We start from the raw sequence: 103,048 nt of genomic DNA, 5'->3' as shown, positions 1-103,048 counted from the left end.
TGACTCTCCTGCTGTCTGTCAGAGCCTCTTCAAGCTGGTTATGATGCAGTGGGAGGGAATGCCCCTGAACGGAAGGCCGCTGTGTTTCATGGTTTCTACACACCCGATCAATCTATGTTCCCCAGCTTACATTTACAGTAAATGAGGAGAAATCCAGATGCAATTCACAAGACATTTATAGCAGGTCCTTATAGCTGCATGTTTATGAGGGAATATTTAACATGTCACTGTGTTCAGTGTGACTGTAAGAGAGCAGGAGATCCCTCAGAGCATTTATCCTGGAATTTGATGTCACTGTGAACCCCCAAGTGGACCAAGAAGATCCTCGCTTTGTAAATGAGGTTGTCAGAGACTAAGATGAGGGCAGAGGCGTTGCACCAACATGCAACTCCAACAAACCCCCACAGACTGCGAGATAAAGACAATAAAGGAGTCCAAAGGCAACAAGGCTGAATGTATAATCAGAGTATTAATGCAGATTTTGTTGAACGCACCTACTAATGAGGCCACATTTGTGATGTTGTTGTGAAAGCCAAGCAAATTTTAGCCAAAATGTGAGAACTGTTCATCCAAACAAATTAAATTTGACAGAGCCTTTCCTCAGGTTTCTAGTGATACACCTGATAAATGAAAAATGGAGTGGATGAATAGTTTTCAGAAAGAAAAGCAAAGAACATGCATCCATTTCCTCTTCTTCATCTGAAGCTGACTCATGGTGGCAGCAGGTTCTGAATCTTTGGGCTGATACCCAGTCAAACATGCTGGATAAGAGACTTAAAAGGTAAAAACTGTGACTCTTTGTCCGCCAGTACGATGCTCAGTGTGTGTTCTGACCTCTTAATAGAGGAACTAGAGTTCGTCTTCAGGGCTCAATAAAGCTTTATTTGAATATGACACACATACACACATGTATGCTGAGGCCAGTGGAGAAAACAAAGAGTTCAGAGGGCTGTGAACTGATGAGCGACCCTGATGTGTCTGCAGTTGCTGATTATCACTTCATATGGATAAATGTGTTTGTGTGTGTGCATATGTGTGTGTGTTCTCCTGTGGGACCAAAACTGGAGCAAACAGAGCGGCGTCTTCCTGCTCGCGGCTTCTTTCTTAGGTGAGGAAGGCGGTGGTCCGGACACTTTGCAGATAATTGGATTAACAGCGAGGAGCAGAAAAGGTGACGGAGTTTATTCCGCTCAGTGAGCCCACCTGGAAAAAGAGGCAACAAATCTTATTCTGACAAATCAGTGTCGTGGAGAACAAGGAACCAAATGCAAAAACCTGCACTGCACTTCATTTCCCCATGTGGCTTTTTTAAAGCTTAAGTGTCAAAAGCCAAATGTTTGGAGCTTCAGTGGAGTTTCACTGTGATCATTTTAAGACATGATAAAGACCTCAGTTGGAGTTAGGAAACAGCAGCGCTTCTTTTTATTGTTATTATAATATTATAATGCATATTCAATGAATTTCATGAATTTTTCATGTAATGAATTTGTTGTAGTTGAAGTGTTTTACATATGTGAATAAATATGCTGACATTATCTTTCTGTTGTTGTTTTAAAAAAATGTAAATCAGTCCTGAGGTTTGCCTTTGAGATGAGCCTCGTTTTTAAACTTTGGTGATTTAAGGTTCTGCTGTGGTATTTTGGCTTTAGCTTTAAATCTTATAAACTATATGTATTAAAGTATGGCTTCACTTGAAATTAGACTTTGTGAAGTGCATTTAAACTGTGGTTAGTTCACTTACAGTTGGTTATGTTGGTGCCTTTGGGTGCTGATTGGTTTGCATGCCTCACAGGCATTTACTTTTTGCTGTAGTGTACTGCATGCAGTATACAGATACTACTATGTCCATCTTGCTCTACTGGTGCAGACACTCTTATTTTGAAAGTTTAAGTGCTCCTAACTGATACTTACCCATTTCCCCCCCCCATTTAAGGTCCCAGGTAAGGTCCTGGCTCCTTCAAAGTAAAAATTTAGTCATGATAATCCTGAAAACAGAAATGAGCGTTCTTCTCAGACAGGGAGATGACAGTAAAGCCTCGTCTCCTGACCAAGATGCCTCCGAGGTGAGGTATTTTCGGCATTTCCAACTGAGAGGAGGCTGCAGGATGGAACCAGGACAAGATGGAGAGATTATTCCTCTCAGCTGGTTTGGGAATGCCTCGTTGTTAGAGAGAGGTGTGGGTCTCTCTGCTGAGACTGCTCCTCCCATGACCCAGACATGGACAAGCAGCAGATAATGGATGGATGGATGGATGGAGTGAACTTTAATCATGCAAATATAGCTCTTAATCTTGACTAAAGGAACTGTTCATATATAAACGTATGTTTTTCATGCAATCACAGAGGATTTTATCACAGCAGCGTAATGTGAGTGTTTAACAGTCTAACTTTCAAAACAAATCAGTGGGTTTTGCAATGAAATGGAAAATGCACTAATAGTTCACATTTACATGGTCTACATCACAAGGAAATGAAAAGGACAGTGTCACTGTGAATTATGGGATGGAATTATGTCCTTTCTTTTCAGAGAAGCTCCAGTGTTTTCTCTGCTAAGGGAGATAATAAAGGAAACATTGAAGCCACCTCAGTCAGCTTCCTAAGCAAAACTAGTCCTTCAACCCTATGATTCAAGATGAGGCTGAGAGATGTGATCATGTGACCTGATGGACATGCCCACTACTTTGTGGTTTTGTGTGTGTATGTGTGTGCGCATGTGTGTTAGTCCTTTGGGACCTCCTTTTGGGAAGTGGGTCAACCGCTTGGCAAGGCATGCCGGCTCGTTAGCATTGAATGTAAACACACACACACACACACACACACACACGCGCACGCACGCACGCACGCACGCACGCACGCGCACGCACGCACGCACACACACACACACACACACACGCACAGAGCCCCTCTGGCTGTAATTGGCAACAATGAAAATTACACACAGGCTAATTAGCAGCTCCTTGACACAGGCAGGAAGCTCGGTGTGTATGGATGAACGCACACTCATCACTAACTGCAGCATAGTTTAGAGACAACAAGGATTTACAGACACTCAGCAACACCTGCTGACAGCGAGGAGGTCCAAACACCTAAAATCAAATTCATCCTGAGCCAGAAAACGAGCTGATTTTATTTAACTTTGATTAAATGTGTCACCAAGTCACATCACTCATAGATTCATTCATTTTAATACATCTCTGTGTGGTTTACTTAAAATGTACACTAGGATGTGCACATGTTTGAGTGTCCCCCGTGTGCCCTCTGAAATCTACACATATGCATATCGGTGTGTTCGTGTTTCAGGAGGAGTTTAAGGAAGTCTGAAAAACAGCTTCATGTCATCAGACGTGTGAAGTGTACTTTCAGCATCTTTATGAAACACAACTGTTATATCTGTTCTAGTTATAACCAAATGAGCTAACGAGGTCTTCCTCCAGTTTATCTGCAGTGTTAGAGCACCCTCCAGTGGCTACTGACAGCTCAAAAGGTTTTGAATGAATTCTGATAAAACTTTGGAGATTGGGGTGGTGTTAACAATCCATTAAAATTTGGTTTACATCCACTGAGGTCTTCAAGGTCAGCTTAGTGAGTTATTGTTTGAGAATTGACAAAAAAGCCTCATAACTCAGAACCTGTGATTCTTACAAGTGTGGTGTGAAATGTCACCATATAGAAAGTCCCATAGAAAGATTTACAATATCATGCAACATTTGACCTCTGACCTCTTTTTCAAGGTCAATGATTGAGCTGAAGGTCAAAGTAATAATCATCCTAATAATAATAATAATAATCCTATATACAACTATTTAAAACAGTTTTTGCAGTTCTTACTGCAGGCTTGTAACAACATTAAAGTATATAGGGAATCATATATGCAGATTCTAAATATCATGTCATTTTTTACCTCTGCCCTCACTTTTGTTCTTTTGACATTTGTTCTGATCTTATTCAGCTTTACAGATGAAAACCACACAGCGATATTAAAAGTAATGTATTTATTAGAAATTATAACCACCTTGATAGTCCTTTTCATAATCAAAGTCTTCCTCTTCATGGAAACATATAATCCAACCTTGTCATTTATGTTTCCACATCCATTATTCATAATATCCAGTCATCACATTTCCAGTAAAGAGCAGACTCCTGATCGTTTGTATTGTTCTAAGTCGCTGAGTTCTCTTATTATCAGAACTTTCACTTCTTTAGGAGTCTTATCATTACTTTGCAGTTCCTCGGTCATGGTGCTTATATCTTGTTTTGTTTTTCAGGCTACGTGCCTGTTTTGCAATTTCAGCAGTTTTTTTCATTAAATGTTCATTGGAAATACACACCAGTCCTCTTTAGCTTCTTCAAAATGGGCTTTGTTTTACTATCTATACAGAGCATGTGACATGTTGTGATATGATGTCTCTGAATACTCACATTCTTCATTTGGAGAAATTTATCACTTGCTGTTCAAGTGTTTGCAGCTCCTCTGCTGGGGCATCTTCACCGTCTCTACCTCTGCCAGCTGTTGATCTGGTGTAGGTTCAGTGTTACATCTCTAGTCCACTTATGATTAAATACTCATTCTTGTGTATTGTTCAAGGCCCTCGATCCGCTGTTCCAAGCAGTCTATTTTCTTGTCCTTCTCCTTTATCAGGTTTTTTTAGTTGTTTAATCTCATTTATTAGGACATGTAGCATACCTTGCTGTTTAGCCACTTTGCTCAGTTCGTCCAAAATGAAATTTGGCGATTTCATGATCTCCTCCGACTCCTCTTCAACTCATGAGTTTGCGTTTTTGGTGGCATTTTCAGATCAGTGAGATTGCTATTACCTTCATTAGCGCTGCAATAAAATATCAGTGCATGGGCTCAGGAACACTTCCAGAAACAGCGTCTGTGAGTTGTTTTAAGAAACAACTAAAAACTCATCATCTTAGACTTGCTTTTGTTAAGTCTTTTTTTTAGTGCTCCGTTTTTTAAATTTTATTGTGAAGCACTTCGTTATCCTTGTCTTGAAAGGTGCCATATAAATAAAATGTTGCTTACTCCTGAGCTACGACCGCCATCCATGTGGAAGTAAGCTGGAGGCTACGCACCCAATCAGACATCAGGCTGAAGCCTGGCTGCTCACTAAACTTGTGAATGTCTGAGTATTTTCTAAATTCTTCTTCTGTGCATCTCAAACAGGTGAAGATTCTTATCAAATGCCACACAGACTCACAGAGGCCCCAAACAAGACTCTGAATCCAGGATAAAGCAGTTCAGTGAATGTTGTGCTGAAAGTGTGGAGGTGGATCAGAGTTTCAGAGGAGACTCTGTAGAAGGACAGAGTGCCAGAAGGACAGTCCACATACACTGCTACTCTGTTAGAGACAGAGGAGGAGGAGGAGGAGGAGGAGATGGATGTTTGTCTGTTGTTGTGCCTGACAGAATGAGGACCATCATCTGTACAATACAAACTCCAGGACTGATCATTCCATCCAAACAAACAATGTTTAGCATTTTCTTTCCTTCTGATTCTTCTGTAACTCACTGATATATAAACGTTTCCTCTCCACTCGACCTCCCAGTAACAGCGACCAGTCAGACCATCTCTACACAATAGTTGAGGATGGAAGTCAAATCTGTCTGGATGATCAGGATATGACTGATCCTCCTCCACACGTGCCACCTTCCTGTTGTTGTCAGACAGTTTCAGTTTTGTGTTCACTGTGTTTGTGTCGAATGTGAGTTGACAGGAATCTGATGGAGAGAACAAACACAGTCCAGCTGCAGTTATTGATCCATCATCCGTTCATTGATTGACACTTTGATAATGACTCTTGACATCAGAGATGTGAATGAGTGATGTGACAGTTTGAAGATGGTTGAATGTTTTCATGAATCACATTAAAAACACACTTACACTTCCTCAGACCTGGTCTCAACCATCGGCCTCCAGCAGGCTCCACCCTGAAAGGAGGAGGGGGGTCAGACCAGCACTGTCTCTTTCAATATGCACACATGGACATTACATCGCTCTCATACACATACTGTTAGACACTGATAAAGTCTGTATGACAGAAAGTGAAAGCTTACATTGAAAGCTCAGGACACTGGATGAGAGACCCTGAGTTAGATCAGTCTCTGGAAAGATAATTAAAGCCTCATTATACTGACTAATACCAAATTTAAAAAGTTCCTGATCAAAACCTCCAAAAGTTTATTTTGCTCATCTGGATGTAGCGTTTTCAGTGGGAGAAACGTTTCAACATTTTCAAACCCCAAAACACGCTGCACCAAAAATATGCAAATTATATGTTGCATGGTTGGATGTTAAGAAGAAAAAATTTTTTGATCATGCAATTTATTGAAAACAACACTTCCTGCATATTTCAGAGTGGCCTTTTATTGTGGGCAGTCTAAGGCACACCTGTGCAATATTCATGCTTTCTAATCAGCACCTTGACATGCCACACCTGTGAGGTGTGATGGATTATCTCGGCAAATGAGAAGTTCTCACTAACACAGATTTAGACAGATTTGTGAACAATATTTGATAATAATGGGTCCTTTGTGTATGTAGAAAATGTTTCAGATCTTTAAGTTCAGCTCATGAAAAATGGGAGCAAAAATAAAAGTGTTGCGTTTATATTTTTGTTTAGTGTATGTTGTGTAATAAGATTATCATTTGGTTGCCTTAAGTTTAGTTATGTTTCACGTATGTCTTCCTTATTAGTCTGTCATGTTTCTTGTCTTCTTGTCCATGTTGTCATGTCTGCGTTCCATGCCGTTTCCTGTTTTATTGTGTTTTGCTTCCCCTTGTCTTGTTAGGTCTGATTTGTTCCAGCTGTGTTCCCACCTATTCCCCATCCCCCCATTATCTGATTGCGTACTAGCCTTCTGTCTTCCTTTGTTCAGTGTCAGGCCATCTTTTGTCTTTTGCGCCATATTTCTATGTTCCAGGTATCTTTGTATCCATGCCAAGTTTCATGTTTTTTTTCATGTTTTTGTTTTTTATGTTTATCTTTAGTTTCCTCGGTTTAGGTTATTGTTTATTCTTGTCTTTGTTTGCCTTATATATTACTTTCTTCATTTCTTCATCAGCCACATTAAACGGCTCGCTTTTTGTTAATACTCAAATTTTGGTTCCACGTTCCTCTGTGTCTGCATTTTGGGTCCACTCTTCATAAATTCAAACAGTCTGCTTCGGCTCACTGTGACAAATGAATTATAAATATTATATCGATATTGGTCTACTTAATCATAAAGTAATAGAAAAAAAAAAATTGCCATTATAAAAAAAGCTACACAGAGAACTTTCAATCCTTGTTTGTGCAAAACAATCAAATAAAAATCCTGATGTGATATTAAATAAACCACTCTAGCCTCAAGCACAGCAGTGTGTGGTACTAAAAGTAAAAAAACAAAACAAACAAACAAACAAACCAGTGTTCATTTATTTAACATTCACACAAATGTAAGACTTGTTTTTCTTTTATATGGCTTGGAGCAAAAATTTATATATATAAAAAAAAAAGCTCCTTGATGAGTGAAGAAATTTCTCCTATTTCCTCGAGTGTCTCTTTCTCCATTGCCAGGCACTTTGGCTGCCAAAGGCCACTTCATACCTGAGTATGTCCAGTTGGAGCTGCTTCAGCAGCTTCACCCCTGCCTCTCCTGGATCATTGTAGCTCAGGTCGAGCTCTCTCAGGGTGGAATGGTTGGAGTTCAGCACTGAGATAAGAACAGTACAACCTTCTTCTGTGATCAAGCAGCCTGACAATCTGCAGACAGCACATGTGACAGATACTATAAGAGAACAGTGACGCAGTCAAATAGCGAGAAACAATACCTCCATTTAACAAATATGTGATCGATTGAAGCGCAGAGTTAGCTTTAACAGAGATATTTTGAGCTAAAAGTTTATTTGTTCAATTAATGAAACTATTAAAGTAAGAATTAGGACAAGCCCTACACAAAGTAGAACTGATGCTCATATGAGTGTCATTAGTTTTGTAGGGATTTAAGCACTACTTAAAAAGTTGACCAGATAATTACTCTCAATGAAAAAGCCTGGTGTGAATTACTAGTTGATTCTGAGGAAAATGTGAACATCTGTAATAAATTACATCAAATTAAAAACAACAAATCGACGCTACACAGTCTGTGTGAAAAGAAATCCTGTTATTAGATAAAGTTTTAATAATATAGCAGAATATAGCAGAATAAATCAACAATAGTCCTGGTTAGCCATGGTTAGCCACATAGGTTAGCATTGAATATGATTTAAATGGACTTTATATGAAAAGTTTGAAGAATCCTGACCTGAATATTTCCAGTTTACAGTATGGACTCTCTAGTCCACCACACAGTGTTTTCACTCCCGAGTCCTTCAGGTCATTATTATTCAGGTCCAGCTCTCTCAGACTAGAGGAGTGGGAGCTGAGAACTGAGGATAGAGTGTCACAGATTCTGTCCGAGAGGTTACAACCACTTAGTCTGTTGAGACAACAAGAGGTAAAAAAACCCAAACAAACACACAAACCAAAACAAACAAACAAACAAACAAACAAACAAACAAACAAACAAACAAACAAACAAACAAACAAAAAAACGTTAAAATGTGCAGTCTATACTGATTATTAACTGTGCACATGCTAAATCCTTGCTGGTCTATTCCAAATATCCTTAAGACATTTTATTATTTATACACTTTGTGCATTATTTGTACAAAATAAAATTTATATTTTTTAACATCCGACTAAATCGCAGTGACGTATTTATGGTCATTTTATACTTTATACTTCATTTTTATTACAATAATATTAGCCCTCTGGGGTCCAGGGTATAACTGGCTGTTTTTGACTACTTTTGATTTTACCTCTATATTTCACCTTTAAAAACTGTTTATCTTGCCTTATTTTGTATCATTATTTTCAGCACAACCTCAAATATTTGAAATTTGAGTTATTTTTTCATTTTGGCATACTATATTAGCACAATTGATCTAACTTCAGACAAAAAAATTTATCTGAGTAGAAAAAAGTTATATTTTTTACTGTAAAACCCACAAACATGTTTAACGAATCATTTTCATAACTTGAAATGCAAATAGAAATTGTACATTTCTAAAAATTATGCACAAGTTTTGCAAACAACAAAGTTATAAGGTACTTTTTACCTAAAAATGCAGCCAAGGCCTCAGGCGTTTTTTATATAACCATTTAAATCTATTTACAGAACAATCATGTGTGCTGCATCAGATGAGAAGGCACACAAATTATTTGTGCGAGTCCAAAAAACTAGTTTGTGTTCAGTATAAAACAGAGGAGAACACCACAGGCCTAAACCCTGCAGGTCTGACAGCAGGAGGTGTATCAGTCCTGTTTTCCATGTGGGAACAGCGTTTACACTGGAATCTGCATTTGATGGCTTTTTTGGAGCAAATGTGACATTCAGCAGTATAACTGACACACAATACAAAACAATAACTACACAACACACTAACTCTAGCCTCCAAACACGCTAAACGTCACTAATGTCTCACATATGAAAACTTGCTCTCTCTCTTTCTTTTGCTCGCCCGCTTTCCGTTGCGGGTGTCACTCCTAAAACTTCCCCTTCTCCCTAAACAACCAAGTGCCGCATGGTAAACTCTAACACCAATAGGGAAGGGGTGTTTTTTCCTTTTTTTCACTCACAAGTGGCGAGTGTTTGCTAGCGCTGTCTGTAGAAAACACAGTTTTTACCGTTCTTCCCGCTGTAAACACCACTGTTTTGTTCAGAAAAAACATTGCGTGTATTTTTTATCATAACCCTGGCTTTACGTGGCCCATTGACACAATTCAAAAACTGGTATATCGTTTGAAGTCCGTACTCTCGACCCAAATTGAAATGGAGACTGAGTCGCAGCATCTTGTAGCTGTGTCGTCTTAAATTGGTCATGTGATTTTGATGCGCCGGTGCGTCCGTCGACTCCAGAGGGTGAATACAATAATAATCAATTGATTGTAATTTAATTGCAATAAATTGTTTTACCTGTATAACAAAGTTAAAGTCTAAAGTTGAGAACTGAAATACAAATTATTTGCATGCACTAAGGCTGGGCGATTGGAGGAATATATCGACTATTGACAATAGGCTCAATCGTTTTTACAAGGGTGATTTATTTATTTATTTGCTAATAATGTTGGCTGAAGCTAACAGAAGCAGTCAACAGAAACAAATAATAGCGCTGTTTTAACGTCACCCTCCTTCAGCTGTGAGCAAATGCACCCTCCTTAGAGTGCTGGAGCGATTTACTCAAATAAGAGAAAGAAAGAACAGCAGTAGCCTATGTTAAAAAAAAAAACAAAAGCATTTTATCAAATAAAAAAACCCACTATGGTGGGGAAGGAAACAAAGAGAAACTGGCTTATTTTTTCCACTATAACCGTGTTTACAGGCATTTCCAGTGTTTATCTGTTTTACACACTCGACCAAACAACTCTTCACTGAGGTAACAGTCTATTTCTATCTGTGCCTTTTCCTCCAGTGTGCAATTTGGCAATTACTTTGTCCATGTTTGGACTTCATCTGTGTTCTAAACGCGCAAATCAATATGTGCATCATTACATTGCTCCGCCCATCAAAAAGTCTGTGCATACGTGAATATATCACCTGCATCGGTTGGAAGTTTTTTTACATATCGCCCAACCTAAGCATGTTCTTTGGAAATAGTGGTTCAAAGTAATGCAGTCCACTTTCAATCCTCCTTGTCCATATCATTAAAAGCAGCCAAATATAGTAATAAAACATTAGCAGCTTAGTCATTTGTAAAGTAGTAAACCAGTACAAAAAACAACAAAAAACAACAACAAAACAAACCCCTCCCAAAACACTTGGCATGGCTTGTTATCCAGAGGTGGTGGGGAACATATGAATCCTCAAAACATACCCTCTGCTTATTCGGTTCGCATTTATATTCATAAGCATATGGACAAATAGGCTGCGTGAGACTACGAAGCTACAGATTCACAAACCCTTCACTTATTTCTTGTTCACGTTCAAGTAGAATTCCTATAATGAGCTAAATGAAAAAGGCTACTTTATGTGTGACTGTAAGAAAAACTTTCAAAATCATCTTCCTCTATCAGACACTGTGGCTACAAACAGCCTCTGCACACCTGAGTGTGTCCAGTCGGAGCTGCTTCAGCATCTTCACCCCTGCCTCTCCTGGATTATTGTAGCTCAGGTCGAGCTCTCTCAGGTGGTAATGGTTGGAGTTCAGTGCTGATGTCAGAGCACTACAACCTTCTTCTGTGACTGAGCAACTTGACAATCTGCAGACAGCATACATGACAGAAACTATTAAACAATTAGAAAAAATTGAACTGGTGCTCACGTGGTAAATGGTAAATGTACTGGTTCTTAGATAGCGCTTGTCTACTCTACCTGAACTCTCAAAGTGCTTCATGAGTGTCATTTCTTTAATTAAAGAGAAAAAAAAGATCCTAAACAGACCACATGAAAAGAAAGTAGTGAGAAAGTCCTGATAATTTAATATGTAATATCTAGGATCTCAACTAGAACAATTTTACACATATCATGAAAGATTTGAAGAATCGTAACCTAAGTTTTTCCAGTTTAGAGTGTGGACCCTCAAGTCCCCCAGACAGTACTTTCACTCCGGAGTCTTTCAGGTTGTTGTTACTCAGGTCCAGCTCTCTCAGACAAGAGGAACGGGAGCTGAGTAGTGAGGATAGAGTTTCACAGATTCTGTCTGAGAGGTTACATCCACCAAGTCTGAGGAGACAACAATGGACAAGAAAATAATATGTGACTGCACAGCATGAACTTTTGATTATACATGGACTATATAAATCATCAACTTAGCACATGCTAAATCGTTACCAGTTTACCCTAAGAAACCCGATGACATAATGAGCTTATACATTAAGTGCAGCTTCTAATTGGCACATAAATCTTACATCAAACTAGACAGCACACAACTGTGCTAAACAGAATAACAAAAACAGTGTGTTTAAATCATGAAAACTTTATGACTTACAGCGCTATGCTGGAGCATTTAATCACTGGCAGGAGCCTTAGGAAAGCCTTCTCTGAAGCAGAGTATTTCTTCAGGTCAAACACAAACAGATCTTTTTCTGATGATAATAAGATAAAGACCAGAGCTGACCACTGAGCAGGAGACAGTTTATCAGCAGCGAGACTTCCTGATCTCAGGGACTGTTGGATCTCCTCCAATATAGAATGTTCATTTAGTTCATTAAGACAGTGAAACAGGTTAATGCTTTTCTCTGCAGATAGATTTCCACTGAGCCTCTCCTTTATGTGTTGAACTGTTTCCAGATTGGTCTGTGAGCTACATCCTGTCTGTTCTAGCAGCCCATGTAAAAGACTTTGATTGGTCTGAAGTGAAAGACCCAGGAGGAAGCGGAGGAACAAGTCCAGTTTTCCGTTTGAACTCTGTAAAGCCTTATTCACAGCACCCTTGTACAAGCAAGTGTCTGCAGATTCTTCTTCTTGCAAATTCTGGGTGGTTTCCTGTTGCTTTTCCAGTAAATTCACTCCAGAGTTGATGAAAGTCAGATGGACATGAAGAGCAGCCAGAAACTCCTGAACACTCAGATGGATGAAGCAGAACACCTTGTCCTTGTACAGCCCTCTCTCCTCTTTAAAGATCTGTGTAAACACTCCTGAGTACACTGAGGCGGCGCTGATATCGATGCCACACTCTGTCAGGTCTGATTCATAGAAGATCAGGTTGTCTCCTTGCAGCTGCTCAAAAGCCAGTTTTCCCAGAGACTCAACCATCTGTTTGCTCTCTGGACTCCAGGGTGGATCTGTCTCCATTCCTCCATCATACTTGACCTTCTTCACTTTTGCCTGAACCACCAAGAAGTGGATGTACATCTCAGTCAGGGTTGTAGGTAGTGCTGTCCTTGTTTCCTCTTTTCTCTTCTTCCCCACATCCTCCAGAACTGTAGCAGCGATCCAGCAGAAGACTGGGATGTGACACATGATGTGAAGGCTTTGTGATGTCTTGATGTGGGAGATGATCCTGCTGGCTTGCTCCTCATCTCTGAATCTCTTCCTGAAGTACTCCTCCTTCTGTGGGTCAGTGAACCCCCTCACCTCTGTTACCATGTCAATATACCCAGGTGGGATTTGATTGGCTGCTGCAGGTCGTGTGGTTATCCAGAGGTGAGCAGAGGGAAGCAGGTTCCCTCTGATGAGGTTAGTTAGCAGCACATCTACTGAGGTGGACTTAGTGGGGTCTGTCAGGATTTTAGTTTTGTGGAAGTCCAGAGGAAGTCGACACTCATCCAGGCCATCAAAAATTAAGACAACCTGGAAGTCTTCAAAGCTGCAGATTCCTACTTCTTTAGTTTTGGTAAAGAAGTGATGAACAAGTTCCAGCAGGCTAAAGTTTTTCTCTTTCAGCACATTCAGCTCTCTGAAAGTGAATGGAAATATGAACTTGATGTCCTGGTTAGTTTTGCTTTCAGCCCAATCTAGAGTGAACTTCTGTGTTAGGACTGTTTTCCCAATGCCAGCCACTCCCTTTGTCAACACTGTTCTGATTGGTTCATCTCTTCCAGGTGAGGCTTTAAAGATGTCTTCTTGTCTGATTGTTGTTTCTGGTCCATCTGGTTTTCGTCTCCTGGATGTTGTTTCAATCTGTCTGACCTCATGCTCATCATTGACTTCTGCAGTCCCTTCTGTGATGTACAGCTCTGTGTAGATCTGATTCAGAATGGTTGGATTTCCTGCTTTAGCGATCCCCTCAAACAGACACTGGAACTTCTTCTTCAGTTGAGATTTAAGATTATGTTGACAAACTGGAGCAAATCTGCCTGAAAACAGACAATATGTTACCTGATTAAGTTATATATTAAATATCCCACCATTTAATTCTTCTAAAGAATGAGTGTTTACATATGTGCTGGTGTAATCCTTCAGACATTAGTAAATGTCTTAGTATAACCAGCAGCTTCTATGTTTAGAAAAATCCTCTTACTGCTCAGCAGACGGTCAGCCAGCTCATACTGCTTCATTCCTCTCAGAAACTGCAGTGTGATCTTTATAAATGCCTCTCTGTTGGTACGCCTTTGCTCTTCATCCTCACACTCCAAAATCTCCTTATCCTCCGTCTGGCAGTTTAAGCATTCTGAATAATCTGGATACAGAACTGTCTGGATCTTCTTTAACTCATTCTTCACAAAAGTGATGATTTTCTCCTCCAGGAGCTGGAACAGAAATTTATATGAATGACTCAATAAATCTGAAATCATAGATACAAACATCAGAACCATGTTGAAAACAATTACAATCCAGCTGGAATTAAAATCTGTTTTATTTATACATCATTCCAGGGCTTCGTGTGGTGTCAGTTTGCTGTTTTTAGATCCCCCTTAAAAGCTGAATAAATTAACTTTAGACCTTGGTGATGGAGGAAAATGTCTCAGGGAATGTTAAGATTCCTGCTGAGCACTGCAGGTCTGCATACACCATTTCTTTTGTTTTGCACTCAATGCTGCATTTATGTGGGCATTCACACCCATCAATCTGGGAAGAGTTTTAAAGCAAGTTGAAAACAATTTGAAGGCCATCATCCTAAAGATTATTCACAAGTGGAAAATAATAAGTCAGTTGCTAGTCTTCCAAGGTGTGGATGTCGCGGCAAACCTGGTTAGACTGTACAATTCTCAAAGAAACAGCAAAAAAAACACAAGAGCTAAAGAGTTGAAGTTTATGACAGTACATTTAGAAAAAGGAGAAACAAATATTGCAAGTTTAGAAGGGTTGTCAGGAGAAAGCTCTCCTTTCTGAGAAGAAAACAGCACAGCTTAGGTTTGTAAAGCTGCATCCAAACAAACCACAAGACTCTGAATGGATGACACCAAAGTGGAGACCTTTGGTCATACCACACAATTTTGTGAAAAAACACAGGATCAGCACTAAGGAGCCGAACCCCAACCCTGAAAAACAAACAAATCCCATAATCAAACCTCCACTAAACTTTACATTTGGCACAGTGCAGTCAGACTTTCATTTCCAGTTGCTTCCACTTTATTATAATACAACTTTCTGTAACGATTTAAAAGTATTTTTTAAATAAAACTAACAAGTGGTTTAGAAATATTAGAGCTTGAAATACAATGTAAATACCATACAGTTATATTTTTGCTGCTGCACCATCTGAATTTTGAAGCTATTTTCAAAAATAGTCACGCTTTTTGCTTCTGTGTTTGGTTGTAAGAACATGCATAAAATTTTTAAGAAATGACTGTGAACAGATGTAAAGTACTGTTTGTATATTTACAGACCATAAATATGGAGTCCAGGTGTGCTTGATGCTCCTGGGGAGGCTGATCACTGGGAACCTCTGAGGTATTCTTGTTCTCTCTGTAGAGATGAATAAATAAGAGAGAAAAAAAGACTTCTCAGAAAAACTATTTTACAATCCCACCTTCCTAATTAAGAGGAAAGGAAAACCATGTAATCATGTTTTACCAGTGTTAGAATTTTTTACAGTGATGATTTGAATTGTTGAATGATTTGTTTTAGCTTGATTACCAGCAGCTAAGACAGATGTTCATATAAGATAGAATCACGGCACTGATGGACTTCTTTGAGACATTAATAATTGATTTGTGGCTACTAGGTGCAAAATAGTCTCTTGGACTTTACCTAAGCCATCAAGAAAGAAACCTATAAGTGATTTGTGGCTTAGATTTTAACTTCAAAGGCTTCTAAAACAAAGGCTGCCAGTAAAATGGCAAAAGCCCCATAGCCCTTTGTTCGGTGGCTAAATGGTGGGGCAATTAGGAGCAGCTGGTTAAAAAAAAAAAGAGTCTCTATTGACATCCAATTCTTAATAGCAGTAAGGGCTGCCTCCACTTAGCAAGACCTGATGCCACTCGACTGGTTGTTACCAACATTGTTTTCTGAGCCAAAGTACAAAGTTTACACCTGCTGGACCAGCTTTCTGACAGAAAAGCCTCTTACATCAGTGGTTAGGTTTTTGAAAGTTTACTGAAAAAATAAAAATATATACAGATATAGATTACCTTTCCACAGCAGAGTTTTGTCCTTTAAAATTAGCACCAATACTCTTTGACCAGTCACTCTTTAAGGACACACAGCTGGGTTCAGGTCCAGGTTGGTTCCTGTGAATAATGATGGAGCAGTGATGTGAGTGCTGAGCTGTGTGAGAATAGATTATCGTATTATCGCAGTAGTTGGGATTTAGTTGTTGAACCATGGTAAAGCATTATATTCATTATTCATTTAAGTAGGTCATAGGTCAAGTTACTAAACATTCACACATCGAGCACACACATAGAATTGGAAGAATAGGTCAGAGATGTATGTGAGAAGCAGGAGCGACAGAAAGCTGCCGTTAGTGGGATAAGGAGTTGGTAAGCCAAACTCAGGAGAATATAGTGTGCGAAGAAGTGGGCAGCAAGGACACAAGATAGGGAGGCAGGAGACAGAGAGGGATCACAAGGTTGTTGATGTCTGTGTATAAATGTGTGCTGCTGGGACGGCCCCAGCGGATTTTGATATTGGATGCTGAGCTGTGAAAATCCCCATGTACATATAATAAAATTAATGGATTGTTTATGTTGAGAAAAGACAGGAATGGAATATTACACTGTTTCATGATACCTTATATTGCTGATTTATAAAGAAATACTGTTTGCATAGAATCACGGCCCGCTTTGTCTGATTAGGGAGAACAAAACATGCTGAAAGCCAAGGTCATAACTGAAGCTCACTAAGGCTACGTCCACACTAGCACGGAGATATTCGAAAACGGCGTTTTCATACGAAAATGCTCCGTGTCCACACTAGCGTTTTCAGTCATTTTGACAGAGTTGCCCAAAATGCAGGCGCTCAGACTCAAGGTGTCAACTCAAAGTCACAGCTTTATTGGCTGGCAGGGAAAAAAAAAATACAAACTAAACTAGGAAACACCAACCTAAAACTCACAGTGAGACACAGGGAGATCCACACAGCATGAGGGACAACACGACACTGACTCAGAGAAACACAGGGCTTAAATACACTGGGAAGTAACGAGGGGAATGAGACACAGAAGGAGAGCACAGCTGGGGGAAATAAGAACTGACGAGACAAGGAAGCGTAAACTGAACACATTCACATAAGACACGGACCTTCAACGTAAAACAGGAAGTATGACACAGAGACGCGAACTAGACTAGGGGAGACAGAGCAACTAAGAAACACAGACAACACCAACAACAAAGAGACACAGAGGGCAGCTACTAAATACTCAGAGAACTAAACAGAATACAAGAAAACGAAACTAAGACACTACATTAAAGAATAAGCTGGGACAACAAAGAGAACTAAGAACATAATACAAAAAACTCAGAGGCGCAAGAAACTCAAAACACTGGGTCACTGACCCAGGACCGTGACAAAAATGCCGTCTCAATGTGGACAGGAGGCCAAAACGGAGAGAAAATGATGGACATAGCCTGAGAGGGAGAGAAAGAATGTGAATGTTTAGGTTTTATGACTCGGGTGGGGGTCGAGGCTATAAGAGTGTGTGTAACTGTCAGACACTTCAAGATCTGCAGGACCTCCTCCTCTGCACATCTCCCGTCCAGATGATTGTATTGCTCAAAGAGTTTGTATGGAATAAAGAGAATTGTATTGATTAAAGAGATTGTTGAGTGGGCATTAAAACACCGAGTGTTGTTCTTCCTTCAGCCCGAAGATCAAAGAATTGTTTTTTTTAACAGTGTTTGAAAGTTTACTGAAAAAATAAAAATATATACAGATATAGATTACCTTTCCACAGCAGAGTTTTGTCCTTTAAAATTAGCACCAATACTCTTTGACCAGTCACTCTTTAAGGAAACACAGCTGGGTTCAGGTCCAGGTTGGTTCCTGTGAATAATGATGGAGCAGTGATGTGAGTGCTGAGCTGTGACATGGAGAAGAGTCATGGACAGTTAGAGATGGTCATCTCACCTCTGAGCTTTGGTCTGGCTCTGTTCTCATAGCAAAGTGTAAAATGGACACAGTGCACACACAGCGTATCTATTACACACTTTGTCGTGATATTGGGTTGTATCATAAGTGAAGAAAAGTAATGCGAGGCCTCACTTATAAAGTGCTTTACAAACCAAACAACAAAGAACCACTTACTGCCAAAGAGACAGATATGAAAGTGGACAGTATATCCTTGATTTCTAAACATAAAACTGTTGTTGCAGCCAGGTCCAACTGATAATTTCTGATAGGTTTCTATTTGGCAGTATAAAAGGGATTTGTTTTAAAGCACTCATTAGATTCACTAATACTTTGCACAATAGGAAAGTTCAAAGAACTCAGTGAAGATCTAAGGAGAACTACAGATTTACACAAATAAATCCCAACAGTCATATGACCCCGTATAGGGAGGCCGTATATGGGGTGGCTGTAGCTCAGGTGGCAGAGCAGGTCGGCCACTAATCAGAAGGTCGGTGGTTCAATCCCAGGCTGCATCCTGGCTGCATGCCAAATATCCTTGGGCAAGATACTAACCCCTACTGGTGGTGGTCAGAGGGCCCGGTGGCGCCAGTGTCCGGCAGCCTCGCCTCTGTCAGTGCGCCCCAGGGCAGCTGTGGCTACAATGTAGCTTGCCATCGTGTGTGTGAATGACTGAATGTAGTGTAAAGCTATACAAATGCAGGCCATGTACCATTACTTTGGCGACAATGAAACATCATCAAGTAGTTCATTTAAATCAGACACCAAATTGTTTGCTATCAGAGTTCACGTTACTATCAGCTTACCTCTCTGCAGGGTTGTTCTTTAAAATTGCCACCAATACTCTTTGACCAGTCACTCTTTAAGGACACACAGCTGGGTTCAGCTCCAGATTGGTTCCTGTGAATAATGATGGAGCAGTGATGTGAGTGCTGAGCTTTGACATGGATTAGAGTCCTGGACAGTTAGAGATGGTCATCTCACCTCTGAGCTTTGGTCTGGCTCTCATGTTCCCCACACAGAGTGGTTTTAGAGGGAGGGACTCCCTCCTCTCTGTCCTCACACTGATCCATGCTGCTGAATTCACATCCACAACAGCTCACACACACTTTCTACCTTCACCTGCAGAGGAAACACAAATCATTCGTGTGCACATCAACTGAAATCCTCCTGTCATGAAGCACAGCACACATGATACATTCAGCTTAACTGGAACCTCCAGTCCATTTTCAAACATTTCAGTTGATAACTGAAAGTATGTATCACTCTTTTTTTTTCTTTTGAAGGACATGCTGCAAACCATGCTGAGTGAAAACCTTATATTATGTCATTTTATTTAATAGACTAAATTACAGAAATGAGAACAAATTGTCTCTTTATCTTAACAAAATACCCAAAAATACAATTTAAATTTAATTTAATTTAAACTGGTTCTTTGCCAAGTTGATCTAACCCAAGGGTTAGATGCCTTTTTATGCTTGAATGATTCATACGTCAGTCTACAGTGGCTTAGCAAAAAAACGATAAAAAGAAATTCTTCTGAAGGCTCAGGTATAAGAACTGGACTGAAAATGAGTAAAAAGTAGCTAACGTGTAAAGAAGAGCTTTCAAAAGACCTTTGGAAAGCCTGGAGAGCTATTTCTCAAGAACACTTTAAAAAAGTTGATTCTGTTCATCTGGACGCAGCATTTTCAGTGGGAGAAACATTTAGTCACTCATCCAGGTGACTTCTTCAGACTCAGCTGACTGCAGGTTTCCCCAATCTCATAAACAATACATTTGCATAAGGACTGAAACCAGCCCACTGAATGAACAATCGGCTGTGAGGTCAAACCAACAAACACGAAAACACCAGACATTATAATACAGGCTTATAATTCGATGTTTTTTCGAAATTCTGTACATGAAAAGTGAGCGCGAGAGCCCTCGGTGCACCTGCTCGCTGCTGAAGTCAAAGTAAAACTTTATTGTCATCTCCGCTATATAAGTACAGTATATAGAGAGACGAGAGGACGAGGCTCCAGTTACAGCAGTGGAAGTAAACAAACAATATATCCTCCTGAGACCCAGGAAAAAAAAGTATTTTGATTTTGATTTTTTTAATATAAATCAAGTATTGGCTTGGTAAAAAACACATTGCAAAAACAATTTTGTTTTTAACAGATTTTATTTAAATTTTACTCGCTGCCTTGTCGATATTGAAGCCATGAGTTGGTGATGGCCAGATCAATGAAATGAAGTATGGTGCGAACAGTCCACTTCTTGGTCCGGCTAGATATTCTGTAGAAGCTGAGCATGCGATCACATAGGTCAACCCCTCCCATGTTGATATTATATTCTGCAACCACTGCAGGTCTTGGGACTTGGATTTGTCTCTGTTCTTTCTTTGACCATCTGGAACAGGTATCCTGGGGCTCAATTCCATGAGCAGTTGATGCCATGACAACAGGCTTGTTGTCCATCCACTTGGTGACTGCTATTTCATGAGGTCTCCGTACAATCATTTCTGACGAACCTCTTGGTTTTGAGCTCAGGATGTTGTCAGCAGTGAAGTGGCACTCTTTTGGGATTCGATTCTTTTGAATTGTTCCTGTACCTAGAAGGCCCCTTTCTTTAAGAGCATCCAGAAGACTGATGGTGGTAAAATACCGGTCAAAGTAGACTAGTGATCCTCTAGGAAGTGTCTCTGTTAAACGCAAGACTGCATTTCCACTTATTCCCATCTGTTGGACTTGAGTGAAGGTGTTCTTTCCCATGTAGGTTTCAAAATCAAGCACTAAACCACCTGGACTTGCAAGAACAAACACTTTTAATCCTGTTGGATTTGGCTTTCCAGGTACAAACTGACGAACTGGACATTGGCCAGTGAATGGAACGATCTGTTCATCAATACAGACCTTTGTTGGCCTGGGCAGATTGAGGCAACCTTGGAGGACCCTCTTTAGAACTGGTCTGACTTTCCACAGGGGATCCTTTTTCTTTTCGCTTTCTGGCACACTGAGATCGTCAACCATTTTCAGCGAGGACCTGATCTTGTAGAAACGATCACGTGTCATGGAATCAGCTATAATTGCGACTCTTGTTTTGGCAGCCCAGTACATTCTAATTCTCGGATATCCAAGGCATGCCATGTACACAGAGATTCCTAAAAAGGTATTGATCTCCTCTGGTGTTGTGTTTAAACTACACCCTGAATCCCGTACCATACGCTGGTTGGTGAAGAAGGACAAGTCCTGAATTTGTTTTTTATCAATGTACTGCTGGAAATACTGCTGTGGGCTCCAATCATTACGTGTCATTAGTGTGCCATCATCTCGAATTCTGCATTCTTCCAACACAGGCATGAACCTAAGATAAAGAAAAATTACTTAGCAAAACAAAAGTCAGAAAAATTATTTATACTCAAATATCCGATATAGTTCACTTAAAACACTTTTACACTATCTTTACAAGTTAAATTAATTTACTGTAAAACATTTCTGTATGTTACTGGTACTTTTGTACTCAAAATCAAAAATTCCAGATTCTCCTACATGTTGGTTTTGGACCAGATAGGACGACGGCAGATTTCAGCTGGCCCTGTGTCTTTCTCCATTACATCTGGCCCTGCATCTTGGTCATCTTCGTCTGGTCCCTCATCTGGGTTCTCACCCTCTCCTGTCTGGCTCACATGACTCTCATCTTCTGAAAGATCTATGTCTGAATCTCCCTCAATGATTCTGTTAAGAATTCTCTCTGCCTCTGTCAAAGAGCTGTCTACTAGAAAAATGTGAAATAAAAATAAGTACAAAGTCCTGACGTGCACTGGAGTACACATTAATAAATTAGTCATTTGCTCTGTGAAATTAAATAAGCTTAGTTCTGAAAACTTCCTCAAATTACTTACTAGATGTTTATTTTTGAAAATTTATCAAAATATGAGTTGCAAAAACACTTTAAATGTAAATATCATGCTTACCTTTCCTTCTTCCATAAAATGTGCTTGTAGGGATGCCAGCCATTTTGAAAAGGAGGGAAAAGGATAGTTGGCAAGGCCACACCCCACACATGTGACATCATTTTAAAGGTACACTTGTCCTCTCTAAGAAACAACAGGACTTAGCAGAGTGGCATGTAGAGTATGAGAGATACAAGCAAAAACTAAATGTGTACTACAGTGCGCAAAAATGAACTGCTGGGTCTCAGGAGGATATATAAGAAGAGTAAGAAAATAAATATACACTTTAGGACTAGGGGTAAAGGGATCAATCACAATGTAAAATTTACAGTTGGATGATTTAAAGTCTCACACACAAGCCGTCGAAAGGACTGGAGGGGGCCCTGCTGCTTCCAAATAGAGTCCATTTCATTTATAATGTTGTAAATCCAAGTCCATTATGTATTCATGATTTGAATGAGGGATGGGTGTTCATACTGGAGTGCAAAATTAAAACCAATGGAAGATGGACAAGAAAAGTTCAAAGCCACCAGGTCCTCAGTTTAGAAAAAAAGAGAAAAGAAAAGGAGGAGAAACGAGCAAAAGATTACCCATATGGAAAAGATATATATAAATCTTATAAAGTTTGTATCTGTCTTGTGTGAAACTTGTATGAAAAGCATATAAGTGTGAAAACAGATATAAGATCCCTTGAAAAATTATATAATGAAACTTGTATGTTTTGGATACTTACTAAAACAATGTATGAAAGTAATGCGAAAGTGGCCACTTTCATGAGTAAATCATGTAAGCCTTATATGATTTACTCATGAAAGTGGCCACTTTCATGAGTAAATCACATATAAGTTTTTACTATTTCTTTTCTGTATGGGTAGGGCTGCTTGATTATGGCAAAAATGATAATCACGATTATTTTCACTGAAATTGAGATCTCGATTATTTGACGATATTTATTTAACTCTTTAAGACCTACCATAGAACCAAGTCCGCCAGAGCTTATATTATTTTTTTACATGTTGTAGTGCCATTTGTGGGAGCATTTCAAGTTGCTATACATCAATACAACTGTTATAGCCCATATTTTAATAATATGTATGCATTAAGTCCATAGTAACTACATTAATGTTATGTTTTTATGTTAATGTACAATCCTTAATATGTTTTGTGTGTGTGTGTGTGTGTGTGTGTGTGTGGGGGGGGGGGGGGGGGGGCAGAGGGAGTGTTCGCCCAGGGCGCCAAACAGGCTAGGACCGCCACCACCTACTACATTTGTCAGTGACTGCAGGGAGGAGGGACTTGCCACTCTTCAGTTTCTACAGGACTTGAACGCATGATAAGGCAGGCTGGGACTTGCTGGGAGTCCCCTCCCTCCTTTTCAAATAAACTTTACTGAGACCCACAAAATGCGAAACATGCCCCATACAGATAAAAAACTACAGACACAGCACAGACATTTCTCCTGTTTGCTCACAGACAGATGCGGATACGTCGTTATGTTAAGGAGCGGCTGCAGGGATTTATTAATCAAATCTGTCTGCGTCAGCCTTGGCTTGTCCTTGTACTTCCTGTTCAGATCATAAGGATAAAATAAATAAAGAGACGTTAAGTCTTGTAAATCGTTATCATAACTACCGCGAGTTACAAACGCAGAAAAGGTTTTAAGCTTCCAAAGTTTTAATAAAAGCAGTCCGAGGTTCTCCAGCGGCCAGCCAGCTTCTTCCCGTCTTCCCAGTTGCAGCTTTCAGTCCGTTAACGCCAACTGCGCAAACTGACGTGAGCTATCGAGGAAATCACGAAAGACTGATCCCTTACCTCCTACAGGAGACACAGGAGACACTGTTCAATGAGCTCCATCGAAATGAAAAGAACCAATCAAAGAGGCGTTTGGGGGCAAACCCCGAACCATTCACTCGATCAAAGCCGCGCGCCCTGTCCAGTACGGTAGCGCGCGCGTTGTCCGATGCAACCAACCGAGTGGGTGTGCTACGACGTCTCCCTTTAGATTTCACAATTAATTTTACAGACTGTAGCCTTTAAACTTTCACCTGTAGCATTCATATTTTTTTAAATCATCCAAACGTTTAAAGAAATACAGAGAAGATTGATATGTGTGCAATAGCTAGATAAAAATATATATTAACAAGATAATATGCAATGCAGAATTTGTTTTCTTCCAATCGGTACCAAAAAAAAAAAAAAAAAAAAAAAACCAGTACAGAATATGTTTATTTTTATATTTAACAGCATTCTCAATACCATTAATCATAAACAGAGTTCTTATCACATTTCATAAAATTTACAATGAGCTGCCATGGTATAATGAATTAATAATGTTAATAACCAACCATAAACAGCTGGTATAACAGAGCTCACGTCCACAGTTTAGCTAACAGGTTTTGTAGAATTCTTATTGTATTAGCTTGTTATTTACTTTTGAACTTAGAATATCACCTGCTTTCATTTAAAGTAACCCAGCATTACAGATATATTAGGGCATTTTTTAACCACTAGATGAAAGCAGAGACAGGGAGCAGGTCGTTTAATCCTAAAACAACTACAACACTACACCTGTTTTAACATAACAGTCGAGTCAGTCATTGCTTCTCAAGCTATGTGAGGTGCACACATCATGCACACATTCATATCAGGTGGATCTGACTCACTTTGACAACAGAAGCTTCACATTAGATTAAACCTATATAGATTTCTTCTTACAGAGGTGGATGGTGGCTATTGACAGACAATAGTGACATACTTAAGTGCAATCTGATTTCTTTTGCTTGTAAACAATTTTAAATGGTAAATGGCCTGTATTTATATAGCGCTTTACTAGTTCCTAAGGACCCCAAAACGCTTTACACATCCAGTCATTCACACACACGTGATGGCAAGCTACATTGTAGCCACAGCCACCCTGGGGCGCACTGACAGAGGCGAGGCTGCCGGACACTGGCCCCACCGGGCCCTCTGACCACCACCAGCAGGCAACGGGTGAAGTGTCTTGCCCAAGGACACGACCGAGACTGCCCGAGCTGGGGCTCGAACCGGCAACCTTCCGGTTCACAAGGCGAACTCCCAACTCTTGAGCCACGATCGCCCCTTTTTATACTATTTTTACAGTGTTAGTAAAATAGCAGACAACTTTTTACACAAGTGACCAATGTTCCCTCTAATTTTTCATGTGTCTGAGCGAACACACAAACTCCCTGAGCGATCCCTTGGACCACTGTGAGCGACATCAGACGTGTGCACTGTGGTCACACCAGCATCAAATCCATCCAAGTTACATGGTTTATTAAAATAATCAAATTACATTAATTTTATATACTGTTTTGTTTGTTTGTTAATTAGTCTGTTTGTTTGCTTGTTTTAATCAATTTTAAATCATGCTTTTTTATTTGTTTTTGTTTCTAATGTCTCTGTAAAGCACTTTGAATCACCTTGTTGTTGAATTGTGCTATACAAATAAACTTGCCTTGCCTTGCCTTGCCTACAGCATTTACATTTATGTTAGACTATTTTTAATTAACTGTTTTAGCCCACTTACAATGAAAATTTAAAAAATCTTGTTCATGACCTGTGTAGTATGTTAACACTATTGGAAGTAAGAATAACTTGAACTCCAATTTTGAAAACACAACTTTTTTATTTATTTATTTTTATAAAGCTCTGACTTGTATTATGAGTATGAGTCTGTGGTCTGGGAGAGAGTCCTGTAACTCTGTCTGCAAAATACAGTATATAATGACCAATGTTGGGCAATTAATTATATAGTTACTTCTTCAAAAAAGTTTTGCAAACAAAGTTTTTGCAGCTGTTTACCTAAAAATGCAGCCAAGGCGTTTTTTTAAAATAAACATTTCAAACTATTTACAGAACAATCAGCTGTTCTGCATCACATTTGATGCCACACAAATTATTTGTGCCACTCCAAAAATAATTTCTGTCCACTATGAGATAAAGGAGAAAAACAGCCTGATACCTGCAGGCCTATGTTCTGTCTGATATTAGGCTGCTGTTGTGTTGCTTTGAACGTGTATTTTTTGGGGTTAAAAAATGTGGTTTATTTGTTTAATAAATAATTTTGACCAGTAAACTTTCCCTGTTTAAACATGCACCATGGTTTGGTCTTTCTTTGCTTGTGACTTCTTGATGTTGGTAAATACAATAATTGAAAAATACCACGTCACATATAACAAACATATAATAATGCACATTATAGAGTATGCTTCTGCTGTGAGGTCCTGCCTCCATGTACTTGTGCAATTAATCGCTAGACGGGTATATTTATAAATAATATTATATATGGGAAATTTTCCTATACATATTTTTGACCTGGGGGCAGAATTGATTGTGAAATGGAAAGGGAAAATGCTTATGAACTTGCAGATGCATTTAAGGTAACCCTTTTTCATTTTTATTTAAGAAGAGAATTTGTTCCACTGTACGAAGAGGATTGAGTGCAGAAAAAGTGGTAGAGATGTAGTTATACAGTCTACCTGGGCCCCACGAACTATCAGCTAAAGAGAATAAATAAATTAAATTGCTGCACATTTTGTAGACTAAAATTTTAAGATTATTTTAAAAATAAAATATATCTTTTTATAACATTAAATGTTACGAGTCAAATGGAAGTCTTTCTAAAGTTATTTAATGATATTTATATTATGAAAAGCAGATTTTTTGACATTTTAAGTTTTTCCCGTTTCCAGATAAAATGAACACGCACAAAACACAAGCAAACAGCCAGAACACAAAGCTGGAAAACCCACCCCATCGACCAAAATCAACTCAAAATACTCCCACACAACAGAACCTCCTATCCCTCGCTGGCTCCAAATCTCTCAGTGGAATGATCAGTGGTTCGCTATCTGTCACCATCAAAACACTCCACAAATCCCGCGAATGATTCACCTGCTTATAAACCGTTGAATCAGATACCGAAGCAGTTAGGTTCTAAATGAAGCTTCGGACGTCACTGATCACGTGACTCTGGCCAAACGAATCAAGCTTCGACACAGTGCTTCTGGAGCAGTGTGTTGATTTTTTTGACACACGCACCGGAGCTTCAGCTTCAAGCGGGCCATCACTATTCAGGAGGAAAACAAAACATTGCATATATTTTTTATCATAACTCTGGTTTTACTGAATCTGTGCTAGTATAGTCTATGTCACGAGTTAGGGAGGACTCAGGCGCAGATGGGATTACATCCAATAAAGCGGTTTATTTACAGGTCACCAAAGTGCAAGCTATATACAAGTGAAGAGGGAAACCTCAGGGTCCAAAAAGCCAATTGGGGAAGGGGAAATCCTCTCACACTCTCCCACACGCTGTCACACTTGTACTCCACACAGGAAAGGCAGTTGGTCCGGGGAAACTGTTCACAAAAAGGATTAATCACTAACGCGAAACTCTCAAATTGGAAATTAGCTCGTAAGATGAGAAGTAATACTGACTTGTCTCACTTAATGATCCAGTGAAGACCCGTTCTGCTTCCCAGCCTTAAATATCAGAGACTCCTCAGCTGAGTAATTGAGAACAGACAGACAAGGCTGGGACTTGCTGAAGGCTCTTCCCAGGCAGAGTGTCGAGAGAGGGAGAGAGAGACAGGCACAAAACAAAAACAACAACCAATGAAGCCCTGTGGGGCCAGCGAGGCAGACACAGGGACCATGACATACTAAAAGTTCTCTTTAAAAACTAAACTAATATTTTCCACAAACTCCAACAAAGGTCCATCATTATCCAGGGTACCTCTCTTTCCACCCTATTCACTTATCCTTCAACGTGTCATCAGGTCCCTCTATGACCATTTCCATGAATAACAAGTAAAAGTCATTGTTTTCCTGCAGTTAATCATTTTAAGCTAAATGCAGAAAATCTTTCTCTCTCATGAAATTGATTGTTTTGGATTTCCATCTGCTTGTTGCCCTTTTGTTTCTGCCTGTTTGAGTTTCATAATTTCATCAAATACACCAGCCATTCCTGTTTCTGTGTCTGGTTATCGAAGGGTATCTTCACCTCTCATTATCAGTTCATCTTCAACATCAGGCTCACCTTCAACTACTTTTGGGCCATTCTACAATAACAAGATTTTGTCTCATCCATAATTTTTTTTAAAAATACAATTCAGCTCTCAGGAAGCACTCAAAGCTGAATTTTCACATGTCCGTACTTATTGAAAAAATAAGCTATCAATCCAATTTTTTGTTTTGATTTCATTAATATGAACTTCTAGTAATTGTGAAATAGCTCAACTGAATGGAAAAATGAATTGGATGTAGCTTTGTGAAATAGCTCAACATATTTTAGAGAACAGTAACCATGCACTGCAAGTTGTTCCCTACAAGATATGTACATCCCTGTTATTGAAACCTAATTAGCCTGGAAAATTAAAACAAAAGTGAGTGAAAAACAGAAAGGAGTGAGCGAGTCACATACTAACATGATGGGTTAACCATCATGTTAACCATAGCAGAGTGTCGAGAGAGGGAGAGAGAGACAGGCACAAAACAAAAACAAACCAATGAAGCCCTGTGGGGCCAGCGAGGCAGACACAGGGACCATGACTTACGTGCTAACACTGAGATATTTTTCAGACTAGACTGAGTGTGTCATTCTAATAATGCAACCCTGTTATCCATATTTCCAAAATAAAATAAAAAATAACGGCAAAGTACTTTTCCTTTCTCAATAGGAGTACATTTATTTTTTATTTTCACAGAAAATTATTTAACACATCTAGCATCTGTTTCTGAATAAACACTAATACTGATGTGCTACTATGTTACTTTTACTTACAGTCCTGTTGTCATACATATAAAACATTACAGACATATGAAATATTATTTAAATCACATTTCTTGTGTAAATCCCCTCTTGCTAGGAGCTAACTTCCTGTCTTGCTTCCATTAGAGCTGCCAAAAATGACTGAAACATCATATGGAGGGGAAAAGTACATTAAACACTTGAGAATTTAAAAAAACAACAACATTTCTTTGACCAAAAATAAAAAAAAAACCCCAAACAAACCAACAAAAACAAACCAATGAAATAAACAGAAATAAAACATTTGGATTAATTTAATGAGCTCAGACTTGTTTGAGATGCAGATGAACTGGTTCAAAACTGAGCTCTGGTGAAACACAACATATTGATATCCACTGTGAAGCTTTAACAAGAAATATGCACAAAAATCTGGAATAATTGTTATAATGAACTTCAACTGATTGACCTGATGAATCTGAATACGTTTCTGAGTGATAGAGACAGAAATATACAGTGTTAATCTAACAGGAGGACACTCCTTAGGCTGAAGTACACAGACTTATTGAGGAACCAGAAAATAAAAGTCTAAATCCAGGATAAAGAGGTTCAGTGAATGTGGTGTTGAAGGTGTGGAGGTGGATCAGAGTGTCATCAGAGGAGACTCTGTAGAAGGACAGAGTGCCAGCAGGACAGTCCACATACACTGCTGCTCTGTTAGACACAGAGGAGGAGGAGATTGATGACAAGAGAGTGAGTTTTCTGTTATTGTGCCAGACATAACGAGGACCATCATCAAAGCAGCTCAGACTCCAGGATTGTTCATTCCTCCCAAACAAACAGTCGTTAATGTTTCCTCTTCTTGTGATTCCTCTGTAACTCACTGATATATGAGCTTCTCCACTCCACTCAACCTCCCAGTAACAGTGACCAGTCAGACCATCTCTACACAGCAGCTGAGGCCAGCGATCAAATCTGTCAGGATGATCAGGATATGGCTGATCCTCTTCCACATGTGTCACCTTCTTATTGTTATCTGATAGTTTAAGTTCTCTGTGTACTGTGTTTGCGTCGATTGTGAGTTGACAAGAATCTGATGGAGAGAACAAACACAATCCAGCTGCAGTTATTGATCCGTCATCTGTTCATTGATTGACACTTTGATGACGACTCCTGACATCAGAGATGTGAATAAGTGATGTGACAGTTTGAAGATGGTTGAATGTGTGCTGCTTTGTTTTCATGAATCACATTAAAAACACACTTACACTTCCTCAGACCTGGTCTCAACCATCGGACTCCAGCAGGCTCCACCCTGAAAGGAGGAGGGGGGTCAGACCAGCACAGTCTCTTTCAGCATGCACACATGGACATTACATTACTCTCATACACATACTGTTAGACACTGATAAAGGAACAGTCAAACATTTTGACTCATTCAAAATGGGACAATATGCTTCAGTTTTAATGTTCCTGTATAAGACACTTATATATATATATATATATATCGGTTTCAAGCATCCTGACCAGCTTCCTCAGGTAACCCCCTATGTTCATCCCTGGTGATATGCCCTATACTATACTATGTGGTGTTAGACTTGTTGTCATGATCCTGGAGCTTTGATCAAGAGTTTTTAGAGGTTTTCGTTTTAAGAAAATTATTATTTTTTATTTAATGTTTTTTTGGCTTAATTATTGTTTTAGTTAATTCATGTATTTTGATTCGATTTATATTGTGGTTAGAGCTTATTTAGTATAAGTGCTTATGTTATTTTATGTTATTTTTTATTATATGCAAGCTTTTCCTAGTATTTGACTTCCTGTTTTATTTTGAAAGTTGTCTTCTTTGACTAGCACTCCCCTCCTTGCAAAGAGGAAACTTAGGTCTGGAAATTCATCACTGTGGTAGACCTTAGCTGGCAATTCTCTCGACCTCTCTGCTTTTTTTTCTTCTGCTACTCTTTGGACGACCTCTGAAGAGGTCCTTCTTCTCTACTTTGACTACAGCAGGGTTTCTCCTCCAGTACTGGTTCCACATTCTGTCTCTGGAAAAGTCCCCCAGCACTGATCCACCTTATGGACTGTCATTGTCTTCTCTCTAGCCTCAGGCTACCTAGGCTATTTTCTTCTAAAATGTCACCTACAATCCTTCACTATTTGTGGTTTTCTTTTGGTAATTTTCAGTGTAAGTTTTTTTTTTTTTTTTTTTTTATTATAACTTCTCTTTATTAGCTACAATTGTTACTGGTTATTTAAAAAAATTACTTAACAACACTTTTTCTGACCTGACAATTGTACAATTTGGATTCTTAAGCATCTTCACTCCAGAGTCCTCCAGGTTGTTGTTACTCAGATCCAGCTCTTTCAGAGTACAGGATTGGGAGCTGAGAACTGAGGACAGAGTTTCACAGCTTCTCTTTGAGAGGTTACAGCTACTCAGTCTGCGAAGACAATAATGGACAGAAAAATAAAATGTTAAAATATCTGGTCTGAACTCTTGAGGTCCAATATTTTCTATATAAAATATCTATACATAGTGAATTATTGTTGTTCTTTTCTAAATAAAAACACAAAAAAAAACTTATTTATTTTCACTGCAAAAAGGCACTATGTGAATCTAAACTGTGAAAAAACAATTCTATATGGAATAGCTTTAATTCATAAGTTCACAAATTCAGGCAAACAGATCATACATCAAACTACAAAGAACATAATCCAACCTGAGTGTTTCCATTTTACAGTCTGGACTTTCCAGTCCAGTCAATAGTAGCTTCACTCCAGAGTCTTTCAGGTCATTGTCACTTAGGTCTAGCTCTCTCAGACTAGAAGACTGCGAAGTCAGGACTGATGAGAGAACTTCACAGCTTTTCTCTGAGAGGTTACAGACATTTAGTCTGAAAAAAAAAGAACAAGTACACAAGTAATACTGGTATTAAAACAAACAATTTGGGGTCACGACTAGATTTAGCAATATTTAATCTCATTTCAGGACTTGCTGGAATTTTAATGTAAATATTTTAAACAGATTCAGAGAAATATTTAATATAAATTAATGCATGTGGAAGATTTTTTATTTATTATTTATTTAACTTTATCTGACCTGAGAGTTTCCAGTGTACCGAGTGAACTCTCCAGTGCAGCAGATAGAAGCTTTATTCCAACATCAGTCAGGTTATTGTTACTCAGGTCCAATACTCTCAGACTAGAGGGCTGGGAACTGAGCATGGAGGACAGAGTTTCACAACTTCTTTCTGACAGACTACAGTCACTTAGTCTAGAATGACAAATAACCAAGTGGAAAGAGATTGTTTTTCTTGAAAGATATCAGTGTATGATAAATGATATATACAACTTTCAGTATACTTACAGAACTTTGTTGGAAGCCTTGACCACAGGCAGCAGCCTCAGAAGAGCTTCCTCTGAAGCAGAGTATTTCTTCAGGTCAAACACATCCAGATCTTTTTCTGATGACAGTAAGATAAAGACCAGAGCTGACCATTGAGCAGGAGACAGTTTATCTGTAGAGAGACTTCCTGAACTCAGAGACTGTTGAATCTCCTCCACTAGAGAATGGTCATTCAGTTCATTCAGACAGTGGAACAGGCTAATGCTTTTCTCTGCAGACAGATTCTCACTGAGCTTCGTCTTGATGTACTGAACTGTTTCCTGATTTGTCTGTGAGCAGCTTCCTGTCTGTGTCAGCAGACCACGTAGGAGACTCTGATTTGTCTGTAGAGAAAAACCCAGCAGGAAACGAAGAAATAAGTCCAGGTGTCCGTTTGAACTCTGCAATGCCTTATCCACAGCACTCTGGTGGAGAAACTGTAGTTTAGGTTTATTAAATAATTTAGACCACTTGGAGATTGTATTTCGATCATCCAGCAGATTAACTCCAGAGTTAATAAATGTCAGGTGGACATGAAGAGCAGCCAGAAACTCCTGAACACTTAAATGGACAAAGCAGAACACATTGTCCTGGTACAGTCCTCTCTCCTCTTTAAAGATCTGTGTAAACACTCCTGAGTACACTGAGGCGGCTCTGATATCAATACCACATTCTGTCAGGTCTGATTCATAGAAGATCAGGTTTCCTTTCTGCAGCTGCTCAAAAGAAAGTCTTCCCAGAGACTCAACCATCTTCCTACTCTTTTTATTCCAGTGTGGATCTGTTTCAGTTCCTCCATCATACTTGACCTTCTTCACTTTGGCCTGAACCACCAAGAAGTGGATGTACATCTCAGTCAGGGTCTTGGGCAGCTCTCCTCCCTCTATGGTTTTCAGGACATCCTCCAGAACTGTAGCAGTGATCCAGCAGAAGACTGGGATGTGACACATGATGTGGAGGCTTCTTGATGTCTTTATGTGAGAGATGATCCTGCTGGCCTGCTCCTCATCTCTGAATCTCTTCCTAAAGTATTCCTCCTTCTGTGGGTCAGTGAACCCCCTCACCTCTGTCACCATGTCAACATACCTAGGAAGAATCTGATTGGCTGCTGCAGGTCGCGTGGTTATCCAGAGACGAGAGGAGGGAAGCAGGTTCCCTCTCATTAGATTCGTCAGTAACACATCCACAGAGGTGGACTCTGTAGGGTCAGTTAGGTTTTTAGTTTTGTGGAAGTCCAGAGAAGGTCGACACTCATCCAGACCATCAAAGATGAACATAACCTGGAAGTCTTCAAAGTTGCAGATTCCTGCTTCTTTAGTTTCAGTAAAGAAGTGATGAACGAGTTCCACCAAGCTCATCTTTTCATCTTTCAACACGTTCAGCTCCCTGAAACTGAATGGAAAAATGAACTGGATGTCCTGGTTGGTTTTGTCTTCAGCCCAGTCCAGAATAAACTTCTGTGTTAAGATTGTTTTCCCAATGCCAGCCACTCCCTTTGTCAACACTGTTCTGATTGGTTCATCTCTTCCAGGTGAGGCATTAAAGATGTCTTCTTGTCTGATTGTTGTTTCTGGTCTGTCTGATTTCCTGGATGCTGTTTCAATCTGCCTGACTTCATGTTCATCATTGAGCTCTGCAGTCCCTCCCTCTGTCATGTGGAGCTCTGTGTAGATCTGATTTAGAAGGGTTGGGTTTCCTGCTTTAGCGATCCCCTCAAATACACACTGGAACTTCTTCTTCAGTTGAGATTTAAGATTATGTTGACAAACTGGAGCAAACATGTCTGAAAAGACACAGTAAATAAGTTACATAAATCAGTATTAATTTATTTGAAATGTTAGATAAAACGTCTTATAACTTTTTATCTTTTAGGAGGCAGAGCCTTGGGCTTTCAGACCCCTCTTCTGTGGAACAAACTCCCAGTTTGGATTTGGGAGACAGACACTATTGAATTCTCTACTTTTAAGATTAGGTTTATAAAGCATATAGTTAGGGCTGGATCAGGTGACCCTGAATCCTCTCTTAGTTATGCTGCGATAAACCCACTGGCGTTTTTTCTTCACTCACCTTTCACTATGTTGTCATACCTCCCTTTGCATTTAATCATTAGTTTTTATTAATGCCCGGCCCCGTTGCACAGCTTGTCTTTTGTGCCGTCTTTTTCCCCTCACCCCTAAGCAGTCGTGGAAAATGGCTTTCTGTCTCTGAGCCTAGTTCTACCAAAGGTTTCTTCCTGTTAGAACTGATCTTTTTCCTTCCCTTGTTACCAAGTGCTCGCTCATTGGGGGGGGGGGGGGGGGGGGGGGGGGGGGGGGGGTCTGACTGTTGGTGGTTTATCTGTATTATTGTAGGGTTTTTACCTTACTATATAAAGTGCCTTCAGGTGACTTTAGTTGTGATTTGACACTGTGTAAATAAAACTGCACTGAATTTAATTCAATCAAAATCACATTTCATCACTCAAAATGGTGAAATTGTGGATATTTGTTGGTCAGTTTCATTCATTTCATTCCCCTTGAAGAATACATGTTTGAATACATACTGTCTCATACACTGAGATAATAAATAATATAATTATCCTGCAGTTTAGAGATATCGCCTTACTGCTTTGAAGATGCTCAGCCAGCTCATCCTGCTTCATTCTCTTCAAGAAGTGAAGCGTGATCTTTACAAATGCCTCTGTGATGCTCCTCCTCTGCTCTTCATCATCACCCTCCAACATGTCCACAATGTCCCTCTGACCCTCTAAACATTCAAGGTCATGTGCACCAAGAACCCATAGGATCTTATTCAGCTCATTCTTCACAAATGTCAAAATGCTGTCTTCTAGCAACTGTAACAAAAGCAGAGGTGGGAAGTATGTGTTTTGTTATATATATTATATATATTATAATATATATATTATATATTTCTTCTCAGATTTGAAGACAAATATCTGAACTTTCAACTCCTTACAGGCTCTTTGCTTTAGATTTAAGACATTTGAGGGAAGTTATGTTATATCCTATGGTATTCGCTTGTATTGTTTCATTATGACATCAGTATGACATGAAGTCCAGTTTTGTTGGTTAAAAAAAATCCCTTGAGACCTACTTTACTTTTATATTTAAGTACATTTCACATGGTGTTGATTTCACTCCTAAGAAACTTAATCAGTACTTCAATTGTTGGAGTCAAATTGTTAAATGTTGTCATTGTGTTACTTAAATTTGTAAGTCTTAGTTCAAGCAGCATGATCAAGGATATTCCTTTGTCTCTGACCACCTCTCCAGCCAGTTTCAATAAAAGGCGGCAAGCGGAGGCCTAAGGTGGGGTCAGTCTGCGGTTGGATTCAGAGCGCTTTTCTGAGACACCGACCGGGGCCTCCCTTGCTAGCAAGTAAAATCGATCGATCGCTGATTGTCCAGTTTCTTTCGTTAATGAGAATAAGTTTCTAAACCAGCGGGGCCTGTGGAAGCAAAGACCCAACATCAACTTTCACCAAACACTATTTTAGTACCTGTCCTTCTACCTAAGTGATTGTGATTGAACAGAATACTATATGAATGACTCAGTTGGACTGAATTCATGGAGCCAAACATCATATCCATGTTGGACACTAAAACAATTCACTGGTCTACAATGTGTAACATGCAGATGGTTTTGAATAGAACAAATGTAAAAGGAGTTGTTGTACATGTACAGACCACAAATATGGATTTCAACTGTATTTTATGCTGCTGGGCAGACTGACCACGGGGAACCTCCAGGAACTCCTGGCCCACACTGTGGAGGAATCATGAAAAATCTGTTTACATAATCTCTCCATATTTATTAGCTTTTTCAAAAATATTTTTAGCACAGTTTTTTGTGAAGTCAGAAGTTAATCAAACGCAACATGGAATAAAAATAAAACATTTTTTTCTGACCGGGAATGCAAGTCAATAACTAATAAAATAATTTGTACATATTTTTTTTTACTATCTTTTTGTTTTTAAGTTTTTTTTCTGCTTTTTTGCTAAACAGTAAATTTCAAAATTCATGGTTGACAAGAACAACTATATTTTAGCATGAAAAATATTTTGATAAAAGAACTTTATAGAACCATAAAACCATCATCAATTTAGGGCAGCTGTGGCAAAAACACTTACATTGGGTGGTGGTCCACTAAATTTGTTAGTCACTGTGCATCATTTGGTTCTGTTTCTCCAGGAAACTTATTTTAGGCAATAGAGAGATTGTTTTTTCTACAAATGGTACATGGTTTTTGTTTTCGCTACTATAAGATCAATGTTGGGGAGGAACGGAATACATGTACTGGTGTTCTGGGAATCTATCCTACCTCACAAACCATCCTACCTGTTGTTTCTGTGCAAACGCTGTGTATGGGCATAACACAAACCCCTAATTTACATAATTTTTTTTAACCCATTGTGAATATTTCTTATGGTTATGGTTAGGTTTATGGTTAGGATTAGAGGTTGGATTAGTCAGAAGTCGCCGGCAAATTATAATACGGGTAGGACAATTTGCCAAAGTAGGACTGTTTCTCAGAACACCGGTGTTACATATTTAAAATGCAAAATATGAGTAACTGTATTCCATTACATTTACCGGTTAAAAAAGGTGATATTCAGAATACAGTTACTTTGTTGAAATAAATAGATTACACGTCTTTTCCTGTTTCATATCTTATGCTATGCCCTCTCTAAGTTTTCGGTAATTCCACGCCAGTGGAAACCCAAACAAAACACACATTAACAGTCTCTAATGCCTGTGTCTCAATCTTGCGGTCCATAATGAGGTGAAGAAATATTTTTAAAAATTATTATTCAAAAATTATTTAATATGAAGGCAATAGGCAGAGTGTTACAGGCATAGCCCTAAAGAATGTGGCCTCATGGGCAGTGTAGTCTGTGCTGCAGCGAGAATGGACTGCCATACCCGTTATGTGTCTGTGAGCGTGAGGGAGGGAGAAAAAGGAGCATCGAAAAGTATGTGCTGTCACAGGCCAGAAATGGGAGATGGAGGCATGTACAATAATAATACACACTGCAGCCAAAAATAGTGCCTGCCTGTAATCTGTTGTGGAATACATTTTAAAAGTAACCTTCCCAACACTGAATAAGATATAACAACCACCGCTATCAGTCCTGGCGATGGGTTTTGCCAGGGCCTCTGCCCTTGACTGCTGCCCGCTATACATTGCACCAGACCTCTATGACACCTCCTGTGGGTGGTGGGCCTACTAGAGGTGTTGTAGGGATCCAGCCAAGTCCTACAGGGAGGAGGTCCTGAGGTAGACCCAGGACATGCTACAGAGATTATCTCTCTTAGCTGGCTGAGAGATATAATTCCTGATAAACTGGAGGAGGTGGCTGGGCAGTGTGATGTCTAGGTTTCTCAACTTAGGCTATTACCTTCATGACCTACCCCCAGGTAACTGAAGAAAATGGATGGATGGATATAACAATAATCCTCCCTAAAGACAAACTTCCCAAAAAGACATCAAAAAGTGCTCAGGAAATCATCATGGATGCACAGTGTTTGAACCAAAAGACAAAGGTGACATCCACTGGTCAAACCGGAGTCCCACTCCTACTCTTTCACTGCTGCATCTCTCCTCCAGGTGTCTAATTTCCTTGATTAAGGATTAACTAAATGCTGAGATATGCTGAGTTTTCAGCTCAAAGTTTTCTTGGGAATCACCTTGATTTGATTTGATTGAATCTTTATTTTGAACATGTTGAAAAAGTACAACATAATAGAATTAAAAGAGACAAATGAACACCTTGTTGGTGCAAAAGTAATATTTATGTCTGTCAAACTGTGTTATCAGTTGGTGCATTTACTACAGATTTGACAAAAGAAATGGAAATAAATGACATGTTTTTGCCACAGACTTTTTTTTTCTACTAAACTGTCTGCTATTTGTAGACAAAACACGGGTTCACTCTTAGATGCCTTTTTTATGCTTAAGTCATTTATAGGTCAGTTTTTAACTAAATTAACAAACTAAAAGGAAAAAGATCAGGTGAAAATTAACCCTGTACAAAGAGTCTGTAGAAATAACATATATTAAGAAATGAGGAGTGGCGTTCAAACTTTTGCACAGTGTTGTAGACGGGAAAAATAGTGTGCTGGATGCATCAGTTACATTTAGACAGACAGATTACCTCACTGCAGGAGAACGTTGTCCGTTAAAATGAACCTCAAAATCCTTTGAGCTGTTGCTCATTAAAGATGAACAGGTTGGTTCAGGTCCACATTTGATTTTCTGATGGATTCTGAAAAAATATTAAAACTTCTTCATTAAAAATGTCACTGCACATGAATGGATGATAAAACAATTTTGATAGTTATATTAATTACATTTTATCATTTGACTGTCTTTGTTTAAATTTTGTAATGAGACCCTTGGACCGGTCGCTCTTTAAGGATGGACAGCTGGGTTCAGGTCCAGGTTGGTTCCTGTGAATAATGATGGAGCAGTGATGTGAGTGCTGAGCTGTGACATGGAGAAGAGTCATGGACAGTTAGAGATGGTCATCTCACCTCTGAGCTGTGGTCTGGCTCTCATGTTCCCCACACAGAGTGGTTTTAGAGGGGGGGACTCCCTCCTCTCTGTCCTCACACTGATCCATGCTGCTGAATTCACATCCACATCAGCTCACACACACTTTCTACCTTCACCTGCAGAGGAAACACAAATCATTCATGTGCACATCAACTGAAATCCTTTCCATCATGTGTGCTGTCCATTTATCAGCTGCTTCTTTTCTGCTTCATCTCAGTCTCAGCTGAATGCAGTCAGACAGCAGTGTGAGGCAGATTAAGCTGCCATCAGCGGCTCTACTTCTACTATCAGTCCGCTAGATGGAGGCATGAAACACACACAATGCATTCACTAACACATTCGCAGATGTGATTTGTTTTCAGTCCATTAATATTCAATTAAAGTTGTTCAAACACGGCTCGAATCACAGAAACAGATGGAGACACGGGGGAACATCATGTGACAGAGTTTAGTTTTCTTCTTCAAACAGGTTTAACAGGAGTTTTGAATGATTTGGGATGTTAAGTACTGCATAGTCATCAGCTATTGCAGACCTTCCCAAAGTGTGGGGCCCGCCCCTAGAGGGGGCGCAGAGCCATTGGGGGGGGGGGGGGGGGGGGGGGGGGGGCTTATGAAAAGGGGAAAAAAAACAAACAAGCAAACAACGCTTGGACACTGCTAGCACGGGGCTCCCACACAAACTCAAAGCAGGAGATGAAGCATAGCTGAATATATTTCCAAACCAACTTCATTCTAAGCCAAAGACTAGAAAACATTGTGAAGCATCTCTTCCCTTTGGTTTCACCTGCACAAGTACCAAGGTAGGTCTCCCCTGCAGAATTGGTCTTTCCTTTGTTGGGAGCAGCACTGGGCTGTTGAAATCACGGACAAACAGTATCCCACATTCTTGATTTTTAGTTCACAAACACTTCTTGTAATGACTAACTACTCCTGACATTTTGGAGATGTTAGCTCTTTATACAGTAAAGTTACAGCGGGATACAAATAATATCAGACTGATCCGGCCATGATTTGTTCCCCCGGTTCAAATCCTGGACAAACAGTATCCCACAGTTGTTTATGTTTTTAAACCCATTTTGCACAGAGAGGCATTTCTGAAAAATGTATTGATAGCAATGTTGACTATTATTACACAGGAAAAAAACAACTACACATAAAATAATCACACCGTGACGCCTCTGCCTTTGTAAATAGAGGGACAGTAACTGCATGCGTATATGTAAGCATGTAAAACCTGCAGATAGTCAGATTAACAGTATTTTGTCTCTATCTGCCATTCTGCAATTCATCCATTCATTCATTGGTGTTGCGTGACGAGCTCTGTATTCCTCGTCCACACGTAAACGCAAAAAAGGAGTTTTAAAAAATCTCCGTTTTCGGTGATTCGAAACGCCGTTTATGTGTGGATGAAACAGCTGCGTTTTCAAAAATACCCGTGTAGGTGCGGACCTAGCGTAAAAGAGTTAGTAGTTTATTTTCTTACTACCTGTAATTTATTGTAATTTATTGCAGATTACTTGTATTTGCTTAATTGTTTACTAAATGTTTGTGGTGTGAAATAAACCCCAAACGAGCAAAACATGGGTGTGTGTGGTTGGAGGATGTGTTTGTGCGTGCGTGTGCGCATGCTGTGGGGGGGGGGGGTGCGAACATTTTTCTTGAAAAACAAAGGGGAGCCTAGCAAAAAAAGTTTGGGAACCACTGAGTAATTGCATTTTTTGGGTTGGATTACTATTATTTGCGTCATACTTTTTGAATTAAACATATATTTTGGAATAATTAATAATTTTTTCTGCATTGTTAGTTTGTTGTATAAGGTAGTTTTTTCATTTATGTTTTATTGGTTTTTTTTTTTATACAGGGAATATAACACTACAATTTAATAACAGAACAACATTGGGAAAAACAAAAACAAACAACAAGATTATACAAAATCAGGCCTTCCATTTTGTATGTAGTTCAACCATTTCGACCAATGTTCTTTAAATAAGAGCACCTGTGACTTCAGTCTAAAAGTTATTCTTTCCATAACAAATATAATGTATATCAAATCAGTCCACTCATTTGTAGTAGTATCTTCACTAAAACAACGATTGGCTTTTAGAAGCCACCAACAGCACTCTGAGCAGATTTTTATCCGATTTACACAATTTAACCTCCTAGGACCTGGCGTCCACATATGTGGACATCACATTTTGGGTTGTCTAGACCAAAATACTCAATTTAGCTCCACAAGGGCCTGATATCCACTTATGAGGACATTATACTGCCTCGGTTTTATCAAAATTTAAAATGACTGTCTTCATATGTGGCTCTCATTTTTCTTAGAAACAAAAATCAGGTAAAAAAAAATAATCTGGTGATTCTTTGTTTTTACATTCATGAGGTCCCAATCAGCCCAAATATCAAAGAGAAATTAAAAAATGCATGCCATGGAAGAGTTCGGGTCTTAGGAGGTTAAGACTCTCTAAGTTTCCTAAGTACAGTACAGTGAAATGAAATTTAAAAAAAAAAAAAAAGACTGTGTCCAGGACCTTATTTATTTCCTTCCAAAATGGTGCCACATGAGGACAATCCCAAAAAATATGGAAGTGATTTGCTACTGCGTGCCCACACAGCCACCAGAAAGTTGTCTGTTGAGAATCTTTGGATTTCTGCGCTGGGGTACAAAAGTAACAAGTTACATTCTTCCAGCAGAATTCCCTCTATGAGGGGGAGCTTGTTACTGACAACTGCTGCATACAGATTTGATCCCATTCCTCTTTTGATAAGGTTAGATTGCTCTCTGTTTCCCATCTTGTTTTTACATTTTCTCTATCATGACCCTTTAGATTGGTCAGTGATGAATATAATTTTGAGAGAAGTTTTTGATAGGGTGCATCCTTATATGCATTCTCGAATATATGAATAATTTCTTCATTCCCCATCAGTAACTGGAAGATTTCATTTTTTATTCAGAAAATCCCTCAGTTGCAAATATAAAAAAAAAATCTTGATTTTTGCAACCCAAAATTATTCCTAAGGTCCTGGAAATTCATCACTTTTCCCTCTTTTAAGAAGGTACTGTATGTGGTGAGACCTTTATTACACAGGAGATGTCTGCTGACATCTCCTGGACAGACAACATCTCAGCAGTCGTCAAGAAGGCCCAACAGCGGCTGCACTTCCTGAGAGTCCTCAGGAAGTACAAGCTGAACTCCAACCTGCTGCTGACCTTCTACCGCTCGTCCATTGAGACCCTGCTAACCTACTGCATCATGGTACGACAGCTGCACCATGGCGGATAGAGTGAGGCTTCAGAGTGTAGTCAAGACAGCACAGAAGATCATCGGCTGCCCTCTCCCTTCCCTGATGGACATGTATTCCTCCCGCTGCCTCAGCAGAGCAGCAAACATTATCAAGGACAGCTCCCACCCTGGTTTCAACATGTTCAGCCTGCTTCCCTCAGGGAAGCGCTAAAGGTGCATCAGCACAAAAACCCACAGACTCAAAAACAGTTTCTTCCCCAAAGCCATAACCACCCTGAACTCACACATGCACCGATAACACAGCCCCCCCCCAATTTTTTTTCTTCCCACTTCCTCTATGGACCACCACTGTGCAATACCAATTCTATGTGCAATAACTCAACTGTATATATACAACACTATTTATTACTAGGGATGGGTACCGGTGTCCGGTGCCATGATGGCACCGGTTCTGACATAAACGGTAGTAACCAGACCGAAAAGCAGCGCACATTTCGGTGCTTTATTTCGGTGCTTTTTTTTTCCTGAGCTGTGATACACTTCTAGCCAATCATTTTACGTTTCCGAGGATAGTAGGCGGGGCCAGGTACGTACGTTCTTTTAGAGCAGAGCTACAGATTAAAAATGCCCAAGGCGAAGCGGTCAAAAGTCTGGCTGTACTTCACAGCAAAATATGCAAACTCAGCAGCCTGCAACAAGTGCTTTAAGGTGATATTGTGATACTGTCAAAGGAGGTAACACCAAGAATCCGATTAAACAGCTGGCGACGCATAGCGTTTTTTTTTAAAAGCCGAGAAATGCGCCGTATTTGATAGCTTGCTGCGAGACCTCACACTGTGCACGTTGGGTGGGTTGCCAGTTATCGGACCCGGAGCAACATCCCCCAAAAACCCGAAGAATAGAGTCCTGGCCCCTAGCCCTGCCAGTGTAGCAGAAATGATGAGGATGATGATGCAGCAGCAGCCGTTCTTCTCTGCGTGAGTAGCTTAATGTTGTTCATGTGTAATTTACGTTGAGTAGGCTAAACACGTTATTACATTAATGCAGGTAATGTGAACTAGCAAACATCATCATAGCTACATGCGGCTGTCTTCTTGTTTGATGGCAGATACTCCCTTCACCCTGGCCAAAAAGGCTAAAATGACCAAAGAAAAAGTGGGAAACAGTTAAACATGAGAGGTTTTTGGACAAAGTTTGTGTTTTTTCCATTGTTTAAGCACTGCTTCCAGCCAAGAGTGATACCATATATGCCACATAGCTGCAGAAAAGGCTAACATTGTTATATTTTTACAAAAAACAGCTGAACATGAGAGGTTTTTGGACAAAGTTTGTGTTCTCCATTCTTTAAGCACCGGTTCGAGCACCGTTTAAGCACCGGCACCGTTTCAAAAGTACCGATTTGGCACCAGTATCGGATAAAACCTAAACGATACCCATCCCTATTTATTACATATTACTTAAAAAAAAAACAAAAAACGGCTTGTATATTTGTACATTATATATATATATATATATATATATATATATATATATATATATATATATATATATATATATGTATATATATATACACGTCTTTTTCCCTATGTTAATACTGTCCATATGTATATAGCGCTGCAGAACTGTACCCCCCAAGATGTTTACACTGAGTAGGAGATGCTCTGTATCTCACTGTACAACTGTATAGTGACAATAAAGGCATTCTATTCTATTCTATTCTATTCTATTATTAGCCCATGTTTTAAATGTCGAGTCAGTCTTACTAAGCAAAAACTTGTATGTGACCCACCTAGGGGGTCCAGCCCCCTGTTTTAATTGATACTTTTTAAGTAATCCATTCCATGTCTTCATCAAGCTTATTATCCAAGGGTTACCTGGGTCTCTCAAACAACTTGACATTGAGGGGTCTCCTATCAGTGCCCTAACAGGAAGGTTACCGCCCATATAAATCTGGAGAAGATTTGATTCCTTCCTGCAAAGTATTGATCCGGGTTTTCTATAGGAACACACTGGAACAAGTGTAACATCTTTGGGAGTGTATTCATTTTTATGCTATCCACTCTAGAAGAGATGTTTAGATAAGAAATTAATGTCCATCTACTAATATCTACAATAATATCTTTTTAAAGTGGAGAGTAGTTAATTTCTTCCAAACTAATTAGATCCATTGATAAATTAATGCCCAAATATTTAATAGTTTTTTTGTCCAAACCTATTTTGTATTTGCTACGCACATTTTGGGGGGGACTGTAATGACTATTGAGAACTTTGGAAATTTGGTCTATATCCCAAGCAGGACCCGTAATTCCTTGGAACTGACATAAGCTCCGTAAATGATTTGGTAGAGTTTGATAAGTAAACCAAAACATCATCTGCAAACAACGGCAATTTCTGCTCACTTCCAGCTATATTAATCCCTTTTATTGTGTCAATCTGCCTAATCCATTGAGCCAACGGCTCTATAAAAATAGCGAATAAAAGTGGATTCAATGGGCATCCCTATTTTGTTGACCTTTCAAGCTTGAAAACATCTGAAAGTTCACAACTGATCTTCAATTTTGCGGTTGATCTGGTGTATAAAGCCCACAATATTGTAATAATCGACCCACTAAACCCAAATTTAAGCATTACTCTGAATAGAAATTCCCATCTCACGGAGTAAAAAGCTTTTCCAGCATCTAGACTCAGTAATATTGCCGGTATTTTATTTAAATTAATGTGTCAAGTAATTTGCAAAGTTCTCCTAATAATATCGTGGGTTTGGTGCAACCTAACAAAACCAGTTTGATTTAAATGTATTATTTTTGGCATGATTTCTTTAAGTCTTTGTGCTATGTTTGATGTAAATAACTGATGTAAATAATCTACATTTAATACACTTACTGGTCTATATTGGGGCTCTCTAATTTGTCTTTACCATCTTTAGGTATACTAGAAATTATAACTTGTTTCCATGAGAGGAAAGCTTCTCCCTTGTAAGGACCCAATTAAATGTTTTAAGTAACATCAGTGTCAGAGCGTCTCTCACTTTCTTATATCACTCTGCAGTAAAGCCATCTGTACCTGGAGCCTTATTTGCCTTGAGTTTACCAATCACCAAGTGAAGTTCTTCCCTTGTAATTTGCTTCACTAAAGATTTATTTTTTTCTTCTGTAGGTTTTGGGATGTCTAACATGTCAAACAAACTCTTCATTTTTCCATTATTATTCATGAGTGGTTTGAATATAGTTTTTCGTAATATTTCTTAAAGTAGTGCTTAATTTCCTCTATATACTGCATTTCCATTTTGGTTTCCGGGTCTCTTATCCTGTACACTGTTCTATCTGCTTGTTGCTTCCTTATATGCCAATTGTTTCATATATTTAGTTTCCCGCTCATAATATCTTTGTTTGGTCAACATTAGTTTCGTTTGGACGTCTTGAGCGTATATCTCATCAATTTGATTTCAATTTTTTGCAATTTTTAATTTTGTCTTAGTATCCATAGTATTTTTGTATGTAGCCTCTAAGTGTAATAGTTCCGACTGCAGCATCGGAAGTTTTGCAACTTTGGATTTTTTGCTAGAAGGTGTGGGGGGGCCACAGCCCCGTCCTCCAGGGCATGAAGCAGGTATGGAGGAGATCAAAACTCCAGACATCCAGAGGCCCCCAGAACACAAGAGACCAAGGAAGACCAACAGAGGGGCAGCCGCGCCACTGTCCCAGAAAGAGCTGAGGAGAGTCCCAGATGAGGGCTCACTCAGCAGCCGCGGAGCAGAAGCCAGGGGGAGTTGCAGTGACGCGCCCGTGAGCTCCGCCGGCAGCCAGCTGTGCCTGAGTGACCGAGCCCCAGGCCGAGAGGCCGGGGGCACCCCACCTCCGAAGTGGCCGGAGCGAGCCCCAGGCTCCAGGCCCCGATAAGCGGCCGCCAAGGAGTGAGATGGTGTGTACCTGGACGCCCATCCCCAGACACAAAGAACCACCAACGCACCGATGTCTGAGGGAGTCTGCCACCGGCAGGGGAAGTGGTGGTAGGGGGAGATAGGCCTCCAAACCTTGGAGGGCCTGAGATGTCCCCAGAGAGGTGGCGTCTGATACCCAACCTGACATATAGACACAGACATACAGGCACACACAGATACAAACATCCATTCCCACCCTCATGCTCTCATATGCACTCACTCCACACTCAACCAACGTGGAGACAGACATAAAGAGACGCTGTACACACGATCACACTCCCCAAGCGTACTCTACGAACCGGGTCTAGGTACCCTTGCCCCTGGAGGGGGGAACTGCACCCAGACCCAGGTGGTGTTACCCTTTTCCCTGCGGTGGGGGGAGGCAGACCGCCCCGACTCCGCAGCAGCAGGGAGGCCCCACACCCCAGACCGCAGTCGGACGGCCAACTCCTCTTCCTAGCCCCCCCGCTCCAGCAGGCCGCAGAGAATGGGGGTGAGAGAAGACTCCAAACCTCCCTCCACCCGCTCATTGTAGTGTTGATGCATGTGTTCTAAGGTGCATGTAAAACCCAGGAGGGCATGGAGCTACCTGCCAGAGAGCAGCAGGTAAGCGCATAGTCCCTCCTGCTAGCCCTCAATGTCTACGTGTATTTAAAATTGAGAGGTGGGCAACGACGCCAGGGGTGAGGTGTACACCCTGATGGTAATTTGGATTCCATGTATCGTGCCCAGATCATTACATGAAGGAACCTTTTAAAAAAACAAGCGCGTCCATGCTCAGAGATGTACACACGGGTGCTCACACACACAAACTACACCCTTTTTGGCTCCTACCTCAAAGCACACTGTGTTCTGTTGATCTTATGTGCTGCACAATAATGTTTAATATTTAGTATTTACTGTCATATTCCCATATATCATTGTGATGTTGTTTATTCTATTACTCTTGTTCTCTTCTGCTTGTTTTCTTTTTTCTTTCTCAACAGGTGATCCAGGTGATCGATATATGCATTTTCTTTTTCTTTTTTTCTTTTTCTGCCCATTCTGTTGGTTTTTGTCTTTTGCCCTTCTCCCCCGTCCCTCTTCTCAGCTGTTTCTCTTTCCCTCTTTCTTTCTCCCCTTCTTTCCCCCAGTCAAGTCTGTCCCGTATTCAGCAAGTGAAAATAAAATAAACAATAAAAGGTGAATCAAATGGACTATTATGGCAAGGCTGGGATGGTCAATTTGGTAAAGTAAATCCGTTGGGCATCTTTCTTTGCCTTTAGACAATAATTCTGATGGCAAAAGAGCCAAACGGGACAGGCAAAAAAACAAAAAAACAAAACAAAACAAAAAAAAAAACTTTGGATTTTTTAATACTAGAGCGGTGATGAGAGGAAGATATCCCCACAATATCAGTGGGGATATCTTATCTCTATCACTGAATTCCAGGTACTCGGTAATGTCTTTTGTTAACTGTTCACATGTCTGTTTATTCAATATACTAGAATTTAATTTCCTGTTAGTAATTCTTCTCCTTTGAGAAAGTTTTAAAGCTAAATACAGAAAGTACTTAAAAAAAAATCTAAACATGTACAGGACGTCAGGACCTTTAGACTAAGCAGGTCCAAACTTGTAAACCCACATAGTAGAAAGGTTATTCTCTTCTTTCTTCTCAGCTCAATGGTCATTTTTACCTGTACATTTGACACTTGATAAATTTTTTATTTTCATTTCTAAACTTTCAAGTGTAAGACAATTGGTAGTTGGTTGGTGTTGAAAACATCCCCTTTCCTTGTGTTTTTGTTAGAATGTTTTTCTGCAGTTCCAACAGGGACAGTATTTTCTTATCTGTTAGGAGAAGCTGATGAGCGTTGTATTTATTTTCATGGGTTTGACTGCTTTGTGTCGGTGGCTTAAATTGCTAATTATTCTACTGAAGTTGCATATAGAAGAGCACAGATTCAGTTGTAGACAGATACAGGTCATTACTTTGGAGTATGTTTGAAATAAAGTCAAGTGTGCACAGACATGCACTGTATTCGAAGTTCAGTCAGTTTTTACTCATGTGATCTGGATCCTCAGTACAGCTGTAAGATGTCTATACGACTTGTGAGACCAACTTAACACTTAATACTTCTCATATTTAATGTCATCAGTGGCTTCTGCCAAGAATTTCCTTGTAATAAGTGCCCACAACAATTTTGAAGTACAGATCTATTTAGGATGTATAATTAGCCTATCTGGGATTAATCAGTTGATGAGTTATTCTTAAGTAACATTTCAGAGAGCAGAGAAGACATTTTCTTAGCATTTACACAACACCCACAGTAATTTAATTATACTGTCCTTCCTTCTCTATCACAAGAAATCCTCATATTTAACATCCATTAGTGTCAATATTAATTCAACATTAACATAATTTAGAACACAAAACTTGCTTATTGCAAACTCAATAAAACTGCAGCATAAGTTTGCTTTCTTGCATTATTTGTGCTTGGAGGAGCAAAGCAAAAGAACCAACAGACAGGCATGTAATGCACCTACAGCACTTTTCTAGTCTTAATGAACACTCAAAGCACTACTAGGTACAAGTCCCACTTTATCCAGACATTCTTGCAACACTTTATCTCCGTCACTTCAAGGAAAATTTTTTAGAATAGCCAGTTAACCTGACATGTATGCTGGAGAGATTCAAACATGCAACCTAAACCCAGAAAGGTCCCAGACAGAATTTAAACCACAGACCTCGTTGCTGTGAGGCAGCTTTTCTAATCAGTCCACAAACACTGAGTGCTTTACCACAGAGCACCACCATGTCATCCTGTTTCAGATCTCGTGTCTGTGTCAAGACACTCTCAAGGCACCATGTGACTTTTGCATGAACTCTGCTCCTCATGTGCGCTGCATGTGATCACTCCTACTCTGTTTTACTATTCCACTGTTTGGAGATTTCCCCATGATCTTTCAAAGATCAGCAGTGGTGCAAACACCAACAATATGAGTGAAAGTGTTAAGGGACCTCTGGAGGTCTGTTAACATTGTTTCATAAAAGAATAAAATGCACACAGACATGGCATGTAGAGTTTAAAGACCCCCTAAACACACCATTGTGGTGACAGCATAAAATTTTAGAATATTTTCATTTTGTTTGTTTTTGAATCAGGTTTGGACAAAGACATTTTTCTGCAGCCAAAACAGGTCGAATTATCACGAGCAGTATGGAAGGGTTAAAGTGTCTTCCACTTTTGTTTTCCCCCTGTAAAAGCGTCATTGTTCTGACATGTTTTTATTGTGCAACAGCTTTAACTTTTAGTTTTTTTGGCTTCGTTTTGGACCAAAAACTATGAACTTCTAATGTCATCATAACAGCAAGATTTCAGAATATTGGAGCACATAAATAAGTAAGTCGTACTTTTGTAACTGGTTGAAGTAAAAATTGTCAAAGCACAAAAAGAGAAATATTCAAAAAAAAGGCATAAATACTTTAAGAGAACAGTGAAGAACAGGAATTGAGTAGATGTTAAGTCATAGAAGCAGACCAGACATTTCTAAATAGAGCAAAAACTGCCTCGAACATTTTGATGGAAATGTGAATCATTCTCTTTAAACTCACACAAGATGTCAGACGAGCTGCTTAAAGGTTGCCTCCTTCTCGGGTCCAGCTGTGAGTCAGTCAGCGTGATGTATGGAGTGGCAGATTTCTTTTGTTTCTGCTGGAATTAATCTGAACAAAGCTGGTGTTAACAAGAAGAACAACTATTACCATCACATGGAGCTTCACATGGAGAGGATCATCTGACAGCAAGTCCAGGAAAGTGAAGTGAAACTTTACAAAGAAAGAAAACACAGTGAAGAGCTTAGGGAGAAATTGTGAAAGAGGAAAATCAGGAACTGATCAGTTTGAAATGTTTGAGGTTTTACAGAAATCTGCATTTCTGTACTGTTATTGTTTGTACTGAACACATCCTCCAGAAATGTTCTATTTAAATTGTGGTGTGACAGGATACATGATGTTTGCCATTTGACAAAAAAATTTGCCATGTTTTTTTTATTCTTTATGTTTTGGTGTCTGACTGTGATATTTTTACCTGCAGTTCGTCTCTGTGACCACACAAAGAAAATAAACACAGTTTTTCCCTGCTGACGTCAGTATTTCTATCAGTTTAATATCTGCGTTTACGTACTGCAACATTACCCCACTGAAGAACACTAGTGTTGAAACACTGCAGTAAATGTGTCATAAAGACAGTATATTGTATTTGAGTTGTAGTTACTGACAATGACCAGTGGAGGGCAGTGAATGGTCCATTTCAACCTCATAAATATGAGGCTGTTGGTATCAGTGTTGTTGATGAGCCATCAGTACAATTATAACACAATATTAATATAAAATAATTTGATAATTTAAACACCCATGAAAGAATGAGTAAAGCAACATCATGTAGTTTGTTCATTTATTCATTTGTTTAGTTTTAATAACACAAAGAAAGCTCCCTGACAAAATGGGAACATGTAAACAAAGTTCCTTCAGAGATGGTGGAAATGATCATGTAATGTTGTCTTCACAAGTAAGCGAACAAGAAGAGATTAAAAACATCTAATCAGTGAAAGAAAATCCATAAATCAGTAAATAAAAAAACGAAAACATGTAAAACATGAACAGCTCGAAGTGTTATGCAAACACAGACCGAAAGAGTTCGACTTACAGGTTTGTATGTGATATTTACTCAAAATAAGTCTAAGGTTAACGGTGCATGAATATATTTAGCATTAGGGTTCTCCTTCAAAATTAAATGAGATATTAGTTTTGTTGGAGCTTCATAAAACAAAAAAGTTTCACTGTAATGAAACATTTAAGACTTGGTTTTTTATTTGGACACTGAACAGGCTCATGATAACACAAAACTAAAGTCCAGAGAAACAAAATAATGTGAAAATGTTTTTTAACAGTTTGTTAATTCATCATTTAAGGCACTGCAGCTCAGTGATTCCTCCTTGATATCACAGTTGGTCACCTCTGTTTCAGAGAAATACAACATACTGATATTTACTGTGAAGCTTTGAGTGGAAAAAGACAGAACAACAACATGTAGGTCCTGGAATAATCGTAGCTTCCATCTTTAAAGGACTGAAGGGGAAGATGTTTACAAGGAAAGGAAAGAGCAGTTTATTAATCTTTTATCGGTGGAGTACCCTCCAGGTCATTGTGAAAATTAAATCCTGTTGAATTGTACTGTATTTCTTTTACTTGACAGCCAGTTATTAACTATACACAGACTTTGATCTAACTGTTGTGCTACATTAAAATATATTGCACTAAATTATAATGAATGTGGAATTTTATGATATTCTGGACTTTTCTTGCTGTATTTTCTCTTGCTGGATGTTTAATTTGAATTGAATACCCCTACCTCATCCTAAACTGTACACAAATTCACTGAGGAAGTAGGAAACAAGACTGTAAATCCAGGATAAAGAGGTTCAGTGAATGTGGTGTTGAAGGTGTGGAGGTGGATCAGAGTGTCAGAGGAGACTCTGTAGAAGGACAGAGTGCCAGCAGGACAGTCCACATACACTGCTACTCTGTTAGAGACAGAGGAGGACGAGGAGGAGGAGATGGATGTTTTTTTATTATTGTGCCAGACAAAATAACAACCATCATCTGAACAGCTCAGACTCCAGGACTGATCATTCTCTCCAAACACACAGTGTTCTCTGTCTCCTCTCCTGTTGATTGCTCTGTAACTTACTGATATGTTAACTCCTCCTCTACACTCAACCTCCCAGTAACAACGACCAGTCAGACCATCTCTGCACAGTAGCTGAGGCCAATAATCAAATCTGTCAGGATGATCAGGATATGGCTGACCTTCCACCACACGTGTCACCTTCCTGTTGTCTTCAGACAGTTTGAGGTTTGTGTGCACTGTGTTTGTGTCGATTTCGAGTTGACAGGAATCTGACGGCGAGAACAAACACATCCAGCTGCAGTTATTGATCTGTCATGTGTTCATTGACACTTTGATGATGACTCCTGACATTAGAGATGTCATGTGAGAGTTTGAACATGGTTGAATGTGTGCCGCTTTGTTTTCATGAATCACATTAAAAAAACACTTACACTTCCTCAGACCCGGTCTCAACCATCGGACTCCAGCAGGCTCCACCCTGAAAGGAGGAGGGGGTTCAGACCAGCACAGTCTCTTTCAGCATGCACACATGGACATTACATTGCTCTCATACACATATTGTTAAGTTTTTATTTTAAATTTTTAAAGTGCATTATTTAGTTCATTTAAATCAAACTGAGGTTCATTTTCTCCTTTGGAACAGTCAAACATTTTGACACATTTAAAGAAAATGTGTCTAAAGTCCCTTCCTGTGGTTGTCATGTAAGTATCTTCAATCAGACCGTTATGTTTTTTTTTTTTTGCTTTTATTACTTTTAAAAAATATATATAACCTAGTCAAATAAGTTTAGATATTGCATAAGTAATCATAAGTAATCATTTCAATCTGACATTTTGGTATATCTTATTACTGATTAAATGAATCAAGAGGCCTCTCCCTACCTGAGAATTTCCAGTCTTAGCTGCTCTAATAGTTTTACTCCTGCCTCTTCTGGATGATTGTAAGTCAAGTCAAGCTCTCTCAGATGGGAGTGGTTGGCCTTCACAGCTGATACCAGAGAGGTACAACCATATTTTGTGATCAGGCATCCTGTCAGCCTGAAAAAACAACATGTGACAGATACTGTTAGAAAACAGCATGGCAGCTAAATACAAAGTGTATTCTTTATATGGCACTGTTAGGAGAAACAAAGTCGCTTTGATCTAAAATCTAACGCCACCAAGAGCCAGATCATTTGATGGTCACGAAAATGATCAATCTAAGGAGAACTGAATTCCAAGAAAACCCCAAAAATCTACTAAAAAAAAGCAACATGCTAGTCCATTTTGTTGAAATTTCATTGCAGTAACTCAAAATGGTACTCTGTAGTGTGCGTTTGAGAGCATGTCTGACAATATCAGGTTTTAGATATTTGTTCAGGGGGATCTCCTCCCAGATCTGGACAAGGGTGTCACTGAGCTCCTGGTCAGTTTGAGGTGTAACCTAGTGACGTCGGAGGACCAAAACATAATTTCCCAGAGGTGGTTTATTGGATTTAGACCATACACCAAGAGAACCTAGTGTAGTGTCTGACAGTGGGTCCAAGTGGGTTCATTCTGATACCCAGTGCAAGTCATGGTGTCTTGCTTGTAGAGGTCCTTGGATCCCTCAGTGAGATATCACTGACACACCACCAAAATGATCATGCTGAATGATGTTACATGCATAATGTTCTCTGTCATTTCTACAGACCCCTTTCATGTATTTTACACTTGCATAGGGAGAACTTGCCCAATCTACAAATACCAATCGGGCTTCTCATGCACACTTTGTAGGTTCCAATTTGTTAAGCTCATTTATAGCAAAGCAGCTGAAATTGATTAACAACCCCCTCTGCTACTTAACTGACCTGGATTCTGCTGTACTCGAGCAGTGAGTTGCTATGAGCCAGAGAACTGATCAGTATTAACTAGTTCATTTAGTAGGTCTGAAAGCAAATGGTACTTAGATAAAAGAGGTCAGTTTGATTTGGTGAGAAGGCAGTTTCCAGAATATTTAGGACACTTCTCAGTGTGCAAGGGACAAGCTACAAACCAGAACAGCTCTTCAGTCTCTCTTCCTATCCTCAAGAAGTACTGACTGAACTCAGGGGAATTGAATCCAGAGAACAATCCAACAGGAGTTGGTAAGAGTGGGTTCGGCTGGCTTAGAGTTGGTTCCAGTTGATTCAGAGTAGTCTAAACAGTTTAAGTACGGAGCTAATCTGTAGATAGGAGAAAAGTGTCTGCCAGAGGACTCCAGGAAACATGCCTGCCACTGAAAAACATTGGTTGATACCACTCATATTCACACTCACACAGGCAGGGTAGAGAAAAGTTAGAGCAATAAGGAAGAGAGAGAAAGAGAGGAGGGGGCTGTACCTGGAGGACAGGGTAACCATGAGAAGTTGTACATTTTAAAATCGCTGACCTGAGTGTTTCCAGTTTACAGTGTGGATTATCCAGTCCAGAAGACAATATGGTCATTCCAGAGTCCTTAAGGTCATTGTCACTCAGGTCCAGCTCTCTCAGAATAGAGTATGAAGCGCTGAGAACTGAGGACAGAATTTCACAGCTTCTCTTTGAGAGGTTACAGTTGCTCAATCTGATTGGAGAGTAATGAAAAAGAAAACAAACATAAACCGTCTTACCTGAATTCTTGAAAATACATAATCTATGGACATTATCATCCCTCTTGCATGCACATATAAAAAACAAAATATGTGAATCTAAATATGCCATTGTAAAATCGAAATTATTATTTATGGAAGGGAAATTCAAACATTTGGCTGATAGGCACATAGATCTGACAAATATGATCTGACCTGAGTGTTTCCAGTTTACAGTATGGAATTTCCAATCCAGCCAACAGCAGCTTCAATCCTGAATCCTGCAGTTTATTGTTACCCATGTCTAGAGATCTCAGTCCACAGTCTTCTAATTTTAGAGAAGAGGATAGAGCTTCACAGCTTCTATGTGACAGATTGCAGCTACTGAGCCTGAAGAGACAACAATAATAAAATAGACCAAGTCATTGCAGTTCAATTCAGCTTTATTTATATAACAGCAAATCACAACAGCAATTGCTACTTTTATATTATAAGGCGAAGACCCTACAATAACACGGATAAAACAGAGAAAACCCCAACAATCATATGACTGTCTGATGCTTTCTCGTTAAAATGCTCATTTTAACGAGAGTGGTAAGGAAAAACTTCCTCTTTTCTATGTTTTTTTTTTTAAAAGGAAAAAATCCCTTTTAACAGGAAGAAACCTCAGGGAGAACCAGCTAGAGATTGATAATAACAAATTATTAAATGCAGAGTGGTGTATAAACACATGGTACGTGAAAAGGGTTGAAAGAAGGAGAAACACTCAGTGCATCATGGGAATCCCCTGCCAGCCTAGACCTATTGCAGTGTAACTAAGGGAGGACTCAGGGTCACGTGATCCAGCCCTAATTATATCCTTTGTCAAAAAGGAAAGTCTTAAACCTAATCTTAGAAGTAGAGATAGTGAACTATTTCTACTTCCAAACTGTTAGCTGGTTCCACAGAAGAGGGGCCTGAAATCTAAAGGCTCTGCCTCCCATTTTACTTTTAAACACTTTTTACACAAGTAAGCCTGCAGTCTGAGAGCAAAGAGCTCTAATGGGGTGATATGGTACTATTAAGAGATGGGCCTTAATTATACAAGACCTTGTATGTGATTATAAAGATTTTAAATTTGATTCTGGATTCACCAGAGAGCCAATGAAGAGACTCCAATATCAGAGAAACATGCTCTCTCTTTCTAGTCCCTGTTAGTACCCCTACTGCATTTTGGATCAACTGAAGGCTTTTCAGGGAATTTATAAGCAAACCTGATAATAACAAATACAATTTTGTGTTCTGTTAAAGACAGGCATGTGTTTAAAAATAATTGATGATTTCATGATAACTTACAGAGCGTTTTTGGAGGCTTTGACCACTGGCAGCAGCTGCAGAAGAGCCTCCTCTGAATCAGAGTATTTCTTCAGGTCAAACACATCCATATCTTTTTTGGATGACAGTAAGATGAAAACCAGAGCTGACCACTGAGCAGGAGACAGTTTATCAGTGGAGATACTTCCTGAACTCAGGGACTGTTTGATTTCCTCCACTAGAGAATGATCATTCAGTTCATTAAGACAGTGGAACAGGTTGATGCTTTTCTCTGTAGATAGATTCTCATTGAGTTTTTTCTTGATATATGTTTTCTGGTTGAACTGTGAACTACTTCTCAGCCGTGTAAGCAGGGATGCTAGTAGAGTCTGATTGGTCTGTGAACTTCTTTCGGTCGTTGTCAGCAGGCCTCGTAGGAGGGTCTGATTGGTCGGCATTGAAAGACCCACAAGGAATCGGAGGAACAAGTCCAGGTGTCCATTTGGACTCTCTAAGGCCTTATCCACAGCACTCTGGTAGAAATGTGTTTTATCAGACCTACTGGAGATTGTTTGTGCTTCTTCCAGCAAATTGACATCAGAGTTGATGAAGGTCAGATGGACATGAAGAGCAGCCAGAAACTCCTGAACACTCAGATGGATGAAGCAGAACACCTTGTCCTGGTACAGTCCTCTCTCCTCTTTAAAGATCTGTGTGAACACTCCTGAGTACACTGAGGCGGCTCTGATATTGATGCCACACTCTGTCAGGTCTGATTCATAGAAGATCAGGTTTCCTTTCTGCAGCTGATGAAAAGCCAGTTTTCCCAGAGACTCAACCATCTTCCTGCTCTCTGGACTCCAGTGTGGATCTGTCTCAGCTCCTTCATCATACTTGACCTTCTTCACTTTGGCCTGAACCACCAGGAAGTGGATGTACATCTCAGTCAGGGTGTTGGGTAGCTTTCTCACCTCTGTGGTTCTCAACATTTCCTCCAGTACTGTAGCAGTGATCCAGCAGAAGACTGGGATGTGGCACATGATGTGGAGGCTTCGTGATGTCTTGATGTGAGAGATGATCCTGCTTCCCTGCTTCTCATCTCTGAATCTCTTCCTGAAGTACTCCTCCTTCTGTGGGTCAGTGAACCCTCTGATCTCCGTCACCATGTCAACACACTGAGGAGGGATCTGATTGGCTGCTGCAGGTCGTGTTGTTATCCAGAGATGAGCAGAGGGAAGCAGGTTCCCTCTGATGAGATTTGTGAGCAGGACATCCACTGATGTGGACACTGCAACATCAGTCAGAATCATATTGTTGTTGAAATCCAGAGGAAGTCGACACTCATCCAGACCATCAAGAATGAACATAACCTGGAAGTCTTCAAATCTGCAGATTCCTGAGTCTTTAGTTGTGGTTATAAAGTGATGAACAAGTTCCACCAAGCTGAATTTTTTATCTTTCAACACATTCAGCTCTCTGAAAGTGAATGGAAATATAAACTGGATGTCCTGGTTCGCTTTGTCTTCAGTCCAGTCCAGAATGATTTTCTGAGTTAAAATTGTTTTCCCAATGCCAGCCACTCCCTTTGTCAGCACTATTCTGTTTGTTTGATCTCTTCCACTTGAGGCATTAAAGAATTCTCCATGTTTGATTGTTCTTTCTGGTCTGTCTGGTTTCCTGGATGCTGTTTCAATCTGTCTAACCTCATGTTCATCATTGACCTCTGCGGTCCCTCCCTCTGTGATGTAGAGCTCTGTGTAGATCTGATTTAGACGGGTTGGGTTTCCTGCTTTAGCGATCCCCTCAAATACACACTGGAACTTCTTCTTCAGCAAAGTTTTAAGATCATGTGTACAAATTGGAGCAGACATTTCTGAAAACACATAAGAAATAACTTAAGTTATTGTACAGCAAAGAGGAAGTGATGAATATACTAGCCATCAAACACCTGGGTAGTAGACAGATGTGTCATTACTGAACTTATGCACAAGCTTCATTTGTGTCTTCAGCTTCCAGAATCCAACCTGCAACCTTTCACTTACTAAGTAAATGTATAAAACACTACACTAGGGAATTATTCTCTTGAACTATTAGAAAATTTCTAATTTTTCCAGCAGATAAGATCTTTAGAGAAATACTCTTACTGCTCTGCAGTTGGTCAGCCAGCTCTTCCTGCTTCATTGTCCTCAGGAAGTGTAGTGCGATCTTTAGGAAGGGTTCTCTGCTTCTCTGCTGTTCATTCACTCCAAACACGTTCTCATCCTTTTTCTGACGCTCAAATGGTTCCATGTAGTCTGGAACCAGAACTCTTTGGATCGTCTTCAGCTCATTCTTCACAAAAGTGATAATGTTTTCCTCCAGTAGCTGGAACAGAATACTCTATGATTCACCTGATCATACTGAAATCCCGGAGCCAAAAATTGGATCAATGTTAGACACACTGTCCTTACACTAGTCTAAAAGGTGCAGCATAGAGATCACTGTGAACAAAATAGAAAATAGCAAAAGTAGTTTTTGCACATGTACTGACCATAAATATTGAGTTAAGTTTTATGTGGTGATGCTGCTGGCCAGACTGATCAGTGGAAACCTTTGAGCTCTCCTTGTTCACCCTGTGGAGAAATCATGAAGACTTGGCTCATGTTATGGCTCTCCACAAAAAAAAACAGGAATAAATTAAAACTACAAGAAGCGATGAAACTGACTGTGCCCATTAGATTGTGTATAAGAAAACCAACTACATCTTATTTTGCTTTGTATTGTCTGGATCCAAAATTTTAAATTTCATATGTGATTTTATCAGTTAATATTGATTTCCCGGTGCCTGGAAGTAACATTAAGCATTAGCTGATATTGGCTTGTAGATGTCTCTGGAAACAGAATACCATCTTATATGTTAAATTTGGGATAGACTGGACAAAGTACATTTAAAATATGACAGTTTAATCTCCCCTGGCAAATGATCAAAGTTTGACAATCCGTTGTGGACGGATTCTTTGAAAACTCAAAAGCTTTACAATTTAGCATCACCAAAGCCTTTAGATTAGGCTTGTTTATTCATTCCAATTTTGAGGAGAAGTTTGATAAATACAAGACCAGAAAATGGCAAAAATTGAACCAAAACTTGCATCTTAGATTGAAAATGACTGACTTCCTGTTATGTTTAGAATAGCTGTGAATAGATTAACTAATTAAAATTAACTAATTAATCTCACAATTTTCTGTAATTAATTGCGATTAATCACAATTACTTGATCAATAGCCTGGCTGCAATTACACTTTTTCAACTTTATATTTAAGCTTGTAACTGACATTTATGCAATATAAAGAAGTAAATGGAGAATAAACACAAAGAATGTATGCTGCAATTCAAAGAGAATTTAAACAGTTTTCTTCTGTCTTTTAGCACAGTTTCTCTCCTGTGAAATACAACTTTTTAAAAAACCTATATAGTAATAGTATACACTAATATATATTATATATTATATATATATATATAATATATATAATATATATTAGTGCTCTCAAACAATCACAGTTTTTAATCAGATTTATCACAGGGTTACTGTGGATTAATTTTGATTAATCACAATTAAATCTCATTCATTTTTAATCTATATTAATTGCATTTCATTTTCCATGAGCAAAAAAAGCACCATCCCCAGCTAAGGTATGCTTCGCGTCAATGGGATATTTTAAGCTGGAAGTGCTTCGGTGAAAAGATAATTCCTTCCAGCACTATGTGCATAATACTTTATGTTGGTCGACTCTTCCGTCTGGTTATTTTTTTAATACTCAAATTTCCCATCGAGAGGGCCAGTGTGTGTTTATCATCTTCCATATTGAGTTGATTGGTTCAGCTGCCCGTCACTACCAGATCAACTGCCCATTTGCACATGTACAAAGGTAACTCTACGCGGGCAAACTGTCTGAAATGCGTTGACAGAAAAATTACAGGGATTTTAAGGCATTCTACACTCCACATGCGTTAATAGCATTAAATTTTTTTATCGCGTTAATCGTGATGACAGCTTAATCTGCGTTAATGCGTTAATTTTGACTGCACTAGTTTAGAGTATTGATCAAAAAGGTTTTTTTTTTCTTGAGCTATTACATCAGGCTATCAAATTTCATATATGCAGATGAAACAGTTTCGTAGATGCCTCATTGAGATTCTGTAGGTGGTGCTGTAAACCCAATTTAGCATCTCCACCATTAGGACCAATTATCACAAAAGCTTCATCATGACAGAGGTTTTAAGTTATGATTTTTTAAAGCTTTCTTAACTTCTTAACAAAAACTTCCTGTTTCATTAGGGAGTCATTATACCACCAGAGCAATGAAAAGTTTTAACTTTCATCATTAATTTATTTAGACCACTATTGGGGTGGTTGTGATCAACTTGTGACAACCTCCCCTAAATATTCCTAGCACTCTAACTATCGATCAGTATTGGCCAGTGTTGGGGAGTAACGGAATACATGCACCGCCGCTACGTATTTAAAATACAAAATATGAGTAATTGTATTCTGTTACAGTTACCGTTACTTTGTTGAAATAAATGGATTACACGGCGGTCTTTTCCTGTTTCATATATTAGGCTATGCTCTCTCTATTTTTGGTAATTCCACCCTGGTGGAAACCTAAACAAAATGCGCATTAAGAGGCTCTAATGCCTGTGTCCCTATTTCGCGGCCCATGTTACCTCTACTTGCAGCCTGCATAGTGACGTGAAGAAATACTAAAAATACTACTAATAAACGGAGCACATGCAGTGTGACCTTTGCAATGTCAGTGCTTGGGCCTTGATGACACATAAGTATCCTGTTTATCTTGCTATCATGTCAAAATGTGAGGCTGCTTTGGGGCTTGATGTCTATTTCTTCTCTAGTTCTTGTGTTGACACTTTTAGAAGATGAACCAGGTAAGAAAATACACACTTTATGTATTTAAAAAAATGTGATAAGGACAGCTCACATTAAATCTGCCCACACAGAGACTTGAGCCAAAGGTCCATGAAGTGATGTGTGGAAATGAGCACTGAGTCATATCATTGTGGTAGTAAAGGTTTAGTTGTCCTGATGATGCCATTGAGAACCACCAACAGAGTCTAGAGCTGTTTGAAGACTTCATCTCAGTTTGGTTTATTGACAAATACCTCATACATCATAAAGCTTTCACATGCTTCCCATGCCATGTTTCTGGAAAAAAAAACCCTCACTCAAGACTTCATACTACATTTGATTATAGATACGTGAAAAGCTGATCTGGCATTAACCCTTTTTGAAAGTTTACTGAAAAAAATAAACATATATACAGATATAGATTACCTTTCCACAGCAGAGCATTGTCCTTTAAAATCAGCACCAATACTCTTTGACCAGTCACTCTTTAAGGACACACAGCTGGGTTCAGGTCCAGGTTGGTTCCTGTGAATAATGATGAAGAGTGATGTGAGTGCTGAGCTGTGACATGGAAAAAGTCATGGACAGTTAGAGATGGTTATCTCACCTCTGAGCTTTGGTCTGGCTCTCATGTTCCCCACACAGAGTGGTTTTAGAGGGAGGGACTCCCTCCTCTCTGTCCTCACACTGATCCATGCTGCTGAATTCACATCCACATCAGCTCACACACACTTTCTACCTTCACCTGCAGAGGAAACACTAATCATTCATGTGCACATCAACTGAAATTCTCCCTCTGCATTGTATGTTGTCCAAACACTGAGATGAACCAGAAAACCAGCAGTGTCAGCTGAATGCAGTCAGACAGCAGTGTGAGGCAGAGGAAGCTGCCATCAGCTGCTCTACTTCTACTATCAGTCCACTAGATGGCGCCATGAAGCACACGCGATGCTTTCACTGACACACAGATTCACTGTGACCGGAAGATTTATTCAATTAATGTTCAGTTAAAAACAGAAACAAACAAACACATGACCTCAGATCTCTGCCTCAGATTCTCTTCTTAATAAGAAAAATGACTTTTCACTCACTAAAACTCAACTAACAAAAGAAAAGCAACCTGTTGTTTTAGTTTGTTTTGTGAACCTTTAATTTTTGTTTCCAGAGATATTTCATCAAAAGGAAACATACACCGAACATAGCTTGATGATGCACATTAACTATAGAGGGAAATAATCCTCATAGAGGTCACAAATTTGTATCATATGATTTACAAGCCTGAACTATTCAAAAATTCATACACAGATTTTTTTGTGATTTTAACACAACATGTCCATGCACACTGCAATTTCAACATTAGATACTGAAGGCTACATTAAGAACTGGACTCAGTACTGCTAATACACACACACACACACACACACACACACACACACACACACACACACACACACACACACACACACACACACACACACACACACACACACACACACACACATTTTTAAGGTTAACCTATCTGATATCTGATAATTTTGATAATATCTGATTATTTTCACTTTCAAAAAGATTCTCAAACCTATAATGTTAGCAAGGAAAACATTACAGGCTTCCGTTACCTTAACACAGAGCTTCACATGAAGAAAATCATCTGGGACACCAAGTTCAGGAACGTGAAGTGAAACTTTTAAAAGGAAGGAAATGCTTTCTGTAAAGTTCTAAATGAGCAACATCCGAAGCCCACTCACATGCCCTCTGTACTGGAATCAGAATCTGGAGATGAGGGGGATGACCCACTGACGTACTTTACCAACTATCCAGTTATTCAGCCAGTGCGATGGATTCACTCTTAAGGCTGTCCTAGTGTAAATGCCTGTACGATGCCTATAGGACATACCAGACACACTAGGAGAGCTGACAGGGTGGTAGAAGGGCATTTACCCAGCTGCAGGATTGGTACTTGGACCTTTGTGCAAAGAGGAACAGAAGTTACACTCTGAGATCCTTCAAAATGACCTCCAGCAGGCTGTTTATGTTTCTGACCAAACTGTTAAAAACAGAGTCCATGAGGGTAAAACGAGCACGAAAAATGTTATTACATAAGTGCCAATGAATATCTGTACCCATTACATTTTTCTTCAAGCATGTGAGTCTTGACATAAATATAATGTCATACCACTGTCTCTCCACCTCATATCAGTCCATCATTCAGCTTCCTGCCAGGCTCATGCTGACTGATTTTCATCATTTATATACCTGTCAGACAATTTTTCCACTCAATTTCAATGGTTTCTGTGTGTTTGTGTGTTTGTAGCAAAGAAACTTAACAGGCACAAAGGGTAGAGGCAGGGCTAGAATTAAACATGTCTTTATTAAAGTCAAAAACTAAAAATCAACCTTTAACTTTAAGTAATTACACAATGAAACACAATGTACACAGTGAAACACACAGCTCCAAACATAAACTACTTCATATGTCTGTGAAGGTTCTCAGTCATCCAGGTCATCGTAGTCAAAGGAGCTTGCAAAGAAAAGCGTCTGGAGTTCTTTAAGTTACTTGAAGACGTTTCACCTCTCATCCGAGAAGCTTCTTCAGTTCTAAGGTCAAATGCAACAACAACAACAACATAGTCATCCCCTATGTAGCCAGTGTATCAGAAAAACTCAGGAGAGTTTTCTCCAAGCATGACATCCCAGTGCATTTCAGACCCAGCAACACGGTCAGACAAAAACTGGTTCACCCGAAAGACAAAACGCCAAAACACAGACTTAACAATGTGGTGTATGCTGTACAGTGCAGCGAGGAATGCCCAGACCTCTACATTGGAGAGACCAAACAGCCACTTCTTTTTTTTTTTTTTTTTTTTTTTTTTTTTTCTAAATGACATCAGAAACAGCAGTATGCGACATTACGTGATGGCAGAGCTTCAGTTCATCCTTTGTCATTTTTTTTTTTTTTTTTTTAATAAATAGGACAGGGGGAATGAATGAGAGAGAGAGGGGGAGAGAAAGAAAGAAAACCAAAGGGGAGAAGAGACGGTGAGAAGGGGGGGGAAGAGAGAGAGAGAAAAAAAAAACTCCTGGGTCACCTGTATGGAGAAAAAAAACAAACAAACAAACAAACAAAAACAAACAGAGGAGACAGCAAACAACAAAGAGCAACATAATAATAGAGAAAACAAAGCACCATCACAATAAACTAGCTAGTCATAGATATCAGTATTTACTAAGTAATAAACGATATTGTGCAGCACGCAAGATAGACAGCGCACAGTGTGCTTTGAGGCAGCAGCCAAGAAAGCTTTAGTCCGCGTCTGTGAATACCCATGTGTGCATACCTGTGTGGATCAGCATGCTTGCATTCCAAAGGTTTCTCCATGTAATGATCTGCTAGGGAGTGTGGGGGGGCCACAGCCCCGTCCTCCAGGGTGTGAAGCGGGTATGGAGGAGATCAAAACTCCAGACATCCAGAGGCCCCCAGAACACAAGAGACCATGGAAGACCAACAGAGGGGCAGCCGCGCCACTGTCCCAGTAAGAGCTGAGGAGAGTCCCAGATGAGGGCTCGCCCAGCAGCCGCGGAGCAGAAGTCAGGGGGAGTTGCAGTGACGCGCCCGTGAGCTCCGCCGGCCCCCAGCTGCGCCTGAGTGACCGAGCCCTAGGCCGAGAGGCCGGGGGCACCCCACCTCCAAAGGGGCCCGAGCGAGCCCCAGGCCCCGACAAGCGGCCGCCAAGGAGTGAGCCGGTGTGCACCCGGACGCCCACCCCCAGACACAAAGAACCACCAACACACCGACACCTGAGGGAGTCCGCCACCGGCAGGGGAAGTGGTGGTGGGTGGAGATAGGCCTCCAAACCTTGGAGGGCCTGAGGTGTCCCCAGAGAGGTGGCGTCTGATACCCAACCTGACATATAGACACAGACATACAGGCACACACAGACACAAACATCCATTCCCACCCTCATGCTCTCATATGCACTCACTCCACACTCAACCAACGTGGAGACAGACATAAAGAGACGCTGTACACACAATCACACTCCCCAAGCGTACTCTACAAACCGGGTCTAGGTACCCTTGCCCCTGGAGGGGGGAATTGCACCCAGACCCAGGTGGTGTTACCCTTTTCCCTGCGGTGGGGAGAGGCAGACCACCCCGACTCCGCAGCAGCAGGGAGGCCCCACACCCCAGACCGCAGTCGGACGGCCAACTCCTCCTACTAGCCCTCCCGCTCCAGCAGGCCGCAGAGAATGGGGGTGGGAGAAGACTCCAAACCTCCCTCCACCCGCTCATTGTAGTGTTGATGCATATGTGTTCTAAGGTGCAATTAAAACCCAGGAGGGCATGGAGCTACCTGCCAAGGAGCAGCAGGTAAGCGCATAGTCCCTCCTGCTAGCCCTCAATGTCTACGTGTATTTAAAATTGAGAGGTGGGCAACGACGTCAGGGGTGAGGTATACACCCTGATGGTGATTTGGACTCCGTGATTGTGCCCACCCCCAAGATCCTATATGTATGTGTAATGAGAGTGTGAATAATGTGAATGTCTAAGTTGTGGGATAAAATTGAGGCAGAGGCAGCCAGAAGGGGACAGGGGGGGGGGGGGGGGGGTAGCCTCCTCTGCACCCTGGTGACATACCCCCACTCCAAGGCCCTGCATGTGTGGGTGGTTGTGGAGGAGCGGGAAGAGGGAGGCAGCTGGAGATGGGGAGGGAAGGAAGGGAGGGGCAGGTAACCCCTCCCTGGGGCCAGCTCCCCCGCTGACCCCAGTAGGCACTTCCACCCTCCGCGACCCGCCAGGGAAGGGGGGCCCAGGCCCATCAGACCGGGGCCCAGTGCAGTAGCGCCCCCCGGCTCCACAGAGCCCTGGACAGTCCACCCAACCCCACCACAGAGAAAACTGCACCCACCCCACCAACCACACATCTTCCAGACTACATAAGACGGTAAACGCCCAGGCTGAGATCTTCCTCCACCTCTCCTGTATCTCCCCCTCCTGCAGAGAGTTCCTGAGAGAAGAAAGCTCCAAACAGCCACTTCACAAGCGCATGGCACAACACAGAAGAGCCACCTCCACAGGACAAGACTCAGCAGTCCATCTGCATCTTAAGGATAAAGGACACTCTTTCGAGGATGCCAATGTTCACATTTTGGACAGAGAGGACAGATGGGTTGAAAGAGGAGTGAAAGAAGCCATCTATGGCCACTGTGAGCGACCATCTTTAAACAGAGGTGGTGGTTTACGACACCAACTCTCTGCCATCTATAATCCAGTTTTGAGTTCCCTCCCCAGACGCCTTAACGCCCACTCACATCCTGGGCCATCTGACCTCAGGAATTCGCATGATAAGGTGGGGCCAGGTTTCACAATGAACTCACCCGAAACTCTGGCTGATTGGGACCCACACCCAGTTTCACACCTTGGCTCAGGCGATTAGAGGATCATCAGGGGGTCCTTTTGTCCCTCTGTGGGGGGATACTCCCACTAGGTTTAAATCTGGGACTCTCCACCATTTGACCTTAGAACTGAAGAAGCTTCTCGAATGAGAGGTGAAACGTCTTCAAGTAACTTAAAGAACTCCAGACGCTTTTCTTTATAAACTACTTCACTTCTTTACATATTTAGGTAGCTGATAACAATTTAATTTAACTCCCAGAAATGTTTAATATCTACTAATACAGACTTTAGCAGGATAATATTGTGACTTCAAGGAATCACTGTTAGTATCAGTATCAGTACAATTACAAAAAGTAGAATGAAAAACAGTTCTGTCATCTGCGTTCATTAAACTGACTTCATGTAATTCATCTTCCCACTAACAGAGTGCAAGAAATGATCATCAATAAAGAGTTAAATGAGATGTTAGTTACATCAGACCTTTTCACATTTATCTGATTAATATTAGAAGTTATTGTTTCTTTCATTAGATTATTTTTAAAAGCAGTAATTTTCATAGAATGGCAGAGACATGAGTGATCATGAGTGATGAATATCTTCAATTCAGTTAGAATTGTTGAATGTCCGTTTATTTAGTCATGGAACATCCACACAGGCTGGTTGTCATTATTTGGGAGAAAATAAAAACAAAACCCAAAATGTCCTCTTATTGTGAAAATCTCCCTTAATTCCTGTCCTGCTTCAATAACAGTAATAATATGTGGAGAAGTTGAAAATGAATTTTTTTTTAAAAAGAAATAGCAAACAACAACGACAACAACAACAACAATGAATGAGCTCAGGCTTGTCTAAGATGCAGAGGAGCTGGTTCTTGACTCAGATTCATAAAAAACGCTACATAATAATATTCACTGTGAAGGTTTGAGTGAAAAAAGGACAAAACAAAATCTGCTTCATGAAATAATCCCAGCTTCCATCTTAAAAGGACTAAAGACAAAGAAGTTGACAAAGAGTCATTGTTTAAAACTTAATTTATCCATGTGTCTGAAAACATGTTTCTGATTGATATACTACACCAATCAGATGAATATCCAGGTGTGCTAAACTTCACAAAGACTGACTGAGGAACCAGGAGACCAGAGTGTAAATCCAGGATAAAGAGGTTCAGTGAATGTGGTGTTGAAGGTGTGGAGGTGGATCAGAGTGTCAGAGGAGACTCTGTAGAAGGACAGAGTGCCAGCAGGACAGTCCACATACACTGCTACAGTGTTAGAGACGGAGGAGGAGGAGATGGACATTTCTTTTTTACTGTGACATACAGAACGAGGAGCATCATCAGAGAAGAGCAGACTCCAGGACTGATCATTAACTCCAAAAACATATTCAAAATCATCTTGTATCCTTCCAGCTTTGTAAATCACTGCTACATTAACGGTTCCTCTACACTTGACCTCCCAGTAACAACGACCAGTCAGATCATTTCTACAGAGCAGCTGATGATAGAAGTAAAATCTGTCTGGATGATCAGGATATGATTGAACCTCCTCCACATGTGCCACCTTCCTGTTGTTGTCAGACAGTTTGAGGTTTGTGTGTACTGTGTTTGTGTCAATTGTGAGTTGACAGGAATCTGATGGAGAGAACAAACACAATCCAGCTGCAGTTATTGATCCATCATCTGTTCATTGATTGACACTTGGATAACTACTAACATCAGAGAAATGAATGACTGATGAAAATGTTTCAGTGTTTTTTGTGTTCATTAATCATATTAAAAAACACACTTACACTTCCTCAGACCTGGTCTCAACCATTGGACTCCAGCAGGCTCCACCCTGAAAGGAAGAGGGGGGTCAGACAAGCACAGTCTATGTGCATGCTGAACATGCATTTAGTGTGTGTATGAAGAATGTATGTTCATACACACAAGGACATTACATTGTTCTAATATGCATACTAGTCCCTGTTAGCTCACAGTAGAGGATTTCTGGACTGACTTAGCAAGAAAACAGTAAGACTGGAAGGTTCATCCAGGAGAATGAACTTCTGTTGGACTCCCTGGCTGCAGAGGGCTCTTGCAATCTGGACAACCCTATGCTTCCATATCTTGGTGCCCCAGCAAACACAGATCGGGAGTCAATTATGGTTACCTCCATTCACGAGGAGGATCAATTAACCAAGCTTGAACCCAGGCCAAAGTGAGCTGAAAACCATCAGCTATGTGTCTCACCAGTTAATGTCCTGGGTATTTCACCAATAGGTTGAGAAGCAAAGAGTCCACAAGATTTTGCCCATAGGAGGTGACAACTCTCCCCACTGGTGACTGATTTGGTCCCCCACATGTTGTCCATCGGAACGAGCTGCCCAATGGCTTGAGGTCTATTACAAATATCTCAAAACCCTTTTTAATCTCACAGGCTTACAATTAATACGTGTGTGTATCTAAACTACAGTTTAAAAGGTCATAGTTTTTTTTTTAATTCTATGGCAAGCACCTTAATTTAAAATTCATTTAAGTGTGAAATATAAATCAAACTCACATTGACATTTGTTGTTATTGCTAAACTTGACAAGTTTCAATGAATAGTCATAACACACACACGCATGAAACAGGAAATAAGTGAAGCACTTTCTGCTCTATTAGACATTCTTCCCCATACCTGAGAGCTTCCAGCCTCCACTGTGGATCATTCTGTAATGCTGAAAGCATCCTCGTGCCAGAGTCACCTGGATGATTGTAGCTTAGGTTCAGCTCTTTCAAACGGGAGGGATTGGAGCTCAGAGCTGAGGCCAGATAAGTACAGCCTTGCTCTGTGATCAGGCAGCCCGACAGACTATAGACACAAAACAACAATCTATCTGTGAATACTTCACTCAAGATTTGCTTTCATTGGTTTGCGTTTGTTTTTCACATACAATGTCATACATCCTTTCAATCTCCAATTCAATTTAGCTTGATTTAGAACATGACAATCCTCATAGATGACAACAGTTCTCAAGTAAGGCCTAACAATATTAGAAAGTTAACTCCAGCAACTGGATGAGCCCCAGAGAAAAGCTCTTGGTGATGGTGGGGAGAAGGAATTCTCTTTAACATGCCAGTGTCTCTGGGCCAGCTGTCCAATTTCAAACTACATACTTTGAAGCAGACCTTTAGAAATGCAGTTTCAAACAAGAGATATACAGGCATTGTACAAATAAAATCTATGTGGTACTTTGGACTGAAAGTAACTAACAATAATTTGTCCTAAAGTGTTATACTAAGGAACCTTCAGGTTTAGATACCTTTAACAAATCATATCTTAATATGCTTCTTTTGGCTGCTCTCTCAAGTGGTCACCACAGCAGATGAACCTACATATTTATTTTGGCAAAGATTTTTTTATAATGGAGTTCTAAATGAGTTTGCAGTTTATCCACTGATAAAACTCAGCTTTTAAATTGTTGTGGGTGAAAAAGTCTAAAGCCTGACCTGAGAGTTTCTAGTTTACAGCGTGGATTTTTCACTCCAACAGACAGCAGCTTCACCCCTGAATCCTTCAGGTCATTGTTGCTCAGGTCCAGCTCTCTCACACTGTTGGACTGGGAGCTGAAAACTAAAGACAGAGCTTCACAGCTTTTCTCTGAGAGCTGACAGTCATTCAGTCTGAAAAAAAAAAATCTAATTAAATCACCTTTAATGTTGAATCTGCACAATTAAATGGAAAAACAAAACAATAAATACTGAGGACAAATGTGAAACACTTCAAATTTTCTTAGCAAAAACGAATGAAAACCAATGCGGAACTGGTAGATTTAATTGTACTAGGTTGACCAGTATCCAACTAGACAGGTCTGTAGTGCCATTTGTGACTTTCCAAATTTTAGTATGTATGATGTATGGAGGTAATCGTACACTGAAGTAGCTCAGACAAGCAACAATGCACCTATTCATTTAGTGATTCATTTAGGAGCTTTTGCAGAAGTGACGGTAGGAGCAATGTTTAGCAATCATTGTGTGAGCTGAATGAAAATGTTGTGCTGAAAGTTTGCTGTGTTTTAAATGTTTGGTAACTTAAAAATTAGTATAACAATCAGCATGTGCAGGAAGCACATGGGGCAGGACTGAAAGAAGATGAGTGGAGGAAGGATGATAGCAGACGACATGGCAAATAAGAGAGATAATGTGTAAGTAATTTTTCCAGGGAGACTACAGCCTATACACTCAAAGGATATTCAACTGTAACTGCAGCATAAACAGGGAAGGAGGGGATGAATGGACTTGAGAAAAATATAGCATGCCGGTGAAATTTATAGTTCTCACAAAATAGAAAACCTGTCAGATAAGAAGAAATAGAGGAAAAAGTGAAACAGCGATGCTGGAGGCAGTCATGAATCATTGAGTGAGATGTTACTCAGATCTCACATGGAATGACCAAAGGAGTATGATTCAGTTTGATGGCAGCTGCAAAGGATGTTCAGCCATGGGTGGGGCACTTCTGTATGGAGATGGAATGTTTCTTTGGTTCTTGCTTCCTCTGGAAGCTCCAGCTTACATCAAAGAAGTGAACGTTGCCTAACTGCACCTAAACTCTCAAAACAGTTTAAATTTCTGGTTTAACAGTTTTCTTTTTGTTTTCTATTTTCTCTCTCTCTCTCTCTCTCTCTCTCTCTCTCTCTCTCTCTCTCTCTCTCTCTCTCTCTCGCTGTGTGTGTGTGTGTGTGTGTGTGTGTGTGTTTATCACAATAGTATCAAATAAATGCTGAAACCTAACCTCTGCAGTGTTACGGTTTACTGTCGTAGAACAGTTAACAAATTAACTTTAATTATTTAACTTCTGAATACAAATTGTGCCAAAGATAGAAAGTGATGCCAACACCAGTGATGCACCAGTGAAAAAAATAAATCACTGACTCAAATTTATTTTAAAACTTAAGGTATGAACACACACTCACTTACATGACTTTTTTGGAGGCTTTGACCACAGGCAGCAGCCTCAGAAGAGCTTCCTCTGAAGCAGAGTATTTCTTCAGGTCAAAAACATCCAGATAATTTTCTGATGACAGTAAGATGAAGACTAGAGCTGACCACTGAGCAGGAGACAGTTCATCTGTAGAGAGACTTCCTGAACTCAGGGACTGCTGGATCTCAACCACTAGAGAACGATCATTCAGTTCATTCAAACAGTGAAACAGGTTGAGGCTTTTCTCTGTGGACAGGTTCTCATTGAGCTTCTTCTTGATGTACTGAACTGTTTCCTGATTGGTCTGTGAGCTACTTCCTGTCTGTGTCAGCAGGCCTCGTAGGAGAGTCTGATTTGTCTGAAGTGAAAGACCCAGGAGGAAACGAAGAAACAAGTCCAGGTGTCCATTTGGACTCTGTAAGGCCTTGTCTACAGCACACTGGTAGAAGACTTTTTGCTTGTGTTTAATTCCAAACAGTTTAAATGACCAAGATTTCTTTTCTTCCAGCAGATTTACTCCGGAGTTGATGAAGGTCAGATGGACATGAAGAGCAGCCAGAAACTCCTGAACACTCAGATGGACAAAGCAGAACACCTTGTCCTGGTACAGTCCTCTCTCCTCTTTAAAGATGTGTGTGAACACTCCTGAGTACACTGAGGCTGCACTGATATCGATGCCACACTCTGTCAGGTCTGATTCATAGAAGATCAGATTTCTTTTCTGTAGCTGATCAAAAGCCAGTTTTCCCAGAGACTCAACCATCTTCCTGCTGTCTGGACTCCAGGGTGGATCTGTCTCCGATCCTTCATCCTTGACCTTCTTCAATTGGACTTGCACCATCATGAAGTGGATGTACAGCTCTGTGAGGCTTTTAGGCAGATCACTGCTCTCATTATTTATTGTAAGAGAATCCAGAACTGTAGCAGTGATCCAGCAGAAAACTGGGATGCGGCACATGATGTGGAGGTTTTCTGATAACAAGATGTGGGAAATTATAATACTGGCCTGCTCCTCATCTCTGAATCTCTTCCAGAAATATTCATCCTTCTGTCGGTCATTGAACCCCCTGATCTCTGTCACTATGTCAACAAACTGAGCAGGGATCTGATTGGCTGCTGCAGGTCGTGTGGTTATCCAGACATGGGCAGAGGGAAGTAAATGGCCCTTAACTAGGTTTATCAGCAGCAAATGAACTGAGGTGGCCTCTCTAGGGTCAGTCAGGATCTTGGTGTTGTTGAAGTCCAGAGGAAGTCGACACTCATCCAGACCATCAAAGATGAACACAACCTGGAAGTCTTCAAAGCTGCAGATTCCTGATTCTTTGGTTTCAGTAAAGAAGTGATGAACAAGTTCCACCAAGCTGAAAGTTTTCTCTTTCAAAAGATTCAGCTCTCTGAAAGTGAACAGAAATATGAACTGGATGTCCTGGTTGGCTTTGTCTTCAGCCCAGTCAAGAGTGTATTTTTGTGTTAAGACTGTTTTCCCAATGCCAGCCACTCCCTTTGTCAGCACTGTTCTGATTGGTTCTTCTCTTCCAGGTGAGCCTTTAAAGATCTTGTCTTGTCTGACTGTTTTTTCTAGCATGTCTGATTTCCTGGATGCCATTTCAATCTGTCTGAGCTCATGTTCATCAGTGACCTCTGCAGTCCCTCCCTCTATGATGTACAGATCTGTGTATATCAGATTCAGAATGGTTGGGCTTTCTCCTTTGGTGCTCGCCTCAAACGCACACCGGAGCTCCCTCTTTAGTTTAGATTTGAGTTCTGACTCACACTTTAGAGGACCATCTGAATGACAAAACAACATTATAAGATTATTTGACAACTTGTAGTCAATTGTTGACCTTCCAAAACATTTCATTAATTCACTGGGAATCTGTGAGTCAATTAAGAAAGTATTCAGATCTCTTGTTTTTATGCCGTAAATTCATTTTAAATGAATTAAAAAACATCGACACACAGAAACAGTGTCTCATCAGATCCAAGAACCCTTTTCCTCTCTGAAGTATTACTGCTGGTTAACAACCTGAAGCGTATCTGACTTAAAGGAGTTTAAAAGATTCATTGGTAGAAATTGTGAGGTGGCCCTTCCAGCAAGTTCTCTTTGAAAACAACAAGAGCTCTCATCGATCAGTGTATACATGTTTCCGTGTTAATGACAACTCCTCAGACAAACTATTGATATCCTACCTGTTGGTGAAGCCTCTTGAGTTGAATTGTCCATCTGTTTATATTCAGTAGGTTTCTCCATTCTTAATCTATAAAAAAAAGAGAGAAAACATGAAGCACATTAAGTACTGGAGATGTTTTGGCATAGTTACATATTTGAAAAAGCCTACACACAGCATATCAGCACAAAAAGCTAATACCAACTATCACTCACAGTGGTGGAGGGGTGATGGTGTGTGCTTGTTTTGGCCACCTTGAAGTCACTGAATCAAAGTCAAAGTCCAATTCTCAACCTGACCGAGAAGAGAGCTGTGCACAAACAAGTGTCCACAAACATCAATAAACTGAATAAACACTGTAAAGAAGAATTGGCAGAAAATACATAAAATATTTACTTTAAGTTATTACTGCTTAACGTTTTTCTATAAGTTGAAGCATAGGATGTAGTTTTTCACACACTGTGTCTGCATTTAGCCTTATATGACATAACATGTCATTTGATTTTTATCTCCAGTTGTTTTTATCTGGCAGATTTCATAACAAGGTTATTATGTTATTTCATGTGAAGAATAATGACCAACATTATGAAATAAATACCTATGTCATGCAGAATTACTGCATAAATACATGTCATACCAGAGTAATAAACACAATAGTATCATCAAAATACTATGCACACCAAGAAAAGAAGTCAAATTTAATATTTTAGAAATATGTCAACATCTGATTTCAACTTAGATAATCAAAGTATGATTATATTTAAAATATATTAATTTTAAGTATTATAATTAATTATCTTAAAATGGTTTGGATAATTTTAGACAGAGGTTAAAAATATCCACTTTTGGTTGGTCAAACCCAGTTTGGCTGTGTAACAAATGCACCACATGTTGCAACAACCGCTCCAAGTATTGGCACAAACTGTTAAAATTACTTCCTCTTGGAGGAGAGCCAACAGTATTTATTTCGAGTAAGAGGCCTGCATATTGAAACTATATCTGCAGGAGATAACAAATGATCATTTACAAAGCTCAACCTGTCCTCCATCTACCTTTTGCTCTGTGTTTCTACAACAGGCTGACTGATTCAGTCATCCATTCAGATCCAACACAGCTTAAGAATTATAGGCCTATCTCTAAACTCCCATTACTGTCAAAAATTCTGGACAAAGCAGTTGCTGATCAACTTACTGCTTTTTTAGAAAAACGTGACATTTATGACAAATTTCAGTCTGGTTTCCGTAAGTGTCACTCAACAGAAACCGCATTAATTAAGGTCTCTAGTGACATTATGATGTCGGCTGACCCCGGAGCATCCACAGTCATGGTTTTGCTGGACTTAACATTTGCCTTTGACACTGTTGACCATACCATCCTGATTAACAGGCTCCGGGACATAGTCACTGTCAGTGTGTCCGGTCTTGCGCTGGAGTGGTTTCAGTCATACCTTTCCAACAGATCTTTTAGTGTCTTTGCAAATCAGTTTATGTCACACTCTAAGGACCTGACATGAAGGGTCCCACAGGGTTCAGTTCTGGGACCAATTCTTTTTCTCCTGTACATGTTACTCCTAGGACTTATAATTAGGCAGTTCCCTAATTTGTCTTATCACTTTTATGCTGATGATATTCAGCTCTACTGTTCTTTTAAGCCGATGGAAGTCCATAAAATGTCCTTTTTTCATAAAATGTTTAGCTTCCATTAAACAGTATCTTGGAGAAAACTACTTGCAGTTGAACTCTAAGAAGTTAGAAACATTAATTATTGCCCCTGAAAGCCAGATAGCTATAATCAAAAAGCATCTTGGTTCTCTTGGATCATCTGTTCACCCGAGCCTCAGGTATCTCATGTTGTTTTTGATTCTGCCATGTCTCTAGAGCAACACTCTAGATTAATTAGTAACTGCCTTTTTCAGCTATGAAATATTTCCAAACTGTGAACTTTTTTTTGTCTAAATCAGAGTTAGAAATGATTACCCATGCTTTTATTTCTTCTCACTTAGATTATTGTAAAAGTCTTTTTCTTTGTTTGAGCAAAAGAAATCTTGACCGTCTCCAGTTAGTCCAGAATGCTGCTGCAAGGCTTTTAACTAAGACACGAAAAAGAGAGCACATTACACCAGTGTTACGCTCATTACACTGGCTTCCAGTACATTTTAGAATTCATTTTAAAATCTTAGTCCTGACTTTTAAAGCTTTGAATCATGACGCTCCTGCCTATATTTCTGATCTTTTAGAACCTCACACTCCCTCTCGCAGCCTGAGATCATCTAATCAAAGGCTGTTGGTAGTTCCCTGAACATGTTTTAAAACCAGAGGTGATAGATCTTTTAGAGCGGTGGCCCTCAGGTTGTGGAATTCTCTCCCTCCATCTCTACGCTGCCTGGATTGTATTTATTCTTTTAAACATCATCTTAAGACTCACTTATTTAGACTAGCTTTTAATTAGATTTGCGCTGTATGTTTGATTGTACCGTATTATGTTTATCTGTTTTATATTATTGTGAAGCACTTTGTGTTTTTTATCCTGTGAAGAGTGCTCTATATAATCAATAAAGTAAAGTAAAGTAAAGTAAAGTAAAGTCATCAGTAAGTGGATCTGCAGCAACAATGACTGAGTAACACTTCTGCTGCTCTGATTCTTGGATTGTACACACACACACACACACACACACACACACACACACACACACACACACACACACTGAGTGAGGACACCACCTTGAGAAAGGGTAGGATGGGGAGCTCTAGAGTTTCATAATCAGATAACTCTGTTCTTGCAATAACTGAAAGTTACTGTGACGGTCTGTGGTTGTGCAACTTTGTGCTTTTACAAATGTTACGCAACTTAGTCTATTTTTTTCTGATCTGAGCTGGTGATCTGAAATAGATCAACAGCTTTAAAAGTTATGTAACACCATGTATTGTTTTATAACTTCTAAAGTTACAATAGTGTTTTAGGACAAACCTTAAACTTCATTTTCATTTTCAAATCCAGCTGTAACATAACATTGTACAAAAAGTAGCCCGTGAGATTCCCTTAACTCTCTTATTACCCAGCAACTAAGCATCTTTTCAAGTACAGGTATACCTAAATGGTAAATGGTAAATGGCCTGTATTTATATAGCGCTTTTACTAGTCCCTAAGGACCCCAAAGCGCTTTACACATCCAGTCATCCACCCATTCACGCACACATTCACACACTGGTGATGGCAAGCTACATTGTAGCCACAGCCACCCTGGGGCGCACTGACAGAGGCGAGGCTGCCGGACACTGGCGCCACCGGGCCCTCTGACCACCACCAGTAGGCAACGGGTGAAGTGTCTTGCCCAAGGACACAACGACCGAGACTGCCTACACTGACAAACAGCACAAAATAGATCCAGAATTGAATAAGTGAGCAAAGAACAGTCCCGATACATTAAAAAATAAGCAGGAGTAATCAAACATGCAGCAAATCAATCAATAGGATAATGAAGCGCAGGTGAAGACAATCAGACAGAGCAGACACAAAAGAAAGCAGTAAAACAAAGGTTTTCAGTAAAACATGAAATAACTAAAAGACAGGTAACACAGGATAATAACAGGAAAGGGACAAACATTCAGAAAAAAATTAAGAAGGTAAGAAAACAGAACAGAAGCATAAAAAAACAAGAACAATTATAAAACAGAGAAAATATGAAAACTGTGAAAAGTTGTAGAGTAGAAAAAAGGAACTATTCAAATAAAACAGAAGAATTTCAAGAGAGTAGAAATTCTCAGGTCTTTAGATCGAAGCTTAAAGGCAGTGACAACAAACAACAATGGACTCCTCACACATTGGTGAAAACTAAACACACACTGAAGTGGATGTAAATGTCAGTCGCCTTCAGCCCACATTCACAGGTCCAGCTCTGACTCCCTTAACATGAACTACAGAGCTGTTAATGAGAAAAACAAAACTGTCTTCATTACCGTCACATGGAGCTTCCCCCGGAGACCATCATCTGTAACACCGAGTTCTGGCAAGGGAGGGAGGCTAAACGTTATAATAAGGAAACACCCAAAGAGGCATTTTTGGGGGAAGTTTTGCAAAATCAGTCCATTTAAAATCTTGAAATCACTGTTTTGTTACTGAAGGTAGTTTAGTTTGAGTTGTTTTTGGCTGAGCTGTGCCCTTAATCACTGATGTGCAGGAAGCAGGATACACCACTCAAGATTTCGGTAAATCTTGGTTTATTTTCCACAAATCAACCAATCAATAAAAAAAAATAAAAAAATGTTAAAACCCACAGGAAACACAAAGAAGCAGAAAACACTGTAAATATAGATGATTTTTAGACTGTAATTCTGTTTTGTTTTCAAGTTTAATTGACTTGGAAAAAAGTCCAAATGTAACACACTAGAAGTTCATCTCTTCCAATTACAGGTATGTAGGAATATTTACAAGAATACCAAAGTTGAGAGTAACATGGGAACATTACTGTTATCCACCAAATCAATTCAACATCATAGGAAATAAATGAAAGTGTCTAAATATGTAAGGAAAGCCAGTAATGAATCTTAGAGTGTAGTTTTACAAGAACAGAGAGACCAACCATCAACTTCGAATCAGACACATTTACAATTAAAGAAGATGTTTGTTAAAATTATTTTCAATCACATGGTGGAGAGAGGCAGCACGGTGGCACGGTGGTTAGCACTGTTGCTGCACAGCAAGAAGGTCCTGAGTTCAATTCCACCATCAGGCCGGGGTCTTTCTGTGTGGAGTTTGCATGTTTCCCCCGTGTCTGTGTGGGTTCCCTCCGGGTACTCCGGCTTCCTCCCACCGTCCAAAGACATGCAGCTTGTGGGGATAGGTTAATTGGATAATCTAAATTGCCCCTAGGTGTGAATGTGTGAGTGTGAACGGTTGTCTGTCTTGTGTGTTAGCCCTGCGACAGACTGGCAACCTGTCCAGGGTGTACCCCGCCTCTCGCCCTATGACAGCTGGGATTGGCTCCAGCGACCCTGAGAGAGATTTTCTTTGTTCTTAAAACAGGAGAGTCTCGCCGTAATGTGCCTTGTAGTCAGGCTCAGGTTTTTTTTATGTGGACACTGAAGAATGAAACTAAAAAACTGGCCCTGCTGCTGCATTCCTGCTACATTTACTGACTGACTTTAAACACACTCATATTTAATAAATACACCGCATGAAAGTTTTTAGCTATTTCCCCCAAATTGATAACATTCACAAACACTAATGTTGCATGGTTTGGTAAACCATTCCAGATGATAATAGTCACATGCTTAAAATGCCCTGTCTTTGGATTTGGAGTATTGCTAAGCTTTGTACAGGGTGGGCCATTTATATGGATACACCGTAATAAAATGGGACTGGTTGGTGATATTAAAGTCCATTAGTATATGTGAGGGGGCAAACTCCTCAAGATGGTTGGTGACCATGGTGGCCATTTAGAAGTCGGCCATCTTGGATACAACTTTTGTTTTTTCAATAGGAAGAGGGCCATGTGACACATCAAACTTATTGGTAATGTCACAAGAAAAACAATGGTGTGCTTGGTTTCAACGTAACTTTATTCTTTCAGGAGTTATTTACAAGTTTCTCTTTGTTTACAGCCATTGACATGTCGAAGAGGTTAACACATGAGGAGCAGATCGAAATTGTGTTGATATCTGGTGAACGCAGTAACTGGGTCATTGCAGCAGATTTCAATGCAAGACACCCTATGAGACCACCCATCTCCCATTCTACAGTTAGCAAACTACTTGCTAAGTTTCGTGAAACTGGTTCAGTGTTGGATTTGCCAAAATGTGGACGCAAGAAAACTGTCACTAATGAAGGAACATCAGTGGCTTCATTCAGCAAGAGCCCACAGCGTAGCACTCGCCGCATGTCACTGGAGAGTGGCATTAGTCAAACATCCCTTCGGCGGATATTAGCTACTCACAAATGGCACCCTTACAAACTCCAGCTACTGCAGCATCTCAACGAGGATGACCCAGATCGCCGCACAGAATTTGCAGAATGGGCAAAACAAAAATTGGAACAGGACCCTCAGTTCACGCAGAAGATTTTGTTCAGTGATGAGGCAAACTTTTATGTGAATGGTGAAGTTAACAAACAAAACCACCGCTATTGGTCTGACACTAACCCACATTGGATGGATCCCTCCAAGACTGTTAGAACAACAAAAGTGATGGATTGGTGTGGTATATGGGGTACAACAATAGTGGGTCCATTCTTCATCAATGGAAACCTCAAGGCCACTGGATATTTGAAATTGCTACATGATGATGTGTTTCCCTCTTTATGCACTGAAGCTGGCAAGTTCCCTGAGTTTTTCCAGCAAGATGGTGCACCACCACATTATGGGTGCCAGGTCCGAGCATTCCTAGATGAACAGTTTCCTGGAAAGTGGATTGGTCGTCGTGGGCCAGTTGAATGGCCCCCAAAGTCTCCCGATCTGACCCCCTTAGACTTTTATCTTTGGGGTCATCTGAAGGCAATTGTCTATGGTGTGAAGATACGAGATGTGCAGTACCTGAAACTATGGATACTGGATGCCTGTGCTGGCATTTCTCCTGCGGTGTTGCTATCAGTGTGTGAAGAGTGGGAGAAGAGGGTTGCATTGACAATCCAACACAATGGGCAGCACATTGAACACATTTTATAAATGGTCAGAAACTTGTAAATAAATGGTAAATGGCCTGTATTTGTATAGCGCTTTACTAGTCCCTAAGGACCCCAAAGCACTTTACACATCCAGTCATCCACCCATTCACACACACATTCACACACTGGTTATGGCAAGCTACATGTAGCCACAGCCACCCTGGGGCGCACTGACAGAGGCTCATGAAAGAATAAAGTTACGTTGAAACCAAGCACACCATTGTTTTTCTTGTGACATTACCAATAAGTTTGATGTGTCACATGGCCCTCTTCCTATTGAAAAAACAAAAGTTGTATCCAAGATGGCCGACTTCTAAATGGCCACCATGGTCACCAACCATCTTGAGGAGTTTGCCCCCTCACATATACTAATGTGCCACAAACAGGACTTTAATATCACAAACCATTCCCATTTTATTATGGTGTATCCATATAAATGACACACCCTGTAGAACACCTGTGCTGAAGGGTGAAATACAGCATAAGATTAATGGGTTAGTGAGGTATGTTGAGGTTAATGTTTTCTTTTTACTTGTTAGATCACCATGGCAACTAATGTTGACAGTATTTCTTTAATATAATGAGACTTAGCAAACTTAGCAAAGACACACTGAAGAAACACAACTGATGTAAAATCCAGGATAAAGAGGGTCAGTGAATGCAGTGTTGAAGGTGTGGAGGTGGATCAGAGTGTCAGAGGAGACTCTGTAGAAGGACAGAGTGCCAGCAGGACAGTCCACCTACACTGCTGTTCTTTTAGAGACAGAGGAGGAGGAGGAGATAGATGTGTATCTGTTATTGTACCTTACATAAAGAGGACCATGATCACAGCAGCTCAGACTCCAGGACTCTCATTTTTAACAAGTACAACTTCTGATGGGATCACACATTAGTGTGTCACAGTAACATACAGCATGCAGAATCAAACTGTTGAGTTAATCACTTTACCTCTTGTTCTAGGTTTTTGGTCATGTTTCTTTGACTTCTTGTGCTCTTTTGCTCTGCCCTTCTTCTTCCTCTTCTTACTGTCTTCATCTGATGAAGTTGTACTCATGGAGGAGTCAGAACTCACATCAAAAGACCCATCAGAGGACAGTGAAGGCATGCTCAATACCTCACTGGAATCCTTCTTTTGAGAGAGCTAGTAAAACAGTTAAAAAGACAACACAGACAAAATTACTCATCAGAATGCTTATGTAAGTATTCAACCAGAGGAAATATGTGAAAAGCTATGTAATGTTTTTAAGAGTGGAATTACATGTTGCTAATTGCTCCTTTAGATAGTCCCTTTCTTTGGTGAGCTCATCAATTTTATGCTTTTGCCACTCTAGCCTCATCTTATAGATCTCCAACTCTTGTGATTTTCTTCTGTCTGCCAGCTGTGCAGTTGGGGCAACAGTCACACCTAGAGAAAATTAAAAACAAAATGAGACTTAGCTATAAATAAAATTAATAAAACAAATAAATGCACAAATACAATTATAATACCAATGTACACTTTGTAGAATTTAAATAACAGCAAAAGCATTGCAGTCATTAATAAATAGCCTACAATGGTAACATTACAAACTATATTTAGTTATGGCCAATTTGACTATAATTATATATTAACGCATTTCAAACATAGTGCATTAGATTGTATAATGTAGAGCATTTAGTGTGAATTTATATTGCATAGACATGCAGCAAAGTAGGAAGTAAGGACTGAGAAACTAAATTACAGAGAGCACAATCAAAAGTTACAGCCCAGAGTAACACCAAAGGCAATAATCCTCATTTAATCCGACTAATAAAATAAACTGCACAGTGTTTTTCCCGGTATCCAAAACTTAAATGTAGCTAAACGCTAAGTAGATGTCCTATTAGCAGCTGAAAAGCTACCTGCTAATAGGCGGTGGGTGCAATGACTGTAGAAAACATGGATGATGATGATGTGACAGCTCCCCAAAAAGTATAGGTTATAAACCCCGCCTCCTCCATGTTAGCGGATGTGTCACGGACCCGGCTCTGGACGACTCGGGGGGTCCGTGAGCAGTGTGGTTTGTTGTTGTTATTGTTATTATATTATTATTATTGTTATGATTTGGTGATGTGGGTGTTTTTCTGCACAATGCTGTGTTATTCTGTGTTCCACTCATTATATGTATAGGCAGGGTGTGGGTGTGTATATGTGTGTGTCTGCGGGTGTGGCTGGAGGATGGAGGACAGCCACCTGCAGGCCTAATGGGTGTGGCCCTGCGGGAGGACTGGCCACACCTGAAGTTCCTGCCACACACCTGTTGCTGATCAGGGCTCATCGGGGGAGCTTTAGGAGAGTGTTGGAGCTCCCACCGGCGTGGGATCATTGCGTTGTTATCCCAAGTTAGTGTGTGTCAGCGTATGACAGTGCAGTTCGTGTATGCCCGCGGGGGTCAGTGCTGACGGCTGTTTCTGTGGTTTTCCTGCAGGCGGAAGAGTGGATCACAAAGGCAGCACGCTCGGGGTGTGCGGAAACACGACAGCGGGGAGCACAAGCACAGACGTCAGAGGGGAGCACACACACGGGAGTCTAGGGAGCAATGGGGATGTATTGTGTTTACAGCTTTCACTGTAAATAAAGTGCATTGTTTGCATCGCAGAATCCTGCGTTTTGGGTCCTCATTTCCCACATCCCCACGGTTTGTCTTGGCAATCCCTGACAGAATGATCCCACCAACCACCATGGACCCAGCAAACTCAAGAGCTGTCACGAAGGAGGGATCGCTCGCGTAGCTATGGGATTACTGCCAGAGCGTAATCCAGGCTGTAGATCCACACAAGAGACACATACAGGTAGTGTTTTTGGACAATTACCTCTCATCCACTACCTTCACCGCAAACTTTTTGGACATTAACAAACTTACGTTATTGGTCACTAGTTTAAGGGATAGCTCTAGTTTTGAATTATTTGGCTTGGGTGGCCTGAGCAAGGAAAGTCCGGCTGCTCTCCTAGAGGCTCTAGCCGCCTGGTTTTTCATGCATCGGCGGTGGGCTTTCCCGTTGATGCTTGCGGCACAATTGCTTGACCCTCCATTACAGAAGAGATGTCGCCCTCGCCATCATCACCCCATTACGCCTCCACCCACTCCTGCGGTTTTGGCCCAGTCAGCCTGCTCATTACTGCAGTGGGTAAACCAGACTCAATTGTTTCAATAAATCCTGTCATTGAAAATCAAAACACAGATGAACAGCAGAGGACGGTTTCCATACACACGGCCCCGCCTTCACGGAGGAGAAGGCGTCCTCGCAAGCAGCGTTCAGCCATATCTACACTCGCTCCTGTGCTTGTTGAAGATTCAGGACCAGCGGCTCTGGACGCCACAGTGAGTAAAATGGACTCTGCCAGGGTTGTAAATTCCCTCCCTGTGAACATGGAAATAGAGACTATAGCCGCTACGGCAATTAACAATGGAGAAACTGTGAAAGGTGTAACTGAAACCCCAGTGGAGATTTTTGGACCACCGACACATGAATGTGGCCTGAGTCCTAATTCTGGGGCAGAATTTTGCATAGTCAGCCCTGAAGTAGTTAGCTCAGAGTCGGTGGGGTCAGACACTGTTTGCTTTACCTCCAAACACTCAGAGAATGTTCACTCTGAGACTGTGAGCTTGGAGCTAGGGAGCTCAGAGCATGCAGACCCAGATGACTTTTTGGCCCAGTCTGGCCACATGGAGACGGAGGTTCTCCCCAGGGCTTCCCCAGAGGCCGAACTGGAGGCCTCAGATGCTTCTGGACCCCTGGAATTTGTTGAGCCAGCTGTAACATTATCATCCTCTCCACCCTTTGCACACATCCTCTCCAACCCTTTGGTCCTGGCGTTGCAGTAAACGCCAGGACCGCCTCCTACAACGCGGGTCTCGCCACTGGCGATATGAGCGCCTACAAAGCGGCCTCATACGGCGTGCGGCGCGCGGTGATAGATGCCAAACGCCGGTAATGGGAACGTGTGGAGTCCCACTTCCACCAGGGCGACACACGGAGTATGTGGCACGGACTACGCACCATTACGGACTACAAAGCCAGGGACACTGCGCCGATCAACGCCGACTCTGCATTCACCAACGAGCTGAATCAGTTCTACGCCCGTTTCGAGGTTAGCCAGGCGGCTAATGCTATCTACCGCCTGACTACCGAGGACAGTGACGTCATCAGCGAGAGACCGGTGACCAGCATCGCGGAGCATGACGTCCGAGCGGCACTGAGGAGAGTGAACACAAGGAAAGCGGCGGGGCCAGACGGCATCACCGGCCGTCTGCTGCGCTGCTGTGCTGACCAGCTAGCAGGTGTGTTCACTTACATCTTCAACGAGTCCCTGGTGAAGTCTGTGGTCCCCACATGCTTCAAAAGATCCACCATCATCCCTGTGCCCAAGAACAGCAAACCCTCATCCCTGAACGATTACCGGCCAGTTGCACTGCCCTCGGTAGTAATGAAGGTGTTTGAGAGGCTGCTGAAGAACATCATCTCCTCCTCCATCCCAGACACCACAGATCCGCTGCAGTTCGCCTACAGATCCAACAGATCCACAGAGGATGCCATCGCCCACGTCCTACACACCACTCTCAGCCATGTGGACAAGAAACAGGGTAACTATGTGCAAATGCTGTTTGTTGATTACAGTTCAGCGTTTAACACAATAGTGCCCTGCAGACTGTTCACAAAGCTGAGGGATCTGGGACTTAACAGCCGTCTGTGTGCATGGGTGTTGGACTTCCTCACTGGCAGAACTCAGGTGGTGAGGGTGGGCAGGTGCTTCTCCAACAGCATCACCATCAACACAGGAGCACCTCAGGGATGTGTCCTCTCGCCACTGCTCTACTCCCTCTACACTTCAGACTGTGTGGCCACCCATGGCTCCAACACCATTGTGAAGTTTGCTGACGACACAGTGGTGTTGGGTGCCATCTCCAACAACGATGAGACGGCCTACATGGATGAAGTGAAGAATCTGGCATCGTGGTGCCAGGACAACCACCTCCAGCTGAACGTCAGCAAGACCAAGGAGCTGGTGGTGGACTTCAGAAGGGGTCAGCACAGAGACTACAAGCCCATTATCATCAATGGAGCTCCAGTGGAGAGGGTGCAGTCCTTCAAGTATCTTGGTGTCCACATCTCCTCAGACCTGACATGGGCTGCCCACATTCAGGTCCAGACCAAAAAGGCTAGGCAGCGCCTGTATCACCTACGACAACTGAGGAAGTTCAGGGTCTCTCCAAAGATCCTCAGGATTTTCTATACAGGCGCTGTGGAGAGCATCCTCACACAGAACATGACATCGTGGTTTGGGAACAGCTGTGTGAAGGACCAAAAAGCTCTCCAGAGAGTGATCCGTACAGCAGAATGCTGCTGCAGGATTGCTCTCCCCCCGCTTCAGGACACCTACACCAGGAGATGCCGGACTAGAGCAGCGCAGATACTGAAGGACCCGTCCCATCCTGGCAACAAACTGTTCCAACTTCTGCAATCTGGTAGAAGGTTCTGCATCATCCGGGCAAGGACAGAGAGACTCAAGAGGAGCTTCTATCCCCAAGCCATCCGGGCCCTAAACACACACACCCGCCCTCTCACATCATCTATAATTGACTGAGACAGGACTCTTCCAGACACTAAACCAAGGCACAATGTACATTTCAAATTCCTTTAATTTTAAATATGTCTATATTGTCTATCCTGTAAAATAGTCAGATGTCTATTCTTATTAATGTACAGAATTCACCTGCTTGCTGCTACTACTGCACATTCACCCAATGTATATACTATATATATATATATACATATATATATATAATGTTCTTCCTCTACACCCCCCCCCCCCCCCCGAAATTTTTTGCACATGTCGAGGAGCGTGTCAGGCTACATTTCACTGTGTGTTATACTTGTATAACTATGCATGTGACAAATAAAGAACCTTGAACCTTGAACCTTTCATGTTAGCCATATCACCCTCAACTCAGTCTGCTGCTCAGCGTGTAGTTCAGCTGTCATCTGTTCCACCATCCACATCCACTACTCTGCCACCACATCCACCGCCTGCTGCTGCCGTGTCACCGCATCACCGCCAGATGAGGAGCTCAGTGTGCTGGAGCAGGAGCTCGGCGAGCGGGAGGAGCACACACCGTCGGTAGAGGAGCTCGGCGAGCGGGAGGAGCACGCTCCGCCGGCAGTGGAGTTCACCAAGCCTGAGGAGCCTGTGTTGGCCTCGGATGAGCTCAGCAAGTCAGAGGGACCAGCACGGTCACCACGTCTACGTCCGGCGCGGCCACGTCCTGCATGGACAGCACGTTATGGATCGTGTGTCATGTTACATTGTGGCTCACCGGAGCGGCAGCACCGCTGCTGCCGGACCCATGGCAGGCTGCCAGAGCTGCGCCGCCGCTGCCACCATTGGATGTGTGGCCGCTCTTCAGAGGTGTAGCACCACCGGCATTGGATCTGTGGCAGGCCACCGGAACCGTTACGCCGCTGCTGCCAGACCCGTGGCAGACCACCAGAGATGCAGCGCTGCCGCCACTGGATCAGTGGCACCAGAACCTTAGCTAAGGACGGTAGTTAAAGAAGCCACATGTGCTGTCAGTGAAAGCTGCAGCTGTTTTATTGATAAAGTTAAAGACAAAAAGTCAAAAGGATTAATCATCCATGTAACTGTGTCACTATATATCAGCATTAACAGGACCTCAGTTTGGTGTTACAGAGCTGCTGATCTCAGACCTGCACAGATTCTGTTTTAAACACTTGATGTACTCCGCTGCATGAAGAGCACATTTCATTTTCTCTGACACAATTAAATAAAACCTGATGAAGGTCAAAGGTTGTCACTTGTATGTCAAACTACAAACTGGTGATCTGGAATTCTTTCACAGTTTTCTGCAGATAGTGTGTTATTTACCATAAAGTGATTCAGAGTTATTCTTACCAGGGTAACCAGAGAGGATAATATATTTTAAATATATAACTTTCTACAGGACTAAATATAATATCTTTATGTAAAAGTCCGGAGCCTCTGGGGAGTATCCGAGTATTTATAACATTACACAAACCAAAGGTCTCCATCACAGTGTTTATGAAATGCTGGGTTTATCTATCTTCTGGAGCAGGCCTACGAAGGAGTGCTGAAGATTTCCCTGTGTGGGAGCTGCTGGTGAAGATCATGAGTCCTGCTTGATCAATGCGATGAGCTTCTGTCTTCCTGGTGTTTCTTAAATGAAGCCTCTCTCAGTGGGTCAACAGAACTTCTGGCACAGGACAGCTGTGATGAAAGAAAGTGAAGAAGTTTCTCCAAACCTCTGGACCCAGGAAACCCAGCTTAGTCCTCATGGTCTCTCTCACTAGTTTCTCCCCAGGGTGAATTTAGCTGTTGATATAATATGGACTCTATTATTAATAAATGAAAAGAACAAATTAGACTACACTACTGAAACCTTCTGCTACTGTTTTTAAAGATTCCATGTTACCAGGCTGTAGACGGCTCTGAAGATTTAAACAGTTTTAGATCCATTACACTCACAGTCTTAAATGTTAAAGTCTTAAAGGACAGCATTATATTTTTGATATTAATAGTAACTCTGGGCCTCTGTGGAGTGTGCAGCTGATCTCATCGCTGTCTAAAAATGGATAACAACACCTAAGAAGTGCTGACTTATTCAATAATAGGTGTGCAGCATCGCTAACTAGCTAGCAACAAGCCTCCAACACAGTACATATCCTAGTGGGTAATCTAGCAAACGAATTAACAACAGAGTGATTTTAGATATTTTAGAACTATAAGATGATAAGCTGTGTGTCTTTTTTATAACAGTGAATTATTAGTTGTATTTATCTTAATTAAACGAGTCGTCAGTCGTGGTAAACCCATCAGCAAAAAACTGGAGCAGACAGGCTACGTAAAAAGTGTAGGGGGGCGTATTTGCGGTCATGTCCAGCGGGTGTGTGGGTGCCGGGAGCGTGACTCAGTCGCTCCACCTCAAGTCACTACCGCGCAGAATCTGGCTCCAAAAATGCAAGATGACAGCCTCCACAAGAGGGATATTTTGGCTTCATTTTTGCACAATGGGAGGAGGTGCTGTCGTGTCGTCCATGTTTTCTACAGTCATTGGTCTAAAATGGAGGTTGTTGATGGTAATGGCTCTGGTGCGGCTAGTTAGCCATGGTAAATGCTGATAATCACATGGCTACCGGCGAAAATAACGGAGGAAATCAGGACGGTAAGCCAATTTCTGTCTTAGCGCATTTGCGCTGCTATGTGTTTTTGTGATCTTTTTTGCGGCTCATTCTGTGAATTTTGGTCAGAGTGTGCTGAAATTTGGTGTTTGGAATTGGTGATAGCTCTGGAACGTAACCAGCCTTTCTTTAGCCGGTTAGATGAAGTCTAAAGAATTTCTGGTACGGTTTTGTTGTTAAGCGGACCTGTGCGCATTTACGTAACTGCTCGTTTAATCTAGCTTGTTTTCGTTGTGTTTGGTGGTTGTAGAAAGGGTTTATATGAGATTTTAGCAAAGAGTCAGAGGTTTCTGTGGATACCACACATGTCGGGACTTATATTTCTGATCCCGTGTTATAATCGATTAAACGTGATCTCCTCCTTTTTCCCCCCGGTACCGGGGCCGTGGGGCTTAAGTGAACATGAACTGATGGAATCCATGAATATGAAACATGTTTCTCAATAAAAGAGACAGACATGTACAGACTGAACTAGCTGAACTATCTGAACTATAGAGCAAAACAATAAGCTAACATGGGCATAACTTTAGTAAAGAATTCATCTCAGACAGCACCCTCCAAAGGACTGTAGCATCAGTGATGGGAAGAGGGAGGTTACAGATGGCCGAGAGGCAGTCATGGAGCATGTGCATTTTCAGGTGGTTGTTTTCATGTCTGCTGACAGCCAAGCAAACACTTCAAAAGCAGGACATTCAGAGTTGGAGAGTCAACCACATGCAGTACAGTGAATTTTGTGTAAAAATGTACTCAAGGTCTCTGCTGGCTTCATGCAACCATTTAGCTAATGCTAGCCAAGTTAGCTAAGACTAAAATGTTTAGACCACGGTGTTCTGTTGCTGATGGCCCTTTGTAAGATAAAGTAAGCTGTTATGTGAAAGTTTATGGTAAAATATTCCATGTCATCATCTAAACGTCTGACTCTGTCTTATTGTTTCATTGCATAGTTAATTGTTGTTTTCACTTTCTTCTCACAGTCAACCATCCACATGTGAGGCTTTCTAGGAGCAAATTGAAAATCAAGGCTGCAGTAACATAAATGGTATAGGCAAGTCTGTCCTTCACCCCCTATGTTTCTCCATCTTTCCCCCTCAGAAACAATGCTGTTTAGGAGCTTAAAAATGTTTACAAGTTCTAACAGTGAATCACTCAGAATACAGATTTTTCCCCCATTGTTTATATTAGAAGTAATTACTATTATTATGCTATAGCTATTATGGTGCTTACAGGTGTAATAGTGTATAGTGCTATATAAACTAGATAACGCACATAAAACTTTTTCTTTGCATTCCTTTTTGCTACAAAGCTCTCATTTCTTGTCATCTTGATATTATAAATCAGCCACACCCCTAATCAGTTTACTGGAGCCAATCCCAGCTATCATAGGGTGATAGGTGGGGTACACCCTGGACAGGTCATCAGTCTGTCACAGGGCTAACACACAGAAACAGACAACCATTGACACCTATGGGCAATGTAGAATTAGAATTTTATTATTATAAACTTTAAGTAATTTCAAACCCCTTGTAGTCCCACACTTGGGATATTTTGTCTTCTGCATTTAACCCATTCACTCGGTGAATCAGTGGGCAGCTACCAATCCAGCACCCGGGGAACAGTGTGTACCTTGTACGGTGGATTTGAAACCCCGACCTTCTGATTATGGGGGAACCACTCCACCTACTGAGCTATCCCTGCTCCCTGCTTTGCTGATTATTTTAATTATACTTAAATTTCGAGGAATTCCCCTGTAAAAAGGTACACTTCAACCACAGCAAGATCCTTGTTAACTTAATTCAGTACAAAGGACTAGATGTTACAGTCCCTGATAATGCATTGCTTTAGATGGAGAGCCTTTTGAGGGATGACTGTTTGGCAGCAGCACACATTGTTGTGTGCCTCAACTTTTGGTCTTTTACCCAGGCTAATCTGCCATTTTCCTTCCTTGGTCAGGTTTAGGGATTAGAGATCTGATCTAGATTATAATTGTAAAATTTGGGACACATCGTCAGTAGTGGACCTTGGCTTCATCGGGTGTTTCGGCCATTATCACTAGACACCCTCATCAAGGAGGCCCTGCCAGGGCTGATCAGGCCCTGGAGTGTGTCACTGGTTTATGTTAAATTGTTATTTCTCTTCTTCTTTTTTCTGTTTAGTTTCCTACAGTTTATTTTCTATCTATTCACTGCAACTGAGAAATAATACTTACCACGTTAGCATTTATGGAGCCTAGCTTCTTTAAAGGGATAGAAAAGGTGATAGAGAAAAGTAAGACAAAAGGGACAAGATAGGAGAGAGCAGAGAGGAGAGCCAGAAGGGGGGCGCCCGATATGGCTTCCCACACCTCCCCGCCGGATCGGGCTGTACACTCTACCTCCCCACTGCCTCCCAGAAAAGGGAAGAAGAGCAGAGGGGAGAAGAACAGAATATTTCTTTTGTCTCGCGGTTAGCTGACTGCCTTAGCTGCCCGAGTGATGTCAGCCCTTTTTAACCTTAGCCAGTAACTGGTCCTCTCAGCAGTGTTAGCTAGTTCTCTTATGGCCTGCCATTGCGCCTGTCCTCTGATCCCAATCTCTCTAAAGCTGGACATACACTGTTCGATTTTTTCAGTCACGTTATTCAGCTATTCTGCTCAAACTGCACGATTGACTCGCAGGGGTTAGAAGTTCGCAGGTCACGATGCAGGGTCTCACACTATACGGCCCGATGCTCTGATGCGACCTGAGTGCTCACACTGTGCGTCCTTAAAATGAAGGTTATAACAGAAAATCTGTCGCTCACTCTCCCTTTCTCTCCCTCGCTGTCTTTCACTCACACAGAGACACCACCACCATCAACTTTGCTAAATTGCTAATGAAAAACATTGATCATGCAGTTGTGATTGAGCAGCAACAACTATTTTCACAGTTGTTGTGATAATTTTGTGAGGCCACATCGAAAAGGCTCAGATGAGCTTTCCAAAGTTCTACAAGTTGTGCTTCCATCGCTTGTGCCCAGATCACATGCTGCACTGCTGTGCTACTCCGTCTTTTTCGCCGACATTTATGTGTTTGTGCGTGCGCAGTGTGAGCGGCTGCAGTGACACCCTTACGACGGTCGGGAGGATTTCAAACAGAGACCAAGCGATTAATGATCGGGAGCTGGTCGTAAGGTGTTAATTGCTTCTCGTTACCCCACATATACTACACGATGCACGACGAAGACCAAACTTGGGCCGATCACCAAAACGGTCGCACGACTCAAAAATCGGCTCGAAATGGGCCAAAAATCGCACAGTGTAAGCCCAGCATAAGCATTTTTGGTGTTGTACTGGCAACAAAGCCCCTGCACCCCACTTCCACCGGGTGCACCTTGATGTTCCAGCCTCTATCCTCTACCTCAGCTGCCAAGTTGGCATACCGCAGCTTCTTACACTCAAATGCTTCCTTAATTGCTTCCTCACATGGTACCGTCAGCTCAATGACGTACGCAAGATTTCAGGAGTTAGACCAGAGGACGAGGTCTGGTCGCAGAGTTGTCGTTTCGATCTCTGTGGGAAAAATTAGCCTCTGATCCAAGTCCACTTGCATCTGCCAATCCCTGGCAACCTTCAGCGGGCCCAGGTCTGGGGTTGAGGGGCTTGTCCTCGGCTTGGCTCCTTCCCGGGCAAATGTTGATGAAAACTGACGCTCCTCTTGATTCATGAAAGGTGAGCGTTAATGGATTTTCTTTTGCACTCAAATTTCTCAGCTAGACACCTGAGAACCTGGTTGTGTCTCCATGTGTATCTGCCCTGAGTAAGGCTATAATAAATAATCAAGATTTATTTGTGACTAATATGATTTTGAATGTTGATTATATTAGCTTGGATGATCCAAATCATTGTTGATCTGATTTATTTATTTCACAGTTTAAATGGTGAAGATTTTGCAACAGCTAAAATTTGACAATAAGGTAACTTATGATTTAGGACAACTCAGTTTACTCACATTAGATATTGTGTCATTGCAGTTGTTGAGAGAGATTAAGAACACCTTCAGAGATCATTTCGAACCACTACACCAACATCCAGAGTTTTAGTGTAGGTTTTGGAAAATTTCCTGTGTCTGCATTGGTGTTCTTCAGGTCAGTCAGTGCAGAGATGTAGTAGGCAAACTGGGAGCTCTGTAAAGTGACCATGAAAGATTACCTGTATATTGTCTGTGATGGAATACCTTCTCATAGAGTGCACATGTGCCTCTCACCCAGTGAACTCACACATTTCAAATCAGATGAAAATGTGAAGTGATGCTGGTAAAATCACGGGCAAAATACAGATAATGTGCACAACTTTCAAATAAGCAAGAGCAGTTCTTTAGGACATTTAAATTGTCATTCTATGATTACCAGAAGGTGAATCATATTATCAAATACAGTGAAGACTATTGTATGTGTGCATGCATACAAGATTACACACAAAGCATCACATTTGAGTTTTTTTATTTTATTTGCAATTTCCATTTTTATTTAGTTTTACATTTTGTTTATTGGTGGTTCAGTTTTTAGCACTGCCACCGAAAACCAAGAACGTCCTGGGGTTCAGATCCACCAACTATCTATTGCCCCTCAGTGCGGAGGTAAACTTTGCAAAACATTTTTAGTTTTGTAAATATAAAATAATCTTTTGCTTTTTGTATTTGTCTAAAGTTTAGCTATACTTCACTGTACTTACAAAACGTTGCACATGCATTCTGGTATAATTGCAATAGCAGATAGGTAATGTGCAGTGCATTTGGATCTTAAGAGGTGTTTTTGAAAGAATGTCTTACATTGACGTTGCCTTTCGTCATAAAAGATCTTGCTATAAAGCATTAATTCATGAATTACATTATTCATTATGAAATACATGGGACTGTGTAATCATCACTGGGTGTGTCATTTCTGTTTTAGTTAGTGTTATTTCAGGTTTCAGTTTTATTTTATACTGTTTTCCTGCAGGTGACCACAATGCGGCAACAAGACTGAATTAAGACTAGAAACCTGCACCATCATCTCATCTTTGCAGCTCTCAGTTTGGAAAGTAGACCTACACAATTGTCTCAAAGGTAAAATCTTCTGTTGGATAATTTATTAGTGTGCATAGCCTCCTCTGTTAGTTTTTAACAAACAGATGACACGTCAGTTGTCAGCAGAAGTGAAGAGAGGACAAAATGTAAAAGTTGAGAACTTCAGAATCTGAGGTTTGTCCATATTTGTAGAGGGACAGATCAGATTTAATTTTGTTTATATCATGCTCAGTCTTTCAAAACAAGAAAAGGCAGGATTCATACTGATTCCACAAAAAGACACAAATGTGAAATTACCTAGCTAACATGTTAGAGAGCTACAAGATGAAAATTATATGTGAAGAGATCTGCTTTTTTAAAATATAGCTACATGCTTGTATTTACATCTGTGACCATCTGAGGGCAGTAAGCACTCATTAATCAGTTCCTCTTTACTGACATCAGTGTTTCTCTCAGTTTAATAATATCCGTTTTCAAATATGCAGTGTTATCACACTGATTAAGTTCATTATTCCAACACTGAAATGAACTTCATCATCTCAGCTGAACTGAACTTCAGAGTAACACAGCATACTGAGGCTACATCCACACGTACATGGGTATTTTTGAAAACTGAGATTTTCAGCTTTTGTTTTTAAAAAAAAATCCTGTCCACATGTAAACGCAAAAATGAAGGAAAACGCTGCTAGGAACATGCCAAAGCAACAGGAGATATATTGCTAACCGTGTAGAAATGTTGGCCAATCAAAAGTCTAGAAGCCTGGGTGGGAAAGAGTAAAAAAAGATGGCGCATAGAAGCAGAACTGAGTCCTATGTGTGGAGGCACAGTAACTGTGTGTGTATATGTAAGCATTTAAACACTGCAGAGAGTAAAATTAACAGTAACAGTATTTTGTCTAAGTCTGCCATCGTAGAAATCCATTTCACCGAAACAATAATGTGGCGCACAGTGTGACGTCAAAAAAGGCGCAATCCTTTGACGCTGCGTTTTCTCTGTTTTCCGCGTCCACACGCAAACACAAAAACTGAGTTTTCGAAAATCTCCACCCTGGCAGGAGCTTTTAAAAATCTCAGTTTTCAGTGCCGTTTACGTGTGGACGAAAGGTGCAAACGCATAGAAAAATCTGCGTTTTCAAAAATACACGGGTACGTGTGGACCTAGGCTGATATTCAACGTGAAGCTTTGACAGAAAAACAGTTTAAAACATCAACTGATTGAATCCATGAATCTAAAACTGTGTTTCTGAGTGAAAAAACAGACATGTATAGACTGAACTATCTGTTCAACAGAGTTTTACAGGACACTAACAAGACACTCTTTAAACTAAACTACACACAGACGCACTGAGGAACCACATGAGACTGTAAATCCAGGATACGCAGCTTCAGTGAATGTGGCGTTGAAGGTGCGGAGGTGAAGCAGAGTGTCAGGGGAGACTCTGTAGAAGGACAGAGTGCCAGCAGGACAGTCCACATACACTGCTACTCTGTTAGAGACAGAGGAGGAGGAGGAAATGGATGTCTTCTGGTTATTGTGCCAAACACAGTAACCATCATCTCCAGAGCAGAACAGACTCCAGGACTTATTATTCTTTCCAAACACACAGTCTGTATGTTTCCCCTTCTTTCTGATTGTTCTGTAACTCACTGATATATAAACTCTTCCTCTCCACTCGACCTCCCAGTAACAGCGACCAGTCAGACCATCTCTACACAGCAGCTGAGGATAATCAAATCTGTCTGGATGATCAGGATATGACTGATCCTCCTCCACACATGTCACCTTCCCGTTGTTGTCAGACAGTTTGAGATTTCTGTGTAGTGCGTTTGTGTCGATTGTGAGTTGACAGGAATCTGATGGAGAGAACAAACACAATCCAGCTGCAGTTATTGATGGTAAATGGCCTGTATTTGTATAGCACTTTTACTAGTCCCCCCCAGGGACCCCAAAGTGCTTTACACACCCGGTCATCCACCCATTCACACACACATTCACACACTGGTGGAGGCAAGCTACAGTTGTAGCCACAGCTGCCCTGGGGAGCACTGACAGAAGCAAGGCTGCCATATCGCGCCATCGGCCCTTCTGGCCAACACCAGTACGCGGTAGGTGAAGTATCTTGCCCAAGGACACAACGACCGAGACTGTCCGAGCCGGGGCTCGATTACAAGGCGAACTCCCAGCTCTTGAGCCACGATTGCCCATTGATCCATCATCTGTTCATTGATTGACTTTTTGATGATGACTTCTGACATCAGAGATGTGAATGAGTGATGTGACAGTTTGAAGATGGTTGAATGTGTGCTGCTTTGTTTTCATGATCACATATCACATTAAAACACACACTTACACTTCCTCAGACCTGGTCTCAACCATCGGACTCCAGCAGGCTCCACCCTGAAAGGAGGAGGGGGTCAGACCAGCACAGTCTCTTTCAGCATGTACACATGGACATTACATCGCTCTCATACACATGCTGTTAGACAATGATAAAGGAAAAGTCCAACATTTTGACACATACACTTGAAGAAAATGTCTAACGTTCAAAAGAGCAAAAATCATAATCACATGACATCATAACCTCCATTATTAAGCATATGTTCAGGGAGCAGTTGACACATGCCACAGTCAAAATTCAACACACTGACATACAATCAGGGTGTCAGGGAGTGGTTGCATATAGTACATGTAAAGGCTGTACTAAATGCAAACAATGATGAAGCATAGGTACAGACCAGCCGTCAGTGTAAGACACATTTTGGGCTAATGCAGCAGTCATCACTGCTTTCTGCGTGAAAGAGGCCTTTAGGTTTCAATTAGGGTTTTTTTTTTAATCATAAAGTGTGCCTTACAAGGGTAGCCTCTGTTTCCTGCTGGGATGGCTCCCCAGCAGGCTCTCCGAGGGTTCAGACGAGGGTGAATCAAGGACCAAAAATATTGTACGAGTTCAAATCTCAGTAACCAAAAGAAACCAAAAGAAAAAAAAACAAAAAGAAAAACCACATACTTTTTTCTTTTGTTTTGAGTGAATTCCCCCTTTCTTATTGCTGGAAAAATGAACCACATGAGCCAATAACAAAATTATAAGGGAACATGTAGTATTTGGTTACTGAGGAAAAGGTAAAGTGTTTTTTTTTTGTTTTTTTTTTGCAAATCTGTTTTTATTAGCATTTTTTTCCTTTTTAACAAACAGAACATACTTAAAGGACATTGTATAGTAATCATAGAAAGTAATAGGAGGCAGTGGAGGAGTTACATTGAGTAGGAGATTAGTTCAGTTGCAGAAACCTTATTCCAAGTTAGAATTTAATTATAAAATAAAATACTGTAGTTTAAGATTCCTATGTGATACCAAAACCTTCATGTTAAAAATTTGTTGAAACTAGGACGTTTGTCCAAATAAAGGACAGTAATAATAGTGCAGTACAGTCCTCAGGAACCTTGTAACCTAATACTTTTTGTAGAGTATCACCCACTGTTTTCCAGAATGAGTGAATTTTAGAGCAAGACCAGAAGATGTGAGAGTGGTTAGCTGCCACTTCACCACAGTTTCTCCAGCAAGGCTGCTGTGTGCCCAACTGCCTACTCTTAATGTGAGGAGTGATAAAAAAAACCTAATAAAGCATTTCCAATTAAATTCCCGCCACTGTAGGGAATTTGTAGATGTTTGAAGTGAGCCACATATCTGGTACCATATTTCATCTGTAATTGATAGTTTTAGTTCCTCTTCCCATTTTGTCTTTACATATAATGAGGTAAATTTTTGGTTCTTCATCAAATTGAGGTATAATTTAGATACTAGTTTGGTAGTTTTTTGTTGGCAGGCATCACACATCATTTCAATTAAAGGGTTAATCATCTCAGCCTCAGCTATCTCTTTATTGTAATAATCTCAAAGTTGTAGATATCGAAACAAATTCTGTTTTTTCAATTCAAACATGTCTTTAAGCTCTTGAAAGCTCCTAACTTTGTCCTTTCTGGTAATTAAACAGAAAGCAGTTAGGCCCTCGTTGGTCCACTCTTTGAAAGCCTTGTCATATTGTCCTGGTTTAACACTATTGCACAAGGCTATCCATCTCAACTTTTTGTGGCCACCCTTCAGTTTTAAATGTTAGAGTACCACGTTTGAAGTGAAAACTGGGTTATGGGGTTGAGTTTTGATTTAACAATGTCAGGTAAGGTATCTTCTCCTAACAGTGTTTGGACATTATAATCCGTGCTATCTTGTGTCTCAATCTGTTTCCACTTTGCAGTGTATTAATTATCACACCATAGGCATAGAGAATGTAATTGTGCTGCCTGAAAATATAATTAAAAATTAGGCAAAGCCATACCCCCTTTGTCCTTTGGCAACTGCAGAGTGGAGAAGCGTATTCTTGCCTTTTTGCCTCCCCATATGAATCTCAACAACATTTTATCCCAGGCCTCAAATTATTGAGATGGAATTTCAGCTGGCAGTGCCTGAAAAATGTACAGCAGCCTTGGCATTATATTAATTTTTTATTAAAAAAACCAAAACAAAACAAAAAAACTGCCCTTTCGTGTTGGTGGAAAAATGCACCAATTAAAAAATGATATGGCAACATGACATTTGGTTGTTTAGAAAGAGGGGGAAATTTTAGAAGTGACGGCGAGAGAGAGAGAGAGAGAGAGAGAGAGAGACGTGTAGTTAGTGTGTAGTGTTGTGGATAGTTTTGTGTTGTGTGTCAGAACAATGAGGTGACTGCTGTCTCCAGGTAAAAAACAGGAGTGATGCACCTGCTGTCAGACCTGCAGGTATCAGGCTGTGGTGTTCTCCTTTATAGTGGACAGAAATTTTTGGAGTGGCACAAATAATTTGTGTGGCATCTTATTGAATGCAGAACACCTGATTGTTATGCAAATAGTTTGACATGGTTATAAATAAAAAGGGTAAAAGGTAAATGGCTGCAAATAACTTTGTTGTTTGCAAAATGTGTGCATAGGATTTAAAAATTGACAATTTATATTTGCATTTAAAGTTATGAAATATGATTCATTAAACATGTTTGTGGTTGTTACAGTAATAAATATAACTTTTTCTACTCTGATTTTATGTTTTTTGTGTGATTTTAGATCAATTGTGTTAATACAGTATGTCAAAATGAAAACATAACAGTAAATTCAGACACATGAGGTTGTGCTGAAAAGGATGATACCAAACAAGGCAAAGTAAATATTTTTTAAAGGTGAAATGTAGAGGGAAAATCAAAAGTACTTAAAAATGGCCAATTATACCCTGGACCCCAGGGGGTTAGACATAATGCAATAGTTACTTTTCAAGTAATTAATTACTTTTAGAATCCTGTAACTCAGTTACTAACTCAGTTACTTTTTTGAAGAAGTAAATAGTAACTATAATTAATTAATTTTTCAAAGTAACTTTCCCAACAGTGGTTCTTAGCAAGATGAGGTTTAGTTTCTCCCAAAATACCTGATACCATTACACAGGGAACTCGTCACTGCCTGGGGTTTTGTTGGATTTCTCTCTCCTGATTGCCTTGTTCAGTTCTTCTATTGTGATTTCCTTAGTAAGTACTTCGTTTCGGTTTTTCCCGATGCTGGGTAGATCTAGTGAGTACAAAAAAATTTCTTATTGATTGTACATCTACAGTTCCTTCTTGCAGATAGAGTTTCTGGTAGTAATTGTTATCTATTTCTTCTGGTTCAGTTTCCAACTCTTGAGTTAAGGAGTTTCTAATTTTGTGTATTGCTGTATCTATCTGCCGTTTTCGCAACTAATAATTTGGTGGATTTAGGGCCCAGTTCGTAGTAATTTTGTTTCAAATATCTTGCCTTTCTTTCCACTTTCTGATTCAATACATTTTCTATTTGTATTTTAACCTCTAAAAATTGTTTCTGTATTATGAGGTCCTTTTTAGTCCTGAAAATTTGTTCCAACTCTTTTCAGTTTTTTGTCATATTGTTTTTTTTTTTTTATATATATATAAACAAAAGAGGCTTTTGCTATCAAGCTTCCCTGCAGAACGGCTTTCATTGAATCCAAAGAATTAGAGGATTCACTTCTCCGTTGTTATTCTCTTTAATGAATGTATCTATTTCTCATTTAACATAATTTGTAATGGTTTCGTTATGGAGAAGCCCTACATGAAGGTGCCAAGCTGTGTTCCTTGGAAGTGAGTCCAAATGAATTGTCAGAAAAATTGCTTTATGATCCGAGACATCTGCTACCCCAATTTTACAGTCTAACACTCTGTGACATTCTTCCTTTTGAATAATAAAAAAAAAAAAATCAATCCAGGTGCGCACTGAGTGCGGAATTGAGTAATGTATGTAATCCCTTTGTGAATGGTGCAGTAATCTCCAGACATCCACTAGTCCCATTTCCTCAAGTGTCAAGTTTAAGTGTCTGTTTATATGTGTTTTGTATCTAGTTTGACTAGTTGTGTCCAAATTATAATTCAGTATTACACTGAAGTGTCCTGCATAAATACAAAGTCAAAGAGATCTTTAAAGAAAGTTTTGGGGCTATTGGGTGGTGATTATATAAAGACAAGAGTCAAAATACTATTTTTAGTTTTGCCCTTCACAATGATGTACCGTCCTTCTTTATCTTTTATTTCTTTAAAGAGGTCAAACAACAAATTGTTCGCCATAAGAATGGCCACCCCTCTTTTATGGCTGTTGATATGGGAGCTATAATATGTTTTACTATATCCAAATTTCTATAATTTCCATTGTGGTGACAAATGAGTTTCCTGCAGAAAGATTATATTCTTATTTTATTTTTCAATTTTTTAAAACTTTTGATTTGATTTCCCAGGCCATTAACATTAAGCAACATTATTTCCAGACACTATGACATAGTATACTGTTGTGAAAATGAAATAATCCTCCACCACTGACCTTTAAAACAAACGAAACCTAAACCAAAACGCGGTTGAACTAATAGATGAACAATTAAAGAAAGCTGCAGAATCCAAAACTTGAACAACACTGCAGTATGACTCCCAATATGAAGTAAATAAGACACCCCCATACAATTATGAGAGAGAAAGCCTCACAAAAAGTGAGGGCCCTCTCTTAGAATCAGTGAGAACCACGATCTGAGTCACACTCATCCTATCTTAAGTTGTTGGCTACCTCAAAGTAGAGCGATTATATACAACTTGAACCGTAAAGAACATATTAATTATTCGGGAGAGCCAGATACCTATTTGTAGTGATGTGACGTTCTGTATCGAGGCTTCGAAGCTTGTGTCGAGTAATGGAGGGGGCGTTTCCGCGATGCACGTATCGAGGCTTGCTTCATTTATGGGAGGAGCTGAAAATGATGACGTCCGAAGCCTCGCTGCCTGGCTGTACCACGTGACTGGTTCATGAAGTGGTTCGAACTTTGCCGCGAGATATGACAGAGATACAAACCCCTCAGACTTCATTCAGAATGTGGGTGTTTGATGGAGAGTTGCGGTTAGTGAGAGTTTGGAGACAGTTTGGAGGTTTAGGAGAGTGAGGAGAGAAAGTCAGGAGAGAATGGAGCCAGCTAAGAAGAGGAGGATGTCCTCCCCTGTGTGGGAACATTTTGATCTTATTCCTCCCAACAAGGTATGTAAATTTCTACAGAAGATGTATTTTCATAATACTGATGGTGCAATACAATTTATGTTAAGCTGTCTTTACTTTTGTACAAGGTGAAGTGTTTGCTATGTGCCAGGAAGCTGGGATATAACAACAACACCTCATCCATGCTTAGGCACTACAGAGCTTTGCATGAGAATAAGGGGGACACCGATTGTGGAGCAAGACCAGGTGAGCCATCAAATCCCATGATAATATAGCATGCAGTAATGTTACTAAATGATATAACAATATTATACAGCTGTTATAAGTTACGTGTGTGATATTTATATTTGTGCTTTATCTTTATTGTCTTTCCTCAGGAGAACAATCTCCAATAGATGAAGACCTGGTTAGCATGGTGATTGAGGACTCCCAGCCATTTAGCATTGTGGAGGACAAAGGATTTAAAAGATTTGTTAAATCATTAAATCCTAGCTATGTTCTCCCCACTAAAGGTTATAAAAGCAGTGAAAATTTAGCTTTTACTGAATAAAATGTGAACAGGCAGGACTGAGGCTCAAAGCCTCAGTGTGTAGCTGTCCATACCTCAACGTTACAAAAGCACAACCACTGTCCACACCCCAACCACACCTCACCTCACAGTAAATGATCATTTCCATTTTAAGCATTTCCAAATGATCATTTTCCATACTGCCAGTATAAATATACACAGTGTACTGCCATCACTACAATATACATGTTTTACACACTCCTTTTGTTGTTGACATTTACAGGCTGTGTGCAAAAGGCCACACTCTTCAAATTCATGCCAACTAATATTTTTACGTCCAGTAGGTGTCCTACTAGAGCAAATGAAGCTTCAAGAAGCTTTGCGCTGGGGTGAACCAATTGGATGAAAAGCTTCAGTGCTTCATGAAGCTTCACCTGCCCATCACTACCTATTTGTAGTTTTCTGTCCCCACACTTATAGAGTATCTATAAAGTCAAACCTGTCATGGTTGGCTGTGTGGCAGGCAGGCAAGCAGGAGTGGTGGACCCAAAATGGAGAACTCAGACACGGAAGTGAAACTTAAAGCGGAGCTTTATTGCTGGGAAAAACCTCGTACTAACTAAACTCACCAAAAGACAAATAAAAGTCTGAACAGAGGAACTGAGTACTGAAACACTGGAAAAGAAATACTAAACTGGAGCAGGTGACTAAACACCAGAAACACCAAAGCAGACCACACAGTTAGTTGAGGGTACGACACGACAGGGAACACAGGAAAACACAGGGCTTATATACACAGGGGAGTAATCAGGGAATGGAAAACAGGAGGGAGACACAGCTGGGAGGGTTTGGGCTAACGAGACATGGGGAGCAAAGCTAGACACACTGAGATGAGGCACAACCTTTCGCAATAAAACGGGAAACAAGAAACAGACACAGACTTGACACTGAACTGAACTTACACTAAATGAGAGACACAACTTAAGAACTAATCCCTCACAAAGAATAACTGAAACATAGAATAATACTAATAAACAAAGCATGACAAAAGGATCAGAATACAAACCATAATACAAAGGAATATAAGAACTGAAAATGCTGGGTCAAAATGACCCAGGACCGTGACAAAACCCTCCTCTGAAGTTAAGTTGTTCTGCGCTGGAACACTTGTAGTTTGTCGCGCACTGAATGGCTCCGTCGTTGCTTCTCCGGGTCACGGGTTGCCATGGTGACATTTGCTCCAGTGGCTCTATCAGAGACGTAGGGTCAAATCCTCCTCTTTCACATGGCTCCTCCACCCTAAATCCTCTCCGCTGCATTTCTCATACCGCTTCGGCCGGACTTTGGTACACCTGAGGGCCCGTGTCCCTGTGAATCTAGAGTTTTGTTAATGGAGATCGTATGCCCTTTTGTTTAAGTGTGCTTTTCACTTCTCTATATGCACGGGACTGTTGTACTACCGTAGCAGTATAGCCATAGTCAAAACCAATGGGCTTGTCTTTCACAAGGATCTTCTTCTGCTATGCGTTTCTGAGGACTGTTTCCTTTGTTTTGAACTGAAGAAAACAGACGACAATGGAACGGGGAGTGGCATCAGCACCTGGCCTAGGACCGAGAGACCGGTGAGCCCGTTATATTTGTGGGTCAGTGCCATCAGGTATTAGCCTCTCTCTTCGGATCAACAAAGCTTGTATTTATTCTCGATCTACACTGAAGGTCTTCTAGCTTTTCGGTCAGTTTCCTCTGCTCCGTTAGCAATTGTCTCAGCGCGTCGTAGGCCACCGCTGACCAGTTTTCGAGCCCCGCCACTCGTGTTTCGGCTTCCTTAATACTAGCTATCTGCTTTAGTGATCCCTTCCTGTTCTTCAGTCAAGTCCCTGTGTCTGTCTTGTCTCTCTGTCTTATGTGTCTGTCATTGTCAGATTTCCCCATTTGGCATGTCTTCACATTCAGTTATATTTCCCTTTGTTTTCTCTGTATGTGTATTACGTACATGTACATATGTGTGTGTTAGTTCCTCTTTTTTAATCATCTCATGTAGAACTAATTTTTTAATTTGGCAGAAATATGGCCGCAGTTTGAAATGAAACTATGCCGGCTGTAGAGTAGGCGAGAATCAAGAATCTACTGAGATTTTCATTTAGACAATTAAGAAACATTTTTTTAAATGAATTTTTTATATGTAGTAATAATATTCCAATGAGCTTGTTGAATTTGTGGAGAAATGTCTGTGGAATCACACAGTGGGCTGAGATGAAAAGAGAAATCAGTTAAAAATTTAGTGTCAACTAGTAAGCATGAATTTTTTAAATTATTTTTCCAGATATCAAA

At 40.5% G+C, this 103,048-nt stretch overlaps 6 protein-coding genes across 6 annotated transcripts; 1 reads left to right on the top strand and 5 right to left on the bottom strand.

The window, feature by feature from the left end:
- Positions 1-3,207: 3,207 nt before the first annotated feature.
- Positions 3,208-25,752, bottom strand: LOC146641820 (NACHT, LRR and PYD domains-containing protein 3-like). Its single transcript, XM_085399747.1, has 14 exons — positions 23,727-25,752; positions 18,962-19,099; positions 18,792-18,877; positions 17,795-17,906; positions 16,042-16,140; positions 15,298-15,376; positions 13,989-14,217; positions 12,015-13,824; positions 11,576-11,749; positions 11,131-11,286; positions 8,291-8,464; positions 7,594-7,749; positions 5,889-5,935; positions 3,208-5,725 (listed from the first exon to the last, which is right to left on the bottom strand). Exons 2-14 carry the CDS (start codon positions 19,048-19,050, stop codon positions 5,184-5,186), a joined length of 3,753 nt encoding a protein of 1,250 aa, XP_085255873.1. The 5' UTR covers positions 19,051-19,099; positions 23,727-25,752; the 3' UTR covers positions 3,208-5,183.
- A 3,325-nt stretch (positions 25,753-29,077) lies between these two features.
- LOC146641819 (NACHT, LRR and PYD domains-containing protein 3-like) lies at positions 29,078-49,585 on the bottom strand. Its single transcript, XM_085399708.1, has 12 exons — positions 49,405-49,585; positions 38,600-38,737; positions 38,417-38,515; positions 38,221-38,331; positions 35,752-35,830; positions 34,670-34,898; positions 32,048-33,848; positions 31,781-31,954; positions 31,401-31,574; positions 30,966-31,121; positions 29,949-29,995; positions 29,078-29,773 (listed from the first exon to the last, which is right to left on the bottom strand). The coding sequence occupies exons 2-12, from the start codon at positions 38,686-38,688 to the stop codon at positions 29,223-29,225; spliced, it is 3,510 nt and encodes a 1,169-aa protein (XP_085255834.1). The 5' UTR covers positions 38,689-38,737; positions 49,405-49,585; the 3' UTR covers positions 29,078-29,222.
- Positions 49,586-50,231: 646 nt separating this feature from the next.
- Positions 50,232-57,668, bottom strand: LOC146641818 (protein NLRC3-like). The gene is made up of 7 exons (XM_085399721.1): positions 57,486-57,668; positions 55,384-57,214; positions 54,265-54,438; positions 53,871-54,044; positions 52,364-52,519; positions 51,913-51,959; positions 50,232-51,750 (listed from the first exon to the last, which is right to left on the bottom strand). Exons 1-7 carry the CDS (start codon positions 57,628-57,630, stop codon positions 51,209-51,211), a joined length of 3,069 nt encoding a protein of 1,022 aa, XP_085255847.1. The 5' UTR covers positions 57,631-57,668; the 3' UTR covers positions 50,232-51,208.
- Positions 57,669-66,158: 8,490 nt separating this feature from the next.
- LOC146641817 (protein NLRC3-like) lies at positions 66,159-76,761 on the bottom strand. Its single transcript, XM_085399750.1, has 8 exons — positions 76,710-76,761; positions 72,969-73,063; positions 72,776-72,843; positions 70,582-72,373; positions 69,115-69,288; positions 68,303-68,476; positions 67,431-67,477; positions 66,159-67,272 (listed from the first exon to the last, which is right to left on the bottom strand). The coding sequence occupies exons 3-8, from the start codon at positions 72,834-72,836 to the stop codon at positions 66,743-66,745; spliced, it is 2,778 nt and encodes a 925-aa protein (XP_085255876.1). The 5' UTR covers positions 72,837-72,843; positions 72,969-73,063; positions 76,710-76,761; the 3' UTR covers positions 66,159-66,742.
- Positions 76,762-85,434: 8,673 nt separating this feature from the next.
- Positions 85,435-95,081, bottom strand: LOC146641816 (tripartite motif-containing protein 14-like; the record flags this gene model as incomplete). Its single annotated transcript, XM_085398223.1, has 4 exons — positions 85,435-85,694; positions 85,746-85,964; positions 94,008-94,520; positions 95,018-95,081. Coding segments are annotated over 4 exons (1,056 nt in total), but the record flags the coding sequence as incomplete, so codon positions are not given.
- Positions 95,082-100,130: 5,049 nt separating this feature from the next.
- On the top strand, positions 100,131-101,141 carry LOC146641815 (uncharacterized). The gene is made up of 3 exons (XM_085399743.1): positions 100,131-100,251; positions 100,338-100,455; positions 100,587-101,141. The coding sequence occupies exons 1-3, from the start codon at positions 100,180-100,182 to the stop codon at positions 100,757-100,759; spliced, it is 363 nt and encodes a 120-aa protein (XP_085255869.1). The 5' UTR covers positions 100,131-100,179; the 3' UTR covers positions 100,760-101,141.
- Positions 101,142-103,048: the final 1,907 nt, after the last annotated feature.

The sequence above is a fragment of the Rhamphochromis longiceps genome, linkage group LG23, assembly GCF_057381845.1.
Source record: "Rhamphochromis longiceps isolate RC_006_pf linkage group LG23, R_longiceps_female_GT1.1, whole genome shotgun sequence".
Classification (NCBI taxonomy): Eukaryota; Metazoa; Chordata; class Actinopteri; order Cichliformes; family Cichlidae; genus Rhamphochromis; species Rhamphochromis longiceps.
The sequence above is the reverse complement of the archived record's forward strand: the minus strand, read 5'-3'. Positions and strand labels throughout refer to the sequence as shown.

What these genes read in the sequence shown, in the direction of transcription:
- LOC146641820 (XM_085399747.1), bottom strand. Translation starts at nt 19,050, where the DNA reads ATGGATCAGTGTGAGGACAGAGAGGAGGGAGTCCCTCCCTCTAAAACC. An exon ending in TCTAAACTGGAAAAACTTAG is followed by an intron (nt 11,287 to 11,575) that starts GTTACGATTCTT and finishes TGCTGTCTGCAG; the next exon opens with ATTGTCAAGTTGCTCAGTCA. An exon ending in CTCCAACTGGACATACTCAG is followed by an intron (nt 5,936 to 7,593) that starts GTATGAAGTGGC and finishes TCCTCCTTTCAG; the next exon opens with GGTGGAGCCTGCTGGAGGCC.
- LOC146641819 (XM_085399708.1), bottom strand. Translation starts at nt 38,688, where the DNA reads ATGGATCAGTGTGAGGACAGAGAGGAGGGAGTCCCCCCCTCTAAAACC. An exon ending in AGACAGTCAAATGATAAAAT is followed by an intron (nt 38,332 to 38,416) that starts GTAATTAATATA and finishes ATATTTTTTCAG; the next exon opens with AATCCATCAGAAAATCAAAT. An exon ending in CCAAATTGTACAATTGTCAG is followed by an intron (nt 29,996 to 30,965) that starts GTCAGAAAAAGT and finishes TCCTCCTTTCAG; the next exon opens with GGTGGAGCCTGCTGGAGTCC.
- LOC146641815 (XM_085399743.1), top strand. Translation starts at nt 100,180, where the DNA reads ATGGAGCCAGCTAAGAAGAGGAGGATGTCCTCCCCTGTGTGGGAACAT. An exon ending in ATCTTATTCCTCCCAACAAG is followed by an intron (nt 100,252 to 100,337) that starts GTATGTAAATTT and finishes CTTTTGTACAAG; the next exon opens with GTGAAGTGTTTGCTATGTGC. An exon ending in CGATTGTGGAGCAAGACCAG is followed by an intron (nt 100,456 to 100,586) that starts GTGAGCCATCAA and finishes GTCTTTCCTCAG; the next exon opens with GAGAACAATCTCCAATAGAT.
- LOC146641818 (XM_085399721.1), bottom strand. Translation starts at nt 57,630, where the DNA reads ATGGAACCATTTGAGCGTCAGAAAAAGGATGAGAACGTGTTTGGAGTG. An exon ending in AAAGCCTCCAAAAACGCTCT is followed by an intron (nt 54,439 to 55,383) that starts GTAAGTTATCAT and finishes TTGTCTCTTCAG; the next exon opens with GCTCAGTAGCTGCAATCTGT. An exon ending in CTAAGACTGGAAATTCTCAG is followed by an intron (nt 51,960 to 52,363) that starts GTAGGGAGAGGC and finishes TCCTCCTTTCAG; the next exon opens with GGTGGAGCCTGCTGGAGTCC.
- LOC146641817 (XM_085399750.1), bottom strand. Translation starts at nt 72,836, where the DNA reads ATGGAGAAACCTACTGAATATAAACAGATGGACAATTCAACTCAAGAG. An exon ending in TCAAGAGGCTTCACCAACAG is followed by an intron (nt 72,374 to 72,775) that starts GTAGGATATCAA and finishes TTTGTCATTCAG; the next exon opens with ATGGTCCTCTAAAGTGTGAG. An exon ending in AAAGCCTCCAAAAAAGTCAT is followed by an intron (nt 69,289 to 70,581) that starts GTAAGTGAGTGT and finishes TTTTTTTTTCAG; the next exon opens with ACTGAATGACTGTCAGCTCT.